General features: G+C 40.6%; 4 protein-coding genes across 13 annotated transcripts in view; 2 read left to right on the top strand and 2 right to left on the bottom strand.

The window, feature by feature from the left end:
• The window catches only part of muc15 (mucin 15, cell surface associated), a 13601-nt gene extending 7878 nt beyond the window's left edge, over positions 1 to 5723 (bottom strand). Inside the window, exons 1-2 of the mRNA XM_041935459.1 lie at positions 5527 to 5723; positions 1 to 672 (exon numbers count right to left, since the gene is read on the bottom strand). The exon at positions 1 to 672 is cut by the window's left edge and continues 131 nt beyond it. Coding sequence (XP_041791393.1) covers positions 1 to 653 — 653 coding nt within the window. The 5' untranslated portion in view covers positions 654 to 672; positions 5527 to 5723. The remainder of the gene's footprint in view (positions 673 to 5526) is intronic.
• Positions 5724 to 37641: 31918 nt separating this feature from the next.
• Positions 37642 to 40536, top strand: fibinb (fin bud initiation factor b). Its single transcript, XM_041939299.1, has one exon. It carries the CDS (start codon positions 37995 to 37997, stop codon positions 38610 to 38612), a length of 618 nt encoding a protein of 205 aa, XP_041795233.1. The 5' UTR covers positions 37642 to 37994; the 3' UTR covers positions 38613 to 40536.
• Positions 40537 to 43866: 3330 nt separating this feature from the next.
• bbox1 (butyrobetaine (gamma), 2-oxoglutarate dioxygenase (gamma-butyrobetaine hydroxylase) 1) lies at positions 43867 to 68928 on the top strand. The gene is made up of 8 exons (XM_041939571.1): positions 43867 to 44116; positions 45773 to 46233; positions 47432 to 47546; positions 62317 to 62515; positions 63373 to 63478; positions 63664 to 63860; positions 64673 to 64839; positions 66260 to 68928. The coding sequence occupies exons 2-8, from the start codon at positions 45829 to 45831 to the stop codon at positions 66418 to 66420; spliced, it is 1350 nt and encodes a 449-aa protein (XP_041795505.1). The 5' UTR covers positions 43867 to 44116; positions 45773 to 45828; the 3' UTR covers positions 66421 to 68928.
• On the bottom strand, positions 68037 to 118817 carry madd (MAP-kinase activating death domain). Of its 10 annotated transcripts, none has more exons than XM_041938800.1 (35): positions 118536 to 118817; positions 112437 to 112653; positions 110620 to 111261; positions 107742 to 108045; positions 105755 to 105886; positions 105517 to 105630; positions 105286 to 105366; positions 103034 to 103090; positions 101998 to 102170; positions 101269 to 101504; positions 101004 to 101160; positions 100766 to 100869; positions 100476 to 100681; positions 99952 to 100205; positions 99566 to 99705; positions 98551 to 98652; positions 90948 to 91056; positions 90594 to 90780; positions 90032 to 90182; positions 89526 to 89729; positions 88092 to 88142; positions 86318 to 86421; positions 85896 to 85979; positions 85157 to 85315; positions 84226 to 84346; positions 81448 to 81568; positions 81180 to 81285; positions 80964 to 81074; positions 80773 to 80880; positions 80496 to 80660; positions 80333 to 80405; positions 79616 to 79722; positions 76091 to 76160; positions 72814 to 72860; positions 68038 to 71747 (listed from the first exon to the last, which is right to left on the bottom strand). In XM_041938800.1, exons 2-35 carry the CDS (start codon positions 112493 to 112495, stop codon positions 71634 to 71636), a joined length of 4953 nt encoding a protein of 1650 aa, XP_041794734.1. In that variant the 5' UTR covers positions 112496 to 112653; positions 118536 to 118817; the 3' UTR covers positions 68038 to 71633. The 10 variants fall into 10 exon arrangements, with proteins under 10 accessions (XP_041795064.1, XP_041795385.1, XP_041795305.1 ...); XM_041938882.1 differs by having other exon boundaries at positions 85899 to 85979; positions 118528 to 118817; XM_041938713.1 differs by having other exon boundaries at positions 118528 to 118817.
• Positions 118818 to 120387: the final 1570 nt, after the last annotated feature.

Consider the following 120387-nt stretch of genomic DNA (forward strand, 5'->3'; position numbering starts at 1 on the left):
GTCACTGTTGTTTTGTTGGTAGATTGTGTAGCGTTAGTTAACGATGCGCCTTTGTCTTGTTTTGTGGTGGATTCCTGCGTAGCGTTGCGCTTTGGAGCCGCGGTCTGTACATTAGTGGGAGTGGAGTTGTGTGAAACGCTGGTGGAGTTTTGTGCTGTGGAGTTTTGAGGAGTCATTGTAGAGTTATGCGTTTCTTTCTTGGTGCCCGTCATGTTGAGCTGGCTTGAGTTTGTGGGAGCTGTAGTTGGGGAAATGGTGGTGTTTGACGGTTTAGGTTGTTTGGTTGTCTGAGTTGTGGGGGGCACAGTGGCCCTGACAACAGTCAGATCATCAGATTCGTCATCAGCATCCTTATCAGGGTCGGACACATTCTCCTCTTGTTCAGTATATAATGCCATGGAGCCAGATGGTATCCCGCTGCTGTAATCATTACTTGACTCCTGAGCAGTTCCATCAGTTCTCTGATCATATTCTGTCTCCTCTCCAGGAAATGCAGCATTTGGACTTCCAGCTGTATTTTTAGTCTTTAGTTCACGGAGCCAGCTTATATCAATTGTCCGCCCCGTAGACTCAGTTGTATATTGGAGCGATGCCAAGTGAAAAGCTTGGACTAGCAGAAGGAGGCCTGCTGTGATTTTTAAATACCGTTCCATTTCCCCCTCTGGTTTCACTCTGAAACACAAGAGTAAACAAAAAACATTTTCAGTTAATCATATAAAATATAATTCATTGTGTTTTTCAAAGTGCCAAGAGCAGTTTCACATTTGAACACTGTGATAGTACATCAGATGTGAGTGCTCACTAATTAATGCAAATGATGTGATCGGGGCCTGGTCTCATTCCCAGGACGTCAAATGCCAACGTTTTGTCAAACCATTCAGCGTCTCATACAGATGCTAAAGGCTGCTGAGCCTCGCAGTTCATTCCTGTCCCTGAAAACCACTGCTTATAAAACAATATCCACTCGCTAGCTTTATTACATCGCATAGGCTTGATCCGCTAATCAACTTTGTTCAGGTGTTGTGGAACCTTCAGACATCATTTGACTTAGTGCTGTTTCCAAGGTCGAAAAAGGGAAGCAAGTCGTAAACGTGCTCAAAATAATTGTACCTTTAATAGTATGACCATGTGATATGGTTGAGAGCTCCAGAACGAGTGTGCAAGTGGATCTTGAGGTAAAATTGTTTTATCAGTATTTATGTGACTTTGCATCCGTTTGCCAAAGTCCGCTACAGTATATCCAGGATATGTCAAAATGACTTGAAATGATCAACACAGAGCAGCGATCTACTCATTCACTGCAACAAACAGACGAAGAAGAGCTTCATTTAGCAAGAACAACATATGTAAACATTTTTCCAGCACATAACATGTGGAAGGCTCCTCTTATAACCATGCAAACAAGCGTTCACTGTGAGTGTTTGTGCGTCATTCCTCTGATAAACTCATACGAAGTGTAATAATTGTAATAAGTCCTTCCTTTGTAACTTTGAGTCAGTATGTAAGATTGAGGTCATCTTCACTTCGAGTGAAAACTAAAAGGCGAAGAAGAAGTGTTTTCTGGTTATTTTCTGTTTCCTCCTTCGTCCCAGCGAGTCCATTTACCGCCTGCCTAAGATAAGCGCCATCAGGAAGGAGCCACAGGTGTCAGACTTGTGTTGATCACAGCCTTCAAACTCTCCCTGACCACACACAAAGACTCAGTGTGCAACAAGACATCTCTGTTTGCTCCTGTTTTCCAGAAACACAAAATCACCTGCTTCAAAGGCGCAGGTCAGCCGCACTGACACGAGTCATAATGAAAATCCTTGAGCCTCCGGTCTTTGAGGGAACTGCTCAGTTCTGGACAGCAACGTCGTGAACACAACATCCCCGGCTGCTTCATCGAGGCCTTCATCGTGGTGGAGTTCAACGCAGTCATCCCTACACCGTTACACAGCGAGTTCAGCACAGTCTCCACCGACTTCTTGGCAGCGGGAATTACACAGGTGCCCTGCGAGCTATGTGCTCTCCCCTCGGCTTCACTCCAATACACAAATGACAGCAGCTCTGGTTATTCCCTGCGGGGCACTCTCACTGCGAGTCACTTTGTTGATCGGTTGCTTTGTTCTGAACTGATTCTTATGAGCAGTGCAAAAGGCTCCGTCTAAAGTGTGTAATGTTGTGGCCTGCAGCAACAGAGGTTTGAACATGCAAAACCAGAGATTTCACATTTCTGTCATAGCATATTAGCGTATTTGAATGAGTCAATAAAGCCACCACTGACTGAAAATACATGGAACAGAACTAATGTGGTTTACACTGTATGTTAGGGTGCACATATTCACCCTCATTGGCTCTTTATAACTTATTAATGCCTTATTCTGGGGGGTTAGGGCTATTAGGTCACAATTAATCAGCAAGAGCTTCCTAACTCACTATCAATAAGCAGTAATTAGGAGGTTATTATGGAAAAACGTTTAGTTAATATCATAGTGGTTGTAGAATATGGTCATGCAGAATAAGCCATTAATAAATGATTATTAATCTCCAAAGAGAAATTTACAGTTCCAGCAGCTCAAAAATACTTCATAAAGACCATAAAAGAGCCAGTATGCTCCTAATATGCATGCTAAGCAACTAGTTAATGGTGAATATGTGCACCTTAATATAACGTGTGACCCTGGGTTGTTGTTGAGTCAAGCGACTTCTCTCCCGTTTTGCACCTCCAAAGGGTGAAACTGCTTAAAATAATTATGGCAACAAGCAAGTGTATTGAGTGTCAGTGGCCAACGAGGCAGGAATGTCCATCTGTCTGTCTGTCTTGTTGATCCACACATCTGCCATGTTTCTGTGTTTTTTCTACTCTGTGGGAAACAAATGGAAAAGCCGTGGGTAGCTGGAGCTTCAGCCTGCTGCGTGAACGCAGGTTCAATCAAACGGCTCAAATAAATAAAAAATGAATGGCTTCGGACCTGTGAACCTGGACTCTGGGTCACTTTTAAATAAGTCTGGTAACTATGGTGCTGTATTTTGTTGCCAGTTGCAACAATAAAGCGTACTGAATTTGCTTAAATTGTAATTTGTGCTTTTAACTGGATTGTCTCAGCTCCTGAGGCTCATGGGTATTGTAGTATTTAAGGCCACCTGCCCGAATCAAATTGACACAAGAAAAACCCAATTTCTCACAAAGGAAGTTGAAATAATACAAACTCGTGATCATTACATGGACATTGTTTGATTATCCAGAGGACACCCACGTTTCTAAGTTGCAGGACATTTAGGATATTATCAAAAGAAAACACTCACAACTCTATGAATTTTATACCTTTTTAAGTGTAAATGTTATCAGTTCAGTGATTTTGGTCTAAGTTGCAGGGTCATGAAATTGAGAACTTCTCAGCCATATAATGGATCAAGTTAATTTTTGAATAGAGATTTTTTTGGAGGGGCTAAGACGTTTAGCATTTGAACTACAACTTTTGCTGTATTTCATCCCCCTCCTCTCTCCCTGCCAACATTTTCTGTCTGTGCATTCAATACACACCATCAGTTTAAGGCAAAACCCCCCAAACAGTGATCTTAAATGACTGAATCAGAGTTAAAATGATGAAATATTAATAGTGAGGATATTTTTTTTTAACTAGCAGAGCTTGTTGAAGTGTGAATCCTAACATACTGCGACGAGTTAATGTAGATCCAGTATAAAAGAAAGCTTGGCAGAGTCCATGACTCGTCTCAAAAAAGCTGCAGGTGACCCACACAGATCTATATATGCCTGAGACGATCGTTACCACTCTGGCCTGGTGTGTGTGGTGTGTGTGGGCCGTTGAGTTTCATAACAGTGATTCCAGTTTTGTGTAAACTCTGCATGTCACTTCCTGTCCGTTGTAAAAATATCCAGACATCCGTCACCACGTCGGGCACAGCTGCGTCAAACAAACCTCCACCTGTTTTTAGAAATTGCAGCAGCAAACTGCCCGCCCCACTGAGAGAGCGTTTGGCCGTCGACGTCCAACCAAAGAGCCTCGGGTCGAAGAAGCAGGCAGCGATGTTTGCTTCTGACCCTTCGCACGCAGAGAAAGCTGCCTGTTGAAAAGAGTTCCCACTCAGCTGGTCTGTCAGAGTCTGAACCAGCGAGCACCTCCACAGCTCTGCCAGCCGTGACTTCAGTCCCACATAAACACTCACAGACCAAAGGAAACACAGCACACACTGTGAACACACATGCAGACTCTAATTACCTGACATTTATGGTGTGAATCACTCAGCTTGTTTAAAGTTCACCTCTGCTATGGTCACGTATTAATATACTTTCATTTATGCTGTACATTTCGTGTGTTGTACAACCTCAGTAGCTCTGTTTCCATCCAACTGTATCACAGATTCTAACCAAATTTAAAGAAAACTGACTGAAGGAAATGCAAATAAATGCTTGTTTCCATCCACTGCCACTATGCGGTTATTAGGAGTTGGTTCACCCAGATGAGCAGTAGACGGCGCTAATTCTCCAGTCAGAAAACCATTATATAATGGGAGAAGAAGAGAGAGCAACAAGAGGACGTCTGTTTGTCTGTTTGTTTGGCGCATTAATGCGAGAAAGCTTCCATCACATAGCTCATGTCATATCACGTGGGCTAAATATTCTCTACATCAGAACAACACATTAACTCGTCCTCAAAAAAGGCAAAAACCACCTAAAGTGAGCATAAAATCCTTAAAATTGAGGACGTTTTTTTGAATTTTTCTAATGTGATGCTGTACACTGATGATAACACGGCTCATGTATGTGTTGGACAAAATCGCAAGATGCAGCTGAAAGTAACTACGCACATTAAGTCCATGCTACCCTTCTTTAGCCTCCGCTCTACTCTGCATATTTAGCAGCTTTAGTTACTAAATTAAGATGCACATATAACATAAAATCAGTTTGAAAATATGACACAAGATCATAGATTAAACCACGAGCAGCACTGACAGGGGCCAATCTGAATAAAGAGCACTTTTCTTTTCTTACTCTAAGAATGAATGCAAGGCTTTTACTTGTAATGGACTGTTTTTATAGCGTGGGATTACGACTAACTTGTGCAACCACATTGTACACATTCCTGTTTGGCTTATGTCATACAGGCATTTGTGTCGCTTATTGTTGGGATGTTTTGGCACCCAGGGACAAACTCTTTTCATTTTCATATTGAAACTGAGAGCATTTATGTTTCTGATTCTCTATTTTCGCTCTTTAAAAAGGAGAAACGGTGGCAAAAAGCGCCAAGTAGAGCCCAGTTTAAAACATTTTACACACTTCAAGTGTAAATTATTGATGTTTCAGTTGTCAAATAGAAAAATGATTTTTATACTTTGATATATCTCCAAATAAAGAGCTTATTTCCGAGTCTTTTAGTTTAACTTAAAAATAAAACAGCGACTCAAATCTTATTAACCATATTTAGACAAAAAAAAAAAATGTCATTCATTCAGTTTATAGCCCCAAACGTTTCCTGAGTGAAATAAGACAAAGAATTAAATCCTTCCTCGGTAAATCCTTACCTTATTCTTAGGCTATATCAGATGAGAACAGGTGCACGGGCAACAGAATCTGCTCACTGAGCTGCCAACGCGTGAGAGTGAATCAGCAGTCGGCCCGGAGAGAGGAGCAGGGAAGGAGGGAGGAGGGCCCAGCAGGGAGGGAACAACCTGCTCAACCTGCTTCTACACCTGCCAGCGACAGCAACACACCCTGAACCACATCCAGTCGCACGCTGTGAAAAGGCCACACAGGACAGGGATGGAAATGAACTAGAGGACAGGAGAAAGGGAACGAGTCGATTTGTAACCACCTCATTTCACGCTCCCAACTCAATAACTAGATTATTTTAATTTTGGGTTGCCAGGTTGCCGGGTTGCCAGGTTAGATCTGTGAATTCCCCCAGTGGGTGGAGCTTCTGGCCACAGGTCCTCTGAGCCCCCCCCCCCTTTTTTTTTTTTTTTGTCTAGCCGAGGCACTTGAAAAGGCTGCTGTCGTCATGGCAACAGAAAGGAGGCTGGCAAGCTCGGGTTTCATCCACGCCTTTGTCTCTGGTCTATATCAGGCTACCGAGTGACGTGTGACTTTGTGAACTCGCAGGTACCATGCGTCAGACGAGCCGGGATTGTTTTTGTCTCATTCCTCAGTTGACCGAGCCGCGAAGCGCCTGAATGATGAGGTGGCACTCAAAGCTGCTGTGCTTTGGTGAGTCGAGAACAAGGACCTGTTTTGTTGATGAAGCCGAAAAGTATAATTCCTTCAGACTGTTAAGAAATTAGTCAAAGTTTTGTTTTTTTAAGTGGACAGAAACCCAACCCAATAGCTGCAGCAGACGTCCTGTCCACATGTGAGGGATAAACTGTAACACACACTGGATGAAAAGCACCATACAAACGCAGTCTGGTTACCATCCACCTGTTTTACATATCATTAACCACAGACCAAAAACATTCATATTCATGTCTGGACAGATGTGCGCTGGACATGTGCTTTGTTAGCATAACCAAATGACATTTATTCAGAATAGTGCAGTGAAGGTTTTGTTGTTTGGAGGCTGCCATAAATGAGGTTTCACAGCGGCTTACTGTCCCAAGCACGCAGACAGCTTGTTGCTGGCACCTCAAGTGGCCTGCCAGTGTTTGAAGCTAATGGGATCATGTAGCCTCATCGGGGACGTGAATAATAGAAACGTCTAAATCTCGAACAGAGGATAAACAGGCTTCACACCTCAGTGCCAAACAAAAGCGTACAAAAGTCATGAAAAAGTAAAAAGGTGGGGCACTTTGAAACCTGATAAATACATTATTTAAAGCTTCAACAGCCACTTGTCACATTTATGATTCAATTTTTATGTCAGCTTCCATTCAGTGCCCGACACAACCCCGATTCCAAAAAAGTTGGGTTTAAAACAGAAATAAAACAGAATCATTTGGAAACAAACTTTGTTTATTGACAACAGTTAAACAAAGTGTTCCTGAGTCCATGTAGTCACATTCTTCATCCAATCATGTGTTCACAAAGTGATGAACCTCGCTCCATCCTCACTGTGAATGACTGATGCTCCTTTCCAGGATGCTCCTTTCATACCCAGTCATGACACTATCACCTGCTACCAATCAACCTGTTTACCTGTGGAATGCTCCAAACAGGTGTTTTTGGAGCGTTCCACAACTTTCTCAGTCTTTTGTTGCTCCTGTCCCAACTTGTTTGAAACATGTTGTTGCATCAAATTCAGAATAAGCAGATAAGCAGGTCAAACATTAAATATATTGTCTTTGTACTGTTTTCAACTGAGTGTACGTCAAACAGGATGAGCAAATTATCACCTTCTGTTTTATTTCTGTTTTCCACAGCATCCCAACTTTTTTGGGAATCGGGGTTGTAGAAGTGTGAAAGCCAGTTTTGTTCTTGTTTCGTCTTTGGCAGTAAAGCTGTGCTGGAACAGATGAACTGAATCTATAAAGCTGAAGTCAGAGCGAGCTATCATTTGAGGTCATTATCAGGATTACAGTAATAGCGGGGACACAAATGACCATGCAACACATTACACAGTCGCTTACATAATCTCCTGGATCTGGACCCAAATAGTCAAAAATAATACATCAGTCCCTGACAAACTGCCACAGCAGTGTTACGCTAAAGCCCCCGTGTGATGGGTTTCAGCATTTCGTGGCGGAGAGAAGCAACACAGAGACAGTTTTCAGCAGGATTGTCTCATTTTTCTATAAACTAAAACTTCAGCTCCTTCTATCAGAATATTTTGACAGATGCTGTAAAAATTCTACACAAAGTGGTACTGATGTGGATCATTGTTGTTGATACTGCCTTGATATTGGTTCTATATGTTTCTCAAGCTTGTGAACACACGTCCACATCTCTGAGGAGGTCATGTGACCTGACAACACCACATACACTGATGATGCTGCATTAAAAGACAATTTCAGGGGGGAAATTATTTTTGGTGTTAACTTGCTTATAAATAGCTCAATTAGCTTTCTGTGTGTTGCATCAGCCATTTATATAGAGACAAGTTTCAAGCATAATGGTGCAGGCTGTAAAAATTAATTAAGATGATTCACAAACAATCTCTAAACCGGCTGACTTGCTGGTCTGGAATCTGATTTAATAAATAAATAAAACCATGATGCAGAAAAACTGGAGTGTGTGTGATTTATGGACGAAGAAATATTGAATTAGCACATATTCTGGACAGTCACTCAGACAACCCCTGTTTCCATGAATATTATAACTGTAGCACGACCTGCTGATCCCAGAGCTGTGCAGGAGAACTGATCTAATCAGCAGGGCGACGTAAACAGTGTTTGCTGCTGCTGGAGAAAGTCTCATTTTTCTCGCAGCTCTGTCAGTGCTTCACACTGAGCGTCATATTGTAAAACTGAGCAGATATTTGCTAAAAATGTTGGCACAAGCAGCAGGCGTCAATCACACAACTCAACGCTTTGCTACTTCCTGTTTAGACAGGAAGTTAAAAGGCAAAACAACAGGGCCGTTGTTCCTTGTTGCTGGAACATAAAAGGTCAATAGCTTAATTAATTAATTAAATTAATTAAAAGTATGAGTGAATTAATTTGGCTCGGAAACCAAAGATACAACAAGTTTAGCCTTTATGATTCATTTATTGCTCTATATGTGGTTTTGTTCATGCATTTAGAAATTCTCAATAGCTCCTCACGACAAGTCTTTAAAGCTCCAGTAGCTTTCTAAAACGCAAATTAAATTTGTTTATAATCCATCCTAACCCATTAATTAATTCTGATTAACATCAGCATGCCAATAAAAAAATAAAAGGAGCCGCTGATGCTGTTTTCCTCCGTCTGGAGAGTTTAACCAGCTCTCACCTTCATGCTGCTTCACTGCTTCATGCCGTAGAATGTAGATACTGACAGGTAGAGAACGATAACTGCAGCATGTGCGCATGCATTTGATGTCAAAGAGTTACAACAGTGCATAAATAGTGTTTGCATTTTCATACATGCTCATATATTTGACAAAATTAAGAGATAATTTACAAATGTATAATTAATAATTGAGTAAGATTAAGATATTCACACTCTGGTACCTTGTGAAAAATCCTCAGCAGTTTTAGGACAAATAGGTGTTAATATGCAGCTCTTTCAGGGATCTGAGGCTGCTTTGACTTTACCAGAGAGAGCCAATTTGGAAAATGGCTGCGAGAGTGAACATGTAACAGCCAAAATGCAGTAATGGGTGTGCACTTACGTGAGTCTTATGAAACATCCTTTGAGCTGTGTTTAAGGTTAATTCACTCTGGTGAGACGCATACAGACAGAAAAACAGGTCACACTGAGCATTGATTCAAATTAGACATGTGCTGCAGCGTAGTGTTTTCGTGTTGCTACAAGCGATTTTACAGCTGTTTTAATTTACGCTTCAGCTTCACAATGATAATTTTGAATTAAAGTTTCATGTGAAGAATTGAAATGATTTCCTTTTCCAGTAAATTCGGCAAAACGAAGCTCTCATACGCTCTGGATAAACACTTGGCTTGATGAGTGTTTTCCCTGCATGCTGAAGATTTCGAGGCTCAGTCTGAACAGAAACACTTTGCGAGTCTTCGGAGAGGCGTAATGAAAAACTCACACTGCGCTTGCTCTCACTTATTTCCTCGGTTGATCATAAAAAGCGCATCATTTCTACCCAGTGAAATCCGATTCTTTCCCTGGGAGGTTTTTAACGGTTTTTGACTTAGAGTCAGTGAAAATGAAATTTAGCAGTAAATTGCCTCTTGAAGATGCATTCATCTGAGGTAAGGACATGTAATCACACTCCAGGTGTTATTTTCGATTTCGTAACATGCTTGTGACATTTAAATAACAGCTGCCCGGCATCCGATTCAGTCGGCTTTCACGAGGTGTTCAATGCAGGAGTGTCAGTTTAGATTTAAAAACAAGGAGACGCAGATTGAGCTAAGCAACATGGCTTCAGGTTAGCCATGAAAATATATGTCGCGAAGCTGTTTTTCAGACGCCGCCAGGTTGTGCCTTTATATATTCCCGTGCTTTGAGCTCTCTGTCTCTTTGGCCTTGATTACAGTCCAACTGTTATGTTACTACGAGCTCACAAAAAGCATTAATGATACCCTCTTAAAACCCACAAAGAGCATGTGATTTGTGTGTGTGTGTGTGTGGGGGGGGTTCTTTAGGTCTGGGGAGGATACTTCACTGTCAGAGTTGAATTATCTTCTTCGGGTTTGTGTCTGGCAGAAACCAGCGAGACCCAGAAGGCAGGAGAGAGAGCGCTGAATGGCTCTGCCTTGATGCCTTTTAGGTTTAACCCTTTTATACACACTGTACACAGTCGAGTGTTTTCTGTTTTTATTCCGCTGGCTGGCACTTCATCCCACCTTAACCCCTTAACATGCATGTTTCCCCTTTCCGCCCCCTCAAGTAGCTTTAAGGCTCTTAAAATCATCCTATTTATTAGATTTTCTGTATCAGCTTGTTCCAACTGCTTATTGAAGCTACGCTATTTTAGACAGAGTTAAATATTCAAACCCAAGGCTCCGTATTTTTGCAATGTCTGTCTATTCCACTGTATAAAAGATATGTCCTGCATATACATCATTTTATGCACTTTTCCCTCAAATTTTAATCTGACATTTTTGGTATCCTTGGCATTTGGCTGGGATCTTCACAACAAGGCTTTGTGGATTTGAACAGAGCTTGATTGCAGCCGAAAATGCAGCATTTCAAGAAGAGCCTGCAGTATTTCTGCACCATTATCTGGAATCAGCTAGACAAGAAAGGAGTCTTCAGCCTTTCCAATGTAAACACACAGTACGCTGTGTGTAAATCAGACACTACTAGGCCTGACTCTGCACCTGTTTCATTCATTTTAATTGCCTTTCTTAATGCATGCATTCCTGAGCAGCAGCACTGGCATGTGCATTATCCCGCTGAAATAAAGTAAACTAAAAGGAATGCACCCAAAAATAGTTTGAAATGTTTTTTTTTTACAACACGTGTCCACCTCACGGCCTTCATGAGGGACACGGGTTCAAAATGGATCGCCTGCAGCTTATCAGCTCCTCATTATGAGTCAATAAAGGCTTTATGAGCCAATTTTGGAGTTTCCTGCATCTCTTTTTCCTCATTACTACCTTAAACACCAGGAAAGCAGCTCACAAGCTTTCTTTGATTTTTAAGATCTCAATAAAAGATATTTGTGTTTTAATAGTGGGAAGTGGTGAAGTAGAAGAGAAGCCATATGTACAAAAAAGAAACTGTGCTCGGTTATTGTTGTTGGTTATAAAAGGCTGACTTTAGTGTGCTGAGCAGCTTTGAGTTTCAAACATACGTGACATGCTGAAATGTATCTTTCAGTTAAAAGGAATCTGGTCAAGATGACAAACTGGCTCACTGTGACATGAAAACATCTAAAAACATCATCTGTTTTCTTTTTTGTGTGTCCAAAATGTCTTTTCTAGCATCAAAGGTGCATTTGGACAGTTTTTCATCCGTTTGTGTTGCGTCTGTGGGCAGGTGCACACCTCAGGTGGCACGACAATAATCTGGTTTATTAATGGACGCTGAGAGAGTCAGTAACAGGGTGTTGAAGGAGCATGTAAACAGCTTAACGGGAGTGCGGCCAGTAGCAAGGTTATTCTCTGCATGGGGCCAAAGGACAAGTTTGCATGAACGCTGATTATTCAGCTAATTACACAACACAAATGCTCATGCAAACATCTCAGTTTAATTGTGTTCGATTTTTTTGTGACCCAAGGGAGCACAAGGCCGCCACAACAAGCTGAAAACACGTGTCTGACGTCACATAACGGTGCCACAGCTAACATGATTCCCATTTACACAAGCAGCAGACACGGAGCAACGTTAGCATTTATTTGGAGTTGTGTTTCTGGATCAATATAAGTCTATTTACTGTCCTTTAAGCTCTTGATTCCTGATGAAAACATCTGGCTGTTTAGCTTGCTCGATAGTTGGCTTTCTTCACCAGCTAGAACCTGACTTTTTCATGACAGCATGAACCAGACTCATCATGAGTTTATTGATTTTTCTCTTCGTTTTGTCACTATGAAGCAAGAATTTTATTTTTGGTCCAATGTTAACATGAAAAATATGAATTAAATTAAAGCACGGTTTTAAAAACTTTAAATTCCTCCAAGTTTGTTTGTTATTCACTCTAACGCAACAATGCTGCAAACACCTCAGTCCAATTACATAATTTATTACGTATGATAGAGAGAATAACAGAATACATCATATTCTGTTTTTCTCAGTGTGTTCTGTGCATCACTGTAAATGTTTGAACAGGACATGTGACAGGTGAGAGCTCCCACAGGTGATTGGCTCCTCCTGGGTCACAGCACACTATGTAATGAGCCAAGATGGAGCTGAATGTGCATCATCATCGCTGCATTGTTCCGGCCTCCACCTGTCCAGTATGATGTACTTTCAGCCAGGGTGAAGGCTTTGTCTCTTCTGAGGTTGTAGGGGTGGACTGCTGGGTTTATTCGCCATGCTTTCTGCTGTTTGTTTCAGCACAGAAGGTTAAGTTGTTGTGTTTGATGTATTTAAAACATTAGCATACGAGGGGCGGAAGTCACGAAAATTAATTGATAAAAACAGAGGTGATGAAAATGCATGTGACTTGAAAAAAAAAGGGGTGGAAACTGATGTGAAATGGAAAATCAAGTACATTTAATTAATTTAAAGCCAATTTAATTAAATAGTTGATGGAAGCAGAGCCATGTTTCATCATTTTCCACATCTTACATTCATCATTCACGATGCAAACTTGACATTTATCGTTGAAGGGAAGTGGGCTCAAGGGTGGGACTAACAAAAACTAAAGGAAGTGATGCAAATGAATAAATAGTGGAAATGATTAAATGTATGTGAATTGACAAATAGAGTGAGAAATTCCTTTGATTGGGCATATTTTGTGTAGCACAGCCCAGCTATATGAGCAACTGGCAGTTTACCCCTCTAATTTTCAATTCACATACACCTCATCACCTCCACTTTTATCAGACTTCCACCCCTTGTATTAGCAACACGAGCACCTTTTATCTCTAGTTGGGTCTCCACCAACTCCTGAGAGAAAAATCTGGTTCTTCAGTCATATGGCCGGTTTTCTTCACCAGGTTGTCGGCAGGCAGGCAGCATGACAGTCGCTTTATCAGAGCTCACATGCTGAAAGCAGCTGCCTGCTGATGCTACTGCAGCTGAGAGCGTGGTCGATTAAGGGATCAGACCAAACCATACATTAAATGTGCTGTACAGCTACAACAATGGGTGTAAAAAGCCTCATAGAGCCGCAGAGCTGGGTGATAATTCTCTGTGGGTTTGTCACAACCCTTTTTACACTGATCCACTGTTAATATAAAAAAGTTATCGCCTGTGTGAGGAGTTACCACAGAAGTTTCTGTCTGCACTTCATTTGGACAAGTGAACCCTCGTTTGTGGCTCTGTGTGAGTCAGGAAGCTGATTTAGATGCAGAGGTCGTCTGGGCAAAGAAATACGTCACACCGTGTCTCATGTTCTTTGTAGCAACTGCTGCTTCGGATGACTAATGCCACAGAAGAGTCTCTACAAGCACAATAGAGAAAATACCAGAACAATGACCATACACTGTCACACACACACACAAAAAAAAAACAAGGCACGCCTTTACGTGGAAGTCATCTCAGGCTCTGAGTGACAGTGGCTAAAAAAAAAACATGTGTACATGATGTGACGTCTGTTTGGCCTTTATTTTCAGGCACCATCAAACATAATGGCTTTGAATTATCGTGCCAACCAGCACTTTTAAAGGCTGCGGTCCATATATCTGGAGATCCTTCCCAAACCGACTGACGGCGGCGAACACTTTTTGAGCCATAATTCAAAAAGAGAAATTATCAAGAAGACGTCCAGGACAGTTACAAGCTGCTTTCAAAGTTATTGAATTGTCACCATCCGGAAGACGTCCGCTGGCTTTCAAAGGCGAAGAACTAAAAGCGGTTTCTGTCACTTTTATGGTTTTGATGTGACATAAGAAAGGCTGAAATATCAGGATAAAGCAACGTATCACAGGAACAAGCAGCTTTCTGGCTATTAACATCTGACAAATAGAAAGTCGAGCCAAGAATGACTCCTCTGAGGACCAAGTCTGCAGATTTGACTTCCGATAGCACCTCATTTATATTTACCATCTGCTCACTGATAACAACAAAGTGACTTTAACTTTCTAGTTTCATTAACAGGACCATGTAACCGTCACATAAAATGTCAAACATCATCATTTATACAAAAATGTTGCAGGAAAATCAGCCACTCACCATGTTTCTCAGTAGAATTTTTAATTATTTTGACAAACTTTTGTGTCAAAGTTTAATATAGTGTTGTTCGATAACATCTTCTTCAAAACTTATAACCATCGTGTTTATTTGACATAGCTTACATTTCAATCTGTGTGAACATGTCTTGTTTCAGTGGAGAGCAGCAAATGAATGCATTTTGCTTTAACATCCGACTGCCAAGAAGGAGACTTTGACATTGCTGCTGGAAATGCAAAAATAGCAAAGATATTTTCACGACTGCACAAGATCAAAGACCTCAGTGAGTCTCTGCTACGTTCTGTATTTATTTCATCAATTACAATGTCTGCTGAAAGCCAACAAAGGCCTCTTACAGGAGCTTAACTTGTAAAATACGAGATTTAAATAATGTTTCAGGATAACATGTTCACTCTGTTTTGTTATGATATGAAATGTGTAAGCTCATTTGGAAATGTTTAGTTAATAAACCCTTCGAGGTTTCATATTAAAATTCAAATGCGCACAAATTTCAGATAAATTAGGATGGATTTTCTTGATGAACAGTCGCTGTAAATGACCCATAAAGAACACAAAGGGCCCCTCAACTCAGGGGACAAAAAAATGAAGGTGGCTGCATTTTTGCACCTCCATCACAGGCAGTTGAATGACCAGTTCAAGGGGAGTAGGGAAACACAGCGTTTTACAGTGTACCATTTATTTTTCACCCTGTGTTTATTTTGTTTACTTATTTATTTATATTATTGTTTTCCCTTCCAGCAGTGATAACAGGGTGCTGGTGCATTTTCTACCACTAGATGTCAGCATCAACCAACACCTTCACCTGTGACCACAGGCTGTAGATGCTTGATAACGACAGACTGACCTTTTCAATAGCCCAACGGGGCGGTTATGACACTGAACGACTGTCTGACTAGAAACATTACAGGGAGAAAATGGGTCAAACACTGCGGAAAGCAACAGAAATAGGGTCATTTAGCAGTGGTAGAATTACTATGAAAAGAAGCAGATTTATAGTATTCAAAGAAATGCAAAGTAGTAGAAACAGAGAGTGACAGAATTGTAATATTACGTCTAGAACTGTAAGGCAGCATGGCCAAACACACTGAACCACAGAGGACTTCATGAATAAAATAGCAGATTTGTGCAAAGTGACTGTGCTACTGAAAGGGGCAATGCAACAAATACATTTTGCATGTACAAATATTCCCTTCTGCCCTCACGATGCCTGCAGGAGCGTTGCTATGCAGCGAGCAACACACACTTCCACTAAAGGTTCAAGACAAGGACCTGGCTTTGAATCTTTTACTGTAGGCAGCTGAGACACTGAGACACAGTTTGAGATAAAACACAACAAATTCAATCATAAAGTTACAATTCAGAAAAAGTGGAATGTATTTAAGTACATTTACTCAAGGTACTTGTACTCTACTTGAGTATTTCCATTTTGTACAGCTTTATACTTCTACTCTACTACATCTCAGAGCAAATGTTGTACTTTTTACTCCACTACATTTGTCTGACAGCTTTAATTACTATTTACTTTTCAATTACAATTTTCCACACCCTTCCTGCCCAGTGAAAACCATGTATGTCCAAATTTAATTTAGAATTTGAATATTTCTCATAAACTGAAGGATTAAGTGTTCCTTCATGGGGTGAAAAAAGTCTCCTACTTCTCAACTCCTAAATCCTTGGATTAGCTGGAAAGTACATTGTCACAAAGCTGGAAACAGGGCAGATTTTCTGAACTCATGGAAAACTACAGCGATGCCACAAATATATGATATGATGATTATAATTCTAGACAATGATGCAGTGTTATAGATAAAATAACCCAACAGCGAGAAGTTGTTAAAAGTAGCACAACCTGAAACAGCTACAGCAGTAAAATGCAACACAGATGTAAATGCACTTGTAATATTAATCCAAACACATCATACACTGTATATCCAGAATATAAACACTGACAGAGACCATTCTTCTGCAGAATGAGTACTTTCACTTTGGATACTTGAAGGAAATTGTGCAGAAATTCGATCTCAAGCACCTTTCACACAACTCAAGGACAATTAACATCCAGAAATCAAACAAAACTCTTGAACCCACATTTGAAAACAGAAATGGACTCGTCATTGTGGACTGAAGCAGGGGGGGCTTCTCCACAGCAGGAGCTGCAGCACTGAAGGCAGCCTGGTGTGAGCAGTGGCAGTGCTTGTATTTTAAAAGTGAAATTGGCACAGCAACAAGAAAAAACTACTATAAACAAACTTTTGTAGTTCCTCATGCCCGGAAGAAAAACTGCATCACCAGTGAGACGAATTAATCTAGTAAACATAAACAAGTACAAGAGCAAAACTCAAGAGAGCAACATAACACCAGCGGTGAATTAACATCATCTTAGAATGCTGTATTAGCAGCACGTTAGCCTCACACGGCTAGCACAGTGCTAGCTTGGTTAGCACAAAATTGATTGCAGAAACATCAGCCAACAAATACTGGTCCACTGAGGGTAGACTAAAGATGCCTGTCAGTAGTCGCTAGCTGCTATGTAGCTTTGTTAGCAGCAGTTGACAAATATAAGAGCTATTAAAGAAGCGTAAAGACCTGGTTATCCTACAATATATCTAATGGAAACATAATAATAATGTGCACTAAATCTTCAAATTTAAAGAGAAAAATAAAAAAGGTAAAATCATTCAGTCAGTGCTTTGAAAATGACCCATGATATAACCCTTATAATGCTCAGTGCTTGGCCTCTGTTCTGTGGTCAAAACAATTCCACTGTTACACTTTAAGAGCCCCTCTGGTAATCTAACAGTTATTGTAAAAATGATAATAACTACAAACTGAATTTTCCACTCAGTTTGCTGCCTCCTGATAGCAGAGACCTCTACATAGATTCAGTAATACTGGCTGACAGAGGTCGTGGCTCTCCTGAAGCTGAGTTTGTCCTGTGCAGAGAGACGAGGAGCAGACTCTGCCAACGCCTCTGTAACAATGCCTCTTTGTGCAGCAGCTCCACTGCTTCGTGCTTCTTGACACGAGTGCATGTTATGATTCACTAAATGACTCCAGGAACATTACAGTGTGCTAAGTTCACCCCAGTGACCGGCTCAAGTCCCAGATCCTGACCCAATAAAACATTTCTGACAAAGGGTGGAAAAGGATGTTTGCAGTTCAACTGTAGACCTGCATAAATACATCAATACATGTCGTAGTGGATCAAGAGTTAAAGGTTTCCTTTGTATCATAAAATTAAATCTTGAAGGATTCTGGCTGCTCTCTGGGAAATACCCAATAATTTTAACAAGGGAGAGAAAGAGTATTTATGACACTATAAATTAACATTTTTCAATACTAAAAATAAAGAATAATTAAGTACTGTTGACAGCTTTTGCAGGTAACCTTTTAAAACCTTGCCACCAAACTGACATGGAAGCTGCACAGTTTTTGGCAGTGGACAATGACTCAGATCATCTATCACAGTTTGTGACACAGGTTCAGTGTGTCAGACTTAATAGCACCTAGTGGTGAGGTTGCAGATTGCAGCCAACTGAATTCCCCTCACCTCACCCCTCCCCATGGTGGCAGTCTGTTCTGGGCTTCTGCTGGAACATGGCGGTGCAACATGGTTGACTTTGTGGTGGACCTGCCCCCTCTAGATATAAAAAGCTCATTCTAAGGTAACAAAAACACTTTTCTGGTGATTATACACTAATAAAAACATACCTATGAATATTATAGTCCATCTCCGCCAACAGAACCCCGTAAAGCCTATACACTGGACCTTTAATATTTTTAAGCAACAAATAAGATGTAAATCTTGCTGTGCAGTGCTGTGAATATTAATAATAACTGAGCTAAACACTGGATATACAAGGCTGAAAAGTTAGTGTTTGAGCCGCAGCCTTTTCAATACAACATAGCTCAGTCCTCGCTGGAATGAAGCAGAAAACCCAAGGCCTTCCACAGGGATGACATCACCGTCCAGTCATGAAATGAAACGTCTGCTGCCCTAAAATCCAGACTCACACAGGCAGCGAGACAGATAAAGGAAACCAGCACAGAAATAACACAACGCACACACACACACACACACACACACACAGACACACGCAAGAATCATCAGACCTATGAGAAAATATCTTGAAAGATGCACAAAGGAATTCATTGGATTTAATTCCCTCGTACCTTTGACATTTCTTGGACGCTCAGTGTGTCCAATCTGTGCTGGAAATGGTTCACTTGAATGAGGCCCTTGATGTAATCCGTGAGATTTTTCAGTCTCCACAGACGTCACTGTCTGTTTTTCTCTGTGCAATAAAGCCTTTAAACTCAAGTAGAATGAAGTAGTTCCTCTTTCCTCTAAAGAAGTGTATAAAAATCATATTGCATGTCTTCACTGTGCTGCAATTTGATTTGCAGAAAGCCACCACTGCCAATTACATGGTGTGTAAATTGTGCTGAAGATGGTCCCATCACTGAAACACTTTGTCACCTTTTGCACGTTATTATATTGTTTTTTTTTTTTTTTTTTTTTTTTTTTGCTTCTGTGCAGCTGGTGTACATTCATTTTTTCCTATGAGATGTTTATCTTGGCCACACATACCTGACACTAATTCCAAAGCTCGAGTTTGGTTTGCAAAAAGGAAAATCATTTGATGCAATGGTCTATTACAGCACAATTACTCTGACATTTAATTGTTATTAATACAAAGTCATGCAGAATTGGTGGGACTGGTGCACAAGTAAATCTGGACAGAAGGACCTGTGCCAAATGCAATTACTGTCAGAGTGGCTTCCAGTCATCCAAGGCAAATTTCAGGCTGAAATGAAAAAGAGGCTTGCCACACACCAAAAAAATCTGACCCAACTTCAAAGTATGCAAAATTTATTTAAGCATTTTCTGCAAATACAATACATTCCAGACTACTCCAGCCACGATGGTTTTCAAAAATTAGCTTTAGCGGCTGTTTAAATGTAGTCAGTACTTTAATATGTTTATTTAAATGACCCCAATAATAGTACTATAATACTATAATAACATTGTTAAGGCAGTCTGTGGTTCAGTATGTTTGCTCCCAGTGAAATTTACTACCTTGGGTATTACGGAAAATCTGTCACTTGCCTCGAGCAACATTTGCCCTGTTAGAGATATTCATGATTTTGATCATGAGTCCACATTAGCATTTAATAGGTGTTAGAAGTCAGGATTAAAGCTTGCCAGTTTTTGTAGATTTACAGCGATGTGGAACAAAAAGGCCACTGGCTAACCTTGCCATATTCTTTGATCTTCCTCTACAATACCTCAGTGTTCACTTCAAGGAATATTTGTCCGCTGATTAGATCACTCGCCATAAATGACCTTTTGGCATGCCCAGCTATAACCTAGCGTGTCCAGGAAATGTCTCAAAGGCTCGATTTCATTTTCAATCTAGACTCATCCAGTATTTTGGTGGCAAATGGAAACAGTTACGTATTCAGCACCTCTTTAAATTCACTGTGGGAGAACAGAATTGGAAAAGCTTTGTTTCCTGACCCCACAACCACAATACTTACCTTATATGCTCCTTTTTATGGTTACCTTGGAAATCATAGTCGTTATTTAGCTGTGGACTGTGCCACTAAAATGACTTTTGACTATCAATGAGTGTTTACAACCCAGGTTGAAAAGGCCTGTTTTTTTTTGTTTTTTTTTACAATACTGGGCAAATTACACCCTTGAATAAAAGAGAAATTGAATTTAAAAAAAAAAAACAGACAACCACAATATCAATAAAGCAAACCATGACATAAAACTTTAACATGCAAACTATATAAAATAACATGAAGAATGAGGTATGGAGCTGAAAATAAAATTACTGACTGACCATTCAATAAAAATGAGTTTAATACGGTGTGGGCACAGTGGGCACGTTTTGAAGTGCGCTCAGAGAAAACTCTTCTGCAACACAGATGTTAAATGTTTAACATTTAATGACCAAATGTCCAGATGGAGCTAAATCCTGGAATGACACAATTGTACGGTCACAGTTGGCCCGAGGCAGCTTTTTCACACAGATCTTATGCAACTACAGGATGGAAAAGCAGTCAATGCTTCTTTGACCATTTGCTCCGAATAGATCGTCCAGTCAAAGCTTGGCGACCACGACTGGGCACAGCTTGGATTTCTCCACATGTTGAAGTGGTGGTGGGCACGGGGCTGTAGAGAGGGTGATACTTTGCATTTAAAGAGTCTGGACTCAGAGTTTGGATGGTGGTGCCTTTTTTTTAGCCATTCCAAAAACAATAAAGAGAACAAGTGTAAAAAATGGATTAAACAGTGTGTTAATCTGCTCCACCATTAACTGCAATCGTTAGCATGTCCTTAGTAGCCAAAAATGAACAGTAGTAAGCGACCATTTACTTCCAAGGCCAAGGAACACATCAGTAACTAACATACAGGTTACATATTTCTAAGCATTATAAGCAGCCAAACGGGATTGTGTTAGAATGAAATGCTCTGAGGACGTACAAGAAAAATGCCTCGTCTTCAGTTCAACGGTGTCATCGACCCGGTGAGGATGCTGACTTTTTGCCTGGGACATGTAGCTTTAGCCTCTTTTAGCATGACACCTGTAGGTACCTATAAAGTGCATATTAAAAAAACCTCTTTCACAAGATTCTCATTTTAAAACAAGTCAGCTACAAACATTAAAAAGTCTGCCAGAGGCAACGCTCTCAGCCAACTCATGCGTCTTAATTTGCTCGCCAGATAGCCGATAAAATCTCCTAGCAACAGTTGTTGTTTCAGCCAGCAAAATCTATCGTCTGTGGCTAGAAATCTGAACATCAACGACCTATTGTTTCAAGGATCACTATGAATTCTGACAGTAAATCTGCCATCATTATGATTTTAAGCTGCACATGTGTCATACTGTGACTGGGATGGAAACGACAGGCTAACTCAGGGGGGGTGGGCCCAAATATTGTGCAAAGCAAAGCCAAGGGGACTTAAAATGGTGGTGGTGGTGCACCAGAAACAAAAAACCTAGAGTCCCTTTAGGACCATATGAAACCCATCCTCCCGGCCCTGGAAATTAGTCAGTGAAAAAGTTCTGTAGAAAAATTAAACATGGCTAATATAAGGGAAAGAGGAGTCTTTCACACAGCAGAAATTTCTCTCTCAGTCGAATACAATGTGGGCATTAACGGTGTCGTTGACAGGCAGACAGCGGCGGGCGGGAGTGGCTTCATTCCGGCGGCCTGGCACCCAGGCAGGCAGTCAGGGTACGCACAGAGCCTTTGCCACCATTCATGTAGCAGCACGATCCAAAGATTACCGCACTGGTTCAGCTGTCCTGCCAACTACCACACAAACTGCTTACAGCATGTGGAAAGCATGCGTGCACACTGAGCTAAAATAAGTGACCACGTGGCAAAGTTTCAAGAGGCACTCAACAACTCCATTGTGCCTGTGTTTGAATGGAGGGTTTAAAGTCGGCATTATATACTGTGTGTACTCAGCATAAACAGCTTTAACCAAAGCGTTTAGTAACTACTGTGTTTTATTAGTCACTCTACAATTATTCCTCTCACACCTGGTGTATAAGCATTTTTCTTAAAGTTTCTGATCTGGGGGTCAGAGCAATTTCTAAATCATCACCTCAAGCTGTAAAGTGACGTTAAATCAGCCCAAAGCAACAATTAATCCTTTCCCATGTTATTATCCTATTAGACAAAAATAGGGTGAAAAACACAAGAGGAGAAAAAAAATGTTTCTTTCCTTTTTTTCCCCCTTTTAAATCGCACTTAAATGACTTTTTGGTGTCATTTAGGGAATTAAGGATGCAAGCCGCAAGTGCACTCACTCAGATAACTAGTCAGAAGTGTAACAGTTAAGTTTAAGCTCTTCACACAGACCCCCACCTTCTGTGACCTTTACCTGGGGCTAATAAGTGTTCTTGTGTAATTGCATGCTGCAGACCCCTGCACCGCGGCAATAAAAGCATAAGCTTCATTAAAGGGCAGCCACGGTTTCTTTCAGGACTTTGAGCACTACCTTGACTGCTGCCTTCCCTCCATTAGCACTGGCTAGACAATGATTCCTTTGACAGTACTGAGGGTTGTGGGGTTTTATTTGCCAACAGTTAATCCTGTATTTCGGCAAATATGTGAATGCCCAATATAAAGGAGAGGACGAGCACTTATTATTTTCATGGTTCTGCAGTATCTAATTCTGTTCAGTAGTCAGATGTCAAATGTTACTCATTATCTGTAAGCAGGGGCGTTGTGTTCAAGAAAATAAAAGTTTAAGACTTTAAGACATTTTCTCAGTGATACCTGCCTGCCCCAGATGATTCAAAACCCTGATTAAGTTGATGAGGTAAAACATTAAATACATTATCTTTGTACTGTTATCAATTAAGTACATGTCAAAAGGGATTAGCAGATTCTGTTTCATTTCTGTTTTACACAGTATCCCACCTGTTTTGAAATTAGGTTGTATTTAGACACAAAATCATTCTCATGCTACACAAAGATCAAAATTGTTTGAGGAGCAATAAACCAAGAACTCCATAACCCTAAAACCTGCTATTTATTGTATTATCAAAGTTACCTGTGGACCAGATCTGGCTCAGGCCAGGTTTAGAAACAGCCTGAGCCAATAGAAACATTGCAAACACTGACTATTGAGAAACAGCTAGCTAATTACAATCATATTCTCATCATGGTGGAGGTGTTTACATTCCTCAGAGACCCCGAGAGCAAAAACACAGAGCGACTGTTCAGATGAGCTGCATTATTCATGACAAAACTACCTACTGACAAAGACTATCTCAACACAAGGTCCATTTAAAAGCTGTTCTGGAGATTTTGATCATTTTAGAGTTACACAGGTCATTATGGATGTTTTAAATGTTCAAGTTTCAATTTTCATAAGTTGAGACTGTGAGTAAATGTTTTTTGTTTTAGTTGACAAAATAATCTCACTATAAGGTCCATTTAGTAGCTGTTCTGTATGCTTGAAAGCTCCAGAGCAGCTACTAAATGACCCTTTTGGCAAAACTGCAAACAGGTCAAAAATTACACTATTTGCAGAACGTGAAATGCAAAAACTGTGCTCAGAATAATGACAACAGCAAGGAGGCCAGACATACAGGTCAGCACCTGTTGCCCCGGTGACCCCGCAGCGTGGCTGGACACAGCCCATAAAAGCTAAATGGCAACACGGCTTCATGAGGTCAGCGCCTGAAATGAGGAGGACACGGTCTGTGAGATACAGCCCCTGTCAGGGTGGATCACGTTCAAGCATCAGCTGAACATGGAAAATAATCTCTCAGAGGTAAAGAAACATGCACGGTTCAGGAGGTTGAGAAGTACCGGCTGAATTTATTTCAGCTCATCTCCTCACACAGTATCCACTCAGCAGGTGAACGGCTCTCCCCAATGGAAGCCTTGGTATTAATGGGGAATGGGGAGGAGTGTGCTCCAGGCAGCAGTCCTATTGATTTGGAGCATTGTCATAGGACTTTTGTGCTGGAAATTAATAATCTATTTAACAAAAGCGGTTGGTCTTCAGAGTTTCAGCCCTGACTCCTAGAAATCACATTTATAAACAACTAATTGGCAACAGCAAATACGTTTTAAAGGAAACACAATGCCAACCTAATTACACTTTCTGCTAACATAATGAAGAAATGTTCTTAATTAACGTACCGGGCAAGTTGCAAAAATGTTGATACTGGACGTATGTCCACTGACAACATTTTCCATTTGATTTCCAACAAAAAAAAGGCAATCCTGCAATTCACTATCCACCCGTAGTGATGAAAATTCAGCTTTTTTGTGGTTAGGTTTTGGCACTGACAGCATGTTTGGGAAAGATCATGTTCTGTTTTAGGACAGAAAGCGTCAACAGTGACTTGAGACATGATATTTTTTTATTAGGATTTAACCCAAATCAGGATCTTTCCCTAACCTTAAGTGCCTTTGTTGGCTAAACCTAACCTCAGTCTGGACCCTAGATTCTGATAAATGCCGCGTTTCATTCACTCGAATAAACGGTTACTGTGAATATAATCCAGGCACTGATTACGTTTGTCAGCACAACATCAGTGTGAATGCAAATTAGTTGTATATATTCGTAATTTGTATTAGACAGGGTTGATAGTTCTAATGTAGAAGTGCGGCTACACCGCTGAAGGAGACGTGGTAAAACCAAACTGCTGCAGATGTTGAACTGTTGGAGCCGCTGTGTAATTGTTTGGCTTCAGAATATTTTGACTGTTTGGAGTTATGCTAGCATTTCCATTTACCATCATTTTTCACCTTTTAATGCCTCTGCTGAATGAGTTGTTTTGGAGACGGCTGAAGAGGACTAAGCTATAAAGTACCGTCTTTTTGATTTGTGTTTGCACTGACATGATGGAGGAACTATTGCTCCAGGGTCTGCACGCCTACATCAACATCAAAAACATAAAAAAAATGAAATTAAACATTAATAATTTGGAGAATAAGAGTTGCCTTGTGTGTATAGATTGAGCAAGCAAGATACAACAAGTTAACCTGTGGATGGAAGCCACATTTCTTTCAGCTTCACAGCTCTGTACTTAATGCTCAGACATGAGTGGCATTGACCTTCTCATTTAAACTCTTGGCAAGAAATCAATTAAGTCTGTTTCTCACAGTCTCGAACTATTCGTTAAATACTACCAGCTAATTGGCTTGAAGGAAACTGTTTCAAAGAAACGATAATAAATAATCATGAAGTTCTTGAATGAGGCCACTGATTAAGTTGTAGGTGTCCGGTAGCGTGCCAAAACACTCTAACCTTTAGAGCTTGCTGTTGTTTCTAAGCTGCTTGTGTCTACTTTCTGCGTTCAGGCATCACTGACCTGTCTGCAGTGGTTGCTGTGGTGACAGCTGTGTGCACAATATGCTAATAAATAAAACCCAAAACATAAAGCTGCAGGCTAGATGAGAGACGCAGATGTATCGTCGTGCACTTGAGGCCAGAGCATTTAGTGGCAGTGTTTAACTCCCAGCTCACATCAGGCAGAATCAGCAGAGAAGACGGAGACGTTGATATGCAGCCATGTTTCATGCAGCAGTCTAATTGCACTCTGGATTTGGTATCAACAAGTGTCACAAGTGGTATAAGGAACATTTTGAACGCTGAGGCCACACTGAGACACACCTCTACTTTCATGTGAACTGGTTTTCAATCATTGGGGTTTGAGCCTGATTTGCAAGAACTCGATATCCATGTGGGTTTTTAACGCCAAGCCTCGATAAAAGCAGCTTGGCCGCATTGTAGCTTTGGAGATTTTCACGCCTGCCTCTGTCACGGCCTGTGATTTACACACAGCCCTCGATGCAATATGGTCTATGAGTCATTTCTGTTTGTATCCAAGTGATTCTATGGTCCGTATCAATTCTCCCAACACACTGCCAGACTGATTCACTGTGGTTAAATGAATCATCTCTCAGTTAAACCAATTCCTATTCCAGTCTTCTCTTTGAAACTGTGTGTGTGTGTGTGTGTGTGTGTGTAACATGTATTATTCACATTGTGGGGACCAGCATAAGTTTACTCAGTCACATTGTGAGGACTCGTCCTCCTTATGGGGACAAAACATCCCCATAACATACATCTACAAATTTAGGGTGAAAACTTGTAATATCTTTGGAATTTCCCCAAAAGTGATGGAAACACACCTGTGTATGTATTTGTGTGTGTGTGTGTGTGTGTGTGTGTGCAGGCGTGCGGGAGGGTGTGTTGTAGTTTCTGACTCATCTCTTCATTTTCACCTCACACATTGTGAAAAATGTCCATCTGCCCACCGCTTTGGATGAATCCAATTGTTTGCAAAGATAGCTGAGTGTTGTTCATAAACACTCACATTCAGCCTATGGTTTATACTAATGAGTATGAGTGCATAGATCAAATTCTGTCGGACAGTGTGGTTGAATTCATTCTGAATCGCTGCTGTGTCTCTCTTATATTTGTCATATTCATCTTCATACTGCAAGCACAAAGAGCTCCATTTGTTTTCCTGAGTAAAATGGATTTGTGTGTGATCAGCGCTGCATCCTCCAGACCGCTTGAAACCATTTGTCCGAGCTTGGCCGTTGTTTAAAAGATGACACAACACCACTGTGTGTTTTTTTTTCTTTCTTTTTGCATTTTTACCCATTTTACTCTCAATTTGGAACAAGCACTGTGGTCGTAGCTGCTGCTAACTCCCACTCAGTGCAGGACAGGGCCTGGTGGAACACTTGGTATCTCCACAGTTTTATTAAGCTGGATAGTTTTCATAGTTTCTTTTTCTTTGTTTCTCACTCTAACTTTCTTTTCCTCTGGTCTTTGCATACTTGGCTAACAATCTGAAGGGGGAATCCAGTGAATCAGAGGGGTTTTTTTTACAACAAGTAATTCTTTTCATCCTTCTTTGCAAGTGGCATTTAGCACTTTAAAATATGTAATTTTTTTAATTAGCGGCAAGAATACAATAATTCAATAAAATGAAGGTATATGTGTAACTACATTTGCATTAATGTTGCATTTGCATTGTAAATGTGCCCTGTTGCCTTCATATGCCAGGTGCAGTCCACACAGCAGAATGCACAGCAGCTTCATTATATTTTGCCCAGGGCTCTACGATCTGGCCCCGTGTCAGTTACATGGTTGTAAATTGATTCAATGCAAATTTATCATTAAAGCACAAAAACAACAAAGGATTAAAAGTGTGATTTTGACTTAGAATTGGGTAATAATGCAGGAACCACCTTTAGGTCCTTATTATTTCAGGGGATTATACCTTGAAGGTGTATATTCCAAACAAATTTGCAGCTCACAATATTACCACAAACCAATTGACATACAGTGAACCTGGCACCGTCAGAGCCCCTGAGGGCCTGAAGCCCTGGGGCTGTTGCCCACTTTGTCTGGTTGGTAATGCAGCCTTGGCAGAGCCTGGGAGAATTGAGTTGGTTCAAAGATTCGATTTTCCATTAACCCCCTAACCTCATAGGTTCAGAGGGCATCACGTTTTCTCTGGGAGGAAAAAACAGCAACCTGACTTTTACCAGGTCAAACACAGAAAACTTCTGCAAAACTATGATCATACTCCGCTATAAACCTGCTGTAGTCCTGTCAGCAGCCAGTGCAGGGTGAGGTGAATGATTCAACACACCTCCACTCATACATGGAGATGCAATCCTCCAAGATTTGTCCTCTCAGTCCATTCACTGGCCACCATCTGAAGCTCATTGTGGCTGCTTGAGGATATGCTCTGCTGTCCTCTGCTGAAAGAACTGGGAGAATACATACAGTCCTGCATTGTATACCATCTGCTTTAAGACGTTGTTTTGGAGAAATCATGGAATCACTGTAAGAATCTCTGCTGACTCTTTAGATCAGAAACTTCAAAACGCTTTTGGTGGTTGTGAGGGATATCTCTGTACCTGAGTATTTGTAGGAGAATGAGAGTTATTATTGAACGTACTGTGAAAGGCAAACTACTCACACACAAGCTTGTAACAAACCAATTCAGACATGCACACTTCAACAATGACTTAAAAACGACTCCCCTTAGTGACTTTTGCAAAGTTAGACGAGTGCCAATCCCTGCTGGTGTGCATAAAACTGCAATCAGCAAATCTGGCACTTGAGACTCGCTGGTAACTGTTTTCATCACAACTGCATCATAAAATTGAGTTGTGCAGAATTAACTGGCGGCTTTGTATGTTTATTTTTCCAAATTTCCTGTGCTAGGAATGAAGCAGTGCATTATTTATGCCTCCAGAGTTCAAATACCTCGCAGTCCCTGAAGTCATTATCTACTGAATGACACATGTACCGAATGACGCCAATCCTGACTGCATATGCAAAGAATTATCAGTTTATGATTACAGTTCTCCTGATTTTATAGGCCACGACTTTGAGATGGAAAGAGGTCACATCTCAGGTCTCTTGTATCTTGTATCATTAATGATGTATTTTTATTCCCTTTAAAGTATATATTCATGCCGCACACAACCTTATATTTGCTATAAAAATTCAAGTGTATGCATTCTTCAGTGGCTTCCCTTTACAATGACAAGAATCATTGGAGAAACTGAGGATCTTATGCTACAAATGAACTCTATTAAAACAGAGACATCCATTTGGTTACCAGGGATTTATCTCAAAGCTGCTGCCAATTTAACTTCAAAACTACTTCCGAACAAAGTCTCTGTAAAGGTCCCTTCAGTCACTGTTGTGTCTTTTATAGGAGTAATTGTGTAGTTAAATTGTTGAAGTCACCGTTGGACAGAGTACAAGGAGCGTTATGTTTCTGATCACTCAGGGGAAGACGAGTGACGCAGGACGACTTAGACTGCAGCCAAGCTTCAAAATCTCTAAATAAAGAGGCTTGTGGGGGTTTTTGCTCTTAAATGCCTGATATTTCATCCATCGCTCTGTCAACGGAGTAGATTTGTCTTTGCAAAATGCAGTTGTCTTAATGAATTTATTGTGCTGAGCACTCCTGGTGCTATCAACAAGCATTCTGTTTGCATTCAGTTTTCCCCTCAGGAAATTTTGGTGCGATATGGTTCCTCTCTTACATAGAGAAAAACAACCCAGTGTCACCCGCAGATAAAACTGCTGCTCTGCTGAAGTGCGGATTGGGATGTAATGAAAATGCAAATTAAATTAATTATTTTGTAATAATTGTAAGGAACGTAACAAGAGATATGTTATGAATTATGAGTTGTGCCTTGTAATTGGCTTTAAATGGGTCTTGTTTCTGGACACGGAATACGAGTAAGTGGTGGTATAACATAATTGAAAGTGCAAAAAATAAATCATACCATGCTAAAACAGCTTGATAATTGAGATAAAGATTTCACGGGTGTTAAAGCAAAGTGTCATTCATCACAAGCTGTAGAGACACTGCTTGTCAAACTCATGTCAAAGCAATTCCTGCCTTAACAGTTAGAAATAAGTAATTCTAGCACCACACTGTGAAACTGAAACTACAACTGGTAACTGCTCAGAGACAGGAAGTACTTCTGCAAAAAAAAAAGATAGAAAGGTTTAATTAGGGAGTTATAGAGGTGTTGGTTGGAGGATTTTGTTACCGCTTCATAGAGCCAGGCTAACTGTTTCCCCTTGTTTCCAGTCTTTGTGCTAGGCTAAGCTAATTGGCTGCAAATCTCAAACTCTCGAAGCAAACAAGTATATTTCCCTAAATTTCAAACTTTTGCTTTAATGCTAAGCTAGCTACTGTAATTGGCTGTTTAAAGATTGATCTCATAAAGAATAAAATACGCAATTGTGTGCTCAGCTGAAGTCATTGCTCCTGAAGAGCATATAACTGAAGTCCAGTGGCTGTGTTTCACTGCAGTTTTATGCAGAGTGAATCATTTTTGGCATCTGAGGATTTGCCAGTAAATGTTAAGCGGCACTTGGAAAGCCAGTGCCACAAACAGAAACCTTAATTTTCTCTCATAATGCTGAACTGTAAATGCATTTAATTTCTTATTGGTCTCAACAGAAATAATGACGAAGCACACTGTCCTAAATCCAGGTCTCTTGTGGCGCAAGGACAAGTTCACATGAGGTTCACTGTGGTGAAGTGTTCCCTGTTCCTCAAAGATCAATCAAGCCACACATGTGCATGGACACAGTGCCAGTACAAGTCCGTGCTTTGGTGTCTATTAGTCAGAACTGTCTCTATTTTACACAGTGAGTCAAAGGATATGAGCTAGCCTGAAAAGTAACAGCTGGAGCCTGCCAGTGGCCGTAGGGAAGAAGACCGTGATTTGAAACAGACGAGAACTTGGAAACTGGAAAGGCAAAAAACCCTCAATAGCGCTCGTACACTGCCATGTTTTTTAAGATTTCAAATAAAAATCCAAATATCTGACATCTAGAAAAATGTCTGTGAATAGAAATATAAAACACTCGTTTCATCTTTCGATTCATAAAAGACCTCAAAGGTTTGAGAGAAGTTTTAGATGAATGTTTTAAACCTTTCGGTTGAACTAGACCTCAGGACATCAAAAACATCAGGAGGGTCTTAAGTAGATTTGAAATAATGTCATATCATTGTAATATGAGAATTTGAGCATTTGAAATCAGAGTAAAAATATATAATGAAATTGGAATAACACTAAAAACAAATGACACTGGCATTATATCTAGTGAGAACTTTCTACACAGCTGTCAAGGACATTTAATTACCAGTCAGAAAGCATGTTAATTAATTGTGCTGTGTTCAAATTAACACCAAAACAAAATGACATACTAACATCTAACATCTTATTTTAATCCTGCACATCTCTCAGGGGCAGTAATTAATGTTTTGAAAAGCAGATTTTAAAAAATCACACAGTTAAAGTTAATCTGGGAATAAGCATCCCCTGAGTGGAAATGTCTTATAAACGTCACTGAGGAAAAGATCACAAGTGGATCCACATGAGGACTCGTTCACAGAAGAACCACAGCGAAAAGAACATACTTCATGTATTGCACAATTTAAAAATCTGAATTACCAGACAGTCTGACATGTCTTTTGTAGTCTCGGACACTGAGTGTGCAGACAAATGGATTTGCTCTTGGGCCATTATCTCGGACTAAAATGAAATAACTTCATTCGAGTGGGGGGCAGACTGTGTGCCTGGGTTGCTGGAGCAGAAGATAGACACAAAGAAAGGAAGGAGATAATAAATGTGGACGGAATACATTTGGCTAAAGTAAATATAAGACAAGCAGCCGTAACCATCGTAAAATATAAGCTACTGAAACGACAGTAATTTAAAAAAAAATCACACTTTATATAAAATATATTCAAAGTATTCGGTATACAAATACGACCAGAAAAAAACATTAAGGAATCTGAAATATGCACAGATAAAAAAGGGCAAATTATATGTGCAACATGCATACAGTATACTGTACAGGTGTATTATTGTATGTATGCATATTTCATTATCAGTCCAAAGAGTTTTTTTCACCGCTACTCATGCCTTTAAGAAAACATTTTTGGAGGAAGTAGACGTTCAGAACTGTCCTATATTGACTTGAAGCAAGGTAGATTTGTTCAGCATTAACGCAACAAGAGTCTGCAGCCATGCTAGCAGCTCTGTGAGGCTGCAGCTATGCTTTGAACTAAATGCTAAAGTCAGAATGCTAACTTAAATTTTATGAATTAGCACTAAACACAGAGTACAGCTGAGGCTGATGTTATACGCTGTGAAGGTATTTTGGGCACAAAACAAAGTGTTGGACAAATTAATATGACCTGATGATAAAGTTCAAAACCGGATTCATCCTCAGATTACTATGAGAACAAAACATGGGAAATCATCCAATAGTTGTTAAGATATTTCACTGTGGACCAAAGTGGTGGACCGACTGATAAACGTGCCATTAGTCACTGTGTCCATGTTTGTATATGCTGAGCTATTGCAGCCACTGTGGCAGGAGAACGTAACCGTACACATGCAGGACTCTGTGGTTTTTGTTTGATTCTAGTAAATGTGACTGCTCCAAGGTCCATTATGCCGAATCCTCTATGTCATGGTCAATAAACTAGGGTTGAAGTTATACTACTTGTTTTATTCCTGCAAACATCCAACAGCATCCCAGGACCAACAGAGCTAGCATGCTTAAAACAGCACATTTGTTGAAGTACACATGCTGCACCAAAGTGCTGTTCCAGTTAGGTGAGCTGATGGCTAAAAAGCCTGTACGTGCTTTGCAGCATATCGTGTTGCGAACATTAGTAAAACCGTTTGAGACATCCACCCACATCTGCATGGCTGGATAGAGGTAAAAGATCTGGAGAAATCAAACAACATCCAACACATCTGTTTAGAAAGGAATAAGGTATCTGATTTGTTCTGCATGCAGTTCCACAAGCCGGGTCTGAAGGCTGGAAAGGGTCCAGGAGCTCTGTTAGCTACACTCACATAAAAGACTAACACTACGCCGACAGGATGGCCAACATTTATCACAGCTGTAAGAAAGAGAACCTCACACTTACGCATTAGCTCTGTCTCACCAGAGCCGACAGACACAAAAAATGATAGGAGAGCTGACTTTACAGATACAAAGGACATTTGGCTTGCTCTACAGATACATAGTCTGAGGCTCCTCAGACAAGGCCATGCATCTTCTGGCTGCACTGGCTGTCTCCCTGCTGTATTATCTAAATCCTCCTTGGCCCGCAATCTGTCGGGAAATACAATAGATTTGCTGACTGGGAGAAACAACTGATAATGAAAAAGGATAAGAATGAAAATTTGAATTTCTCTTTGTGTTGGATTTTACAAGGTCTGAGTTGCTGAACAAACAGACTCTCAAAAGTCCACATGATGTCACTGTCACCACCCTGTAGTCACTGGGCACACTGGGTCATCATTTCTTTGGCTTGGGGCTGCGCAGCAGACTGCCGGAGGGTTTTAAGAGGGATGGTAGAGCACCATACGAAGTATGGTGTCTGGATATAATTTGAGGCCAGCTGTGACATAAGGGCTCAAGGGCGATGTTCTAAGAAGTGCAGCCAAAAACGTTTTCATAGGAGTTACGGCTAACTGAGTGAAACTGGGTGAGCGTGGCAGAAATTACAGCAGAGACAATGAACAAACTGAGAACAAATGAGTCGGTAAATTATCCGTTTAAAACGCATGACACTTTTTCCTTCTCATGATTGTAATACTTTAATTTGATATGCTATAGCAAATCGTTTGAAATATGACCAGTATCATTTGTAGGAAGGAAATCTTGAGGAAATAATAAATTGTTTACATATGATAAATAAAAAAAACACTCTGACATCCAAATTCTTTGCTTTTTAAGTGCCCCAATTTTATGACAGTGATTCTAGAGATCAAAAATAATAATAGTCATCTTTAGTTCAGTTTAACAGTGTTAGATTAGTTATGACTGAGTTGCAAATCCAACAGCTTCTTAAAACAGGCTGATGTGATTCATCAGAATCTATATTTCCTGTACATGACTCAGGAAAATCATATACTCTATAACACTCACCTACCACCTGTTTTTACTTGCTGTTGGAATAGATCACCTTTTAACCAGAATCATGTCACCAAGCATGCATGCAGCTGTGGTTTTCCTGAGCTGGGTCCCCCCCAGCTGACCTCTGGCCTGAGCAGGGAAAAGTGGCCGACACGTAAAATGAAATTCAGCCCATCGTTGTTGGCACTGCGTTAAATATCCCCTTTGTGAAGCTTATAATGCCCAAGTTTTGTCAGAAAGGTGTTGATTCAACTCTGAGGTACTTTTAGAGGCAATTTATCCCAACTTAAATCTCAAAAATTCTCCCACAGTTGAGTCAAGATCAACAAAAAGATCATTTACAGCAGGCCCATCGTATCAGATTGGATTACACTGCACAAATGTGGATTTTGTTATGTTCGTTCCTTGCACAGTGACGGCTCCATCATGTAATTTCATGTAGTTTTCTTGCCATTATCCATGCCTGCCAGTTCAAGTCAACTTTATTTATACAACTCAATATCTTAAATCCCACATTTGCCTCAAGGGTAGGGAAAAAAAAGAAGGAACCTCAGGGAGAGGGATCCCAGGATGGACGCACATGCAATAAATTATAACCACTCCTGTCATTTCAGACTCTGTCATTGTCTGTCTGACCAGCATTACTCCACAGCCGGTTCCCACCATTCCCCAGTCACCTGATCATTACCTGCCAGCACACCTGTCCCTCACTCCCCATAATCAGGCATGTAGGACATGTACACCTGCACACAAACACTAGCCCTTTGCAAGATTGTTCAGTGTAGCTTTATACCGTTGTCTTTCAGCCATATTTTCCGATTCTGCTCGCTTGTTTCTAAGTTTTGATCTCTGCCTCTTTTATCCGCCTGCCTGCTCCCATTTGGTCTTGTTTGCCTTTGCTGACTGTCAACGTCTGTCCTGAAAATAGACCAAATAAAACCCACTTTTATTTCACCTGCTCTGCCTTCCTGTTCTGCTTCGAGACACGCAACACTTACCAGAACTGTGACAATAAGTGGATCCACTAATGATCATGCTTTCTTAAATATTCAGGGACAAGGTTTCCAATCACGTAATACAGTTCAGAGCAGAAGTCGGTCCCAAATATGTAGAATAAATCTTTTCTGCAATCAGAGGAAACACTCTTTGAAACTGATTGCTGAATCAGTGAGTCAAGCCCAGTTTGGTAAGAAGAGGTTTGCCATGATGGAATCTAATCCCAGCTGAGTCAATTTAGCTCAAAGTTGGACGCACTTTTATCACAAATTAGGTTGTTAAATGTCGGTATTGTATTGTTAAATTCAAATAGCATCCAATATCCAGACTGAGGGGATAAAAACAGACGCCTCAGCAGCTCACACAGCAGAGCCGGTAAGAGAAAGAACATGTCTGGATTGCGTGTTGCGTTCCAGCTTTGGTGCAATAACAGGGAGGTCACCAACAACTCCTTTTTAATGAGACTGTTCTATGTGAGTAGGTGGAGCTCTTCTCCTCTTCAAAATGATTTAATGTAAATGTAAGTGTGCCACAAAAGACTTCAAATCAAAACAGAGTGACACACCCTAAACCCATAACATGACTTCATTTTCCACTTCATTTTCCATTGAAAATCTCCCTGCAGAATAATGTTGCTGCTCTGCTTCTCCAGGCTGTTTCCTCTGGTCTCTTCCCTTTTTTAGTGGAGTGAGCACTGCAGGTTTATAACAAAACTGGGGTCGCGCACATGCCGATGCATCTTATTACTGCTACTGCTGGAGTAGAAGATAAAATTCGCAATTGTGAATTCTTCAGAAACTCTGGAGCAACCGTGGCACTGAGGCAAAGACTTGGTGACTGACATCAAATCATGTTCTTTCAATTTCTCAGTGTTATTACTGAGGTGAGATACAGACACGATGAGCAGTCAAGCATTTCTCCACATCATAAATCAGACTGATGCACATAGCAGACCTCAGTTTATGTAAGGCTTATGTAACATTCCCTTTCTGGTTTTCTATTATACCAGGATATTTTGTTTTATAAATAAGCTGCAGATATAAACCTGCTTTTTACAATGAATTTACAACTTAAAACTTGCTCGGCTCAGGCTTTAATTTATGCAGGTCAGAACCCTGAATAATCACTCATGCGGTGGAAAAATGAGAGCAGGATTCCTCAGAGGTAGGTGATGGTGTAACGTCTGCTGTTTCCACTGGAAAGATTCGCACACACTGAGCGGAATTGTGGGTTTAGCCAATTCGATCGCTCTTAACATGTTAGTTCTTGAGATATAAAATCGCAATTATTCTTCCCTTGGGCATTGCCTTAGTGACTATGGCAGCTTAGCTTGCTGGAAAAAGTGCTATCATTACATCTGAATGCCATTTCTTGGATCAACAGATTAAAATGTGTCTTCTGCTTTGAACACTGCTGGTATACTGTTTCAGTACTGGAATACATTTCACAGCATGTCTTTTATTTCCCAAGTATGTACAGTTATAATCGGTTTAGAATACAGTACTCAACAGGTGACCAATGCATTTATTTTTATTTCCTTTGAACTAAACTGGACTTGTCATTTGATGCCGACAGGCGACTAAAAAAACAGGTGGTCACTATGATAAAGGAAGCTGAACATGTTTTTATGCTTGTTTTTATCTCTTTGTAATCTTCACTGGCCAGACATGTGCTTTCTGGTATCAGATCATGACTTTTACACTTTATTCTACTGTTAAATGAAACACTGAACAATTGCAGATAAGATATGCATAAAGCCTTTGAAATCCAATTCACATTTTATTCTTAGATATGTTTAAACAGGGATAAAGTGCATGGTAAAGTGGACAAAATCACAGAGAGTAGATATTTCAAACAGCAAATGACTGATGGAGCCTACTTTACACTTTGCACTAATTATTTTATAGACAGAGGTGGGAGAAGTATTCGGATACTTCACTGAAGCACAAATGGCAATACCACACTGTAAAAAAAAACTCAATTGCAAGTCCTGCATTAAAACTTTTATTCGAACATGAGTCTTATCAGCAAAGTGCACTCAACAGCAGAATGACTCCTATCAGAGTTGGATACTATTACACATTATACTACTGGATCATTACCATTGATGCATAAAACCTGCAAGCAGCATATTAATGTTGCATCAGGTTAAAGTGAAACAAGTTTGAACCACTTTATACAGTAGTGGGCAGTTTAATGTAGAGCAGCACATCACATTTGCGAGCTCATCTCAGGTTTTGCATGAAAATTTTCACCGTTAATTCATAAAATTTAACTCTTTATGTTTCAGTGTGTGAAAGAGGCATTTACTGTAGCTCATTTTGAGCTTTTGCTTGTGGCTGACTACACTATACTGTTTTATAGTATTTTTTGCAGCTCATGTTTGGGGAGCAAAGATGTTGGACACACCTTACAGTATAATTCAATCACATAATTTAATAAACAAATCCAATGACACAACAACTGTCTAAAACATTAGTTGAATCCACAGTTCTGCCACATGTCACCAGGTATTAAAATCATGTGTTTTTACAAAAGTACTAGGTTAGAAATACAGGATTACTGTGTTGGATTGCATGTCAACCAGTGGTGGAAGAAGTACTCAGAGTAGCGATACCACAGTGTACAAATTGTCTGTTAGAAGTAAAAGTCCTCCAGTCAAAATGCTACTTTAATAAAAGTACTTAGAAAGTGAAGGTACTCATTATGCAGAATTGTCCATTTCAGAATAATAGATATTACTAGATTATAAATAGTGATGCATCACCTTAATGCTGCAACTGGCAAATGCAAAAGTTGATTTCAGCTGACTACTGGGAATTTCACAGTGCTCTAGAATGCTACGTCATACTTTGTTATCTGATAAGACTGTGCATTAATAATCTGGATCTGCAAAGTAACGAGAAAGTACAGTCGTCAAATAGTGCTGTAAAAAGCAGACAATAGCATTTCCCTCTGACATGTAATGGAGTGAGAGTACAAAGTACTGCAAAATGGAAAGAGTAATAGTTTACATTCCAACAATGGTTTCAAGTTTTATTTATGTGGTCTTATTTCTCAGTAGCCTAATAACTTTATTAACCCTCAACGCCAACTTGTCACGGCTCTGTGAATTAACACAAACTTGGTCTTTCCTGGTCTGAGTGAGGCTCTAACAGCTTGGCCCCGCTGGCAGCCTCCTCCAGACTGAATGCAGCCTTTTAAGTGACGGAGGGGCTGTAATTTGAGAGTAGCACCGAGGTATTATTAGCCAAAAGCCGACGCACGGCACTTGAGACATCCAGATGTTGCGTTTGCGGCACCGAGCGCAGTCGGGTGTGCGACTGTTTCCACGCTGAACGAACTTTCATGCATTGCTTTCCTGTTCAGAGCAGTGATGGAAGCAGACAGGCTCGATTGAAAGAAGACAAGTGGGGCTGTTAAAAAAAACATTTTCACGCAACTGTTATCTGTCTGGACAAAGAGGATATTGAGAGGGACGTGAACGCCGCAGCAAATCCTCGACTAACTGCGCAGTTTGGCCGCTTAAACCTGATTGAAATGTTTGCGTTTCTACGCCGGGTCGGAATGAAGTAGTCCATCAGTCAGACACTTTCACAGATAACGATTAAAACTCTCATATTTCCTACTCCTCCGTGTGTTTTGGGACCTGCGGGGCATCATGGCTTTTCTTCACTTTGTCCTGTGTGCCGGGATGTTATCAACGTGTGGAGCCTTTTTCAAGGGACCGTTACATCCGGAGATGTCCAACGGCACTTTTCATCACTATTTCGTGCCGGACGGTGACTACGAGGAAAACGACGACCCGGAGAAATGCCAGATGCTTTTCAAAATGACAGACGAGCGAAAGTGCGGTCTCGACGAGGACCAGGACGCCGTCATACGGGATGATTTCACCATCATCAAGAGGCAGATCGAGGACTCGGCCAGGGTGCTGGAGGGGATCGGGAAAAGCATCTCGTACGACCTGGACGGAGAGGACAGCTACGGGAAGTATTTGCGCAGGGAGACGGCGCAGATAAGCGAGGCGTTCACAAACTCGGAGAAATCTCTGCTGGAGCTGGAGGTGAAATTCAAGCAGAGCCAGGAGAGCGAGCTGAAGGAGGAGCACCGGCTCAGCGACGACTTTCTCAACATGGTCGTGCACACGCGGGACGTCCTGAAGGAGACGTTGGACATTTCTCTGGGACTGAAGGACAAGCACGAGCTCCTGTCCCTGATCATCCGCAGCCACGGCACGAGACTAAGCAGACTGAAGAACGAATACATGAAGTTCTGAGAGAAAGTAGTTCCCACGCGTCTCATTACAGTCATATTTGTGTTCTTATTTTTATTTTTATGGTGGAGTGTGACCGTGAGGAAGAGGCAAATTTGAGCAGTCAAATCAGGGATAAAACCAGCTTCAATTAAATTACAAAACAAAAAAAATCTCGTTTAACTCTAGAGCAGTGGTTCCCAAGAATAGGGTCCGGGGGTCATAAGGTAATTAATTGATTAGGAAAGCTGGATTATCAAACAGGCAAAGACAGCGACTGCCCCAAGGCCCCAGACCCCCAGGGGCCACAAAAGCCCCACATTCATTGTGTCAGTTGTGTTTCTGTAATTTGGTTATTTGCAAATTATGTTGCAAATTTGCACTACTAAAGTACAATATCAACTATGATGGGTCCTGTATTATTATCCAATCACATGGCATAGTTTATGCAAACAACAAACACACACAAAAAAAATCTTTGAAACACAAGCTGTTCCATTTATATATACAGTTGCAAAAACTACAATTGAATTCAGGCTATATAAAAACCTGGGCATATAAAACCATTGCTGAGCACTGCTTGTGGTGAGTAAGAAAATTTGTTGTTTTGACCTTTACTTTGGACTATATCTGACACCAACAGTGTTACTTTTTACAGAACGAGCACAATGGGTGGGCGATATGGATAATAGCCTCTTTCACGGTACATGAAATTTTATATGCCAATATTTTGATACTTTTTCTGGAAAAAAGCCAACTGAGAAACTGTTAATGGATAAGATAACCAGAGAGGAATGTCTGCTTTTGGCTGATCCAGCAAACTGAATCAAAGTACCTCATCCTATTGATGGAAAAGTTCATCCAATATTGCCAAAAAGTGTTTCAGCTAAGTGATTTGCAATTCACCTAGAGATATTAAAGAGATAGCTACCACAGTATAAATGATATGGCTCTCTAGACAAATATACTGTACATCATCTGACTGCGTAAAATGTCATATTGCCCACTTCTAGAAACATACAATAGTGGTTCCAACACTATATTTAAATACAGCTAAATACAAATTACAGTAATATTTTCCAGTAAACAATGTATGGCCTTAATGTTAGTTAAACATTATCTGCCAATCAATAAACCAAAGCTTCCTCTTTTCTTGGCATATGGTTATTTTTGGTTGTTATTGTATTGAATTTACCTGTAAACGGTTCCGGGTTTGTGCGTGTGTGTACATGTGTGTGTAAAACAACGGCTTCTAACATGAGTCAGCCAATAAAAAAAAAGTGAGAACAGGAAATGTCAGCTTTCAAAACATAAGTACTGTCATCAGATGAAGAGTTTCCCAAAACTCATTCAGTCCCCTTTGAGCAAAATAAAAAGGATTAGGTCATAATGTCGGACAGCTCATGTATCAGTGTGCAAATTCACTGGTGAATGCTATGTGTTCGGTTGAATAAAGGAGTTTTGGGAAACTCTTCACATAGCAGTGAAGCAGCTGGCAGGGTGGACCTCATGTAGCCTTGGTTGAAAGCTCCTACCATGAGCAGCGTTATTGTTGCTCTTCTCTGACACTCCAGATGAATGTTTCTAAGAATATCAAAAAAATGTTTACATATTATGAACACCTATCTGTTGTATTTCTTTATAGGCTAGCACACTTTGCACAATTCTTTACTGTGCCGGTGCTAAAGGTTGTGACATGGTTTAAAATGCAAGGCCTTCACTGTGCTGTTTTGCACAGGCAGTATACTCCTGTAAAATGTACAGTGTATTATTAGAAGTAAGTAAATACTGTGAGTGCTAATATCTTTATTACAGAACATATTAATATGTATTCATTGTTTATATAAAGTTTTGAAATAGAGCAGCATATTTCTATTCTTGTTTACCTTTAAGATATGTGGTGAGATGTAATACTTTGACGGATAAGACTGCAGGCAGCACTCGTGAACTTCAGTGTCAAACATCAATCTGTGTGACAACATTCTTGACGGATTGTGTTGTGTCTTCTCAAATAAAGAGTTTGTGTTCGAAAATATAGTTTTGTTGCACGAACATGTTTTTTCTTATGGCAAAAAATTCTCAGTTTTATAAGAAATTCCTTTGAAAACATAGTGTGATTTGTTCAAAAGCAGCAAACTGGGTCGAAGCATTCATCCTTTCCACTGTTATTGTCCTCTTCTAGGAGTTGTAATGTAAATGTGAGATTACATCAGTCCTTATTTTGCTGGGAATGACACTGAGCTGCATCCAGGAGGTCCCTGGGTCTTGTATTTAGCAGACACCACAATGTGGCACTAACACTATAATCATCAGGACGGTGTCCTGTATTCCTCTCGGTATTCGTTTTACAAGGTTCTGAGGTCTGCTGGTAATTATACACACAGGCAGTGCCCCCCTATGAGTGCTTTGAAGGAAGAAGCTGGTTGTTGGCATTTATGAGGAACAGAGATGTAAAGAAGTTGTGTTGATGGTGTTTTGAGTGGTGCGGTCAGCCTCACAAACAACTTGTTTTTTCCTCTATTTTGGTCCACTCAGCTGAAAACAACATTTTTTTTTTGTGCTTCAGCTTCTTAAGTTTGTGAATAAGGTTGAGCAGACAGTTTGATGCAGAGGAATTAAAATGTCACCAGTATCCACAACTCCATGTTCAAAAGTGCCAGCTGATATAAATTATGTAACACTGCAAAGACAGTTTCACTTGTGGTTACACTCAGACAATAGTTTCTTTGAGTGATGATTAGACTTGTGATGAGGCAACAGACAGTGCACACAGACCAAAAACCTTTGGCCTACTTTTTATGTTTCCATGAAAGGGGAAAGCCCCTGGTTTTCTCATTTACATAAACAGATGATTGGCATCATCTCGAGGAAAAATCTTAAATGCAACATACATCTTGAACAGTAGAGCTATCATTCTTAGTGGAAACTTGCTGTTCTACATCATATCTTACATTGCATTTCATTTTGTGATCTTAAATCCAGTGTTGCATAATGTTAACCTTCAACTCAGGCTAACCTTTGGTTTATTTGAGATACAGTAAAACATTTCAGTGAATTTATTATGTAAAGTGTCATTTACAGGCTGACATTGAGCAGAACATCGTGTACCTTCTCACCAAGGATTGTTTTATTTAATTTAAATAAACACATGGATGAATTAAAATCAAGCTATATCATAGACATTGACACGGGACATATCGTTTTTTATTTGTAAAAAGTTAGAATTCATTCATCAAGTCATTTTTTAATGATTTGTGCAGGTGCACTGGTGTACTGAAAGTTGACTGTACGCTTGAGCCAATATCACAAAGTCCACTCCATGATGCAACTACGAATGTTACTGTTGTTGTTGTTAATTAACACATGTGCACTGATGTCGATCGCAAAGGTGACTGATCATAATCGTCACTTACCCTTTGGAACTCGGTTCTGTCATGTCAAGTGGGTGACTGTGTGATCCTGGGTTAATAATTGCAAAATGAAGCTTTTAAAATCTGAGCTCAGAAGTTAGCAGGTGTCACTTGGATTGAAGACTGTACTGCACATCTACTGGGCACGGGTCATCTTCACTGAACCTGCAAAGGACGTAAGATCTATTAACTGAAAGAGGTATGGCTGAACACAGACAAAACAATCATCGCTTACATTGATCATTGACCAATGTGTCACATTTATTCTTGATTAATTGAGTAATTGTTTGGTCTATACAATGTGGGAAATAATGAAGAATGTTCACTACAATTTCCCAGAGCCCAAGGTGGTGCCCTAAAAATCCTTGTTTTATCCAACCATCAGTCCAAAGTGTAAAATTTACTGTCATGTATGATAGTGTAAAGTGGCAAAGGAACATTTTAGAGTAAATGCTGTGAATGAGAACAAATGTATACATCGTGCCGCCTCCTGGCATACATATATCATATAAATCACTATATCAGGTGTAATCAATACACACACACTGTCATTTCAAATTTCAAAAATAACACTAGTAGAGTTGGCTGGTTGGTTCTAAATTTCTGTCATTGATTAGTCAGACTGGCAAAGGTTGCTAGGCTAACAATAGCCATGTCAGCTAAGGCAAGCCCTAATATTAGCTTAGTGGATACATTGGCAAGGATATAGCTATGAAATTACTTGACTGTCATGTAAAAGCATCAAGCAAATCCATACTGTCTGTGCACACATCCAAACAACAGAATGGATGACAGAAATGTACATATTTCTTTATTTACATCGTTATGTTGTGCTAATATTGTCAATATAGACAGATATAAACATACATTTAGGAAAGGCACTTGGCTTTTAAATAACGTACATGTCAGCGTCCAAGTCGTCATTACGACTGTGAAAGTTGGACTTTTCTGAAAGCTCTGAGATATCCAACTTCACATCAAATTAAGTCAGCTGTTCAGCAAATGTAAGTGATGTGATGTTACATTTTTAACACACAGTGTGTATAACTTTCACACAACCAACTCTTTAGTCAAACATCCATCTTTAGCTGTTTGATAAATGCTTGCGAGTCCTTAACATGGTTATCTTTTCCATCTCTACCATCCGTCCAACATGGTGTCATAGTAAGTTAATCAAAGAAAATTAATTGCCAACTGTTTTGATAATCAATTCATTTTTCAAGCAAAACTCAAACATTTGCTGGTTTCAGCTTCTTAACTTTAAGGATTTGCTGCTTTTCTTTCTTTCTTGCCATCTATGACAGTAAATGTAGAGTGTTTGGGATTTGGACGGATGGTTTGGACAAAAGCATCAACCTGAAGGCGTCACTTTAGGCTCTAGGAAACTGTGAGGAGCATTTTATGGAATAAGCAATTGATAGATTAAACGTGTCAATGCTGCATTTTCTACATATATTCAAAGTGTCTATAGAATTAAATATAAAGTCTTTGATGATGACTGGTCATTGAGAGCACACCAGGAGGTCAAGCTTTTAATTATCCACGTTTAGGGTTAGCTCATGTTGCTATTTAGCAAATATTAGCATGCTAAAAGGCAAATTTATGGTGAATCATTGTAGCCGCTGAGCACATTAGCACTGTAACTGTTGGCAGACTGATGTTAGTATTTAGCCCTAACCACCACTGTGCCTGCAGCCTCAAAGGGCTTTAGTATGGTTGTGTTGTTCAATTACCAATATTCTGTTAGAGGGCCACCAGATCCCACAAAACCATTGTCCCCCCAGAGACACTTGGTGGTTGAGCGTCTGGTTCCCAGCAGCCACTGCTCCCTCAGTTGTTTCTAAACAGCAGTTCACAGAGGACAAATGCTGTCTTCCTTTGAAAGGGCTGCCGTACTTTATCACTACCGTTTCATAAAACAACCGTGTTGGCTCAGGACTCCGGTTGGGACTGAAAAGTAGGGCAACGTTCATGCACTTTGATGGATTATGTCATCCCGCACAGCCTCCCGGTCAACCTTTCACCTACTTTCTCTCACACTGACAGCAGTTATTTGTGTTGATGGAAGCGACATTCGCCGGGAAGAGGAGCCGTCGGCAAAATATTATCGTGTAACAGGTAATGTCTGTTAGTGGTAAACACTCGTGGTTTTTACAGAAAACTTTGAAGGAGGAGCCGCGAAAGAAGTTTGACCAGTTAGCTTCTCTGTTAGCTATGAAACGGAAACAAGGATGTAAGATACAGAGCCGAGGGGCGCGTTTAGCTAGCTAACAACAGAGTTAGCTTCTTCCTCAGAGGCTACTGGCTAAACATCGATATAGCTGTTAAACTGCTGTCATCGTCAACGGAAGTGAACTATAAGTAACAGGACGGGTAGCTAGCTTGTCTACAGACGCTTGTTTGTAGTCTGTGTATGTATGTTATATGTTAATCAAGCTCAAATCCACTGGCTGGTAAAGACGTGACAGCTTAAGTAACTTTGTTGATAAGTTAGATTAAGGAAGTTAGTTTCACAGTTTTAAAGAGACGCTGGAGGCAGCTGTACTTGGCCCTCCAATGTATGCTAACAAGTAAGCAAACAAACACCACACTCGCACAACGAGCAAGCTTGAGCAGTTAGGCATTGTTTTGAAACGGCTGCACAAAACCGTTGGAGCAACACAATCAGATGTTCACACTGACAGCATCAAATCAACAGCAGAACAGTTCAGCTGCTGTTGGTGTTTGTTACTTGTTGGGATTTATTAGAGCTGCATCGATTTTCTGTCAGTCGACAAATTAGCGAGCACGTCTTGATTATTTATTAATTGTTTTGATAAAAATGCCAAACAATTGACCGTTCTCCAATTTTACAATTTGCTACTTTCCTTGGCTGAACATGATAGTGAATTTAATATTTTGGGATTTTGGACTGATGGTTGGACAAAACAAAACCTTTGATGACATCACATGGGGCTGAGGAAGTTGCAGTGGGAATTATTCACTTTTTTGTTGACCAAATGATCAATCAATCCATCTATTAAAACAATCAGCTGATTAATCAGCTATGGAAATAATCATCAATTGCAGCCCTAGTTAGATTATTTGAGGCTGATAATGTGTCACAGGGGACCAGCTTGAGAAAATTGCACTCAGGTGCAGGGTTCTGGACCACAGCAGCAGTAAATTTCTCCAGTGTGGGTTGAATAAAGTCTATCTAATTTCTAACAGCACACTTTGTATTGCGTTCCTTAAAGCAATGCTTCTGTTTTGGACTGCAGCGTCGCCCAGATCTTGCCATCACACTGTCAGCCGGCCAGGCTCAGAAAATCCCTCTGTTTGGCAGAGCGACCAGCCACAATTCCCAAAGCTCCTTGAAAAAGCTCGCACTCATTTTGAACTGTATCCGATGAGCTTGGCATTGTTCATAAACAAGTGTAGCGTCATGATTTCGCTTCTTAAATGGGGTGTTAAGTAGATATCAATGAATATATATGATGTATGTATATGATATGTACAATTTAACACAAAGAATGTTGTTGATGCTTTTCAATACATCATTGATTTAATTTACCTTCCTCATTGGCTCATGCTATGCTCAGTTTAATTGTTCCCCTAATTTATTTGTTGACAGTTGTGATAGAAGTAAGTTAAGCTTTGTAGGAGACTCTTAATGTCGGTAAATTGATAGATTTGTATTATTATCCACTTTTTTTAGACACATCAACTGCAAGACAGACATGCTTGATTCTCTGTCGTCCATTTTTTTCATTTCACTGCTTCTCATCACTACAGAGTTGGAGGCCCTTCCTGATCAAGAGACATAGTTGTCTGGAGGGAACCATTCAGAAATGTGGATGAGTACATTTTCACGTTTTGCCCTGCCTGCCCTGCAGAGGAGCACCTCTACCATGGCCTGCCAGGCCCTAAGGGCTTGTCGTAGACCAGGACAGGCTGCAGGTCCACTACCCTCTCGTCTGACTTCAGTGCAGCTTCGTGGACATCAGACACTGGGGTCAGCTTCCCTCCCTGTGGCTCGCCACTTAGCGAGGCATGTGCGGGCTCTGGACGAGGAGAGGCTGATGGAGGTGGAGTGGGAGGATGGAGGCCACAGTTTGTACCCATTCACCTGGCTGAGAGACAACTGCCAGTGTCCACTGTGTACCTTGGAGTCAGCTCAGGCCCGAAAACTGCTGATGTCTGATCTTGATATCCACACAGGAGTCAATGTTGTGGAGGTCACTGATGACAACAAGGTAGGCTGCTGCCATTATCTGACTTATTATCTTTGGGGTTCACACACTCTGTATGAGTGTTCTATATTAAGAGAAAAATATGAATGTTTGAATTATTACCTTCCTGAATATGTAAATGTCCAATAAATTTACAGAGCCAACATCCTGGTTCAACATTAATTTCCATTAAGTGCTGTAGTTGTGCTTCTGCACAGTTTTACAAGTCCACTGGATGGTAATAATGGATGTTTTGGGTACAGTAAGTTTCATTTTCAGTTACAGTTGATCTTGTAAACCTATAAATACCCTACATCACATTACACAATGTCTCTGCCTATCAGATCATTGCTGTTATAAGATGAACATAATATGATATTACATGATACTACGCATCACCACAATTTTGTGATGTTACTCCGCATTATTTGTTGATCATCATAAAGCATACTGTACTCTGGTATCATGAAACTTGTTTATGAGTGGCATTTACACTTTTTAAGGGCAGCTGCCTGGTGATAAACTGTTATCTAAGACGATCTAATTTTGGCAGAAGTACACATTCAGCCTGACCTTTAAGTCCTCCAAAGGAAACGCCTTTGTGAGCTGTGTCATTCATTGGATTTTGCCCCTGAAGTGGGACACAGATATAAACAGACTGTTATGACGTGACAGTGTTGCCAAGCTACTGTGTGCCATTTGCTTTTGTTGATAAAAATCAAATGCAATAAATTTCCTGGTTTGTTTTTTGTTTCCTGTACCAAGATTTACTGAGTAGCCTTTTATAGTAAGCGTGTGTTGAATACCGCAACAATGGTTTCACACTTGCCTCTGGCTATGGAAAAGATTAGATGACGCATTGGCCAAAAGCTCCCACAACTATTAAAAAGGCACATGGTAAACATAGGAAATCCTCCATTTGAAAAGGAAACAAACATTTCTTTCTCAGTTTTGTGAACTAAAAGAGCAGCTTCAAAGGTTAACCTTTAAGGAGCAGATTAGTGGTCTTTCTGGAAACAAGTGAAATATTATGAAATTCAAAATCAGATATGGTTTAACTACATCACTGCCAGTCAGCAAAGAAGGTTGCACTTACTACTAGCTACCACCAGCTAGAAAGAGAGATAGTTCTTGTTGATGGTTTATCACTGCAAAATATTAAGAGGTGGAAACATGGAAAAAGTGGCCAGTTGGGATCAATAAGCTTTTCGTCTCTCCACAGGTGTCCATTGTGTGGCCTGACCAGCACACCAGTGTGTTTGACGCGGAGTGGCTGAAGAAACGCTGCTTCTCTCCTGCTGCCAGACAAGCAATTCAAGAAGAGCTTTTCCTCAACGGTGAGTCTAGCTTTTAATGTTTAAATTTTAAAGTGTAAGTCTGTTTTCATGTTATGAATTTGGTATTGGGGACCACCTCCTGTGCAGGAATTTGTCCTATAAAATACACTCAGTTGCTCCTTTATTGGTCACCTAGCTAAAACTAATCCAGTCTAATACAACATCCCTGCAATAAATCCTACTTTCATAAATGGTTCAGTTCCGTTTTTGTTGAAAATGCTTTAGAGAGGTGATGATTCATTTTGCAGGATGTGTAGCTGTTATATTGTGTTGTGTTATAATGACATTATTTTGTACACCAAATTTATATTAATGAGGGTAGCTAAATAAAGCTTCCAAATGATTGTACAGTTGAATTCATGCTTCTCTGAAACTGAACATTATTACCTTCATGATGGAAGGATTTATTGCAAGACTGTTGTAGTAGACTTCTTAGTTTTAGCTAGGTGTACTTAATAAAGTGGCCATAATGCATACAAACTGCTGACAAGAAAGGCCTGGACTGATTGGACGTCACTGGTCTGAAACTAATGATTACTTTCTAATTGATTACCCATTGGTTGATGTAATGATTAAATGATTGATGATTTTTAAAGGAGACCATAAATCACAACACACCTGTTTTAGGATTAATTGGGTGAACAAAACAGCTTCATGAATTACTGCTTTTTTAAAGCAGCATCTGAGAACAGCAATTTGTCTGCCAAACAGCAAGTGTTACCCTAACAAACCTGCAGGCCCGACGAAGTTCATCGTTGATGACATTTTCCACTCTGTGACCACATGCCATTGTGAATATCATATTTGAATACACACCTTTTGTCATTAACATTAAAAATATATCCTAGTAACTCCCCCAAAGTCAGTTTGTTAAATTCACGCAGCCCATTCAGTGACAGATTTCACACTTTTTTTTCACCACAGAAATGGTCAGTGTAATCAATTTTGACTTTTTTATCAAAAACATTCAAAACAACACATTCGCTGTAATTGAGTACTAAATACAAGATGATCTAATGTTCATATTTTCCTTTCACTGTAACCACATTGGAAAGTATGTAATACAAAGTCAGAAAATGACAGAGCAAGAGTTTCAGTGTGCCAAATGTTGGTTTATGAAAGAGTATGTCATGGTCATCTGAAATTCATTTCACCCTGACATTTGGGTAGAATAACAAAAAGTATAATTTGTGATTTCATTCTGGATTGTTCTGTGTCTTTTGTATGCACTTTAGTGGTTTTCTACATTGTTTCCATCATCACTTCTTTTGCTCTATTGTTACCTCCGACAAGGAGGTTATCCTTTTGGTCCAGTTTGTTGGTTTGTCTATCAGCAGGATTATGGAAATACTACTGACCCAATTTTCATGAAACTTGGTGGAAATGTGCAGCATGGCCTAAGGAAGAACCCATTAATTTTGAGCAGCTCTGAGCCATGGGACAAATACATGAATTATTTTTCACTTTCACTAACATTGGTGGAATAAATGCCATAGATCCTAAAATCCAGTACATGACTGTAAGGGTCAATACTGACAAAACATTTATTGTAGAGATACATTAAACGACCCTTTAGAAGAACATAATAAATGCACAGCTGAGATAATGAGGCTTCAGTAAAGCACAACCATGCTTTGACATAATTCTAGATTGTAGTTTTGGAAATATATCCATGCATACTAAAAAAAAATATGAATATATATAGGGGATGCATTGCAGATTTGCGCATCATAGAAGAGTGGACTATTGGCCTTGGTGGAGGTCTGCACTCTCTGAGTCCCCTTCTGGTTGTTAATTAGTTCTAAAAATACTCCCACATTCAAATATATTTTGCTGACAACAGTAATCCTTATCTTTAATGAAGAACATCAAGACCATTAAAACTGTCTTGATTAGGTGTTAACACTTTAATATTTAAAAATTCAGTTTAATAGGTTAACACTTGGCATGTGGCAACAGCAGGAACTGAGTAGTTGTGAGCAAAATGCTTGTTCATTGTCATTATGTAATTAAGTGCCAGCTCCCTGGTGTGTGTGCGCATGTGTGTGTCTAGCTGTTAAAATAAAAACGAGTGAACTTTCTCTGCTAAGAGCAAAAAAAAAAGATGCCCCTGATTTAAACTCTTCTTCCACACATTTTTTTTCTCAGTAACATGACTGTGTTGTTGAGGAAGGAGGTTTTCCTTAAGACTGGAAAGAGAAGTCATTTTACAGTACATTTACAATGGCCCCTTACATTATCCAGTCTGCCAGACAGCAAAGGAGAAGTCTAGCTGTGGAACAAGGTAGCGGCATTTCAGTGGAGCGGGGGATGGACTATAGTTGGTTTGTGTACACACACACGTGGTCCTGAAGGACCCACAGGGCTGAGCGGCTCCTGCCCTGTTCCAGGCTGATTAAGGTTATGTGTGTGTGTGTTGCAGACCTCCTTTATTCATGTTGAAGTGTAAATAGATCCCCCTCATAGCAATTTACAGTCATTTTGTAGTGTATATTCTTTTCAGCCATTCTCAGCCCAGAGCCCGGGGGCGCTCCTGGAAGACACTGCTAAGCTCATACACCAAAACACAATACAGGATGACGTGCGCTCACAGACAGACACACACACACACACACCCTGGGTTTAATTATTTCCTCATGAACGCCAGCCTGAAATTCCTTGCACCGAAAAATACTGGAAAGGTCCATATTCTCAAAAGATGGGTGATGAGCAGCGCTCACCTCCGAGGATTTTGCTCACATTCTCACTCCTTACTTCTGTGTGACGTTAACTCACTGAAGCGTAGTCCACAGTTTGAATTTCTGTTTCCTTTTTCATGCAGTGCACCTTGATTTTACAGGCCCAAGTATGCCTGTTAAAGTGTTCAAAACAGTGAAAGTTTAGCACACACGGGACACTGTGAGGTCAATATGAAAATTGGAGCTCTGGGGATATTATTCAGCCTGTACTATACCTCCTGCTTTTATGTCTTCAGTAATGTTTTTTCTTCTGCTTTTACCGTTTCTATGGAGTTGTGCAACTCAGACCGCAGTATGTAGTTCAGCAGCAGCTATTATTGGAGGAGGCAAAGAACTAGTACTATTCAATAGCACTTACATGATAAAGAAAACATTTTATGTTTATTATACAGTCCTGAACATAGAAATCAACTAGAACATGTTGAATTTGTGTTGGAATAGTTTCTGATGGAGCAGGCAAATCCAGTTGATTAGTGAGCAAGTTACCATTTTCCATCATTCTCAGAAAGTGAATTTTACTCTATAGTGACTTTCCGCGCATCGTAACAGTTCTGTCAGCTCTTCAGGCCGGACTTTCCAATGTCTACTGTCGCATATTGGATGCACATGTGATTTGTTAGCATCTCGAGTTTATTATCCTTGTACAAAACTGAACGAGGCGCAGTCCGTCTGCATGTGAAACAGCGTAAGGCAGTGGCCCTTCTGAAAGGCTGACGTCTGTACAAATGTGAGCCTCATTCAGACCCCCTTCTGCCTCCGCCATATGGAAAACTGATTTAGAGTGAGGGTCGAGAAAAGATCCGCATGTTCTCACCAAACACAAGCTTTCTGTTGTCAGCATTTCCTTCCTTTGGAACGAACAAATCCCAGAGCCTGTAGGTGTGTGTAACCAGGCATTTAAACTCAAAATGCCTGGTGTCAGAGACTGGAGCGTTCTTACAGACTTCTTACTAATTCTCTATACACTATGGTCAGCTTTTTGAATTTTGCCACTTTTTGCAAAAAAAAAGTTTGCTTTCTATTTCCTTGAACAAACTTTTTTTATGGGCCCCTGAATGGTTAGCATCTTTTGTCGAAAATGTATCCAACTGCTATGTGCTGTAGGATTTATTTGTTTTAGTCAAACGCCTTCATCTCTGCTACCATCAACAGAAGTATTACATTACTTATATTACAATTACTCATTCATAGATGTGTTCAGGATCACTGGAATTCACACGTGCCGTTTTCTTGCTGGTGTGTGCACTTTGAACCTTTCAACATCACTTGGAGGAGAGTGATGATGTTGAATTGCTCTCGGGAACACCAAAAGCTTATGTCACTCACAGCCTTATCTGCAGTGACTCTTCCTTTCACCGATAAATCTGTCAGTGATTTACTGAAACGCCAGATGCTTTTAATATTTGAACCATGTCATCGTTTCAGGACTCCCATTTTGCGCTTGTCATGTTTATTTAGCCGGGGTGGGAATCATGACTAATTTCATGTCACTGGTAATTAAAAGACGGACGTGAAACAGGTTAAATGGATTTTATTAAATGTAAAAATACGCCCAAACACACAGCTGAAAACCTTTTCTCACACACTTTTCCACCAGCTGACAGCGGTAGTTTGTAAAAGGAGTCTGTCTTCTCTCTGAGATGCATATAAGACCATTCTCTAATTCAGTAAACCCGACTTCAAAAGGCATAATGGGACATCATTTTTATTTGCTTTGATCACTAAGAATAAGTGTATCAAGTTGTACTTATAGAAGTAAGTTCCACTGCCTGGCCATCCTTGGCCAGTCTCCCTTTCATATTGCTTGCAGCTCCAATTACTATCATTAGCTTTTGTTCCTCTTGTTCCTCCAGTTGATTGCTCATTGTATATTTTAGCAGCAGGACAAAAGCAGCTGACACACTATAGTATATACAGTTAAATGTTTCTGATTTATGACAATGATGATGATGGATTGGTCTTAAAGTCTATTTTATCCTTCTTATCCTGTGTTACACATTGTTCAAATTGGAATTTCTTTTTCTTAATTTAGTCTCTGTCGTTGTGTTTGGTGGTGTTGACACTTTTAATTATCACCACTCCAATAGATTGTACCGTAACACTCTAGAAAGAAACAGTGCACTCAAAGAGATGCAAGTATGCAAAGTATTCAACACAAAAAAATACAAAAAGATTTAACTCCCATGTTTCACCTAAAGTCTGAAAGAAATGGCCACTTGTATTGAAAGAGTATCCCTCAAATACAGACATTTCAAAATAAAAGCTCATAACATTAGACTGTTCAATAAATGAATACACACAGTCATAAAATATACTCCAATATATTTGAAAGCTTAGAAAACATCGAAAGGAGATGCTGGATGCATTTTGTGAAATTTCTTTGTTTTTCCCAAAAGTGTGATAGACTGAGAGCAATGATGACACAAAAGGTGCAATGAGAATTCTCTCACCGAAACAGCTGTCCCTGTTATATTCTCCTCTGGCCTGCCAAAAAAACGTCCCTAGTTACTAGTGGCAGCCAAAAATGTGAAAAATTTCTAACCCTAAGATGTACATTGTCTGACAAAAAATCCCTGACACCTCACAAGGTCTGTACCTCAACTGCCTGGTCTTAATCTGTCTTTTTGCAGCTTTATGAAAATCTGTCAAAAGTCTGACAAAGGCCATACGTGCCCTACATACAAGTTGGAAAATTTACCCCAGCAGTGTGTACTTTATCCAGCCCCTATTCCAAAGAAGTTGGGACGCTGTTTAAAACATTAAAAAAACACAATGAGATCATTTGCAAACAAACTGTGTTTAACAAAGTGTTTCTGAGCCCATGTAGTAATCTCTTTATACAATCATGTGTTCACAAAGTGGTGAACCTCGCTCCATCCTCGCTTGTCAACCACTGAGCCTTTCCAGGATGCTCCTTTCATACCCAATCATGATACTTTCACCTGTTACCAATCAACCTGTTCACCTGTGGAATGATCCAAACAGGTTTTTTGGAGCATTCCTATCATCTCTCCCAGTCTTTAGCTGCTCCTGTCCCAACTTGTTTAAAACGTGTTGCTGCATCAGATTCAGAATTAGAAGATTTTTACAAAAATCAATGAAGTTGATGAGGTATAACAAATATATTGTCTTTGTGCTGTTTTCAGTTGAGTAGTCAGAAAAGATCAGCAAATTATCACATTCTGTTTAATTTACATTATACATAGTATCTCAACTTCTTTATAATCTGGGTTGTGGAGTACTGTGGTGCTTGTTAATACGTTTAGATACTAGTACAGACAGATGATGTTAAGCAGGCTCGATAAGTATTTTAATTCTATCTTGTCTGCCAAAAAACATTGTAAATCAGATCAGTTGAAGTTGATTCAGAACTGAGTGCTGTGTAGGACCAGACGAAGATACCCATATATATGTGTATAAGTTATAGAGATAAAGGTTGTCTTTATAGTTCCCTTGGCAGTAGTTTGCTGTGTAACTTGTGGCATTGTGGCTTTTTGCTCTCATTTCCAGTTCTGAATACTTACAGTATACGTCAGTTAGTGTTCCATTTGGATTGGACAGTTATCATAAACTTCCTGACCAACTGGTCCGAGGCTCTCCTAAATGAACTCAGCTGGGTTTGGACTTTTGTCCATTAAGTCTACTGACTGATTCTATAACTCAGCCAAGTAGCAGCTGATTTGTCATTTCCCTGTCTGGCTGGTGTTTCCCCTTTGCCATCTGGTCTGAATTTAGCCTTCTATGTCATCACTCGTCAGTTGACAGACAGGCTCCTGGAAACATAGCTGCGGAGGTCCATCCATGGAAAAACTTGTGTTTTTCCAAACCTGACCGTCACTTTACAGCTATATACAGCTTCAGTAGAACTGACTTCTCAAACACGTGCTTACATACACGTGTACATTCTGTGTTATCAACCTCAAAGGAATTTGAGGAATCTAAACTGGAAACTGTGTGTTGAGGGTTTACATGTGTCAAAATTAGCTCTTATCATTGTGCAGTGTGCTGTAATGGACTACTGAGGGTTTTAGCAACTCAGATTTGACAAAAGTACTGGTGGCCAGCCAAATCTTCCACATTTTGAATGTCTCAAGAGAAGTTGGGCTTCCTTTCAACAAATTTCACTATTTTTCACCCACACACAGTTTATTTTTCGCAGTGTATTCCTGTAATTCCTTCATGGATCAACTACGTTTGGGTTAAATCCCTTTTCTTTGTCATTTCTTTTGAAATTTCAACACCTTTACATCAGACTGCTCGGAAAGCTGGTGACTATAATGATTGGATTTTTCATTTCTCTGGCAAGCCGGACCTCCTGCTTGGCACTTTAAATAATACTGAAAGCACTGAGTATAAGTTGGCAAGAAGGACATAATTTGACAAACTACTGCAAGACTCTGTAGAATTTTGGGAACCCGAACTTGCTGATGGAGAAATAGTCGAGTTTGGATTAGTGTACGAGGGCCTGCAGCTCTCCAGTGAGAAAACACTGCTCGCTCTGTCTCTTTTAAACCGGGAAAGCAGAGGTTGGCTGCCCTGTCCTTCAGGCATGTTTCATAGATAAAGGTGTGTTTGTTGAATTAGCGGAGGTGGTGTTAGTTTCTTGCAGCTCCATTAATATACAGACACACAGTACGGACACTGTAAAAACACAAACATACGTGCTAATTGTGGAGTGGAATATAACTGAGAACAAAGTTTTTATTTTTCATACGTCTGGACTCATGGGTGTGGTTTGCCTGGGTGCATACCTTTGAACCTGCCCACTCCACCAACATACTGATCTGTCTGGCATCATGACATGAAATGGCAGTTTATCGTTTGTAAAAGCAGTCGCCGATCAGCGACACGGGCAGGACTAACACCATAGTCAAGATGTGTGCCAGAACCAAGAAGAAGTAATGACAACAATGGCAACTGCTATAGACAATGTAGATACCGCTATTAAGGCTGTTCTTAATTGATTAACATTACCAATTTTTTTCACCACTCAGAATCCCTAACAGATTAGTGTCAACTCAAAGGCCACACCGGGATTTAGTGGCATCTAGTGATGAGGTTGCAAATTGCAAATAACTGAATATCCCTTGCCTCAGCCCTCCCTTTCCAAGAGCGTAGAATAATCTACAGTGGCTGTGAAACCAGCAAAAACATGAAAGCTCTCTCTAGAGCCAGTTTGTGGTTGCTCTTTACTGGACTACTGTAGAAACATGGCAGTGCAACATGGCATGAATATAATTTAGCATTTCTGCCATATTCTGCCAATAGATCCACCAAAATTTGTTCGTTTGAAATTTCATTGGATACAGGTGGATATGGTGGTCTCCAGGGACTAAATCCCCCTCTCCCACAGAAATCGGTTAGAGTGGAGGCAATGTCACACTGAAGATGGAAACTGAGTGTAATGAGTTGAAAGTGCTGTCCGATATCAGAGTCTGGTAAGAGTAGGATTATTTTTAAACCTCTAAAATTTTAAAATAAATGCAGACTGTTAAGACTGCATCTACATTTAGCCACTTTATTTTTTTATTTATTTATTTACTTCAAGGCACTGTCTCTCTTGGAATAAATATTTGCTGCAAATGTGTATATTGGCTGTTAAAGAAAAAACATTGTACATTTCTCAATAAAGATATAAATAACAACAAATTAACTAAATATAGTGGTACTCCCCTTTATCAAATAAATTAGTTGCTTTATTTGTCATGCGAATTTAATGATAACTAATGAATGCACTTGTTGGCAGTGGCGGTAATAGGTGCTATGTCTTCTTGAGACACTACTCATTAATCATTTATCAGATTTTGTACTTGCAGCTGTTCACAAGCTGAGTTGGGGTTGAAAACATGGTTTAATTTAGAGTTGTCTGTATTTGCCCACACATGTATGAACAGAGATGAAACAGCGTTAATGAGTTATTGCTTAGTGTGATTAATGAGGAAGTCAGTCAAATGATTCTTTATTCAGTGGAGGAGGACGTTTTCTGAACTTTTATCTTGGTAAAAGTTACAGGACTGAATTTTAAAAACTCTGTTACAAGTAAAATCCCTGCATTGAAAATGTCACATGAAAAAGTACGTGCATAATATTAGCAAAACATTTCACAGCATCAAAATTGAAAATACTCCTAATGCAGAACAATGATGTTCTTAGTGTTGTACTGTTGTGTGTAATTATTGGATTATTATTACTGATGTATTAATGTGTGAGTCGTGTTTTACTCATAGACTCTATAAAACATGGAGACGTCACCCACAGGTTTCTGAACCATTGTGAAGTTCCTTCAAAGTAGCTCTGGCCATTACCATCTTGGCAGTGCCTGACTTCACTAAATTCTCGATTAATCCAAATATGAACAAAGAGGTGGAGCGTGGGTGAAGCTGAAGCTGCCCGAATTACACCTGGTTGCCAAACCCAGCGGCTGGCTGTCGCTAAAATCCGTCATGCCCATAATTATGCATAACTTTAAGACTTAATATAATTTAAACAAGCAACTTATACAAAAGTTCACCCCTCTACAGTTGTCATGAACCTGGAAATTAGCTATCGAAGATATCAAAACCGTTTTTTGTACCAGGCTGTAAACATTTCTTTATTTCTGCTTTTGGAGCAAACCTCGAGTGGCCATTTGAGGAACTGCAGTTGTTGGTGCTTTCAGGTTGCCTCTTGGTTTTACTCCTATAGTTGGTCGACATGCTATTTTATATATTTTATGAGGCTACTTATGGGTAGTTCAATCTATGAAAATGCATCATATTTTATAAGAACATCATGTGTTTTCTATATAAAATCTTAATTTGTAAAGTAACTCTTAACTGCAGCTGTCATGTCATGTAGTGGACTAAAAAGTACAATATTTCCCCCTGAATTACAGTGGAGTCAAAGTATAAAATATCGTGAAACGGAAACACTCAGGTAAAGCATGTACGTCAGATTTATTACTTGAGTAAATGTACTTGGTTATATTCCACCACAGGCTTTATTGATACTGACGTTTCAGTAAAATCAGATAGATTGGCTGTTTGGGGATCAAATTGCAGATGAAATAATGCTATCTCATTCCATTTTATCTCAGTAAAATTTCTAAAATGTGCTTTGCAACAGCTTGAATCTAATTCATAAAGCTTAATCTTTCTAAAAAAGGTAGTTTATGCCCATCTGGTTTTGAGCCCTCCGCTGTGCATTGCACAGACGGCCCATTGAAGTGAGCTGATCCGAGCTCTGTGATAAAACTTAACCAAGTCAAAACAAAAGCTCTCCGGATAACTGCAGTGATTCAAACAGAGCTTTGAAGGCGCTCCCAGCTGCAGAGGAGAGCGACGCAGCCTTCTGAGCTTAAACAGAGCACAGTGAGGGGAGAGCCAAACTGCCATGAGCTGCCTGACAGCCACAGGAGCCGCGGCTTCAGGTTTCCTCATCTGGAAAAGCCACTGTAGCAGACCACGACCGAGGGGGAAACAGGAGAGGGGATTATGCACATATACTATCTTGTCAGACTGTCAGTGGTGTCCTTTCGAGCACATGCCAGCACAGTCCCTCCTATGAACACTGCAGTGATTTTACACAAATGAGCAAATTAACTTAAAGCTGCAGTTACTGATTTTGTTTGGCCACTTAGCAGCAGCGGAAATGAGCTGTAAACACAACATTAAGAAATCGTCATCTTAGCAAACAGTTATTATTTTCACATTCAGCAGTTACGGAGCAACGAAAGTCATTTGGATTAATTTTTCTGGCCACCTTGTGAATGTCTATTCTAATATTCACTCTCTTTTAGCTCTGTTTTTGGTCTCTACCGACTCCTGAGAAAAATATCTGGCTATCTAGCTGCTAAGTGCAGGTAGTGTACACTGGTTTCTCACAGCTTGTTTGTTGAAAACAGCTGCCTTCTGTGAGCAAAAAGATGCTATGACAGTGGTGAGAGAGACAAACAAAATATTAATTGTTCTGGACAGCTAAACAATGAGCTGAAAGTCCTGAGGGGAGCTGCAGATATAGGTAATAATTTTCTGTAGGTAGTAAAATTTACCAAAATGTCAAAGATAGAAGTTTGAATTATCAGAATGGCTCCTTTCATAGTGTTTCTTGATAAGTATCACAACACTGGATGACATATGACATATTAGCAGCATTTTAAGTTGTACAAAAAGCAGACAAAAAACATCAAATCATATGTAAGATGATGTAACATCAATAAAAGGAAACTTCTTAAGAAACATGACAAACCCACAACCCAAACCTGACAACAACTGACCAAAGGTCACAAAGGACCACAAAACAATAGTCTAACAAGCAAATGCCAAGCATGCATACGTTGTATTCAGTAAATGTTCATATCAGATGTATCGTATGTTTTCATCTGAAAAGTAACCAGTAACTGTGCTGTTGCATTATTGCTATAGTGAAGTAGATTGTTTCCTTCTGAAATAAGGTGGAGGAGAAGTGCAGGGAAAACTAAAGTAAAGCACAAGTCCTTCAAAACTGTTCTTAAGTGCATTTCTTAAAGAAATGTACTTTTCCACAGTTGGAGCTCTGTCTTTTCTGCTGTAAATTTTGTTAGATTTGCTCTCTGTGGCAGTTCAGGTGACAAGGCATTCATCTGTTCTTTAATCTGCAGCCAGTGTGAGCTGATAAGACACTAAAAAAAGAAATTCCTTGTGATCCTTCACATCTGAGATTGTGATTAGCCTTTCCAGTGAAAAACAAGCACATGTGAGGAGCTCATTACATGATGAGAAGGCAGACATCCATGCACAGTTCTCATCTTTTGTTCGACCCCGCCGCCACAGCGTGAACTCACTCAACAGCAGCGAGCGTGCTAAGTGTTCGCAATGAGATTCGAGCTGAACTGCAGCCAGGACTGCACAGCTGATGTACATGCACAGCGCGGCCAGCACTGGAGCCGCTTTGTCATAGGTGACACCCCAAACCGTGGAGCTGAAACACCGCCGTGCCTGTACAAGACATCCAGGTCCAGTTTCACAAGAGTAATTGTAACATTCAGGCTTGACCTTTGCCCCAGTTCCTCATTCTCTGCCTTTGTTTCTCTCCGCCCTCTTGACAAGTTTTAACAAGCGGGGGGTTCCCGACCCTTTGAACTGTGCGGCCAGAAGCTGATTATTTGTGACAACGGCCTGGAGGGAGGTCCGCAAGTCATGATGACCACTGTGTTTCTGACTGATGTTGCATCTCTGTGAGCTCTGGGCCTTTCTCACTGAAATTCCTCGTCACCACCAAGTCCGTCTGTTGCAACTGCAAATCTTTATTGCCTTCAGAGTGAGCAGTCACATTGTCTTTTAATGTTTTAGACACTTTAGAGGGCGATAAATTATGCATGAAGTTCAGCACGCTCGCCCTGCTGTGTGTCCATCTCCTGCAGGCTTTGGCCGTGTAATCTGTTTGTGATGCAGCCATTTGGAAAGTTGTTTTGAAGTTGGTGGGTACAGAAAAGAGGCACGAGGAGGAGCCATGAACATCAGACAGGTACACAATCTCCTCAGCTAAACCCTCCTCCTCCTCCCACAAATGTACTTAGCAGCTGTTTCTGTGGAAGTCACTGGAGAGTGGCTGTATGGAAAAAGCAGTGGAGCCAGCTGGGTGGAGAGCTGTGGGAGGATTTTTTCCACTTCTGTCTGTCTGACAGAGACGGGCTGAATTTTCTCAGCAAGCTATTCATCATGAAGTGCGCAGGCTATCACATGCAATGGCAACGTTTTCAAATGGAGGCCAATTATTTAAGTCCTAAATTGTTTCTATTTCTAAGAAAGTTTTTTTTCCAAAGCTTAGTCTCATTGCTAAGCCTCAAAATTTTCAACCAGACATTGATGATGTGTTTGATTCGATAGAAAGTGTGCTCTCATACTCTACTTGTTTGTGGCTTGATTTTATTTTCTCTGCCCGTAGCACACCAGGCAACACTTTCCACACATTATTTGTCTTCTTGTTTTCTTTACACCATTTTGGAAAAACAAAAAAGTGTCATAAAGGTAGCAATGTGTGTTGATGGAAAATATAAAGGAATGGATGGGCGATATTTTAGTGTTTTTCGCTGACAGTATTATACCATAGCATTAAAAACAAAAGGGAAACTCCACTCAAAACATGACTCTACCTCTTTTCCCTCTATTAACAATGTAAGGGAACATATCTGAAGACAGAACAAATATGTAAAAAGCAGATGTGTTTATTGGCTCCAAATAGGAATGAAAATGAGGTTTAGGCCTACATGTGTTTTGGGAGGAGTAACCTGTCCCATAATGTAGGTTGATTATTAAATGTATTCATTAAATGCAATTCATTCTCAGAGTTAGAGAAGTGGTAGGATTAGGTGTCTCAACAGCATTTACTTGGCAGAGGATCCAAAGTATATAATATAAAGACAACAGTTAGTGTACCACAGTGCATGTCTATAGAGTTAATTTACATACAGCAGCAACAGACACACAACGACACAGCAGAGGAGGCTTTCATGTACTGTAACAACAAAGCTGAGCTTGTGCTGCAGTGTGAAGTTTTGGAGATAACGTTAGCTCTGGCTATCTGAGACTAAAAAAGCGACATGAAAAACAAGTTAACTCTCATCCATCCTGTACTCTAGTTATTTGATTGGAATCAAATGAGGCTTAACGTTCCCACGGTTTGTCTTGACTGTACCTCAGTATTAAATACGCCAGCATTTCTCTAGCGTGTGGGTCATAATAGATGCTACTAGCCAAACTTGCTAACCCCAAATTCAACAGGCTAACCAGCAAAATGAAGAGTAAAACAACATGAAAATGGCAAAACTTGAAGTCGATATCGATCCATCTTTGAGCTTCAGTTTTAAAGCGAATCCTGTTTTCTATTGCTCCTCAAAGAAGTCAGAAGTAAAATTATTATTATTAGCATACACATATAGCCTGAGTGTTGTGCAGTAGTTGTTGTGGGGAAATTCTGTCAAATTAATCCCCTGTGTCTTCACTTCCTGGTGGGAGCAGATGAAGACTTTTGTGTTGGTTCTTGCAGCCAACAACTGAGAAATTGGCGTGCACTGTTTGTAATGTTACCATCCACATCTTCTGTTATCAGAGTCTGCATTTATAGCCAAGAAAATTTAGTTACTGGATGTAACTCCAGTTCTATGAGCACATGCTTTACCTGCAGCCACAGTAAAGCGCAGTATTTTTAATATGGTAAAACATTTGTCATAGTAATTATGGTATTGCAAAATCCATGTCTTTGCAGAACATGATCCGGTATACGGCCCGACCCTAATATGCTCTATAGCTTATCCCTGCTGCACACCTGGATGTGACTCCTCTCCCTCCCCCTCCTGTTGTCATTTGTTTTTCATCTAAGTAAGTGAAGGTCCTCGTGGTCCTCCTGTCCCTGTCTTCCCATGTCAAGTATTTGTACTGTCTTTTGTGCCTTTGTGTCCTCTGGGACGGGTTTTAACCGAATATAATTTTGTTGCACTTGTGTAATGACAATAGACGCTTCCTGATTCCTGATTCCTGATTCCTATTGGTTGAACACACAATAGGATGTTGACAGGTCTCTCTTTTGAAAACAGCGTCTTTGTGAATGCAAGCTTACATCAGTGAATTCTGAACAGCGTCCATCTGTGGCTGTTATTTATTCATATACGAAAACCTGCCAATATCCTGCCAACAAACCAGTTGTTGAGATTTGTTAATGTGACATGGAGTGACCGTGCATTAAAGATAGAACATGCAGATTCTCACTCAACAAGCTAACCCAGGCTTATTACGAACAATGCAGAGGGAGCGGGGGTGGAGAAGAAGAAAAGACTATAACATCTGATAAAGTTGCAATGATACAGACCAGTTCTGTCCTTGTTGAACAGAGTTTGTTTGTTTAACAGAGCAGCTACAGGAAAGACTCACTGTCGGGTGGAAAAGCTTCATGTTGGTGCATTGCAGACATGGCTTATATCTTGTCACACAACCAAAAGCCAAAAAGAAACTCCTGTATGTATTTAAATCTCCCTAAGATGCAAAAACATTTCTTCCATGTCCTCTTTCTCATTTCAGAGCGTTCTTACTGGGACTCCAAGCTGCACATTCCCACAGCTGACTACCATGAAGTCCTCCATGACGATAAGGCAGCGCTGGCCTGGCTCGTGGCCCTGCGTCGTGTTGGCATCGTCAACCTGAAGGGGGCTCCGGCTGAGCAGGGCCAAGTGGCCAGGCTCGCTGAGAGGATCGGCTATCTCCGGCTGACATTCTACGGGTAAGACTTTGTGACGTTCATCCATTTTGCTCCAGTCGTTCTCAGCCAAGCCACCGTTTAATAATCGGACTCCCCACTAAATCTTGAACTGCTGAATTTTCCGCTGATCATATTTTAGCTGGAGCACAGCCCAGGGGGTGTTATTAGTAAAGATTAAATATAAAAGACCTTATTTACATCCCTTTTCCAGTGAATCGGAAAAAACGCAGCTAGATATTTTGATGAAAGATGTTCTCAGATTCTCACTTTACAACATTAATGTTTAGGAAAATGTGTCCACTACTCAATTATCTGCAGCTTTGATTCATTTTGGTTCCATGGAAACGCTTAGAGAGTGTGTGTTAGCCCTTCATCACTTTGACGTACTGCAGTGCTGATTACTTGAGGACAGAGACGAGGAAAACAACCTTAAAGCATTCCAGCATTTTTAAGCCAGAGGAATTACCTGGTGCACTCAGTCAGAACAGAGGTTTGGAGCGTAAAGCTTTTCCACTGCCAGTGGATGAGCTCATGCTGCTGGAAGTAAAGAGACTGCAGACTAAAGCTGAAGGCCTGCCATCAGAGAAACTAGACTGTTTTACGAGTCGGGCATCCAAACGAGCCATGCAAACAGAACATGGAAGATAACTTTACCTCATTAGTGCTCGACTCCTGCTGCATCTCAATGAAGTATCTACTTCAGAGGCTCCAGCCGGTGCATTCCTGTGAAGCTGCCCAGTTTGCCCTCAGGGATCCCTGCAAAGTTCATCTCATCTCTGCTTTTTCTCCACACAGCCTAATTGTTGCTGCTTATCTTCTAAAGCCAACGTTAAATAATTAACGTGGAGTTTATTAATGGATGTTATCTTTGTCCTCAGGCACACATGGCAGGTCCAGGACAAATACATGGCAAACAATGTAGCCTACACATCAGGAAGGCTGAGTCTTCATACCGACTACCCTGCATTGCACTTTGCACCTGGAGTGAGTAGAATCTGATTTGTATGGTCTATTTAGGGGATTAAACTGCACAAAACAGATATGGTTTCACTTATAAGTTTATGTGCCGCTTTTATAAGTTCGTGTCAACTGCTGGCATTTTGCTTATGTGCCGTCAGAGTTGTAAAAGGAGCATTTGTGCTGCATGTGTGTGTTGTTGGCTGTGGTAGGTGCAGTTTCTGCACTGCATCAACCAGGCTGTGGAAGGAGGGGAGAGCGAGGTGGTGGACGGCTTCTACATGGCCGAGCAGCTGCAGAGAGAAGACCCAGAGGCCTTCCGGACGCTCACCTCGCTCCTCATTGACTTCACCGACACAGGGATGGACTACTGCGACTTCATGCTGCAGTCGAAGAAATGCATCATCGAGTAAGTGGAGGCGCCCTGTCCGATCACCCGCTTGTTTTTTTATTCCCATAGGTACACTCACATTTACTTTCCGTGTGTGAAGCAGAGGCTCTGACCATGCAAAAATTAAAATGACTTGCAGTTCAAAAAAAGATGCAGTGGTTCGTCTCACCAGTGTGAGTTTGTGTGATTTGAAATGGGACACTGCCATCTGCTGTTCAGAATTATTATGTCCACATATCTTCAGTATGGCCTCCAAAATCATGTGGGAAGCCCTTACAGAAAAATGGGAGCTACATAATAATATTCATTGTGTTGGAATGAGATATTTGACAACCACATTTGAGTCAGCTGAAAATATTTAATCAGCGTGCCTGATAAATAAATGGGTTATGTCAAATTCTGTCTGGGTAGAAGGCCTGAAACCAATGATTACTTTCAACAGTGATGAATCTATTGATCTTTATAATGTCACAAAAAAGTATAAAATACCTGTCAAATTTCCCAGAGAGCCTTTGTGACTTTTTCAGATTGTTTGTTTTATCTGACCAACAATCCAAAGATATTTAATATCTATTTGTGTAACTTAAAAAAGGCAGCAAATCATCACACTGGAAAAGCTGGAACTAGAGAATGGAGATTAATTATTAGAATTTTGCATACCAAATTCAGATTATACCAGTTTAACAGATTCTAAACAGTGATCATTAGTTTCAGCCCTACCAGCTTGTTGATGGTCTAATCAACTCATCAGTTCATAGTTTCAGCTCTAAAGGTCATGACTCATGTCAGTTTGACTTTGATTGTGGTCCTTTCTCCTCCTCTCTGAGCAGCGCTGATGCCGAGGGTCGAGTCTTGAGAATAAACTACAACAACGCCACGAGAGATTCGGTGCTGGACCTCCCCTTACATCAGGTCCAGTCTTTCTACCGAGCACTGAAAGCCTTTGTGGACATCATGAACCGACCAGAGAATGTGGTCACCTACAGAATGGAGCCAGGTCAGTGTGCACATATCAAAATTCATCTGATATAACAGGTGTAAGAAAATGGATCCGTAAAGCCCCCTAATCACAGGAGGCTTATATGTGCCCAAACGTTTGATCCAATGGATGAAAAATGAAAATGAGGTAGAAGAAAGGACAAAAAAAGACACAGTCAAAGACTTGTAGTACCCAGAACTTGTACAGTGATGTACGACACGTTTGTTGTCATCAAGGTCACGATGACATGAGAGTGAATGTTTCTGTCACTGTAGACTAAATCAAATTACCCAAGTCTGGTGTAACCGTCTCTAAATAATCGCTGAGAGTCTGCAGCACCAAGTGACAGAGATAGAAGATGGTATTGTACAAGAGACTGAGGACATCAAAGTGTAGCATGATAGGGCCATTAGTAGGGGGACGGCGTTTCGATAGCAGCACCCAGGGTTCAAGCCTCCGTGTTAGAAGGCATCCATCCTGATGACGTGTCCTTGAGGTGGTTCAAAGGGTTCAATATGCTACAAACAAGCCTTTTTGTACGTGTTGTCCAACCACGTCTGACGGTTTAAACCCGACACGCAAAGCCAGAGCGAGGGCGGGACGTGATGATGTGATCACCAATCACCAAACCCCTACCTGAACAGCAGCTGACCAATCATAGTTTAGCAACAGTAACAATGCAGATGCAGCAGGACTGACAAATGTTTCGCACACGTTGAAGTGGTGAGCATGAGGCTGTAGTGGGAGAGACGCATTAAAACACACAAAAGCAGAAAAGAAATAAATGGATTAAACAGTTAGTTTAACTGCTGTAAGTTAAGACTCCGATGTTAGCATGGCTGGCTAACTAGCTCACTACTTTCAGTAGCAACTAATTGTTAGGGCCCAGAAGCATTTCATTTAAGAACTACATTATTCTGTGGGGTTACATTTCTGCCTCAGCGACTGTGTAGGAGCTGGTCCTGGATGCTGAAATCTCCCAGTGTAGCTAACATTAGCAGCTCTGTTCTGCTCCTCATTGGATTTTAGTTTACACTCCAGCAGCTCCAGCCAACATGACCTCAGATAGCTTTGATTCTGTGTCTTCATCCAGCAGAATAACAGCTGATCTTAGTTTTTTCCTCATCATACTCATACTAGGACTGGCTACCTTTACACTGCAATACAAGGACATTATTTCCATGTAAGGCTGATGACTGTTTGCCCAGGACATGCAGCTGTAGCTTCACTCTTTTAGCATGAAACCATGTATGAAGCTGTTATTTACACTTAGACAAATATGTAAGACCCCCTCTCCAACACTCTCATTCTAAAACACGTCAGCCCTGGTTCTGCAGGGCAAAGGTGCTCATCATTTGGAGCAAATGTCAGTCCTTACTGAGAGAAACCTGGGATCAGATGAAATATACCTCAGACCCTCATTTCTGATCTGTTTCAGGAGACATGGTGACCTTTGATAACTGGCGTCTGCTGCACGGGCGGAGGAGCTACATCAGCAGGCCAGACAGGCTGCGACACCTGGAGGGGGCCTATCTGGACTGGGATGAAGTCATGTCTCGCCTCCGGATACTTCGCAGCTCCGTCCACGAGAACGTATGAGCTCCAGAAACAGACAAATTTAAATGGTAGTGATCTTAAAAAGAGTGAGGTGACAGAGGGCAAAGTGCAAAGACGACACGTCAAGATCTAAATCTCTGAAGTCAAGCATCGTATCATAAATGAAACACACACTGTTGATTGGTAAACATCAAAGTTTAAATGATGACGGCAACTTTTCAAAGAAAACAGTGCAACGCTTCAATGCAAAGATGAAGAAAACACTTCTAATTTAAAGGTGCTGTTAGATTAGCCATCGTGACAAATGTCAAATCATTTTTATGTCTAAATCGAAGAGGTGTTCCACACTCTGGGTACGCCACATTGTGATTACGATATCATAATTGTTTTCTAAGATTTCTAAGCTGATTAATTTTTCCTGGTTCTCTGGTTAATGTTTGGCTCAAAACATGCTCTGAAATCTACTTTATAATCCACCACATTTACATAAATCAGTCTGAAATGACAATGAATTCCTCACTACAGTACATAGACAGAGAGTCTGCTCCTGTGTGTCAGCAGTGATTTCAGAATCAGCCCTGAAGTAAATGTTGTTATATCGCTATGTTTTTCTTTCTTCTTACTGTCTGCTACGGTATCTTTGCCTCTACTTTTAAATCCTGTGCCTGCACACAGGAGCTGATGTCGTGGACTTTCCCTTCATTCTGTAGCGTTGCGATGAGATCAGTCGCTTTAAGCCACAGTACATCAGCTGTAGTAGAAGTGGCACTATGAGGTAACTGCACTTTATTGAACTGACCCTTTAGATTTACAATTGTACAGACGTGTGTACTTTTCTGCCTAGCCTTAGTGGCTGGTTGAGATACAGTGTGCTGCTGCTGTCCACTGGAAACCATGCGTTTTTTAAATATTCTGCTTTTTTCTGTCCAAAATGTGAATGGCTGTGTGGCTGTTAAACATGTGAACGGCGCTCTCTAGAGTCACCGTTTGGTTTGTCTGTTCTGGGCTACTGTAGAAACACGGAGGACCCGCTCCCTCTGTAGATATAAAGAGCTCATTCTAAGGTAACGAACCTTATTCTTACTTTCAGGCTTTTATACACTAATGACAACACACTTATGAAAATTATATTCCATTTCTGCCAATGACCCCCTACAGCCTTCACACCAGACCTTTAGGAAAAATAAACCACGTAAAAGCTCATTGGATTATCTGTAAGATGGATCATCACACAGCTGGAAACCAGCTTGTTTAGCTTCAGCTAGTAAAAGCTGACATTTTGGAGAGGCGTGGTTTTTGAGGCACAGCAGCGAAACACTCCTGCAGGTGTGTGAGTGTGATCAGGGTGGGTAGACTTTTAGTAGCGCTGAAATGATTGAAAAATCCCATTGTGATTTATTCTTTAGCTGCTGGAGGTTTGACATTGAGCCCTGCTCACTCACTGCTGTCACTGAGAGTCGAATCTGCATTTTGGTCCTAAGCTTCAAATGTTCTCCTGTAACCAAAGAGACAGTCTTTCTCTCTGCAACCAAAACGCTTTATTTTTAATGTATTTCTGTGTAAGATAAAGATAAGATGGATGTACTTCCCGTAGCAAAAAAACAGTTTGATCTGGTTTTCACAGAAGTGCTTTGTCGACTCTGCACAATTAATAATGTACCTTTTTTCTTTCCTCCAGTCTTAGAGGTCCAGTGTGTAGGATTTAGTGGCATCTAGTGGTGAGGTTGCAAATTGCAACCAGCTGAGCACCCCTGCCTTCACCCTTCCCGATGACGCTCTTGAGTTTGGTTTGTCCTTTCAGGGCTACTGTAGAAACATGGCTCCCTCTGTGGATACAAGCTCATTTTAAGGTAACAAAAGCACATGTGTTGTTTTCAGGTGATTACATAAAACCAGAATCAGATTTAATTTCTCTCAATAGATCACCTTAAATCCTCCACACTGGACTTTTCAACATGCGCTTAAAGCATTAAGCAAACTTTTAAACTCAACAAGCATTTTGTTAAACTGTTTTTTTAACTGAATAGTCACAGCTTTCTAAAATAAATCTTCAAAGCTCTTCACTGTGTCTTCCACTTTTTAACCAACAGGTTGTGTGACCTCTGGTGCGTTTTTTTCCTCTTCAGAAAAGGACAACGAACTACACTGAGCTTTGTATGCGACAACTTTATTATATTGCCAAAGCTGTACATATTCTATAAATACTTTTTCCAAATACTGGAGTACTTACACCTGGCATCTCATTTCATTTATTCCCTCTCGTTACAGCAGCTGGCTAGTACAATGACAGAGATGAGTTGCAATAATCCAGTTTAAAAAAATGTCCGTTTAACTTAAGCAGAAAGAGCTGTGTCCCATTCCCACCAACCACACCAGTTTTGGAGCTGCTGCAGATCCAGTTCAGTCTTCTTTACACCGACGTGTAGTGTTTTTCATTAACGCAACAGCATCTGGATATCCTACTGATTACTTTCCTATGCACAGTTCAATGACTAAAAGTACAAGCATGTCAGAATAAAAAAAAAAAAAAAAACATCTTCCGGTGATATAGCTGTACCGATATATTGCTGATCTGGAGAAACTGTTCACCACATGAACGCATGTGCACACACACACACACAAACAAACGCACACACACTCTTCACTGTGAAACGTAATGGGCCAGCGGTAGGACCAGATTCAACCGTTCTTTACTACCACAGAAACAACATTAAGACTCGCTGATCTCCTCTGGGAGCAGATGGCCACAGCTGTAGGCTTCAACACGTCGGAAGGATCAATCACAGGATGCAAAACTGCTGCTGGCAGTTTGGAGGATTTTGTACTTTGGTCAGAAGCTAATCTGCGATGTAAAAGCAGGTGTTTTCCCTGGGCTGGTTACGGCCTGAATTCTCCTTAATTATACGAAACACTCTGACCAAAAGCAAATCGGTTCAGTCGTTTCATGAGCAAAAACGCTCTGTTCAGCCTCTCACATGCGAAAGTTTTTCTAAGTCTAAAGTTTTGTCTGAGCGGCAGCACGAAATCCAAATTTTAATAACTTCGACTCTGAGAAATTACGACAGATATTTCAAACAATTTTCCAGACCAAATGATGAATTAGTCGCAGTCCTCGTGTGACTGCAGGCAGCTGTTGCTTGGCTGTTTCTTTCTACAAGTGGCTGCCGTTAATATTAGTCAGACATAATTACAAGAAATGCCAAGTGGCTGAAAATATTTCGATGCTGCTTTCCCCAATTTACACCTACAATAAAGCCATTTTCTGATGGTCAGTGTCATAAATTTCTGACTTCTGTGGTTTCACTCAGTCTTTAAAACTGGTGACGGAGAGGCCAGGCAGATGACAGCATTTCACTGATTTCCAGGTGCAGCAGAATACAAGTCATTATTTCGACAAAGGCCATCAGAAAAGGGACCCTCTACAAAAACTGCCATCCCATTTTAATGTCTGAATAACAAACTGATTGTGCTGCATCGCGCAATGTTGACAGAATTGGAAGAAAAACTGCGCTCACACATTAGTCCAGCGTTAGTCCCACTGCTGTCCTTATAGTCGCGTCATATGAAAAAAACCTAATTTAGCTTATTTTGTTGTGTTAAATATTCAAAGTGGTTCATTAACAAGTGAAACCAGATCAAAAACATTCATTTTTGTTAATTCAAGTGCTGATAGCACAGTTGTGGGAAATTTCTGAAACTCAGAAGTACAACCCTGAGGCTGATGTGAACACAACAAAAGTCCACACCTGTTACAGTATCTGGATGCAGGATTTTTTAAAAAATTTTCCACGTAGAGATCAATAAACGTTTGACTGACGACAGGTCACTATGAGCTTAAAATGTGATCCTTTACATGGAATTAAAAAAAAAACAAAACAAAAAACTGCAAAGCTGTTTTAAAGACAGAATAATAACCATGCAACAGCGCCCCCTGCAGTCACACATTGAACAGCGAACGCTGATTTGAGCCAGGTCTGTTTGGTTTCCACCTCATTTCAGACTATCAAAGACGTGTTTCACATGATTGTGGTGGCTGAATTCAAATGGAAAAGGTACTGTACCGTCTCTGCCAACACCTGACGTTCATCTGCACCACCTGCCGATGTTTAAAACACCTGCTGTGACATCGCTGACTGGGGGTGTGGCCTGAGTGCAAAATGCTCCAAAGCAACGCAGCAGCTGTTTTTAGAGTTCAAGAGACAAACTTTAAACAGTCAATCAAACTGAAGTCATCATATTCACTTCAATGTACTATAGAAAAAAGAAAAAGGTCTTTCTTACATTCGTCACCCTGTGAACGCCAGTTAACTTAAGAAAAACCTGGCTCTGGCAATGGCTAACTACTTATTAAGTATTGCACATCTAGCAAATCAACAATTTGTAACATTTTTTTCCAGAGAAATGTACAGTCAATATATGTATATATTAAATAAATACTATATATAGAAATATATATAATATTTATTTTTCATCCTCATAGTAACATGCAATTGATAACAGCAGACCACAGACGAGAAGTTTTACAGCAGAACTAGAACAGTAATTCAGCCTGGCGGGCCGATATAGGGCAAGAGAACACATCTGAGAACACTCACATTATTTTAGGGTTCAAACACTTTTAAGAAGCGTTTACATGCGGTGCTCCGGTGCAGTGTACAGTAGCATTTTCAGTATGGGACGTCCTGCACTACAAGAGGGTCTCTGGATGTCTCACCAGATTAAACTTGGACAGACTGGAACTTTACAGTAACCACATATCACAGAATAACTCACACAGTCGTATGGAGACGGATAGGAGGGGGGGGGGCTACTCTGTAGTGAGCTGTCAAGGCTGTGCACGGGACCTGCATGCACTCTGTGCCTCGGGGCTATCCCTCAAATCTCCTCCTATCGGTAAAAACAGGTGGGTCTTGGCAGCGGGAACAATAGAAGACTTTCACACTGAGGAGAAGAGCTCAGGGGGAGTGACCCCTCCCGAGCTAAGGAGCAGGCAAACATTTAGCTAGTTGGTATGATCATCAGGACGACAGCAATGAGGCGTTGGAAGTATTTACACGACATCACAGAGCAAACACGTCTACACAACGGGGTCGAAAAAGGGTCGTGGGCTTGTATATACAGGAGGAGGGGGCAGGGATTGTGTGCTTAGAGTAAAGTAAGGGATTGTCAGGAGTCTGTGGTTTTAGAGCTGAGATGCCTTTTCAAGTAGAGAGGCACACCGAAGACGGGGGGGGAGAGAAGGCTCAGGGTGTAGACTAGCTAGGAAGGGGTCTCGGTGACAGAATCTTGGGTTTTCCTTCCGCCTCCTTCCCCTTCACTGCTGCCACGTAGGAGAAAAGGCAGAGGACGGAGTAACAGATCTGATGTGCCTGCAGAAGGAGGAAATCAGCATGAGGAGGATTATGGCCCAGGTGTGAGGTCACATCTGTGTACACTTAAACACAACACAACGATCAAAGCTGCACAAGAGGCTCGCCTCGGTCCAAACACTGCCGGAATGTGGACTGGTGCATAATTCAGTTTTTAAAGGCACCCTGAGGAGTTTTTGACCACTAATAATGCCACGGAGCCGCGTTTCTATGAGCGGCTTCCTGTTTTGTTTGCGCGCTGGCGTCTTGATCCACAGTTGGGCAGTAAAGAAGACGTGCAGCAATTTCCTGAAGGCCGCTTTCAAGCAAACACCTAGGTGAACTACGCACAATTTAAACGCTTTAAAAGTCAGCGCCGCAATTGTTTAATGAGGATGGAAATGAAGTCAACATGTTTGTTAGAGGGCGAGGAGACACAAGGTGTTCTGCTGAGTAAAAAACGGAAACAGGACTTTTGTTTACAGGAAAACTCCACAGGGCCACTTTAACGTGTGGGCTCTTCATGCCGTATTCTCAAGTTAGCCTGAACTCGACTGATGAAAAGCTGCTGATTGCACTGAAATGTCTTTGTGAAGGCAACAAGCTTTCCGGTCTCACAGCTGCTAAAATGTCTCATTTAGAATATGCTCTAAGTAATAAGAGGAGGTCACGCTCAGTTTACCTCCTGATCATCGAGCCAGAGGATAAAATAACTGCTCTGTAATGCTGTGAGACAGGATTTTAGAACTCTGGAGGTTTATCACATCGACGCTGCTGTGCTTCGGTTAAGCCTTCAAACTCGCGGATACGTGACTCAAACTGGATTTTTCCAGAACTGCAGATCTTCTCATCAACACCCACACTGCTGCAGACGCTTGCATTTTTAAAATCAGTGCTCATCTTACAATGAGCAAGATGACTAAAGGCCCAAACCCTCAAAAGGTGCTGTAATCTGAACACAGGAAGTCAAACTGTGTCGCTCTCACAGATTAAGGCACATTTCTGCCGTGCACACCTTGTGTCTAACTAGTACTCGTCATGCACTGGTAAGAACGTACTGACTCTGGTAGGAAAAGAGAGGACTCACCATGGGGGTCTTGTACTTGTGGATCACCACTTCTTTAGTTTCAGGAACTATGCCGGTGCAAGAGACAAAACAAAGAATTTAAAGGCAGCAGGAACCTCAGTGAGAGCTTTGGGGGCTACAGGGGTGGACTTTCAACAAGGTGTAAAATGGGATGTGGGCCAAGAAGAGTCCTCCTCAACAGTCAGGAGCAGACTGTCGTTTAGACGGAGAGGGTGACGACAGCAAGAGTGGCTCAAATACTGTGGAAAGTTTGGACACGGCTTCCTGTTCAGTGGTTTGTCTTATATCTATTATTTTCTACATTACAGATTAATGCTGAAAGGACACATGGATTAATGTAGTAAGACAAAAAAAAAAAAACTTTAAGCAAAGCAAAACATCTTTAAGATTTTAGATTTGTCAAAACATCCACTGTTTGCTTCGATGACAGCTTTGCACACTGTTTAAATGATCTTAACCAGCTTCATGAATTATTCACCTGGAATGGTTTTCAGTTCACAGGTGTGCCTCATCGCAAGGTAATTAGTGGAATTCAATGTAATGTGTTTGAGACCATTAGCTGTGTTGTGCAGAGGTAGTGTTTGTATACAGTTAATGGCGCTATTCGACCACTGTAGTAATCCATATTAAGGCAAGAACTGCTCAGTTAAGTCAAGACAAACAACAGTCAGTCAGACCAGAAAATTTCAAGGACTTTGAATGCATCTTTAAGTGCAGCTGCAAAAACCATCAAACAGTATGATGAGACTGGCTCTCATGGGGACCGCCACAGGACAGGAACAGTTCCCTCTGCTGCAGAGGATGTGTTCATTACAGTTTCCAGCCTCAGAAGTCACCAGTTAATGATCTCGTCCTCGCTAAGAGCTGCTCTGGGAATTTTCCTAAAGCTCGGACTCCTTGTTAGACGTTCTTAGGCTGAGTCAGGAGCTCCGACAGTGTTCTCTGAACACCTGGTGACGACCTCATGAAGCTGCTGAGAGGACGTCAACAGTGTGCAAAGCTGGCATCAAAGCAAAAGGTAGCTATAAAGACATAGTTTGCTTTGTTCTCGTGTGTTCTTCAATATCTGTCATGTCGTCAGAATCAATCCACAACGTGTCAAATAATAAAGAAAAGGCATTGAATGAGAAGCTGTGTCCTAACCTTTCACTGCTCCTGTATATTAATATTCTGACTGCGTGAATGGTGAATGTAATCATAAAACTGCTTACATAAGGCAAAGTATTAAATCTGAACTGCTGGTGAGACGTTCATGGCCCACAAAATGGAGAAATAAAAACACAAATGTCTTATAACAAGAGACTGCAAAGGTCGTTAAATTTCAAATATGAAAAAGAAAAATACACAAGGAAAAAAAAAAGGGGGACAGCCTCCCCTCCCCAAACCCTCCTCCCCCAGTGAACTGAAAGCTAGAAGACATCACAGAAAAGCAGCTACAAGAGGCCAAAATCCTTTGACCCAGGACCGCGTCACTGTCCACAGGACAGATTGACTTTTCATTAGTAACTGTGAACCCAAAGCAGAGATGAGAAGGCTGAGATCTGGACAGATGTGAAATGTTAAATGCCTCAGCTCAACTACCCCCGAAGCATCAGCCCCACCAAAGATCTCCACTTGCTGAGATTCAGACTCAGAGAATGACAGAGCACATGAGAGATGGAGTCAGGGGTGAGCTCCGAAATGAAAAGCGAGTGACGTGGGAAGCAGAGGGGGGAAACTCGTGGTACAAGAAAGGAAAAAAATGCATCGATGAAAAGGGTCGAGTGAGGAAATACTCTGCACGGAATTAGTTAATAAGAAAGGAGAAAGGTGACAACACTTTACCTGCTGGAGAATGAAGGTTTTCATAGTGGCAAAGATGAGGGCAACATTACAAAAGCAGCACAGAGACACGACAGTAACCCAGCCTGGCACTCAGCTCCTGAAACCTCTGACGGTCTGTGACTGCAGCGTCATCCTGGAAGCCATCTTTGTTGACTTCTTCTTAGAAATGTCAACAGAGCGCTAAGCCTTCACACAGAGGCAGCCTGGGCTACAAACAAACCCTCTGCACTGTCTCCTCTGCTGCATCTGACTCTTTTTTTTAATGAGGCTTTTTAATAAATTTATGGTGAATTTATATCTGACTGTGGAAGAAGGATGTTTGTTCCTGCAGCACTGTGAAATATTTTAACTGTGAGCCTCATTTATTTGATTTCTGAGTCAAGTGAGAGCGTTACTGTTGTGTCTGCTAATTTTAGGCTAAATCTTTTACTGATCATGCAGGAAAACAGAAGATTTATTATCCAGAGCTCTGAAAGCTTCAGGCTTTTTTATATTTCTATTACTAATGACGAATCCCAGGAAAAGACCAGTTTCCAAATGTCCTAAACCAGTGGAACTCTGTAATTCTAAACTATTTTAATCCGACAGGAGTAAATAGTGCATTTGTTTGGAACTATTTTCAGCCGTGGATTAATACACATTTGGTGTGATTTGCCCAAAATAAACTACAGTGTGTGTTCAGAGCCATGAAGGAGGATGACAGTGTGACTCACTGATGTGTTTTTATAGCTTTTGGACAACAATGGAGCTCAGAGGAATGAGATATATGAGGCAGTCATTACTTTTTTAGTAGTTCTGGTCTTTTTCAATGGGATTTGTCAACACTGTGGAAAAACTCGCCCTTTAATGTTTACCTTTCTATTATCGCCGTCATGATATCTGCTCACCTTAGAAACATGAGAATCTCTGCTTTGCTGTGTTTTCTAGACAATGGCGGCTTGCAGATTTGATCAAATCCTGTTTCACCAACACTATTTATTGGGTCACAGTAAATTACTTTTAATATTTTTTATTTTTCTTTTATTATAACATAATGTATGTTATGCATCTAGCTGTACCACAAGAACCAATATTGCTTCTTATGGTAGAACATTTGAGTTTTAATTTCTATTTATCCCTTTTTGTTGTAAAATGCAAAAATACACTGAAGAGGCAGCCAGACTTCCTGTCCTCACACTTGTTTCACACTGTACAAACTTCTTCCTCTCACCAACTCCATCCCTCTTTATCAACTAAATGAAATGTCGCTTGAATGCTACCATGTGATTTGAAGAAAGCCACGTCCTCTGAAGAATTCATCACTCACTTCATCACCTAAAGACATCAGTGCCTCCTCAGGAGAGCGAGTATCCAATTTAGTGAACCCTTATTAGCTCTCGTCAATATGTTTGCCAAGGAGCTGAGTTACTGCCGTGCCGAGTACAGGCCTAGAATCAATAGATGGTGTAATTACCAAATTCCTCCAGGACAAAGACTCCCTTCACTGTATTGCACTTTTTAATGTGACTCAGCTCTATGAAAACCTAAAAACAAACAAAAAACAAACAAAACAAGACAGAACATTATTAACTCAACAACACCGGATGAAAAGTAAACACTTCATATTTAAAAATTAACCATGTTAAACTTGTTTAATTCAGTATGAAAGGTAAAAATAAAACAACTACACATGGAGTGCAAGCTTTTAACAGCTAACGAACGAAAAGAAAAGCACACTATGAGAAGTTTCCATGATCAAACGCATACATGGGCGACGGTTAAATGAGGAGAAATGCATTTAGTCTGCTCAAAGCTCAAAACTAATTCAACATGACTTGTTTCGTTAATGAAGTGTATCAGAAGTGGAATAATTTATAGTTATATTTGGATGTGAAACAGCAAAGGTAGTTAAAAAAAAACACATTTCTTTTTATGCTCAGAGATGCAATTTGGCCCATATGATGCATACATGGAAGTTACATAAAAGAATGTAGACAAGGACACAAAATTAGATTTGCCATACAGCTATAACAGTTAAAAGAAAAGATAGAGGAAACAAAAGGAACCCAATAAGATGTAACTGCTAATAAGCAAACACAGCAGAGGTTGTGTACCTTCCGCTCCTTGCAGGGGGAGAGAGCATGGGAGAGAAATGGTTTGGATTATTATCGGACAGAAGAGCACAAACACTCGACGACACTCCGAGAGGGCGCTATCCACAGGAGCCTCGTACGGATTCAAATCAAGAGTCTAGCTGAGAAGTTAGCAGAGCCAATATGAAAAAACCGTCACATGAGGAATCAGCCCCAAAAACTAAGAAATAGGAGAAAAAAAAAAAGAGGACTAGAGGTTTGACTAAGGTATTGAGAGCTGGATTCACCTTTGTTTTCCTGGACTTTAAACATCTCAGTCCCCCAGAGCCCTCCATGCCTCCTCCTCCAGCAACAAGGGCTGGCACCAACACCACTTGCTCACACAGCAGAACAGATAAATGAGGGCAGTCACTGATGGACAGGAAATCCCGCTACGATGTGTAATGTCACCTCGGACACCATCTCGCTGCAGAGCTGCCCGGGACCCGACCCAGTGCTCGCTTACTGAATAAAGCTCCCGCTGAGGTGAAACTGCTCTACTCAAAAGCCATAAAAAAACAATCCACGAGGAATTTTCATAAACTGCAAATACTCCCAATCTTAAAAACTGCAGCAAAGTCGCTAATGAAAATCAGTTATTCTAGAAATGTGGAGACTTAACCGTTAACTGTATTCTGCTAGGATGGTAATGAAAAAACTTTTCCAAGTGCGGCACTCTTCCCTTTTCAATATGAAGCGCAAAAAAAAAAAAAAATCAACTTTAGCCAAAAGAGCCTGAGGTAGAAAAAGCAGAGGCAGCAAGAAAAAGCAGGCGGTAATCATGACAGTGCCTCAGTGCAGCAACATCCAAGTCAGAGTGTCGGCTCACCCAAATTATGAAAATACATTACGTCTGGCCGGCCAAAAGTTTGGGTTTGGAGAGTAATGGAATTTTATTTGTGACGCTCACAGTGATGAAGACTTCTATTTAAAACTGCATTAACTGATTTTTTCGGCACTTGGGGGAAGCAGAAACAAGTTATAAACACAACACTGACATAATCACCTTTTAATTTCATTTGGCAAACAGTTGCTTATTTGCACGTCCAGCAGGCACACTGCTGAGCAACAGTCATTCATTCGGAGTCGTGTTTCTGTCTCTTGAGGAAAACATCTTTCTGTTTAGTTGTCGGCTAGCTGCAAACTTTGTCTGCCACTTGGTGCAGGGCAGGCTGTAGAAATAACGCTGAGAGGGAACCAAAATGGTGAAGTCGTGGTTGAAAGCTGCTGAAAGGATCTGTAGATCTGAGAGGAACTGAATCTGTGAGCAAATCCTTTCACATTATATTATTTGATCCATTGTTAATATAAACATGCTAATTACGAAGCAGCAAGTCCCACTGAAGTTGCAATTAATCATCTAAAATGAATTTTGGATTCATGAATATTTCTTATTAGAGCTGGCAAATACAGTTTAAAGTAGAGCTGAAATAATTAGTCCATTAATCTATTGCTGAACTGACAGAAAACTTAATATTTTGATTGATTAAGTCGTTCGTTCACCAGTTTAAGCTTCAGAAGTGAATTATTTGCTAGTGCTCACCAATGATATTTAACATATCTTTTATGATTTAGACTGTTGGACAAAACAAACAATTTAGAATATTTAAACTTAAGAAATTCAGATATTTTTTCAATTTTCTGACATTTCATGGCATAAACAATTATTTTAGAAAGTGATTAGCAAATTACTCGTAATTGCTAGCACTTTAAATTGACATTATGACAGGGAACCAACTGTTTTGCAACTGGTTAATGCACATATAGAGGGCGCTGTCACAAAACAAAGGACTGTTCGCTGTGAGCTCTGTGGATTATCAGTAAGCAGGACATTGATGCTGCTGAATACTTTTTTGTGAGCACCACAAATGAGATTCAATTCATCCCCTTTGTATTGTGCTGGAGGCAGAAAACTCAAACAGCCAAATATCTCTAGACAAATATCTCAAAACCGGGAGTATTTCAACCACAACTGTCTGCACAGCTGCATACCAACAGAGCTGAAGTACGAAGATATTTATTTTTACTTGTAATTTGGGTGAACTGACTATTACGAATGACTGCTGTTGTTGAGAAATCAGTTTAACGATGCAGAATGTCTGATGAGGAATATCACTGTTGGTGCTGTTGGGTCCCTGCTCTTTCAACACCGTCACTCCTCAGACTATTCACCTACAGCACGTTGTTCAATCACAGCTTCACATTCTAACGAACCTGAAGAAATATACGAACCCCGACTACGACTACCTGCGCAGATGAGAAGACAACACAGGACGATGTTCAAGGGTCCAAACTCAAACGTGAAAGTTGCTATTAAATAGCCAATTATTAATGAAAAGTCTTTGCTCAAGGTCATCCGGCTTACCACTGATGCACAACACACACACACACATTAACACTTCATCTCCTCCCACACGGTAAATGAACAATGAGGTTTGAGCACCACGGATGTCAAAAGAAGCTTGTGTGGAGGGATGTGTTAATATTGTTTCTGGGAAACGCATGCATGCACATGAACACACACACACACACACACAAACAAACGAACACAAACTGAAACTGAAAAAAGCAAATCCAAAAAAGCAAAAGCACAAACAGGAATTCTTCCTCTAAGGGATAAACATCAGGTATGAGTAAATGCCAATCAGACATGTTGTCAGTCATCGCTAACAGTTTGACTACTGCGTTTTATTTTTATTGACAATAGAGGAAGACGTTGAGAGATGACAGGAAATGAGGCAAACAGGAGAGATGAGCAGAAGGTGGACAGAAGGACGGGATGAACTGAATCATCATGAGTGGTATTTCGTGTCATGCCCTCGTGTGAGATGAGAAGCAGTTTCTCTGCTGTGGTCCTGGCCTCTTACCTGGCTGTGCATGAATTTAAGGTTGATTCCTTCCAGTGTGACCTGCAGCAGTCCACCTTCACCAGTTTTCATGTCCTGGACAGGGAACTCTCCGCCCAGCTCTGGACCTGAAGGAGACCACGCCCGAGTTTAGAGCCAGTCCGGAAAATGAATTCCCCGAAAACACTCGAATGACTGTGTGCATAAAAACCCATTATGCACTGCTGGGATGTGTTCAGGAACGTTTTAACTTGTCCTAGTTGTGGATTATAACTTTTATGTCTTAAACAGACCCCAAAATACTAGAATAATACGTTTTTCAAAGGAAGTCAATGAACAACAGGGTGTAATGATGCTTGTATTCTTCACAAACAGTTCATCAAAGTCATTTCATGTTGGAATGAGACTTTTTTTGGTTTGGTATATCTTGTGAACAAATTATTTCTGTGTAATCAAACTCAAACTGAGTCTATGTCTGTTATTAGAGTCATTTGTTAAAACTGACCTATTGGCGATTTTATGTTTCCATTTTTTTTTAAATAAATTAGTAATCTTTTGACAATATTTTCTGCCTTTCCCCACAAAAGTCTCATCAGAAGCTATGCCCAGTCATCTCTGAGAAAAGACGAGTGAACATTCAAAGTGCAGGCTGGACGGCCTTTTTTCACAAAGCTATAAAGAAATAAAAAGAATACCGGAAAGAAAGAAAAAAAAACAGGAGACTCACTCACTCCATACCTGGTTTAATGCTTTGCTGTCTAGCTGCAGCTCTTTCCATGCTGTCTTTAACACAGTAGTAGAGTTCACGACACTAGAATGCAGAGAGGAAAATGTGAATTTCTGACCAATGTTCTCCTAAAGTGAATGAAAGCACAGGATGAAGAGAAATGCACTTTCTGACCTTTTTGGTATAGAACTTGTTGAGTTGCGTCTCTTGGCCGTTGCGTCTCCAGAGACACAGCACCTTGGTCTTAGGACAGTAGGTCATGTTGATGAGCTTCTCGTACCACCAGCGCTCGTAAACTGTGCCGATGTTGCTCCGCAGGACTATGCAGTCATCACAAACCTGAACCAGTGATGAGTGAAGACAAGTATTAGAAAAGTAAACAACAACATGCCTTCTACATGCAGTAATAAGGAAAGTTACAGATATATTTTCAAGTCAAGACATTGTGTACCTCCATGAAAAAGATGTCTCCTGTGGTATCGGTGCCAGCATGTACAACAAATGTTTGCTTCTTGATGTGACGGCTTCCGCTGGGCCTGATGGGAAGCTCGCGGCCATTCTGAAATTACAGTTGAGTACAAATAATTACAAATAATGAACGTAAGTTGAACCGACCGAACTCAAAAAAGGACAGATATTCACCATGTTGGCCAGTTTGTCCAGTATCTCATTGATCTCTTGGCTGTACGTGAGGCCAATGTGGGACTTTCCCATCAAACGCCTCACTTTCTTCCTGATGTCATTTTTGTTCAACTAAACAAACAAAAACATTGACAGGGAACAAATGTTGAGATATCTGAAGGTGCAAAAAAAATGGCAAATTTGGCAAAGTTCAACAAACAATGACGCTGTACGTACTTTCATCATTAGCATGTACGCAATCATATTGTGCAGCAGTGTGGCCAGAAGTCTGTCTTCATCATCCTCCAGACGCTTACGGTCATGCTCTCCTAATGACAAGTATCTGTGTTGACCATCAAAACACACAAAAGCAAGAATTAATAGTCCAGGACAAGAATCAGAAAGTGATCTCGGAACTGTGAGAATAAAAACCGGCAAAAATGCATTTGACAGTCATGACAGTATGAATCACGACAGGTGGAATAAAATGTCAGCCGTGCTGAACCTTTCGATCATCTCCTGGGGTCCCTGGTCCATGCCCATGCCCTCACGCTCCAACATCACAGCATCTAAGTAGGCATCCTCCCAGAACTGCAGCTGGTCCCACAGCGTGGAGCGTTCCTTACCTGAACACAGGGAGACGGCACACATGTAGCTCCTGAAATGTGCACAGCTGGACAAGTTCATCAACAACAAATCCGATCCATTCAAACACAACTGTATGCAGCCACAAGCATGCGTTCTTTCATACCAGCTAATTTACATATATTTGTATAAAAAATACTCAGACACTAAACTTAGTGTTAAGTTATTTTAAGAAGATAAAACTTTATGGGGAGAGCTGGGAATCCAAATTATATGACCAACTATTATACTGTTTTTATTTTTCATGTTGCATTCTGCAACTTGGTTAAGTTACCACAAGGGTTAGTAAGTAATGAGGTTCAAATGTTGTCACAAAGTCTGCTTTTAGAAACTGAACAAACAGCTCACAGGGCTTGAACATGCAGGAAAAACTACAATAAGATTCAGTTAGACCATTTATAATTACACAGATTAACGCATGCTGTAGCAAAAAGGAGGTTTGTGAAGAGGCTCACAACTAACAGGTCACAACTAACAGGTCTAATAAAACCTTTACTTATATTTTTTCTTAAGAGCCAATAATCCATTCACAGATGCTGCCTTTGAGTGCTCTTTGTGATCCTCCTGGAACCCCGAGTTGATTTGGACTGGGGAGATTACCTTTTCTTCTTCTCATTTAGAAATTAAATTGCAAATAACCACAAAATTATTGAAAACATAACACAAAAATGCACAACATAAAAGACATTTCACAGGATGGAAAAGAGGAAAAAAATATTGCACCTGTACTATCAGACACTTCATTCATCAGCTGATGGCTCGTATGAGTGCGCTCAAGCCATTATTTAATTTCTGACAGCACTGGAAGGCAACATGCACTCTTCCCTGATGGAAACCCATGAAAAGTTAAGCTTTTAGTGCAACATGAAAGCCAGTCAGAACACTGGTTGGAAACACAGGTGAGCAGAAATTAAAATAAATGTAAAAAGGTGAAAGGAAATCACACACACTGCTTATACAGACTGCTTATATTTTTTTTTTTTACCCTGATCTCATGTTAAGAAACACACAGATGTGCAGCTCACCAACAGACAGGAAAAACTCACATCACATCAAAGAATAAATACAAAGCTAGTCCGTGCGAACAATGGATACCCCACCACCCGCACCCGCACCCGCACCCACACCCACACACACACACACACACACACACACACACAGGAAAAAGGGCAAAGGCAAGAGATTAGCCCTACTTAGAGAAAAGGTTTCCATGGCAGCATCCTCTAGTTGATCCCAAACGGAGCTCTTATCGCGGCCTGGAAGAATTTCCCAGGAGGAGCAGCAGGAGGGACGAGAAGCAGTGAGAGCAGGAGGGGGTTAGGCGAAGAGGTGAGTAGGTTTAATGGCAAAAACAAGAGCAGAGCGAGCCGAGAGCCACACCACAGGAACAAAAACCAGGACAAACAAAGACATATCACGCTCATTTACTCACTAATTTATAAACTACAGCTACAGTCAAGCAGTAATAATCTTGTTGCTGTGATTTGTGGTGATGTGGCTGTATGTTTATGATCTGTTCATATACAAAACTGATTTTAGGAGCTTATAGTTTTTACATAATAAAGACTGCAGTCATGACTTACCATAATGCAAATAAAAAAAAAAAACTCGTTTTTTCCTTTCCATTGGTTTTATTTCTGTTTCACCTTAAATATATATTCTTAAATTAATTCTGCCAAACTCTCAGACAACACTTGACAAAAATTGAAAAAAAAGTCAGATGAAATATCTTAAATCAAGGAACTATATGATTGTTTTGTGTCTGTTAAGATCTATCTTCTTACCAAGCTGTTTTATGTCAGAACATTTCACTTGTTTCAAGCTTTCTTGTCCCTAATTACATTAATAAGATATCAGAACTTCTAACTGAGATTTAATTACTAGTCCCGAGCCACCTAATGCTTGAAACTAGAATTTCCAGAATTATAAAGCTGTCATAAAGCTCAACACAGACAAGTATAAAACTGCTTTCAAAGTCAGCATTTCTCTGTATCCAGACACATATATTTGTTTTTAGTTTGGCTATACTACTTTTAAGATAACTGTGGGTTCTTTGGGCCTAGATATTTTTACTCGTTTCAAAAATCTTGGTTATTGAAGTCAAACAGATGGCAGATAATTTAACTTATTTAAAGTAATACTTCCCTCCATTGGTTTGCCTTTTTCCTTGTTTTGAGAAGACGTCACGGTATAACTTTCACCTTGTAAGAAATGTTCACTTCACAGTTTCATTATTACCACTACAGCACTTCTAGGTCATCACATGTCTGACTTCTGCTTTTTTCTCTTAAAAATAACTATTTCCATGATTAGTGAAAGTTCACTGTGGTTATATTAATAACCCAACGAGCTTGCCCAAGTTGTAGTGAGTGAAAGGTCACAACATGTAGTGACAGTTACATTAGTGGAAGCACCTTTTAATATTTCACGTTGTTTGGTTTGAGTTTCTTTGACAAAGATAATGTTAGTGAAGCAATGCAGGTCAATCTAGTGACAGACAAAGTAAGGGAATGATAAAATACATCTTCAAATCACACAAAGTATTTCTAAGAACACAGGAAGGAAGTGTTTTCTGAAAACACCAGAATAAATATCCGTGAGAGGAAGCAGAGAATTAAAACTGGAGAGCAGATCTTACCCAGCAGGCCTTCACAAAGGTAAATCCTCATGCTGATGTCCTCCATGGGCTGTGCAGGCGGCCCCTTTGCCATAGCATGTACATGATCCTTTGCACTTGGTTTCAGTGTGTGGGTCTTTCCCTGTGGAAACAGGACAAGGTCAGTGCCTGTGAACCAGCATGCACAGTCACAAAAAAGAAAGTATTTTGAGTATTGATGAATCTGTTTTTGCCCTGCAGATTATGCAGGTTGAATACTTCTGTCCTAAGGATAATCTGGCTCCAGGAATACCTATCAACACAATGGCTGGTCTGTTAGGACAGATGGGCAAAAGCTGAGTGGTTCCAGAGCATCCACTTTCAATAAGAAATTGTTTGAATTGGTTTGCCCGACAACAACAAAAAGGACAGACTTACTATAAAGATATTAATTTAGACATAACAGTTCTTTAACACAGTTAATCAATAATTTAGCAAGACGTCTTAACTTCAAACACAATTACTGTCCAAAACTACTAAAAAGCTAACTTAACCACTCCTGAAACTTTACAGATTGAGTGATCATAAATGTAACGATCACAGTTCAGATAGTTACTAATCACTGTGGGAAAAATGTGTCTACATAAAGGGATTATAGAGCTGATGTTACATGAAGGAAAACTTGTCTGCAATCTTCTTTTCCTTTTTTGTTTTGAAGACAGTGAAGAGACAGACAGGAAATGAGGGAGAGAAAGATGGGTATGACATACAACAAAGGTTGCTGGCTAAAATTTATCCAGGACGGTTGCAACCATGTGCCCGTGTGACACTCCAACCTTCTGTGGACATTTTTAAGTAATTTGTGACTTCGGAAGTTAAAATCAAAAAGTTTTGTAAATAAATAGTCTTATTCTAATTTAGCTATTACCTAAAGTGATCTACATATTGCACTTCTAGTGAGTTTTATACTTACAAACACTGTACTGGTGGCTGGATTGGTTTCAATCTCACTGTCAGAAAGAGTTCCTCTTGACTGATTTAAATGTGGAGCAATTCTCCCACCAAGGCCATCTCCTGCTGTGCTGCTCAGATCACTGTCAGCTCCCAGAGTCTCTCCAGAGCTATTGCTTATCTATAAAAAAAAATGAATAAGGATCCAGGTGTAAGAACAATACACAACCGGAGGTGTTTCATGTGCAGGAGGTTTGGCACAAGAGCATCTTTTGGCATTTATTTCACTTGCGCATCATTTTTACACTATTCCCTTTTGAACTTTGAATTCAACCTGACAAATTTTACAGTCTGCACTAGAATAACACAATACAGGTCTTCAGGTTTGAACAATGTTTGGCTGCACACCATGAGTCTGTAATGACTGGAACTGGCTGGCCAGTAAAGTTTAACAGGCTACAGGTAGACATACTGTACATTACACAGATATGTGTATGCAATTATCCATGACCTAATAAAAGTAAGACCAATTAAACAGTCCTCAACCGAGGCTACTATCAATGATTTGTCCAAAGACACACTGCTAATAATAGGCTGAACATTGCACCCATGTTTCTTATTTTTGAAGAGATTTTGAAGGATAACAAAAAAGGTTTGGACCAAAAATACCATCCTACAATCTGAAGTTAATACTGTGAAGTGCTGTGCAGCTGGAATCGATAGGAACAACGTGCATAATATCTGAGTTGGCTGTGCCCTACCACTGTGCTAGCCTCTGAGTCCTGGCTGGTGCTTCTCGTCAGGATCGGTGGCTCAGAGCTCGTCACGGACTCTGTGTCGCTCTTCTGCAAACACAAAGGATAAAAACGAGGAGACAATTTAGTGTGACACTTATTGGTAGACAGAACCACGAGCCGTCAGTTCTAACACTTCAAAGACCAGCACCATGGACAAAAGGCAGCCAGCATAACAGACCCTGGAAACACTATCGTGTGAAAAATGAATCCATATAAACCAAACACAGTTGTCTATTATGTCTGCAGCCTGCAGTCCGTAGGGTGTTTGACTGTGATTTTACTATTTTATTGGTTTAGCAACACAAAGAGCTGATGAATCACATCCAGATATTTACAAAATATTAACATTAATTTAATTCTCTACTGTGTTTTCTCTACAAACAGACCTGAGATCCAGATGTGACACTGAGGCCACTATCAGCACTGATCTGTGATTTCTTCTCCTCTGCATCGGTCACCTGGGGGCGCTGCTGCTTTGCTCCTTCAGACCCTGCAGGACACGCACGATTATCAGCACGCTTTCATGAACAGGACGACATTATCTTCTTGCCTCACTGAGGAGTCGCCTCACTCAAAGCCAACACAGCACAGCAACACTGACGCTACGTCCATCTAAAGTGCCAAAGCCTCTATTTAAACACTGCATGACACAGCAAAGCATATAGTATAACGCTACCTTACTCATGTTTGGGAAATCATTTTCATATCAAAGACTCAGAGTCTTAAGTGGCATCTGGCTAAAAATACAGGTGGAAATACTATTTATCTAATCTAAAGTCTAAAGAGGCAAGAAAACTTGTTTAATTTAATTCTTTTTACGACTTTCTGTAAACAATACTGGTGCATAACTGAGCACAAACAGATGAAGTTCTTAAACACCAGACAGAGAAGTTACAAAGGGGCAAGCAGAGAGTGCCATAAAATTGGGGGAGAAGTTAAAATGAAAACAAAACTGCAAGAGCGTGACATTAATTCTCAGTCAATGCTGCAAACGTGGCCCAAGTTACACCAAAAACAACGAACAGACACAGGCAGTTAGGCATGCACACAAACTGATGGACGGTAAAGGAGACATTTTCTGTTTCAAGTGTGATTCCTACTTTGTTATTTATCACCTCAGTGCGTGCAGACGCGGTGGCTAGTAGATCCTGACACTTTTTTGTCACTTTAAGTTTGTAAACCATTTAGTAAAGCCTTAAAATGTGCCAGCAACTGCAGAATATTAGCTGTAGAGACACACATTGCAGCAAGCCACTTGAAACTGGAAAAAAATACAGCTACAAGAGCAGGACAGGGCAGCGGGTATTCATTTCTGCTCATCTTGCATGGTGTCAAGGAAAAAAACACTGGAAACCAAAATGACATGTGGCTTGAGCTTAAGACAGTGACTACAACATAAAAATCCTAATTTTCTTTTTAAATCAAGGACCCCAAAAAAGTCCACATCAGTAAACCATTGTTATTTTATTTTAACTGTGCAGAATTAAATAATGCATCTGCCTAAACTGTAGGCAGTGAGGAAAAAAAGCTTTTACACAGCACACGTGTTGGGCTTCTGTTCTGTATCCCACCCTGTGAGCTACAGATATTAGGCTAACAAAGCTAAGGTCATTACATAAAACTAACACATACTGAAGTAATGCCTGCTGGATGAACTTACCAAAACACACCGAGACCGGCTGGCATCTCAAGTCTTGATTAAGCACAGCATGAAATATTTTTTTGGAGCTAAAACAAGGGTGTAATTTCTCACAGCTCTCGATCTCATATAGCAAATACAGTAAACTGAATACCACTGGAGGATACCAACGCCACTGCACATGATCTATCCAGTGCCATGTACAGTAGGTACAGAACTAGAAAATCACAGTATCTCTACTTTCAATATTAACGCTGAGGTGAAATCACTCATTCACATTCATTTGTAGTACATAATCAATTCAATGTACAAATCTTGATCTCATATAAACTCTTTGACCTTTTTTTGATTATCCATTCTGACTTTTTTATTAGGAGCACTCCTTTTCATTTATTCATGTGTAAAGACACTGGTGAGTTTGAAAAGGTGGAGGGAAGGGGTGGAAAAAGGTCAACAGCTGAACACCCCAGTCCTTTATTTATTTATTTTTATTTCTTTTTGGTGTGTGAAAAGTCTCTTACTCTGTGGTTTTTCCATAGCTTTTTGCTTATCCTGGTGCTTGCTCCACAATTCTACCCAAGATGCATTGCAAGCAAGGAGAGAAAGACAGAGAGAGAGTCAGAGAGCTGGTTGAAAAGGCATGTATGGTGGATGAGCATTCAAATCAAAACAAAAACAAAATAAGCATTGGGAATCTGTCATTACTGAATAAAGGTGTTTCGTAATGTTTGCATGTAGCTGCAATTCAATCTGGACAAAATGAAGAAGAAGTGTTTTGTTGTCAAGTTGGATCCACTGTGTGTAACAGCTACTAAGATAACATTACAACACACCCAGAGCTCCCGGCCCAAAGTCCTGGAGAGCCACACAGTGACGTCAGAACGAGCTTTGGCTCTGACCACAGGCCGCCGACTGCTTTTGTCTGGCTCTCCAGAGCAAAGGTGTGAGAGAGAGAGAGAGATGGCTGATTCGGAAAAAAGAGCATGGGATGGGGTTGAGAGGCCGACTAGCCAGCAGGTGAAATGGAGCAGTTGCAGAAGCCGGGATGCAAGTCTCACAGCATTCTGTAGAATTGAAGGTGCAACTTCTAACAGGAAAAGAAGGGGTGCGGGTAGGAGAGGTGTCAGGGTGGCTGACTGAAAGTGTCCCCCGTATACAGACCCAGGATAATTCTCAGAAAATTAAGTGGCAGAGAGATTTTTAAGGATTTTCGAGTCTGTTGGTTCATTAATGACCAATAGAAAACTGCTTCTGTGGTGAAATTTGCGCCTTTACTGGGACTGTCTACTGGGGAGAGATGCTTCCACCCTCCATGCTGAGAGCAAAGGGAGCTGCCATTTTCTACAGCACGCCTCGCAGAAACCTGCAGTAAAGGCAAAGACGAGCACCGATTTGACTATCAATGCGCATACCTCTGGTTTCCCTCGTCCACTACTGCAGATTTAGGTGTTGGGAGACCAAAAGAAATACATGCATTCAAGGTGCGAAGAGGCTGACAACAGAAGTCCAGAGAGGAGGCAAACAGGGGCACAGATGTTTCAGGGAGGGGAGACAAACACACGCAGTCCAGCCTGGAACACAGGGAAATATTCCAGACACTTTTCAAGGCTGCTTCATTTCTGCAATTGGAATATTCTAACCAGGGCCGGATTCTGAGTTTCATTTTAATAATTTCTTATCATTACCAGACACAGAAAGTCATTTTCAAAATTTTCTTTTCTTTTTTTACATTTTGACAAAGCCCACCCCAGTGATTACCACCAGTCTTCCAGGTCAAAGTGTGTGGAATATTGTAACACCTGTAAGAATCTGTCTGGGAAAAGTGAAGGGATCGTTCTTTGAGACGGCTGGAGGAGGGGGTGGGAGACTAATATTTCGGGTTGATGAGCTTGTAGGGGACGGGGGAAGGGGATCTCACAGTGCACATGCAACCGGGGCCGGAGTGGTGTACACACCAATCGAGGCAATAAAGTTCTCCTCGTTCAGACTCCGGGTGTCAAAATGGCGGGCTCCTTTGCCCGTTGTGTGGTGCGGCAGCTGCAGGTGAGGAACATTCAGAAGACCCTGAGGTCTGGCAGTCTCCATACGACCAGAAGGACTCTCTTTACTCCCTGGGCTGCCAGCACTGTCTGTGGGGCTTCGCTTGCGTTTTTCTGGGTCTACCAAGTTATCAAAATTAAGGGGCCAAAGACAGAGTTCATCAAAGTTGCAGAAAGAGAGAATACGTGGAGGTTTAAACTGGGAGAGGATTAACAGTATTAGACAAAGAAGAAAAACAGTGATGAGATCTAAACTTTAGATGTATAGTTAATGTTTTAGTCAACAGCATGCAGGTTTAAGCTCAATTTAAACGTTATGTTAAGACATGGACAAGTATTAGTATCAAGAAAATATTGTGAGATTAGTGATATCTTTTGTTTAAATCAATCAATCCAGCATTACATTCTTCTGCTAAACATACCTTTGGTTTGATAATGTGTTCGTGCTATTTCCAATAAGCTGAACACGCTGGCCATTCCTCCGAGGCCTGCGTTAGTATAAGAGTGCTCCAGACTGGAAACTGTGCACTTCAAGATGTCCAGCATGCCTTTGTACACCTTTCTGCTCACCTCCTGGAGACAAAACACAGCAACAAGGTTTACAATGATTTCAACAAGACAGAAAAATACAGGCAACATTACAAGCTCTATGGCCTATAGACAGATGTGTCATATGTTGCAAATATTGCAATCCGAGACAAATGTGTCAGCTATATGAAAAAAAAATTAACTTTACTTTCTTGAATGACATTTCAGATCAGATTAATCGGCAGAATAATCAACAAAGAAAATAATCATTAGTTGCAGAAATAAAATAAAAGTTCAAAGCTTGATTGAAGAAAGAGAGTATCTCAGCATGCTTCAATAACAAAATTAAAATGCGTAAGCAGATCCAGATGCGATCCAAATGTTACATTTGTGCTGTTATTACCTATTGTTGTTGTTAATATTGTGTATATGGGAGGGCAGAAAAAAAAGTCTCACCACATCACGTATGATCTCCTGTCTGGCATCCTCCTCCGACTGGATGGCTCTGTTCAGCTTACTCAGCACGAAGACGCGAAGCTGCTCGTTCTCCAACAGGCGGCGCACTTTTTTCATGTTGAGCCAGCCGACCCCCTGACCATCCAGAACACTCTGCACCACTTCCTTCAAGAACTGCTGGTTCTCACTGAATCAAAATAAGTCAGTTTTGGTTACATAGGACTTAATATGGACAGTATGTGTAACATTTAAACCCAACAAATATCGCTCAACATAATATTCAAGTGATGACAATGTGCTCTAGTCTTTCTGGCTGAAAGTGACAGAAGTTGTACACGTGACAGAATTCATTACCTCGTGTTGTTGACTCGACCCTGAGGAGACGGCGACTCTCTCTTTACTGTTGGACTGTGCTTGATTACTGAAGACTTCTGGTCCACAAGTGCTCGAGGTGCACGTGCGCCTGTAAGAAGAACAAAAACAATGAGGTTCCTGAACGCCACAGAACAAGATAACTGAGGTGACGAAACAAAAACTGCAAACTACTTGGTCACTAGACAGAAGAGCACTCAGTAGAAGTGGACTGGACACACACAAAGGCAACTTGCTCACCAGGAACTGTAAACCAGGACAGGAAACAACTTTCAAACTAGCTTCCACATCAAATAGAAAAGAAAGCAGTTTACATCTTTGTGAAGAGGACAGGCACACCTGAAATCTACTGAAGGTTATGTACTGCTGACAGACAAATTACTGGAGCTGCTAGAGTCTATTATTACAACAAGAGAGGTGAAGGACAAATCAAACAGGGACATGGTGCGCACACACAAACACACAGCACACACACTCACACACACACAAACACACAGGAGTCCAAATGGTGCTCTTGGTGGTGGCATCACACATTAGCAGCATAGAGATGTGAGGTCAGAGGGAACACAGTATATACAGTGACGACATCAGTGATACCATGCATGAAAGAAAATAAAAGGATGCGTGGATGGTGAGGAAAATGAGCTACACTAAGACGTCACAAGCTGACTCATTTTAATACATCGCTGCAATGCTGTGAGATACACGGCTCCTGTGAGTGAACCACTTGCAGGGGTTGGGCCAATCATTTTCTCATTATACTCTAACCTAATCATTAAAGATGCTCAAAACATTTCGGCAGGTCTATTTATTTTCTCACTCAACTGAGTCTGACTGTTCCCACAGTCAAAACCTCTGCAGCAATAATAAGCATCATGATGCAGAAGTTCCCGTTTTCTATACCTTAGAGATGCCTTTGATTTTTCACAATGATATTAATAATAAAGATGTTGCACATTCCAACATGTCAGGACAAAAAATCCTCTGGTGTGATTTTTTTTCAATCCTTGTAAAGCTGAGCAGACTGAGCAGTGTGTTTTTATTAATCCTGTACATTTTCTTAACTCACACTGCATGTTTTAATCTGCCTCTCTGCAACCTGCAATCCCAATGACTCACATTGTACGGCTCAACTGACCGCCCACAACGTGGCGCTCACACTGAATGTAAACACTGGTAGGTTTTGTCTATTGGCGATTCCAATAAAGTTTATTCAAATAAGACAGCTGCATCATCGACAATGTTGACAAAAAGAGAAAAGGGCAGCATTTCTTTGTGCAATTCAACAGAAAGTCAGAAGAAAAATATTCACCACAGATGGCAAGAGGAGGCAGACAATATGGTCTCTGTTCTGCAGTGAAGTTCAGTTTTATATTACAGGTATATCAAGCACTACATAAAATACTGCTCCACTAATACAAAACAAGCTTGGTACAGTTTGCAATGGTTTAAAAGCCATGTGTGCTCTGGAACTGTAAGACAGCCGACCAAAATTTCAGACGTGCCAGAAATCCAAACAACTGTCCAATAGCCGGATCATTCAGACAACCAATCAGGTGACCTCTCAGCCTGCACGTCGATCAACCAATCTGAGAGAAATCTGAATCCGTACAGTGTCTGCCAAAGCCCCTAAATTTGTCGACACAGTGTATTGGTTCACATGTTGATGAAAATAAAACCCAACCTGGTTGAGTCAAATCTCTAGATAAAGTGTAAAACAGTACAATAAGGACGTGTGTCATCATCACAATATATGGTTTTGCAACCAAAGCTCTTATGCAAATGTAGCATGTTTAAGAGAATCGAGCTTCAGCAATCCTCTGACAACAATTTCACTTCCATTGCAATACAATAAATCCTAAACAACACCTGAAATGAAACACAAGTACTGAACTTTGCTCAGGTGGTTGAAAAGTCCAGATTATAAAAGTACAGTCAAAGCTCTACTGATCTACACTGAGTGCATTTAGTGAGTCTAGTATGTCCTGAGCTACAAAAACACCACAAATGTGATGACAAATCTAAGAAAGAAGATGAGCTCACAATTTCTCAATTTTGTTAGCCACTGATTCTGTTTCTAAGGCTTTAAAGGACAGGGAGGAGCACCAATCTACAAGACCAGAACAGAAAGCTTTTCTGATCTGAAATCTGTCTTTACAGGCTGCTTTATTGTCTTTTGTGTGTGACAGCTGGGATCTATTGTTTATTATCGTTGCTGGAGTGTCGTGGGGACAAGAAATTAGGTTTTATTCCTGATTCCAATACTCTGATTGCACAAGCAGAACCTTTCAACATGTTTTAGTTTGAAAGCCAAAATTAAACTGGTTTTCTTAATGATTTATTCTACAAGCAAGTGTACAAGAAACAGCACTTGAAACCTAAAGGCTCTTTATGACATTACTGCAGGAAGATGGAGGCTGCTTATGGATTTTGTCCACCATGAATGTGGCCGGATATATCTCAGTTTAAATGAAAAAGTTTGTGGCTAACAAACAGTAGGAGCTCCAGTGGAGGCTTTCATCAATATTTCTGCTGGACGGCCTGCAGGTCTTGGTGAGACCTCTGCTTTTAACTGTGTTTTTTTTTACAGCAACTAGAAGAGCACAGAGGTACAGTATATCAACAGAGGATACTTTGAGGCTGCAGCTTTTTTAAATGGTCCTTGACCTGAAGGGTCAAATGATTTTTCAACCCGAGTAACAAGAGAGAGACAGTAGTGAAGCTGATATGAGGTCTGAGGCAACAAAAGCTTACATGCAACTGCACAAACCGGGCAGCTTGCAATTTAAGTCAGATAACAGTGTTAAGTTAGTCAACCAGGAACAGATCACCAGCATACAAGTCACTGTAGTATCAACATCTGTCTGAATACATGTTTAAACTGACATTGCCAGGTTGAAAATGATGATAACAGAGTTTAACACAGTCATTTGCACTCATAAGATTTCTTTAGGATAAAATGTATCCAAATACAATTTCATAATGTTGATAGTTGGGGGATTTGTTTCTATACGTTGTCTAGGGAGAGTAGAATGTTACATGAGCTATTCTGATACAATTCGGTGCATATATAGTATGTAATTTCACCTTCTTAGTCCAGTATTGCCTGTGCCACCAAGTACCCATCTTGATCCAAGGTCCAAGCTTAATTAAGGTCTCTCGTGGACTAAAATCTGAGCATTTCTATGTCTGAATAGCAACAGCTCTGCACACATTCTGTGTGGCACACTGGCACAACAGAAAACTGTTTGGTCAGCTTGATGGATAGAAAACCATTTACAATGAAACACAAACCTAATTAGAAGCCAGCGAGTACAGAGAAAGAAAAACTTGAAAAAGCCTTTAGGGAGACAGACGCTTCAATCTCATGTAAATTAAGTGTTATAATGAGAACTACGGGTAAGCTGTTTATCAAGGCTGGCCAACTTAATGAACTGATTTAAAATTTTATGATAGGATTGTCACCATTTATGAGCCTGCATCATTACAAGACAATGGCAGGTGTTGGAGCAATCGCAGACGAGGACTGGACAACTGCGTCTGATGGGGTTTGCATGTTTGTTTCTTCTGATCTGTTCTTGATACACGTCTCCACACAGTGACCAGTTACAATTTAGAGAGTCTGTTTGTGCTCACAGCTGTGAAACACTTTAATAAGGGGATACTTACTAGTTTTCTTTTTGTTAGGTCTTCTCTTACATGTATTCTTTTTTCCTTTGTTAATCTTAGAAGGTTTCATTTCATATTTCCTGCCTTCAGTACCGGCCCTGTTTTTAGGTGTATCACTAATGCATTTCATTTATTTATTAATAAGCTGATTACACTAATATCCTGCTTTTAAATTTAGTGGCTAAGTGGTCTCCTGAGCTCCACTAATGTTTTCTTAAAATATGTGTTAGTTTGTTTGCTGGTTTTACTGCCGTTGCGGCGCTGTGTGTTTTATTGTTGTGTGCTGTGAGCTGTCGGACTCATCTTCTGTAATTGCGCCAGGGCAACCAAACTAGTTTTATTACTTTACTAGATTAATAGTAATCTATTTAATGGCAGGCTGTAAAAAAAACATAAAACTACCTTGTAAATATGACACCACCCGAGACAAAATTCACTTCCAACGACAAACCCCACAGCAGAAGTGAAGGGACATTTCCCGTAATGTTTCACAAAAGAAATACTGTAAGACTTAAAACTGAAAAGACATAACTTACATTGATTAAGAACAATGCTCAATCTGTTTACTTTTGATAATCTAATCATGTTTCAGCATGTTTTAATGATACCAACAAACACCCAAAGCCTCCTGGGAGAGCTCTGACAAAGAGTGACAGCCTCAGTTCCCATAACCCGACAAACACAACAACACAAAATGTTCCAGAATATATGCAACATCATGCCACATCTGTCAAGTGTGTAATGTATAATCCAAATCCAAAGTGTAAAGGTGGCACAAACATATCTGCCAGGCTGTAGTTTGTATGACAGAAGACAACCATGGAGACAACCAGTATTTTGCCTGGTAAAACCCTGAATTCGGTTCACTGATGATAAAAGATTCACCAGTTAGGTCCAAAATTTGCATAATCTTGCTGTCGTCACTGCTCATTGTGTTCAGCACAATTGGAGCATGATTGGGCCCAACCCCATCTGTGCTCTGTGGGAGCATAAATGACAAGAAAACAATGACAATGTCTTAGTCTATTCTATTCTTATTCTGCATCTCCAACATCCTGTTCTATGTCTTGTGCTTCATTTGCTTCCCCGTGGTTAAGCGTTGCATAATGTATTGTTTCACTTTTTCCTGTGATTACCTGACATTGGATCTAAATATACTTCTTCTCAGAAGTCCTTTGAAACTCAGTTGTGATGAGGCTAGTTCAACAAATAAAATTAAGACTGTGGAGTGAAGTAACAGTTAGTCTGAGCAAGGGGAACAGTCACTATGAATGGCAGTGTGGTAAGATAACAGACTCAATGTTCCATCTGTGATGACACACACAGTGACTGAAATGAGGATAGACAGAGGGGGATGCTGGGAGATGTAGTTGACTGGCTTGGAGAAGCATGCAGCTCACTCGATAAAAGGGCAGAACCCACCTTCTCCGCTCCCCGGGCCGGCCTCTGTAATTATCTCCATTAGAGAATTTAGCCCAAATACTGCACACAAAACCCAGAATTAGTGCCGCGAAAAGGTGGACAGAGAGAGGGACACCGGCCCAGACACAACCAGTCTGAACATCAACCCATAACACAACAGACATGCACACTCAACATGGTGCCAAAACAAAGAAAATAAAAAAGTAAAAGAGAAAAGGGCCGACAGAAAAGAGAAAAAGACAATATGTACTGATGATGGTGTCAAACCTGAAAGTGTTCGATAAGATGACTAATGCAACTGGAGTAACAAGCAGGAGCTGTGCATAGCTCATACTATGTTGTATTTCCATCAGCCTGAACCACGTGAATAATGCGAACAGTCCGGTTCAATAATGAAAATGTTAATCTAAGCAATGGACGTTGAGTTGTTTCTTTACAATTTGTGAATGATGTAAGGCAGAAATCTTGTTTTGAGCACAAAAACACACATGATAATCATGATACACATTAAAATACTTCATAAAAAAACGTGTGATCTTCAAAGTCTCATCGCTGTTTCTCTTAAAATAGTGAATGACCTCAAAAAGGGAAGGAAACACGCGACAGTGGGAGCCACCAAACAAGCAAGCAAGGAAAAACACAGAGTCGGGAGGCAGGAAATAATTTCCATTCACTGAGGACAGATCTTTCTGTGAACGTCAGCCAAACACATGAATGTAACTACATTAAAACATGATTGAGGTAAATGCAGTTTAAAAGGACTGAGCATCCTTGTTGTAGTAGTAAGGATGTGCAGATGCCACACCAATAACAGTTTGTAGTCACAGTAGAAAATGTGTGCATCTTAGTGCATCAAGAAGACTCCCACCAGTCACACAGAGCGGAATGGCAAAGGAACAGAGGGGAAGGCAGGGATATACACGAATGACATTTAAGGTGTGTCTTCTATCTTAGTCCTACTGTATGCTGAGAAACAGGGTGTAAGATAGGTATAGGTCACTTCAAGGATAAAGAAATGCCTAGTCAGGGTGCTAAAACAAACTATCACAGCAGACATAACATACCCGGGCTGTCAGGGGCATCTGAACAACAAAGACAAAACACATCATAATCAAAGGAACGGAACATTTTCTATGGCAGCTATTCCACATGGAGTGGAGCTATTGAGTTAGATTACCATGCGTCACCTGTTTTTTCTCTCTGTTAAAGTGAAAATCCGGCCTAAACAGAATTCATATAACCCTCTTAGGCTAAGAAAGTCAGAAATATTAGCCAGTTTAATAACTCTATTCCCAAGCGCAATTTGAGTCGCTGTAAGCGAAGGATGACAGATTTGTCTGTGTTCTGCACAATTTACCTTCTCTTGTGTTCATAAACGTTAAAACTTCAATAAACAGCTGAATATGAGCATCAGCTGAGACTGTGGTTGGATTTATTTTGTTATGGTTTAGGTTTCCATTCATGCAGTCCTTATAACCATAAAACCATATATCCTGCAGTCGGTTTGGATTGCTTCCTCTTTCTCTGTTTGTTTGGAAAAAGACCTGGCTTCCCACGTTTATCTGCCTCAAAATGGTGCAGATTTGTGCCAATGTATCGTATAAACTACTCCAAACATGCTTAATATGGACACATTCTGTACCATCAGCTAATGGCATAGAAAAGGTAAAATACAATGTCAAATGAATCAGTAGTCTGAGAAAAACTACACATGAGACAGAGCTGCTCATCTCTGCACATGCCGGTTAAACTGACCAAAAGCGTGGCAACAACAAATGTGAAGTCTGTTTTTGAGTGGATTTTCCTATTACTCATGAGAGAAAAACTTTTGTTTAATATATCCTCAATATTCTCCTTTAAAATAGTGCCATATCTGTTTGGCAATCGAGTGGGAAGAAAGTCAGGCTATAAAACAGCTCTACAAACCTGCTTGCTCCATTTCCTCCTCAATATCAAAATTGAAATATTCTTTTACCCCCCAAAAAATAATTTAGACAAAGAAATGAAAACAAAAAGGCAGAGAAGATAAGACAGTAAATTAATAAAGAAAGAAAAACTATGCTTTTCTGTTTAGATAAGTGTACATTAGTTATGGTTTTGTTAGTGGGTAAACAATGCTGGCCATATGCAGATCTATGATGAGTTAGGGCATGCTAATTATTACAATCTTTTAAGTATATTAAATGTTAGGATTTAAATCATTGGATCTGTGTATAATCTAAATAAGCATGAGAATGAAAAAATCAGCTACATGACTGCAAACATGAAGCCAGTGATTAAAAATACATTATATGAGTTCAAATGTTGAAAAATCTTTTTTATTGACTCTTATCCTTTAATTTAATTAACTCTCCTTGCTGTACCTGTATTTTTACATTTTACTATTTACCTTATTACCCTTGAAGCCACATTGAACAACTGGGACAGACATTAAACAGAAACACAAATTTCATCTGAACCAATGCATAAGTGGTCAGGTTAGCTGTTGTCCTACCTTTCAGACTGGGGAAAGGTGTTGCTTTGTCTCTCGCTGCCTTGTTGGGAAGAGCAAGGTTGGACAGACTGAAACTGGTGCCGTGGTTCTTGTAAAGGTTGCCTGTAGTGGGTGTAATAATAAAATAGTCAGAAACAGAAGTAACGATAGAGCAAAACTGAAGGTATTGTAACATTATTCACATTCACATGAGAAGCAAATGTTCGCTCTAATCAAAACAGTGATGAACCAGCATTTGGTAGCAACTGACCCAGTTGTACAAAAATAAAACTGTTGGATTAACCAATAGCAAATACGCAAATGACCATACCTGCTATAAAAACTGACTCAAACTCAGACATCATGACAGAGGACTTTATATAAAACAAAACACACTGATAACTCATCTCTTAGACATGGGCTCTGGCTCTTTAGCTGCTTCATGCTCCACTATGTTTAGGTAGATGCTAGCTTTGTCTGCCTGCTATGTGCTGCTGAGCAGGTAGCATACAACGTTTTTCTTAAAGACCTTTGTCACTGGAAACAGCTGCTTGGTGCAGGCATAAACAACACCATGAGAGGAGAGCCTGTGAACCAAAACAGTATAGTCGCAGGACGGATAATAAAACAATGAGCTAAAAGACGCTCAAACCTAAAATCTCTGTGGGTTTGTCAATACTCGTGACCCCTTTCACATTAAACATAGTTACTTCATCAAATGTTATTATCACTTTTATGGGTTTATAATACTATACATTGATTCTAGTCCCAGTCAATAGTGTTCATTACAATGGCAGGTCTAATGGTGTAATTTAAAAAAACAAAAAAAAATGTAAAAAAGAGTAAATTCTATGAGATGATGACAAGCAACATCATGTTCTATCTTGTCTGGGCAACTGTACTCACTGTACACTCTGATTTGAACGCACGAGAGGGCATCTTAAATCTTAAACTGGGTATTAAGTCTGGGTTTCAGAATGGGTAAACTGGGTCTGACAAGTGCTTTTGTCAGCTGAAAAGAAAAAAAAAATCTTACTGGCAAAGGACATGAGCCCTCCAAACCCGTCATTGCTGCTGTTGGAAATGGTGGAGTTTGGTGAGCTGTTGCGGGAGTCTCCCTCCCCATCAGACTCTCCCGGGAGCCTCAGGCTACTGGGACGTAAAGGACGCTGTACCCTAAAAAAAATGACCAAAAGACATTAAACGAGCGTCACAGACACAGGAGCATACGCACACTATGGGAAAGTCTGAACCATTCACACCACATCACAAGATCACACCACCGAAGATTCAAGACCACCATGAATGGAGAGATAAATCTGACATGCTGGGTCTTGATAGAAAACATTTCATGGTTTGGTCAGAGAGCCCATTTGAATGATGATAATGCAGTCATTCAAGTGATGAACAAGTTTAACACACTTGTTGCCATTGAGGTTCTGGTTGAATCGAGGGGTGTATGACTCCACTTGCTCTTCTGCATCAGGGTCATCCTCTGAGGGGAAGCCGTACTGAGGCTCAAAGTATGGGTTGTCATACTCTTGCTTTTTGTTGGCTGGGTCCACCAGGCCAGCATCGGCTGTAGGTCTGAGGAATGGCTGACTGATGAGTGCGGGGACAGGGTTCTGTAAAGCTGCGCTGGCTGATGCTTCAATTTCAGGTGCTTCCCCCTGCTCCTGAGCACACAGATTGACGGGAATGATTAATTGTGGAAATGCCTCCTTGTGCTTACATAAATAGTTTTCCTTTCCTTCATTTTAATACAGACTAGATCAATTCCGCATCACTCTAGTTTTAGTCTACATTCTTCTGAAGAATTTGACAAACGTATAGCTCTTGTTAAATGTTGTGTTCAAATTAGTCATCAAAACATAAGACATTTAGCTTCTACAAAACAAGTTTCCAATGTGAATTCAAGCTTTAAACTCATTAGAATGATCACACACATGGTTGACTCCCTGGATAATTGTGCTTGGGCTTGAGCTTGCAGTTGTGCTGGAGCTGGAGCGCAGAGGTTGTCCATCAGAGGGTTCGGCAGGTCCGTCCCCACTGGGCGGACCCTCCGAGCCACGACTTTCCCTGAAGTCCTCAAAGCACTGAAACTCAACCTCACTAGCGTCTCCCAGTGCAGCATGGGTAGGCGGGTCCAAACCTAAGACATTGAGGTAGACTATTACAAGCAGGGAAATGCAATGAATGTGGTGGATGCACATTTTGCAATGAAACAACAACTTACTTGGTGTGTCTCCCTGGATGTCTCCTTGGATCATCTCACTCACAAGGTCTCCAAGTGAGGAATAGGATGAGCTGGAGTCATCGTATGCCTCACTGTCACTACCACTGCAACAAAAAAAAATACATTACTGAGAGCTACCTCACAGAAAATACATGCAGCAAATAGTAAAATGAACCAAGAACTCAGAAAGCAGGTTAAGTTGGACTGATATGCTGAAATGGATCTTTTTCTGTCTTACCTGTCTGTGGGGTCAGACTCATTGCCCTCATCCTCCAAGGGACCAGCCATAGCTTCAACCAGCTGGGAGCTTCCATCGTACACTCGGTAGACCACCGGCTGCAGCTGGTGAGCATACCACTTAGGCTTATCTCCGATTAAGGAGGGGTCAAACACGTCTGAAACAGAAGGGTGCAGAGTGTAATGTTTTAACACTTACTTTCACACATTTTATGTAATGCATACTGATCTGGATACGGAACACTTTCATATTAAATGAGTCTTACTGTTATGTATCCTCTGAAAGGCGAGGTTGGTAGGGTTGAGAGCCCATTCTCCATAGAACTCCACTGCCTGAGTGTGGGAAAGTTTATCCGCAAAGCAAGAGCGTCGTGGCCGAGATGCAAGAAAAGAAGACGACTGAAAGGCCACCACGGGCCGAGGGAAGAGGCGTAAGGTGCGAGTGTGCATCTGGAACCCCTGGAGAACATTTGGGGAGTTGAAGAACCGTACCATGGCGACCCTGCAAAAGAAAAAAGTTGCCTTATTTTTTCTTTTAATCTGTGAAATAAATACATATAATATAATTACAACAGCACAATATGTGGCCGATACATTATAAGACCATAATATGAAAATTCTACTATTATCAATTAGCATGACTTAGTTTACATATAATTAAAATAAACTACAATTATTACAAACAAGTCTATAAATTCATGTTTTCTTTACACTAGGGATGTTGAAGGCTCTCTAAATATTGGTGTTGCATTAGAAAAGCAAACTTGCCAATCTTAAAATAAATATTCATTATCCTTTTCACATGTTTGCATTTGTAAGATTAATATTAACAGTTAACCAATCGGCATCTGCCACAACACAAAGGTCATTATCGGTAATCGTTATCAGCCCAGAAATTCCATGCAGTTGTTGCTCAACTTTTTGGAGTTCCTCACACATGGTAGACAGAGAGCAACATGACAACTGGACAACAGAAAGAGACATTTGTAGCTTGCCTGGTAGCTACATCCACAGAATCAACGTCATTGCCGTAAATTAGAGGGTTGAACTCTGTGGAGGACGGCGAAGCTTTATCTCGTCCAGGTGGCAGCAGGGGCATCTCTTGGCCTTCCTGGAACTTCTCCAGGTTCAGAATGGGTTGGGTGTTCAAACTCATACTGGCTAAGGCCTGGAACAGGTGACAGTGACACAAATCATAAACACAGCAGTGGATCTAAAGAGAAAAACACAGCGCTGGGATGGACCACTCCCACGATTGGCATCAACATTTAGTTAAATAATATCAATTTCTACACTTAATGGGACAGTATATAAACCCTTTGCCTCCTCTATAGAGGGAAACAACTAGGGCCAAAGTGACTGACTGCTTGAACAGGGACATGGAATCTGGTTTAAGGGATTTTATGGTACAATCCAAATTGAAAATTGAAAATAGTAATCCCTCTTACTACCAAGCATCTCTGCTGCACAGTAGCAAGCTAAAGGGAAATAAGAGATGATAAACTTTAGGGTCCTGAAGCAGGTTTTCCCCATTTTTTCACTTTTTTGTCAATTTTACTTTACTCTTCTTATGTACAGCAGCTCAAGTATAGGTTTCGTGCATGTTGATGCCTGTGGTGGGTGTGTCATTTTGGAGAGGAGGGGCACAAGGGAAGTAAGTCGCTTAGCATGGTTTGCTTTGAAGGAACTGCTGCAGACTCAAGAGTCAATGTTTAGCTTAGCATAATGGAACATTTAGTTGCCGGGTCTGGATGAATGTTAACTCTGTCAGAGTGATTAGCTTCATCATATCTTGTTTTGGTTACGAGAACACTCACTGATGCCAAGATAGATGCACGCACATTCAGTCATGCTCAAGCCAGAGCTAAGCAGTGTATCAAAAACTGGTCCGCAACATTCTGTGACACTGTTATGCATTTTATCCAAGTCTTGAAGAGTAAGAGATAAGTAGTAGTGACAAGCAAAATAATGTGAAAGAGAAGATATCCGTGCAGGGGCATTACACATTCCACAGGAGGAGAAATGAGTAACCTTATTTTCAGAGGAGAAGATCTGCTTTTGGGTGATCACGGTCAACCTAACCAGACACTAGGAAGGGGATAAGAGAAATGCGAGGAAATCACATGAAGGCCTGGGATGACAACTTCGTGACTGACACTGGAACAGCACATGACGGAAGGGTCACCAATACGCCACCCTTTCCCTTTCTTTTCTTTGTCTCCTTTCAACAGCACTTCCCTTTTTGTCTGGTTTTGCTGACAGTCATTTAAAATATATTTCGGTGCCACCCAAATGTGACTCAAATAGATCTAACTTCATGAAAAAATGCTAATGCTGATGTTATTTCTTTTGTTGCAATGAAAGAGGTGTTCTGCTATTTCTTCATTTCTATTTTCAATTCTGCAATTCACTGAAGAAAGGAGATAAGAAAAGATAATTGTGATCGTTTTGACAAGGTGATGGACGGCCGGTGGTGCGAGAGAATCTGCAAGACTGAGTGAAAGTGAAGAAAGAGAAATTCTGAGAAAGATCAAGGGAGAAGGAGGAATATGATGAAAGAAGAGATGTTTTTTATGCTTAACATGAAAGACAGTGAGAAACATATACAAAGCAATAATGTGACCAAAAACCAGACTTCACCTACAGAATCCAGCCACGAAAAGACACATGAAGGCCATCCATGGTGACCAGCTGGGACAAACCAGTGGTTACAATGGAGTACACACATAAAATACTTGCATAGTAAAGCACCTGCAGCTAAATAAAGGCCTTTCTAATCGTTCGGAAAAAAAGTGTCGGGTGAGCAGAAATAACACAACCACTATTTTTGTAAACGTAAATAAATCAGTCACTTGTTAGGACCAATTTATTTCAGTTATCCAGTGATAAGTGCAAGTATTTTCAGTGACTCTCACATCAGCAGCATTCTGCTTTGGCATCACAGTCTTCCGAAAAATAACCGTCTTGAGTGACATTTTCTCCATTCACAGTTATCAGTATTGTGTGCTTGTTTCCAAATACACAACTGCTAATCTGAGGCTTTGAACACTCCTACACACCAGCCTCTCGGTCACACATCCGCACACAGGGAGAGAGCTGCTAATCACACACGGCTCTCGAACCGGCTCTGATTCACGGCAAATTAAACAAAATAAGTCAGGGTTTTAACGTAGAATCAGTGTGAAAAACTCAAAGCTTGTTTGAATGGAACATATGAGGAAAGGTCTGTGTTGGACATTTTCAACGAGACACTTGAAACTGCTTCAGTGTTTGTATTGACTTCATATCTTAAGAAGCTTTGAGCCTGTCTCCCTGAAAAAATCCTTAGTATTTATCTGCAAAACACCTGCACTATTTTCATCAAGAATTCTGTCTGACTAAAGCAATATCCCTGTGTTATTTAAATGGGTGATGAAAAGGTGAATGACAAGTGATTTTAGTATGTTGGTCTCATTTTATAGTGATGAAAAATGTGGAAAATCATCACAAAGATTTCATTAATTGTTGCCATTGGTGAGCCTGATTATGGCTTAAAAATGCTTGAAACATCTCAAAGTCAAATGAGAGTTCAAGGTGACTAGTAAATTTAAGACAGTAATTAACTTAATACCATGCAGAGGTGTGAAAAACAAGGATGCATGGCAATCTGACCGACTATCATTTAGCTATGGCTACTTTTTCTTTGCCAACAAGCATGCTCAGTGCTCATATCACTAGTTTTTATATTTGCTAAGATGAGATTTTGTGTGGTATGTTATTTGTGTTGCTTGCACGGAACTACAAAGTGAAAGGAGTGTCCATGAATCAGAACCAGATTCTGATGTTATGTTAGATCATCGGGTTAGGGGAGCAAGTTAGTTACTACAAATATTACTAAAGGTTTTGCTTGGGTAGCAGGGTCCTAGGATCTGATTTTTACCTCCAAGAGCTAGAGCATGCAAGGAAAACAGGAAAAAAAAGAAAAACATTTGTTTATGTTAGTACACTTCAAAACCCATTTCAAATGCTCTCACACTCATCTACGATACATACAACTGTGCTGAAGAAGGAAGCCCCTACTCTTCACACTGCTGAAAGAGAAGTTTTACATTCATATAAGAGTGCATTTAACTAAAAGTCACAGGAACACACAGCTCCAGAGCAGTATCTGGGTTCCAGAAACACCAACACGTGCCAGTAGTCCCACTGGTTTGGGACGAGCCCTGGCTGCCACAGTGAGGCAGAATCAGGAAATGTTACACTGATAAAAATGTGAGAGGAACCAGACAAATCACATGCAGTACCTGTTTCAGATGCTTCTTAAGCTCGCCTGCTTCCGGCTCTGGTAGAGGTGGTAGAATCTCTGCACTGGTTGGTGCTATAACCTGTAGACAAAAACAAGAAAGAAAGGAAAAAAGAAATGCGCTATTAAACTAATAGATGAATTAGTCATTATCTGACAGTTAAATCTGGACGTCATAAAAACAGACGAAACAGGATGAGAGGGGTGAGCAGAACCATGCTGGCGTACTGACCTTGCTGCTGTCAAGGTCCACAAGCCACACATCATCCGGCATTTTGAAATCAGCTTTGTAGAGGAAGAAGCTGGCCGGTACACCGATGATGTAGGGAGTGGGTGCAAGAAGGAGCTGTGGGGAGGAGAAAACAATTTCATATTACCACAGCACACATCATCGTCAATAAAAAACCTGCATGTTTACTAAAAATCATCTATTCACTTGAAATGTGTTTGAAACAAATGACAAGCTTTACCTGTTCGGCAGAGGCCATGCACGTTGGCAGTAAGGGGATGACGGGGAACATATACTCCAGAGGGTAGATCATAGCCACAAAGGCCATGACACTCATAGACAAAGCATTGTAATCTCTGGATTGAAGAATAACCTGAGAAGCACAAGAAACATGACAAGGTGGTTCTCTACGGCAAACATTACAACCTTTTATTTTCCTGTGTGTTTTACACAACCTTGGCAGGTGTTCTCTGCCCTGTTACGTTCATACCCTCATATTAAAATAGACAGACACATAATGACTTAGCTGACTTCATGCACTAGTGCTCTGTCAAACAATTGTCCGTCCAATCTATCCACATTTCCTCTTTTTTGTCTGTAATGTAAAAGATGTGAACGTCTAAATTTTGCCTTGGACTCGTAAGAGCAATATTAAAAACTGAACTGTTATGAAAAATTAATTGGGCAGCACAGGGTCCTTGAAAGGAAGTCACTCTGAAAGCTTTCAGGCAGCACTTAGTTCAGCCTGACTGAATTTGATGATGTACTAAATTCATCTTCAAAAAACCAAAATGGATGAATACTAGATGGAAGCGTTTCATACAGGTAGAGAACGACTGCACTAGGGCTGCACCAGGAGCCATTTTTTGAAACTTTCATTGCCTCTTTTGACGTTTTTAAAAGAAACTGCAAATGTATGTTGTCAAATTGTATGATGTCATCTCCCTAAACAAATAAAAAAGAACCAAACTCAACTGAAACTCTAAAAATCCTCAATTTGAATAAAGTGATTCATCAGATTTAATGAGTTAGTCTTAAAATGCTTCCAAACTGGCATCGTTCTTCAGTCTTTGTTGGTTACGAAACTGAGGGCGTCTTGATGGCACAGAGCAACAAGCGAATGCCGAAGCATATGGTGCAGTTAGATGGCTGCTGCTAGAGTGAGTTGAACACGCTGAAACTGTTGTTTTTGGAAGGTTAAATGCTGAAAAATATGGACTAAAGCAGAATATTTCACTAGATAAAAAGGTGTTGTGAACTTTCAAATTATTATTGCTATCTATCTATCCATATATCTTTTTTTCAATATATTTTGACTTCTGGGTTAGGGTTAGGGTTATTGGATAGCAAGTGTCAGACACAACCCTACACGTCCACCACTGGAATTTAATTCTACAAATAGTGTAATACAAATAGTATTAGTGCAGCCTAATTTTTATCTGTGACTGTGCAGAAAATACTTAAACAGAAAGGACGTGCAAGAAAAAAAGAAAGAAGATGAAACAGTGCAGCATTTAAATGTTGATTTAGAATTCAAAATATCTGCATTTTAAGCTGAATCTTGGGAGAACATCTATCTACGTAGGTGGCCCAGATCAATTCTGCATCTGAGAAACAGCGAGTGACAGAGAAGCAGAGAAACCGTCCAGCATTTATCCAACAGTAAGGTCTTCCAGCACTGTGTGACTGAAGCTGTGAAGCTTAGGTTTGATTTGGGATGGCTGCAAATGAGCCTGTGCATCAATGTCACTGTAAACCAAGAGCAACGACAGAACACTACACCAGCACCAGCCAAACAGGGATTTCTGTTACATCCCTGCTAATGCTTCTCATGTTAATGATAGGGGAGCCTTTCAGTCACATGGTGTACACTGTCTCCTTTTTACCCATCATGCTTTTGTCCACCCTGCAGTAAAATGGCTTCAATGAGCCTACATCTAACAGAAAATGTCTGATGAAGGTCAGACAGGACATTTCTCAGGAGGTCTTTGAAAAAAAAAAAAAGACACACAGCTGCCCTCCAGAAGAAACCACTGACCAACCACAACATACTAAATATAGCTTTGCTTGTTATTTCTCCTTGAAAAAAATCAGACCTTCAACAAAACGTAACTGAAGTTAACCACACAGCTCCTCCTGCTCTTTAAAAATACAAAGAGTCCAATGGTGATTGAATGATTGATAAGACACGGTTTGCATCTCGCACTCACTGCTGTGCTTGTCCTTACCTTGTGCTCTAGCAGGACACAGCTGAGGACCTGAAGACAGGCGTCCACACCCAGCAGCTCTAAGGGCAGGTGCAGGGGGAAGTCAACCATGGAGAAGCGAGAGTTGTCAGGCAGGGCAAATGTGAGTGGCCGTTTGAGTTCATGGGGCAGGACTTCCACATCCACACGCCTCTGACCCGCCACCGGTACGGGTGAACGCAGCAACCGGTACACCCAGGATTCAATCTCCCGCAGGTCGGCCAGCAGCTGGCTGCCTTTCTCTTCCACCGACAGCGCCCCAGTGAACACCCGCCACATGGTGTCCCTAGGAAGGATGAGAACCAATTGTATATTCAGAACTCACTGTGTGCCTGTTTCATTTACATCCCTTTACTATTTTCATTATAGATTATTTTTTATTAATTCTTGATCTATAAAATGTCAAATTTTATTTGATAGTGAAAGCTGGAGAGAGACAGGAAAGGCAGGAGAGAAAGAGGCAATGTGACATGCAGCAAAGGGCCCAAATAAATAAAACTAAACTGAAATAACTCACACAAATTGTACAACTAATACAAAATGTGACATAAATATGAATGCAAACAGCATGACATTATAAAGAGTGACTACATTAGCAATGACATAATCTGACACGTTTGTTAAATATGTTAAGCTTCACAAATAGCGTATTGATTTCAGTCAACAGTAATTTTAGGCTTACAAACTGATTAAAATAAATTATTTGCTCATTTTATTGCTACCATGATGCCTCAGCAAACATCCACTGAAACCACTAATATGATGAGCAAATGAGACTGAAAACACTGGAGAGGCGCTCAAGCAATCGACGAAATATTGATGTGAAAACCCTCCACTCTACACGCAGGGTGCCATTAAACCCTTTCTAGAGTGTATACTCTGTGTATGTGTGTAGCAAGGAGGGAGATAAATCATTAGTCCTTTGGAGCCCTCCCACCAACTGCAGCTGCTACCCAAAGGCAGCCAGAGACCTCAATCTGTCAGAGCCGCCATAGCACAAAGCGCTCGCAGCCATTATACAATGGCTCTCCTCCTTCTCTGTCATTGCCACAAATTTCAACCAACCATGTCAGCGAAAAAAGGTTCTCAAGTCTGTTGAGCCTTTGGCTTGAATGGACTTCCTGAGGTTGTCAGAGAAACTACAGTTCTATAATGATGTTATGTGGCTCTGCTGCAGCATTTTACCAAAGGAAAAAATGTCAAGGTATGAGATTAACTGTGTATTACACATTCCTGCAATCCCTTATAGTGATGAACAGAAAAGCTGCACTGGTCTACAGCTATAAATAGAAGACTGTGGAGAAAATGTGCACCTTGGGTGACCAACAATCATTCTGGGCCTGAGCCAATGTGAACTGACAGCCTAATTAACACTTTGTCACTCCAAAATTGCAATCTATTGTGTCACCCATGGCAACAGAATAGCCAAAAGAGCTCAGCAAATACTGCCACGTCATAACACAATGTCGCAACAACATACAGTGTACAGCTGTGGACATTTTCTGCAGCTTAAATAAAATCAATCACGCCTGGTGATTAATTATGAAAAATCAACATACACGATCAACTCTTTGCTTCAAATGCAGTAATCAAAATACAGTGCTAAATGCCACACCTTCATAATGTTGTATACAGTGGACATACCATGCAGTTCTTGCACACTTTTTCTGCTTTTAGTATCTGGTTATAACTTCTGCCCTTTTATAGATCTGGTACACAAATAAGAAGTAGCTCAAATGTCAAGATTTTGGTCACACGTCTAAGAAATTACTTCACACACCTACACACATCTCACATTTACTATTCTTAAAAACTGTATTTGTACCTCAGCTGCACCTCGAACACTGGGTGAAATAATGTATTTGTAAATGCACTGTGGATTTTACGGCAACCAAACTGGTTTATCAATGAGGTGGAGTGTGATAGCTTAAAGTGTACTGTGAAAACATGACACAAGCTGCAGATGGCCTGCAAACCTGCATGGAGCCACAGACAAAGGCTCTAGTGTTAATTTCTGCAACACAAACATACACAGAACAGGTGGACAATGAGAGAAGCAGATGGGGGCAGAAAGAAAGCAGTCGGCTTTAGAGAACACATCAGCAGAAACACTATAAAAGCGTCACATTTTTGCTATTTTTTGCTCACATTTCTAGCCTTCTGAATTGCAGCTAAAAAGGCATCTTACAGATGATGAAGACAGGTTATACAGCACGAGTTGTATTTACCGAATCATTTTGCAGCATTATCCTCAAGCAGTGCTATCAATTATTTTTACAGAGTTTATACGTGTGCATGTACAGATTTACTAAGGGAAAACTGCATTTAACAAGACTTACCACCTAGAGGGTGTAAAATTAATTACATTACACAATACACACATTTTGGAAGGAGTGAATGATGATGGAAAAAGTGATGGTAAGTACATGTCATATGTTCATTAAAATCCAAGGTTTATCCCCTTGGTAATATGAATGTACTCAGCAAATTTCATGGCAATCTGCTTGTGAGATAATGAGCTCTTGTGATCAAAGATGACATTTGGCCTAAGGATGAGACACCAAAAAGGTCATGGAGTGTCAAAAGCAATAAGTGCTCATCATCTATCAAGCATGAATGTGCTCTGCAATATCATAGCAATTAAGCAGATTTTGGTTTTTCTAGTGTACAAAGTTTGCTTTGATAGTGGCCTTAAATACCTTGATAGCACCACCCTCAAACCAAATTAGTCTTCTGCCAGGGCCTCTACCTCTGCTACACTCTGTTTGTTTTCATGTGCACCAGGATTAAATAGTTGTATTACATGCAAACAACAAAGAGGAGCTGCATGTACACTTTAAGACGTAAACTTAGGCCTCACCTCTGGGTGGCACGAGGGAGCCCAGCTCGTTGGGTTAGCCTCTGACTGCAGCAGTCCACCAGCCTCTTGAGAATATATAAGCATTCCCTAAAGGTGGAGAAGAAGGGGTAGTGGCTGAGTATGCACAGAGAGGTCAGCGTGCTGTTGCGGTTCCTGGCTGCCATCTTTGCAGCGCTTCGTCTGTGCTGTGGGGACTTTCCAGCATTTAGCTCAGCACCTGGTTGTCCGCCCTCTTCTCCAGGGGCAGGCTGAGGTGCCGACTCAGCATTGGTAGGTGGAGACAGCGAGGGCGGTGGGCCTCCACCGCTGCCATCAGAGCCTTCACTAGCGGTCTCGACCGCTTGTGCTGCTGTCTCTGTATGGCCACTCTTGTCCCCACGAGTACGGTGATGTCCTCGCTGAAAAGAACGGTAGAAGTTGACGCAGATTCCGTAGCGGGTGATTCCTGAGTCCTTGTCGGTCAGCGTGAAAACAAATGAGGAGTCGTCACGAAGGCTAACCCTACGCTGGCGTATGCTCAGGCAGCCCTCTGGTTGGCAGAAAAACACCACGTCTGGTGGGAGTGGGAAGTCATGGTGGTCCTCCAGTGGGTAGCGGCGGAGGAGCTGAGGTGTCTGGGCCACACTGTCGCTACTTGGTTGCCTGTAGAGCAGATGGACAAACATTTGCTTTGTTTTTAAAGCAGCAGCATAGGTTGTATTGCTGCATCCATCATTATTCCTATGTGATTTAATAACCTGGAATCTATAATCCACTCCTCTTGCACTAGAAGGTATTTTTATACTCTTTACCATAGTTATATTATATTATTGCTAAGCAAAACACTTCTATTTTTTCTTAATCTTTTTGCAAAATTGCATTTTTTTTGCATTGGACCTTCCATTGCTGTTTGCCCCCCATGTGTGTTCTAAAGAGCTTCTGTAGCTGTGAATTTTTATTTGAGATTAATAAAGTCTTATCTCTTTTATCTCCTAACTGTTCTTTGTGCTGTCTGCTAATGCATTTCCCCTCATGTATAAGCAAAGTTTGGAATTGAATTTGAAAGGGTCATCAACTGTTGAGAAAAACAGGACATGTCACAAAAGGAGTAATCGAAGGCTTTGAACACTTGATAATACAATGCAGTGACTAACAAAGCCCTGACAGCAGCCCGAAGGTTTCAAAAATCTGTAACTATGTTTGGCCAAGAACACAAAAACCTTTTAGGAAATTTGGTCAGGGGAAGTAAACAAATAACACCCATCCAATCCCACAACTCCGAAACTGCCCTCCGGCATAACACTTAAATCCTAAATGTTGCTGAGATATTCGGGGGCTAACTCTAAAAAAAGCAGCAGACTGGACAGTTCTCTGATTTCACCGTGTTTGTGTGAATCATCCGTTTCCCTGCGGCTACTGTGCTTGAAACAATGTGCTACTATACTTCATTATGCATGCTACATCATGTGGGAGTGTGCTATGCGTGCTTTCAGATAAGGTATTTGATGCTGTGACTATGACTGATGACATTTCCTTGTGCTGTGGCAAAAGTGGAGCTGGGATGTATATTTTTTGGGAGACTACCATGGAACCTCTGTATAAAAAAACCCTACGGCAGCAACTTCATACTGTCATTGAAATGAATACGTTTTTGCTATTTTTGGTACAGGATATTTGTTGGTCTGAAAGAAAGTGAGTTGTTGTTACTCATTTAAGAACATACCACAACAAAACTTCATCAATTGGATCACTAAACTTTGGTTTTTAAAGCATTTAAAGCCTCCACTACGACGATGCTGACTCACATATTGTTTCTTTAAATCAGATTGAGTTCTTACCTTGCTCCAACCACCACCAGGTAGTCAAGAAGGCGAGGGCACATTTTCTTTTTCTCCATTTTGGATTGACCACGTCCTGTATGTCACGGCATCCAGGATTTATGTTCCCTCTTGAGTCAGTGTTGCCTTTCCATCACAACTGGGAAAGTTCAGGCGTAAAGTCGAAACACAGCTCCTCCATTATCATTGTGATGGTTAAAAATGAAATGAGTTAATCCTGTAACAGACCAGAAAGATGAAAAAACATTATTTTCAAGCCCACATAGCAGCTGTTGGTTCACATACAGGTAAGTGAGGAGAGGCATGAAATCGACTTAGCTTTTTCAGAGTCATGAGATAGTAGTTTTTCAGTTGAGAAAACATGAGAGCGGACAGAGAACAACGTTGTGTCGTGCTGTCACACTGATTCAAACATGCAGCAGATAACTCATCAAGGATTAACCTATTACTCTTCTAAAACTCATTTCCTTTTTGTTCGTGAGTTCATTATATGTGAAACATTTTAATCTGGTGGGGAAGAGATTCCTTGAACATGACAGGGATAGTTAATTTTGTAAGATGTTTTCCTGCTATCAAACAGCATTGTCGCCCTGCTGGAAATGTCACTTCAATGTCACATCTGCATTTTACTTTGCAGGAAATGAAAGACAACAATTATGCCGTGTTGACGTTACAAATTCCCATTTTACAGTGTGATCATCTCTACCAGACAGGGTGCACGGCAGACAATAAGACAAAGCTGGAGGAGCACAAAAGATGACAGACGTGACAAGCTTACATCAGCAGCTCCAGTGTAAAACAATGTTGCCCTCATTTTATCCAATATGACAAAAAGGTAATAAAAGCAAAAGTAAGTGTTTTCGCATTGATTTTTCTGTTATGATGATTAGCCTCCTGGTTGTGTTTGTTGGAGGATAAAGACTTTTCAGCAGAGGCTCGTTGTTAGAGTAAGCAGCTTAGGGGCCTTGGTGGAATAAGCACCCTTCATAGCTTGTACTATGGCCCCGACAGCCCTGTGACAGGTAACTGCAGCAACCTCAACCAGCACCTCCACAGATGACTATTCCCCACCATGGAGCCACTTATAGCTGCAGTCTAGCACCTGCTCAAGATAGTGTAATAGTCAGGCAATGAACCTTTCACAGCAGGATGAAATTTTCTTAAATGGCAACATAAAGTGCATGTATACAACTGAACAGCTCCCTGCTGACAACATTATAACATCAAAAACAATGTTTCTGCTGCTTTAGTGACGGTCTAGAATAGGCTGTGCTGACGTCAACCAAAGCTACGCCAGCAATACTGCTGCTTAATCATGTCAAAGGAACAGTGCTCTGGATTTACTCCTGTTAAGATGAAAATGCATGAGCCAATCCATTTAAAAAAACAAGCAAACCAGGAGGGGGATTATGCTAGGGTCAACTCTTAAGACTTGACTTAAGACCTGAAACTATTTGCAGGAAACTATATGTTTTCACATTTCCACAGATATTTCTTGTCACAATATTCACTGCAACAATGTTATACGTAACTGATTATGCATAAGGAACTTGCCACTGTCAGAGGTCAGGATCAAACTCAGTCTGTTGCATTTACATCTACGTCTGTTAGTTAACTACATATAAACAGCATCGAAAGAGCATAATGGGCATTTTCATTTCAAAGAACAGCTTGTGGCTGCAGTGAAGACTACAGTCAGAGGAGAACTTGGTATCTCTGTCTCTTCCACAACAGATTTCTCCCAGCATGATTGTTAAATGTTGTTACAAAATGGCGGCTCTATAAAGAAGCTCTTGCTGTTTCATTCTGATGGACGAGCACCAAACCCTTACTGATAACTCCTCGTGCTTTACTCTGCTGAAAACCCTGCACATGCTGTATATATCACACTTCATACAGTATAACTGTATTATATGTATACTTAACTATCAATCACAGTGAGGCAAGGAGGACGGAAAAACCTGAGGTGCTAAAACATATCTGACAGGACAAGCCCACATTAGCAACTGCAATATGTGCGGTGAAAAGAAAATCTACAGTGGCAGGATCGACTGAACAGAGTGTCATAGCGAACAGTCTCTACTCAAACACCAGCAAAGGGCACATGCAGACACTCCACCCTGAAACACAAACAAACACTTCACCCAGAGCACTTTTTCAGTGTCTCTTCCAGGCTGTTATCCCTGCACTGATATGCTAATAGGTCTATAATTGAGGCAGTGGTTCATACGTACTACATACCATTTATGCATTCCAAAGTTAGGAGTAAACTGTAAGGAAAGACTACACAATGTGTTATATTCAAGCTTAATTTTAGTTCCTTATTCAAAAAGCCTCCCCATTAAAAAGAAAGATTTAAAGATTCATAATTATCTTAACATAAAACATAAACCAAAACAACGCCATGTATTACAATTAACATAGGAATTCACAAATTTGGGCCCATTTTGTGCAAGATTCCCTGTTTCAGTGCTGCTTTAGGATAGTGTCAATGCCCACTGGACATATTTCAGAGGCAGTATATCTTACAGCAGCCTGACAGATTTTGTTTGTGTTACTGACTTGTAAATATGCTTCTGTATTAAACAGCTTCAGCTGTAAACATCACATATAAAAAAAAAACATACTGCTGTCGCTCCAAAAAACTGCTCATTAACACCCACTGGTTTGTTTATATGTTAAAACTGATATCAGCAGGAATAAAGAGACTGCATTTCATATCTGTGTACTGTATCGCTGCAAAATGAACATTTAAACCATTATAGCCTGTATTGTCATTAACACGTGAAATGCATGATTGGATGTAAATGTATGTCAATTAAAAATAAACACTGACATTTCACAGGTGAATTTCCTGCTTCACAGATGTGAGGTTGTCAGGCAAAGACAGGCCAGCCACACACGGTGGACAAATAGGCAATGTGGAAGTCATGAGTGGGACACTGCAGTCACACGTCCTGACACAGGTCACCATAAACCCCCAGCAGCCACAGCAGAGCCGACGTGTGACGCAGCCATATCCAGTGGACATGGGGGGGGGGGCTTTATCACAGAAGGCTTCAGGTGCATTATGGCTCTAATTATGCTTAATAACTCCAATTGCGTGTAGAGGAGCCATTTACAGAGGAACATCTTGATGGAGCATGATGGTAAAAATGCTCTTAATTACCATATAGAGCCGAAATAGAGAATGATTGCAACACATTCACGGACACATTATCATCATAACATAGCCACTTTGTTACCTTGTTTTTCTTTTGGTATCATGTTTTTCGTGTTTCATGAAAAAATTAAGCTAGTCCATATTTAATAGGGTTAACATAAGGAATGAGCAAAATGACTAAGCGGCCCAATGCTATTTGATGTGTGCTGTTCTATAAGAAGACACGGTTCAAAAAGCAATGCACAGTGGGCTGAAACATGTCTTGTTGAGTCAGCCGAATGTCGACACTGAGCACATTTGGTAAAATGATTCAAATACTTGCTTTTGCATGTCAAGGAACAAGAAGACCAAAGTTAACAGTCACTTAACATGAGTATATCTGCTCTGAGAGACCAGCAAGAATACACACCCTCATGTTGAAAGACATTTTTGAACAGTAGTTCTTTACACAATCCGAGCTATTTCTACGTACATGACACAACTCTGAGAGTGATGGAGAGTGGTAACAACTTGAACCTTCCTCACAGCAATGGCAAATTAGACAAGAGGAAATAATTCAAACAACACAATATATTCCGACAGTGAGGGCGTGGCCTGTGTAGAATACAAATCTAACCCCATTTATCTAACGAAACCATCAGGACAATGAATCAGCGTGCAGGTCTGGCAATGTGAATGCTTCCTGGTGCAAAGCCAAAACGGCTTTTTCATGAAGCAAGCAGAGCTGGAGGCAGACTCACCCAGCACAAAGATACAGGACCACAGCATTTATTTTTAGATGACGATGGTAGGACTACACCACTTCAATTATTGTATTTAATGACTGATTGGTATTGAACCTTGTTTTGTCTCTTTAAAAAAATAAGAGCAAGATAAAAGAATCCCCACAACACTGTGTAATCTTTCAAGGCAAGATAATGATGTAGGTTAACACAACAGATGAATCTGGTCAGAGTGGTCTGCAGGCAGCACTCATTGGTTATATAAGCAGAGAGAGGAGATGGATATGATTCACAGGCCTCCAACATGGAAGGCATTTCTTGCCAGTCACAATGAACAGCAAACACTAGTGATGGACACACACGACAGAGGGATGCGGTGTAGATTAAGAAAGTATTGATCGTTGCATTCTCGCTTTTAGATTACAATCTTTTCTTACAGAACCAATGGTATAATGTTCCACAGCTGAGCAGATGTAGGAACTATTTTAGTCCCCTGTCAATAAAACTGGTTAACTCTCCGCGCTCACACTGACAAAGTACAATACAGTCCAAAGTATTAATATCTTAAAAAAAATCCATAACGACAGCAGGTTTCTAAACCTTGTCCAGCCTGTAACCCTGCACAAATGTCACATAACCAAAGCACTCAGATTATTCAGTTGTCTGCTTGTCAACAGGAAAATAATGTTAATTTGCCTTCATTCATATAGGTTTCTGTTTTCACTTGTGTTGTAACAGTGGTTGTCAGGTGGAGTGGTATAGTGACAGGTAGCATTTGGGTCATGTGTCATCACGCAAGCTGTCACATCAAATTGAGTACGGTTGGTATTTACTTTTTCTTGACAGGGAGGGAGCTCAGCTCTGTGTGCATTACATACAATGATGACCTGCATACTTTGTTTTTATTCAAGAATAAATCATATACCAATACCTCCATCAGGATTTTTTAAAACCGCACTGACGATCCCAACCCTCGTCGAAGAAACTACCCTGTACAGTAGATGATGTCTTTGTCCTATGTAGAGCTGCAATGATTAATCAATCAGCTATCAACTATTAATCACCAAATATTTTGAGAATAAATTCATCAGTTTGAGTATTTCTTTGAGAAAAAAAAATCAAAATTCTATTTTCTGGTTTCTTCACTCCTCTGTGACACTAAACTGAAAATCTTTGGTTTGAGGACAAAACAGGACATTTGAGGACATCATCTTGGGCTTTGGGAAACACTGATAGACATTTTCCACCATTTTTTGACATTTTAAGGATCAATCACACTTATCCAATAATCGAGAAAATAATCGACAACAAAATGTTAGCTGCAGCCCTACTCCTGTGTGACCATTTGCCACTGTTTTATTGGACTGTTTGTGCTCAGCCATCGACATCCACATCAGATTTTACTTCCGGATCAATAACACACACACACACACACACATACACACAGAGAGATACATAAATGCATACATACACATACAGAACATACACTTAAGTATTTGGCTCCAGGATGATGTAGGTCCAGTTACTCTGTCCTACTCTGTTCTTCACCTTGCTGACATCCTTTCTCATCTTCCTACATGTCATTATCGTTCGATCCATTTCCGATTAAATTACCGTTAACTGCTTTGTCTCATCATCCCTGTTTCGTAATAAGATGGTCTGACATTGTGTAATATTATACAACTGCAAAACGATGCTGTAGGCGTGATGGGTTTCAGTAGCAAACGATTACATCTGAACGGGTTTAAGGTAACGGTACAGAGTAACGTAATAATCCTGTACGAGCTAATGTTAGTTACGAGGTGTTGCTGGAATTTTACTACCTAACAAGCTAACTGGAGATTAGAGTAACGACATACGCTGAGAGGATGGTACCACTCACAGAAACATCACAATAAATGCGATAAGAGAGAGCTGACCGTGTGACTGTGTTATCGTTTTTATATATATGACAAGCTGTCAGGCCTTGACATGTTCACCCCAAAGATGCATCCTCTCACCTCCACTCTGCTAGCTTCCTACGTCACGAATGGATTAGCTAGCTAGCTGCCTAGCTGCTAGCAGCAGTTTGGCCGATTTGTCTCATAAATAGCAACCTGAAAAAAAGTAACAAAGGGTGGCGAAACAAGGAAACAGTGCAGAACACACGCCGCAAACGTGTTGGAATGGTTTAAATAGCACTGTCGTTGAGTAAGAACATCCTCACCTCCTTACATTAGCCGATTAGCCGCTAACGTTTGCTGCGAAACCAGCTGCTGATGACGGCCTGGGTGGTGGGTGCCCTCCTCGGTCACAGAGGGAGGGAGGCAGCGGTGTTTGTCAGAATTCAGCCTTCTTTCTTCTTGATTACAGTAAATCATCTGAAACACCGGACGAGGTAGACGACTGAAATGGCTTGCTCCTCCGTCCGACCCGCTCGCAGCGTAAGAAATGATGCGAAATATGTGCTCGCCTCTCTGCTCGATGGACGTGCGGCTCGGTCAGTCACAACCTGCCTTCACAACATCCTCTTCATCACCAATTCGTCGGCAGGGAGTTCCGCATACTCAGAGCCCGACCTAACGGAAGCGACAACCAAGCCTGACGAAACCCACCTACCTGCCAGCAGGACTGACGTTAGTGAGTCTGTAGTGGCAGGAGTTCATTCAATCATCGGTCAGAAGAGTTTGTAGCGTGTTACGGTGTTTTATCGCCAGCCAGAGCGCTTCAGGTGACCTGTAAGTCTGATGTATTTAAACATCCCCCCACCCCAAGCTGTGCAGTTTTGACCATTATAATTACTGAGCCGAAAACAAATGATGGAAAAATGAAATATCAATGCTACTTTTATTATTAGCACTAGTGTTAGCTGTAAGACAGTGACTATTTATGACTATTAAAACGACTTAAAAGAAGGCAAAGTTTGAATGAAATAGTGACACTAACAATGATATTGATAGTAGTATTGGTTTTGAGACACTTATACACACACTTTGTATTCCAACTACAAACATTTGTCACAATCCCAGATAATACAAAGCCTTCAAGCTTTATTTCAATCAATAATGATCAATATTGTTATCAATATTATCCCTTTTTTTCTGTAAAGCCACCAAAGTCCAAATAGTAGCTAGGAGAACACATTGGGATGAATGAGTGCACATTTAAAATTCAGAGGAACCTTAAAAGGAGATCTGATAAATTGCCTCGAGTGATGTCACTTGAGACAGTACTTGGTGGGGCTGAAGACCAGGAGTCTGAAAATGAAAGAAATTTGGGGGTGTGGAATTAGAGAGAAGTGAGTTTACCAGACCCACTCCTCATCTCTGTTTGAGGCTAACTGCTTGAGGCTGCATTAGCCACTACTAGCATAACACAGCCAAAACTCTCACAGACCTGTCAGTAGTCAGTGCATTGTGGGTAATGTAGGCGCTAGGATTCCACAAGGAGGGAGAACGTGTGGAATAGAAAAAGCAGATATCTCTTTTTCTGCTGAATCAATTGTTTTGACTTTTTTAAAACTGTCTATCTTAAGTCCAACATTTTTATAGGAGTGCAATACTACATCACTGGAGTGCTCTTAAAACCGCTCACATTTTCAATGAATTCTGGAGCCCCCTGGTGGCTACGAGGCTCTATGCAGCTATATTTGGTTTTAGATAGATCTTGTTCTTTTGTTACATCATTTACAAAATTCCTGTCATATAACTGTACTGTATGTTTTAGCATATAATACAAATTTGAGTGCCCTTTAACCAGCACTCACAAAATTAAGTGAGAACCAAATGCTTTTTGGTATGTAGGTGTATGTGTATATATATACATACACACACACACACACACACACACATATATATATACATATATACATATATACACACACATATATATATACATATATACATATACACACACACACACACATATATGTATATATACACATATATATATATTGTAAAATGTATCAGTTATAGGTCTAAAATTTGGATATGATCCTGATGTTTTTGAATTTTATCTATTATTATTACAACCTTTTCATATGAATTCAACGCAATGTAGAGTGCTATGTGTTTCCTTGTCAATGGGC

Source organism: Chelmon rostratus, chromosome 1, assembly GCF_017976325.1.
Source record: "Chelmon rostratus isolate fCheRos1 chromosome 1, fCheRos1.pri, whole genome shotgun sequence".
NCBI lineage: Eukaryota > Metazoa > Chordata > Actinopteri > Chaetodontiformes > Chaetodontidae > Chelmon > Chelmon rostratus.

Bases quoted from the DNA above. Each gene is read 5' to 3' on its own strand.
- fibinb (XM_041939299.1), top strand. From the start codon at position 37,995: ATGGCTTTTCTTCACTTTGTCCTGTGTGCCGGGATGTTATCAACGTGT.
- bbox1 (XM_041939571.1), top strand. From the start codon at position 45,829: ATGTGGATGAGTACATTTTCACGTTTTGCCCTGCCTGCCCTGCAGAGG. The intron at 62,516-63,372 runs GTAAGACTTTGT...CTTTGTCCTCAG, and splicing joins CTCCGGCTGACATTCTACGG to GCACACATGGCAGGTCCAGG. The intron at 63,861-64,672 runs GTAAGTGGAGGC...CTCTCTGAGCAG, and splicing joins TCGAAGAAATGCATCATCGA to CGCTGATGCCGAGGGTCGAG.
- madd (XM_041938800.1), bottom strand. From the start codon at position 112,495: ATGGAGAAAAAGAAAATGTGCCCTCGCCTTCTTGACTACCTGGTGGTG. The intron at 111,262-112,436 runs GTAAGAACTCAA...TCTGCTCTACAG, and splicing joins CTGGTGGTGGTTGGAGCAAG to GCAACCAAGTAGCGACAGTG. The intron at 84,347-85,156 runs GTAAGTATAAAA...CTGTTTCCACAG, and splicing joins CAGCCACCAGTACAGTGTTT to GGAAAGACCCACACACTGAA.